This window comes from Mustela lutreola, chromosome 2 (assembly GCF_030435805.1).
Source record: "Mustela lutreola isolate mMusLut2 chromosome 2, mMusLut2.pri, whole genome shotgun sequence".
NCBI lineage: Eukaryota > Metazoa > Chordata > Mammalia > Carnivora > Mustelidae > Mustela > Mustela lutreola.
This window is the reverse complement of record NC_081291.1, coordinates 225,010,884-225,124,875: the sequence shown is the minus strand read 5'-3', so window position 1 is coordinate 225,124,875 and position 113,992 is coordinate 225,010,884. Positions and strand designations below refer to the sequence as shown.

The 113,992-nt window shown below is 54.7% G+C and overlaps 2 protein-coding genes and 1 long non-coding RNA gene across 13 annotated transcripts; 1 reads left to right on the top strand and 2 right to left on the bottom strand.

Annotated features, from left to right (window-relative positions):
• Window positions 1-11,548: 11,548 nt before the first annotated feature.
• On the top strand, window positions 11,549-17,739 carry S100B (S100 calcium binding protein B). 2 transcript variants are annotated; one of them, XM_059165006.1, is made up of 3 exons: window positions 11,549-11,675; window positions 13,929-14,108; window positions 16,620-17,739. In XM_059165006.1, exons 2-3 carry the CDS (start codon window positions 13,971-13,973, stop codon window positions 16,758-16,760), a joined length of 279 nt encoding a protein of 92 aa, XP_059020989.1. In that variant the 5' UTR covers window positions 11,549-11,675; window positions 13,929-13,970; the 3' UTR covers window positions 16,761-17,739. The 2 variants fall into 2 exon arrangements, with proteins under 2 accessions (XP_059020989.1, XP_059020990.1); XM_059165007.1 differs by having other exon boundaries at window positions 11,552-11,675; window positions 13,933-14,108.
• Window positions 17,740-24,385: 6,646 nt separating this feature from the next.
• Window positions 24,386-112,729, bottom strand: DIP2A (disco interacting protein 2 homolog A). Of its 10 annotated transcripts, none has more exons than XM_059164996.1 (39): window positions 112,364-112,729; window positions 95,833-95,904; window positions 92,040-92,159; window positions 86,346-86,465; window positions 84,752-84,961; window positions 81,252-81,380; window positions 74,582-74,701; window positions 72,968-73,165; window positions 66,083-66,174; window positions 63,040-63,150; window positions 61,739-61,862; window positions 61,350-61,459; window positions 60,849-60,951; window positions 59,044-59,108; window positions 58,732-58,825; window positions 58,053-58,172; window positions 56,357-56,471; window positions 55,034-55,173; window positions 53,226-53,362; window positions 52,720-52,800; window positions 52,293-52,420; window positions 49,625-49,739; window positions 43,890-44,091; window positions 42,864-42,973; window positions 42,699-42,779; window positions 40,166-40,289; window positions 36,003-36,124; window positions 35,768-35,879; window positions 34,607-34,719; window positions 34,056-34,186; window positions 33,278-33,446; window positions 32,561-32,731; window positions 31,235-31,264; window positions 30,403-30,464; window positions 29,712-29,769; window positions 28,178-28,252; window positions 26,865-27,039; window positions 26,634-26,757; window positions 24,386-26,266 (listed from the first exon to the last, which is right to left on the bottom strand). In XM_059164996.1, exons 1-39 carry the CDS (start codon window positions 112,452-112,454, stop codon window positions 26,014-26,016), a joined length of 4,707 nt encoding a protein of 1,568 aa, XP_059020979.1. In that variant the 5' UTR covers window positions 112,455-112,729; the 3' UTR covers window positions 24,386-26,013. The 10 variants fall into 10 exon arrangements, 9 of the variants coding, with proteins under 9 accessions (XP_059020979.1, XP_059020980.1, XP_059020981.1 ...); XM_059164997.1 differs by having other exon boundaries at window positions 34,607-34,716; XM_059164998.1 differs by lacking the exon at window positions 31,235-31,264.
• Window positions 109,747-112,113, bottom strand: LOC131825501 (uncharacterized). Its single transcript, XR_009351285.1, has 2 exons — window positions 110,848-112,113; window positions 109,747-110,599 (listed from the first exon to the last, which is right to left on the bottom strand). It is a non-coding gene; the product is annotated as an uncharacterized LOC131825501 (long non-coding RNA).
• Window positions 112,730-113,992: the final 1,263 nt, after the last annotated feature.

The following is a 113,992-nucleotide window of genomic DNA, read 5'->3' as shown; positions in this document are numbered from 1 at the left end:
ATGAGGGCGCCTGGGGGGCTCAGTGGGTTGAACCTTGCCCTTTGGCTCAGGTCATGGTCCCAGGGTCCTGGGATCGAGTTCCGCTCCCTGCTCAGCGGGAAGCCTGCCCCCCCACCCCGCCTGCCTCTCTGCCTACTTGTGATCTCTCTTTCTCTGTCAAATAAATAAATAAAATCTTTAAAAAAGAAATTCATCAGTTGAGCTAGGGAGGCAAAAATATTACATAAGATACATTTAAAAGTCTACAAAGAGATCATTTTATATTATTTATATTATTATTTAAGGTTTCAATTTCTAAATATTGTCTATCCTTCCTATGATCTCTTCTAAGTATTCTGTACATTTCTGTTTATATTAGCACTCATTTGACCTATTAGATCATAAATCAACCCTTGTATATATTTCAGTTCTACAAAAATTTTGAATATAACATGGACTCTTTATAGCATCTTTAACTTAAAGTTTGTTTTTAAAAAGCAAAAAATATTGCTCTACGATAGAAAACCACCAGGAATCGGGCTTCTGGATTGACACGTCATCATGCTTCCTATTATCCACTGTGTTTGGTGCATTCCTCACTTAAATCTCTCCATGAGCCGGCTCCTTCCTGCCTGCGGGAGCTCCTGGGGACGAGCAGACCACACAGCGGCGCCTTGAGAGCTCGGCCTGCGGTCTCACTGGATACGTCGTCTTAGCGATCAACTGCGGAGGTTTTGTCGCTGCTCTGCGTGCTCACTGTGGTGGGGTACAGGGTGCAGCTCGGGGCCCACGGCAACATGAAGCCATAAAAATGCATGATGCATACAGAGGACCGAAGTTAAAAAATGTTCCTGTTGAGCAAAAAACAAATGGGCAAACCCACTGATTTTTTTAAAACTTTAAACCTGACATGGGTTTATGGCAAATTTCCAGGTCTCTAAGAGCCCTTGAAAGTTATAAAAAGCATAATCAAATAAAAACATGTAGCAGAGTTCTACCCAAGGGAAAACAGTCAATTTTCCCTTCGAAGCCATTGCTTGGGTCAGTTCAACACACTCACATCTCACAGAGATGCTGTTCCCAGGCAACGAAGCCCCTCACACACAAAGCAGGCAGAGAGAGGGGCTTTGTGGGGGGCCACGCACTAGGCTCCAGCCTCCTGTTCCTTCTCCAAAAAAAAAAAAAAAAAGTTGAAAAACAAAAACAAAAGGCCTGTTGTTTGGAGCTGGGTCCGGATGTTGCCATGGGTCCAAAGCAAACCCCACTCAGGGCAGACGCCAGCTCTGCTCCCGCTGGGCTTGCCCTACTGGAAGGGAGCATGGACTCTGGAAGGACTGGTTAGAAACCAAACAGATTCATGGAATTTGACGCAGCATAAAAACAGTAAAACATGATACCATGAGATACAATATCACCATCACAATTGCCAAACTGGGGACCTCTTGCACTCAAAGTATTCTAAATTAACCAACAAGTTCACTCCGCATGTTTAGACCTTGATCGATTGGCCCTGAAAGAAATCTCTGTCCTCTGTCGTTCCGCGGCAGGTCCAGGTTCTCCCGACAGAAGAATAGTGACCTTCATGGTGATAATGGTCGCCATCACCTGAGCACGGTCAGCCCTCTGCACGCACATTCATGTGCACAGGCATTCCTGTGTGTGTGTGCACGTGCCTGCAAAATTCCTTTACCCCCCACCAATCCTCTCGGGATACGTCTCTCCCCCCTTTCACTGAGGGTGAGAAAGTGAAGTCTTGCTGAAGGACACTCCACATAGGCAGGATTTGAACCCAGCTCCAGGATCAGCCCCCACCCTCGCCCCATGGCCGCCTGCTAGCTGGTAGCAGCATTCTTCAGAGTAGGAAAGGCAATTCGTTCTCATCAACTTGACACTTGCATTTACTACAACAGAAGCCTTTTGTCACTTCTCCCACATGCCTTTAGAATACAGGCATCCTTCTCTCCCCAAGGACATGGGTCACAGTAAGGGACCTCGTGAGCAGCTTGGTGGTGGATGGCACTGTCCTTTGTACCAGAGAACAATGTCGCTGTCTGAGGCCTTTCCTCCTAGAAAACTCAAAGCAGAATGCCTCTTCCTGCCCCTGCACAGACTGAGCTGGGCTTGGGTCTAGTTTTCTGAACCAACCAGTGCTAAGGGTTTGCTGAGCGGGTAAAGGCTGGCTGAAAGGGGACGGAGAGTTCTAAGCGACAGGAGAAGACTTTTAGCAGGCACTCTGTGCCCCCAGAAGAGGCGTCCACAGACCCACTCGTGTCTCCATCCACACCTTCCACTTCCCTCTCGCCGACAAGTGAACCCCTTTTTCCAGGACCACGGATAGAGCCCCATTGGGGGAGCCTACCTCCTGCAGCCAGGGGACCCTCACCATTAGGTCATAGTGGTGCCTTCGGCATCTAGAGGTGCTGTGGACTAGGCACAGGAGGGCCTGAGCCTCCTTCACCCCCTCCAACCATCCCCAAAGTTTTCCAGACTGAGTGTTGGGCATTCGTCAGTAATGTCACGACCGTGAACCCAGGGGATGGCTGTTGGCTCCAGAGACGGCCAAGCCGGACCAGTCGACTCAGTCGTTCACAGTGGTCACCTGTCTTCCAGGTGTCATGCCAGCCGTCCCTTCCAGTCCCGGGAAAGCACCCACAGTAGTGGCTGTCCAACAAATAACCTCCGTTGGTACACTGTCTCCCTAAGCTTTATCATTAGGTGGACAATAGTACAGACTCTTTTTGTAGTGGGATATTTGTATTTACAATGTCTTATTACCTCATGTGATACTGAGATATATATAATAAGGAATGTATATTTGGTCTTTGCACCCCTGGTTCCCGGCAGAGGTCTAAAACCCTGAGTGGGGGGTCAGGGAGGCATCTTCTGTTAGTGGTACCAAGCTCCCTTCAACCACACTGTATGAAGTTAGTAAGGGGACTCAGGGCTGGACTCTGGAGCAAAGGACCACGTGATTAGTGGGTTGGACCTTTCAGCCCGTCCCCTGGGAGGGAGGGGAGGGGGACTGGAGATTGAATTAACCCTCAATGGCCAGTGAGTTGATGAATCATGCCGACACAAGGGAACCCCCATCAAGAGCATGGGGTTCCGAGAACTTCCAGGTCGAACACGCGGAGGGGCAGAGGCAGCTGTACACATCCCTTCCCATGCCCCTCCTCTTGCCCTCGGCATCTCTTCCAATTCGGCTGTACCAGTAACAGAGAAAACCGTTCTCCTGAGTTCTTGGGGCCATTCTAGCAAATTACTGAATTGAAGGAGGGGGTCACGGGAGCCCCCAGTGTGTAGGCAGTCAGTCAGAAGCCTGTGCGGCCAGGGACTCGTCTGAAGGAGGGGCAGCCTCGTGGGACTGAGCCCTGCCCTGTGGGATCTGTGCCAACTCCAGGTAGACGGATCGGTACTGGACTGACCTGTAAGACACAGAGCTATTGTCAGAGAACTAGCTGATGTAGGAGGAAAGCCCACACATTTGGTGTCAGAAGGGTTCTATTGGGAAAATACAAATCATGGTACAGCAGTCTGTGGAGTTTATATACTCAAAAATAGCTGTTGATTTCAGGCACAGTGCTATTGTTTTCCTCCATTTTTTCTCCTCTACCAAGTTTACTCTCTCCATATAATATAATTTTTAAGATTTATTTATTTATTTTAAACAGAGAGAGAGAGAGAGAGAGAGAGAGAGAATCTCAACAGAGTCCCCGCTGAGCACAGAGCCCGACCCCGGGCTCGACCCCAGGACCCTGAGATCACGACCTGAGCTGAAATCCAGAGTCAGACACTTAACCAACTGTGCTACCCAGGTGCCCCTCCATATAATATCTTTAAACATTTTTTTATTTTGAAATCATTTTTACATAATGAAAAAGTGGTAAAAAATTAACAAAACCTTTTAATTTTTCTTGTTACCTAGTGCATTGGTCTGAGTCCAAGCTGACATAAAGAATTATGAAAGTACAACAAAGAAGTGACTACACAGAGAAATCTAAAGGGCCTCCCAGGGATGAAGGAGAACACTCCAGGAGCAGAGGAACCCTCCACAAGGCTGGGTTTGTACTGTTAGAAAGGGTGTGCTGGCTGCACAGACCAGAGCTGGTCCACAGGCCTGGGCCAGCACGAATGCCTGCTGGGAGAACCAGCACAGCCCAGGCGTCCCTGTGCCCACTGGTGGGCCACCCAGAACGCAAGGTCCCAGCCGCTCTTCACCCCACCGGCTTCTCTGGGCTGCAGGGAGCACTCCTGAGGAGAGATGGCGCAGGGCAGTGTCACCACCACTCCACATGACGGCAGACAGGGAGTCCCCCCGAATCCCGTGCCCTCTGAGAACACAAGCCCAGCATGCACCCTCCTCCAGGCCTATCTGTGGCCCAGCTGTGGACTCGGGGGCAGGGGACCCCCACAAGCACAAAGCTTTCTGCCAAAGTACCTGAGCAATCTCTGATGCAGAACCTTGGCCTCTACCAGCATCTGTGAAGCAGCAACATGCCACCTCCTCAGCCCACAGGCAGGGTCAGATCTCAGCCAGTCACAGTCCTTGCCACACCATTATGGAGCCCAGGTGAACCTTGGCTGCCGGGCCTGTGCACAGAGGGTGCTGGGGTGCCATCATGGGATCGAGCCTCAGGTCCATGGTGATGGCACCAGGAAGGGGCTGAGACCTTCAGGGCATAAGCCAGGCGAGGAGGGAAGGTGGACAAGCAGAGTGTGCAGCAAGCGGATGTGAGTGCACCTTCTGCAGTGTCTATGCCAGAGAGCCAGGGTGAAGAGGCCACGGGGGCCTGGCCATGCCAGGGGCTTATCTCCCAGTGTCCAGTTTGCAGATGTCTCACGCAGGCCTAAGACCCATCAGCACACTATCATCGGTACAGTGGACAAGCGTGCTACTCTGTGAGCTGCCAAGATGATCGAAGTCTCCTTGGACAGTATTCTGGCATCAAGCAGGAGAACCTATGTATCCCTGAGACAACAGAGAGGGCATGCCTTTGGCCCTGCCAGGTAAAAGGAAACTGTTTCTGGGGGGCCTTAACAATTGGTTTTAAAAGGCAAGACCCATCAGTATGCTGTCCACAAGAGACTCGTTTGGGATCCAAAGACACCTCCAGAGTGAGAGCGGGACAGGAACCATTTATCATGCTAATGGACATCAAAAGAAAGCTGGGGTAGCATTTCTTATATCAGAAAAAATAGATTTAAACCAAAGACTGTAATAAGAGATGAGGAAGGACATTATATCATAAGTAAAGGGTTTATCCAACAAGAAAATCTAACAACTGTGAATATTTATATCCCTAACATGGGAGCAGCCAATTATATATCTCAATTAATAACAAAATCAATGAAACACATTGACAATATGATAATAATATGGGACTTCAACACCCACTCATTGCAATGGACAGATTACTTAAGCAGAAAATCAACAAGGAAACAAGGGTTTCGAATGACACACTGGACCAGATGATAGACATCACAGATATATTCAGAACATTCCATCCTTAAGCAACAGAATACACATTCTTCTCAAGTGCACATGGAACATTCTCCAGAATAGATCACATCCTGGGTCACAAATCAGGTCTCAACTGGTACCAAAAGACTGGGATCATTCCCTACATATTTTCAGACCACACTGCTTTGAAACTAGAACTCAATCACAAGAAAAAAGTTGGAAAGAACTCAAATACATGGAGGTTAAAGAGCATCCTACTAAGAATGAACGGGTCAACCAGAAAATTAAAGAGGAATTGAAAAAAGTTCATGGAAATAAATGAAAATGAAAACACAACTGTTCAAAATCTTTGGGATGCAGCAAAGTTGGTCCTGAGTGGAAAGTATATAGCAAGACAAGCCTTTCTCAAGAAACAAGAAAAATCTCAAGTACACAACCTTAACACTACATCTAAAGGAGCTGGAGAAAGAACAGCAAAGAAAGCTTAAACCCAGCAGGAGAAGAGAAATAATAAAGATCAAAGCAGAAATCAATGAAATAGAAACCAAAAGAACAATAGAACAGATCAACGAAACTAGGAGCTGGTTCTTTGAAAGAAGTAATAAGATTGATAAACCCCTGTCCAGAGCTATCAAAAAGAAAAGAGAAAGGACCCAAATGAATAAAACCATGCATGAAAGAGGAGAGATCCCAACCAACACTGAAGAAATACAATTTTAAGAACACATCATGAACAACTATATGCCCACAAATTAGGCAAACTGGAAGAGATGGATGCATTCCTGGAAACGTATAAGTGACCAAAACTGAAACAGGAAGAAATAGAAAACCTGAACAGACCCATAAGCAGCAAGGAGATTGAAGCAGTGATCACAAATTTCCCAACAAACGAGACTCCAGGGCTGGATGGAAATTCTACCAGGGAATCTAAACACTTAAAGAATTAATACCTATTCTTCTGAAACTGCTTCCAAAAAAGAAATGGAAAGAAAACTTTCAAACTCTTTCTATGACTCCAGCAATACCTTGATCCCAAAACCAGACAAAGACCTCACCAAAAAGGAGAATATCCTTGATGAACATGGATGCAAAAATTCTCACCAAGAAGCCAATAGGATCCAACAGTACATTAAAAAGAATATTCACCACAACCAGCAGGACTTACTCCTGGGCTGCAAGGGTGGCTCAACATCCACAAATCAATCAATGTGCTACAACACATTAATAAAAGAAAGAACAAGAACCATAAGATCTTCTCAATAGGTATAGGAAAAGCATTTGACAAAGTACAGCATCCTTTCTTGATTAAAACTCTTCACACTGTAGGGATAAAGGAAAAATGCCTCAATATCATAAAAACCATCTATGAGTAACCCACAGCAATATCACTCTCAATGGGGAAAAACAGAGTTTTTCTCCTAAGGTCAGAAACACAGCAGGGATGTCCACTGTCACCACTGCCATTCAACATAGTACTAGAAGTCCTGGCCTCAGCAATCAGACAACAGAAAGAAGAAAAGGAAGTGGGCATCTGAGAAGAAGTCAAACTCTCGGTCTTCACAGAGGACATGATACTCTATGTGGAAATCCCAAGAGACTCCACCCCAAAACTGCTAGAACCCATACAGGATTTGAGCAAAGTGGCAGGATATAAAATCAATGCACAGAAATCAGTTGCATTTCTATACACAAACAATGAGACAAAAGAAAGAGAAATTCAGGAATTGATCCCATTTACAATTGCACTAAACACATAAGATATCTAGGAATAAATCTAACCAAAGAGGCAAAGGATCTGTACTCTGAAAACTATAGAACATTCATGAAAGAAATTCAGGAAGACACAAAGAAATGGAAAAACTGTTCCATGCTCATGATTGGAAGAACAAATATTGTTAAAATGTCTGTTACCTAGAGCAATCGATATATTCAATGCAATCCCTGTCAAAATGCCATCAACATTTTTCCACATAGCTGGAATAAATAATCTGAAAATTTGGTGTTTTTTAAATAAAGATTTTATGTATTTATCTGTCAGAGGGAGAGAGCACAAGCAGAGGGAGCAGCAGGCAGAGGGAGAAGCAGGCTCCCTGCTGAGCAAGGTACCCAATGTGGGACTTAATTTCAGGACCCTGGGATCATGACCTGAGCTGAAGGTTGATGCTTAACTGACTGAGCTCCCCAGGCCTCCTATAAATAATCCTAAAATTTGTATGGAACTAGGAAAGACCCCACATAGCCAAAATAATGTTGGTGGGGGTGGGGGGGACCAAAGCTGGCAGCATCATAATTCCAGACTTCATGCTGCATTACAAAGCTGTCATCAAGACAGCATGGTACTGGCACAAAAACAGACATAGATCAGTGGAACAGAACGGAGAGCCCAGAAACTGACCCTCAACTCCATGGTCAACTAATCTTCAGCAAAGCAAGAAAGAATCCAGTGGAAAACATAGTCTTATCAACAAATGGTGCTGGGAAAATTGGACAGCCACATGCAGAAGAATGAAACTGGACCATATCTTAGACCACACACAAAAATAGACTCAAAATAGATGAAAGATCCAAATATGAGACAGGAATCCATCAAATTCCTAGAGGCGAACACAGGCAGAAACCTCTGAGACCTCAACCAGAGCAGCTTCTTGCTAGACACGTCTCCAATGGCAAAGGAAACAAAGGCAAAAGTGAACTCTTGGGACGTCATCAAGATCAAAACTTTTTGCACAGCAAAGAAAACAGTTGACAAAACTGAAAGACAACTGAATGGGAGAAGATATTTGCAAATGACATGTTAGATAAAGGGCTAGTGTCCAAAATCTATAAGTTACCAAACCCAACACCCAAAAAACAAATAATCCAATCAAGAAATGTGCAGAAGACATGAACAGACATTTCTGCAAAGAAGACATCCAGATGGCCAACAGACATGAAGAAGTGCTCCACGTCACTCGGCATCAGAACCACAGTGAGATCCCACCTCACACGGGTCAGAACGGCTAAAATCAACACGTCAGGAAACGACAGGTGCTGGCGAGGATGCGGAGAAAGGGGAACCTCCTGCACGGTTGGTGGGAACGCAAGCTGGTGCCGCCGCTCTGGAAAACAGCACGGAGGGTCCTCAGAAAGTTGAAAATAGAGCTGCCCTACGACCCAGCAATCAGAATACTGGGTATTTATCCCAAAAATACAGATGGAGTGATCTGAAGGGACATCTGCCCCCCAGTGTTCAAAGCAGCGACGCCCACGACAGCCGGACTGCGGGAAGAGCCCGGACGTCCGTCGGCAGATGCACGGACAGAGAAGACGGGGTTCGTCTACACGACGGAATGTGACTCGGCCATCAGAAAGGGAGACGTCCTGCCCTTGGCATCGGCGTGGATGGAACCGGAGGGGACTGTGCTGAGCGAAGTCGGTCCATCAGAGAAAGACAATTATACGATCTCACTCGTACGTGGGATTTAAGAAACAAAACATGAACATAGGGGAGGGGAAGGAAAAATAAAGCAAGAAGAAATCTGAAAAGGAGGCAAACCAAAGACTTTTCATAGGAAACACACTGAGGGCTGCTGGAGGGAAGGGGGACGGGCATTAAAGCGGGCACAGGATGTGACAGGCACTGGGTGTCACGTCAGACTAATGAATCACTGACCTCTACCTCTGAAACTCGTAATACTGTATGTTAATTAATTGAATTTAAGTTGAAAAATAAAACCACTAACCAAAAAAAAAAAGTGATTGGTTTTGAGGAAAAGGCCGCAGTCAGATCGACAGCCGATACCAAGGGTCAGGCGCCGTATTAGGTCTCCTCCAAGAGAGACGCCCACCTGGCGGCTCCACATGAAGTCGCCGTTGACCCGTCCGTTCCGTCCGTCTGTCTCCGTCCGCCACAACGGACTCGGCGCCCCCACAGGCTACGCTGGCAGGTTAAGTGGGTTTGTGGTATCACCACCTTCGTCTGCACCAGCTCTTTGACGACGGCACGAATCTCTCCAGTTCTCCCGTGCTGCAGTCCTGCTCCGTCCATGTCATGATAGAGGGGGCAGCTCTAGTCCCCGGTTCTTCCGTCCTACTGGTCCCGCTCGTGTGCGAGGGAGCCTGGGAAGGCTCTGCCAGCGCTGAGTGTGTCGTTCCAGGGCCCGTTCAGGAGCTGAAGAACCGAGGACCCGGAGAGCCCCTCCGCCAGCCACGGGGAGCCGGTCGGGGAAGACGCTGACACCGGAACACCGCAGAGGAGTCGGGGGCCCCGGCGCCATGTTGTGGCCCCAGGAGTTAACGCCAGCGCAGAGCCCACATGTAGTTACCCCGGAGAGATGCAAGAATTTCCTTTCAGATCCTCATTTCCACTCTGTGCGCGTCAGCAAGCAGCTGCCGGTGCCTTGGGGACAGCCTGGAGGAGTTGCCTGGTGGTACTGGTGGCCGTCTAGGGCCTGCCTCCCTCACGAGACTGGAGCTTCGACCCCACGTAGATCGGTGGTGGCCCTCACTGTGGTGGTTCCAGTCAGATCTGGGTTCCCAGACCTGGGGTCTGTGCCACGGCCCAGGTGAGGGCCGGCTTGAGCAGGCTGCTGTCCGCAGCCAACGACCTCCGTGGACCCAGGCCTGCTGACGCCTGGAGCTCCCTGCACTGCTCTGAAATGCCAACCCCCACTGAAAGTCAGGAGCCTGATCCAAAAGCAGCCACGCGTGGGGCCACTTGTAGGCTACGTGGTTTACTCCAGAACGTAGTTCCCGCTGCTACGGGGCCAGCTGCTCCCGGGGACTGGAGCTGCGGGCGTGGGTCTGACGGTCACGCAGGACTAGCGCAGGGGTCCGGGGTGACGAGAGGAGACCCTAACCAGGTAGTGTGGAGAGCAGCTGGCGTGAGCTGCAAGTGCGAAGGCCACGCTTTGGGCCCCGGACCCCTTGCCGCTGGGGGCAGGAACGTCCCTGTCCCGGGGAGATCTGCCCTCAGCCGGCCGGCCGCATGCCCTGCGCTCTTCTGGTCTCGTGCACTCCGGAGGGAGAGGAAGCGCGGGGGTCCCAGCGCTTGAAAGCCCCCCTCTCCCAGGTGACCGTCCCCTCTCCGCCGCGGAGCCCAGCACCCTCTCCCTGCTCTCTGCTCCACAGAGCCTGGCGCGGGGTGCGCGACCAGTGCCCTGGGCTGTGCGGGAGGCCGTGCCGTGGACAACCCGAGGGCAGGCACTGTGCTGGGCGACCGGCAGCCGGATGGGCAGGTTCCACACTCCTCATTGCCCTGCGGGAGCGGCTGTGGCGTGGGCGCTGCGGAGCAAGCACAGGGTTGGCCGCCCCTAGTGCGGGGTGCATGGCCCCGGGGCCCCGTTGCTCCTTCCTCGCACGCGGGCAAGCCCTGCCGCCCGGGGCATGCACAGCACGGGGCTCTTCAGCAGCCCATGGGCAGCCGAGGACGCAGGCCCAGCCCAGGCCACTCAGGTTCCACGGAGGCAGGTGTGGGCACAGGCTGGTGGCCAGGAGGGGACAACTCAAGCCCCAAGGCTCACGGCCCAGCATTGTGCCCAGGACACACTTCCACGTGTCCAGGAGTCAAGAAGTTGCTGGTGAAGCAGACGGTGACTGGACAGCAGTGCCCGCAAGCGGGTCCTGTAGGGTGCGACCGTGGCCTCTGCGAACCCGAGTCAGGAGATGGGCCCAGCATGGGGGGCGGGCCGGGGTGCGGGTGTGCGCCTCGCAGAGGGGGCCGTTCAGGGGGCGGTGAGGGAGGCCGTGCAGGGACGGGCTGGGGGCCGCGCGCGGGGTGGTGCAGAGGCCCCCCCGGGAAGCAGCCCGCGGCCCCCAGGCCCCTGCTCAGCCTGGACTTGGAAGCACTGCAGTCTTGGTCTTGGCTGAGCATGTGCTTTGTTTGCATCAAGGACGGGCTCAGTTCCCCCCACCCCCGGCCTCGCCTTCACTTCGATCTTCATGTATAATTAAAGCCGCCCAGAAAGCTGACGCCCGGCTTCCTGCCCCCTAGGACTCTCTTCCTTGGCCGGAGTGTGGGCTTGGCTCCCGAGCCAGGCCCCGGGTGGCCGCGAGCTCAATGCGGCCCTGTGTGCAGGCCTGGCCGCCCGCCGCCCCCAGCCGCACCGCCCCCTCCCCGCGCCTCCCCCTTGGCTGTGGGCCCCGCAGTGCCGCACCCGCCGGGCCGGGCCAGGAAGGGATAAGAGGCCGACCCGCGGCCGCCGGGCCACTCGGGAGCACAGCCGGCAGGGACACGGAGCAGCCCGCAGCCGCTGATGTGAGGACCCTCGGGGACAACCTGCTCTTTTCTTTGGGAGGCAGGAAGGAGGGCTGGGAACAAGGTGGCGGCTCCCCAGGCCCCTGAGGCCTGCTGGTGCGGCTCACGTCCTGCCTTGTGGACGTGACCCCGGCTGGCCCAGTGGGACTTCAGACCCCAGTGGGCTGCGGTCCCCACTCAGAGCCCACTGGGACGTGGCCTCAGGGGGGTTCCGGGCCCCCCCGGGAGACTGAAGCAGCCCGAGCTCAGCCAGCCCCACTCCAAAGACGAACGTTTTCTCTCCCCGCAGCTCCTGTCCAGACCCAGGGTTTGCCGCCAGGGTCCCGGGGCCTGGACCACCCAGAAGTCCGAGCACAGCTGGGAGGGCTTGGCGGGGAGGTGACAAAGCGGGTCAGAGAAACCGGGGTTCGGTGCGTTTAAACTTGCCACTGGGAGGTAGGGCCCCTTCCCGCGTCCCGGGGATGCGTCCTTGGGCACTCAGAGCCCAGGAGCCTCTTGGTTTCCACGCAGAGAGATTAAGGCAGGACTGAGAGGCTGACTGGCCCAGGAGTAACGTTCAGGGAACTAAGCAGAAAGGAAATACAGATGTTTGATTCTGCTTCTCTTAGAAGATAAGCTTTAAAGCAGGGAAGAATTTAAAAGGAAAAACATTTTAATTAATTTCAGTGTGGTTATGAAGAAAGTCACATTACATGGAGCTTTTGGACATGGAATATATGTTTTATGCTTTTCCTTTAAAAAAAATCCCACTAGTCATACTTTATGGAAAAATAAGTCAGCCTCTCCTTCCCCAAATGATCACAGACTTTGAGAAACATCCGAATAATGCAAATGTTCCTTGGGTTTTTTGTTTTGTTTCCAAAACACAAAATCAATAATTGAAAACCTGGGTGCAAAGGATGAGAACGAATAAACATTAAAGATTTTCTTTTAACGTTAAAGATTTTAATCCATCTGACTCGTTCCGTCCATGTGTGATAAATCCGATTTTTAGGGATTGAAGAGCAAAGCAAAGGGTACTGATTATTAGGTGACTGTAGCAGAGGTCAGGTCAAGACAAAAATCCACAATGCTTTCTCCTCTGAGAAATCAGAGGTAAAAAATATCAGAAATGAGGTGTTAACTATTTCCTCCAATATATTGTTTAGATACAAGTGATGTATCTGACATGGGGGTGATTTTTCAACGAGATGTAGTTTCGTAACTACTTTCAGCTGAGCTCACGGACGGGCGCTCAAGGCCGGCGGTCGCTGGACGTCTCTGGCTGTCTCAGTTTTGTGGAGCAGCTGACGGGCTGTCCTTTGTAAAACGTTCCCAAGTCCCAGGATGAAACAGATATTTCCTGTTTTCGGGCCGCGGTCAGAGGTCCGGCGGAGGGGACAGCAGGAAGCTGAGTGACCCTGGGGCCCCGCAGGGCGCGCTGGAGGCTGGGAGACCGCAAAGGGCCGGCCGGCTCAGCCTCCTGCTGCTCCGTCCATCCTGCCCCCGGACCAGCCCGGCCCCGCAGCCTGCGGTACCTTGTTGTCTCCGGTGGGTCATCTTCGACCTGTCACTGAGATGCTGCTCTGCGTTTAAGAATATCTGTGGCATTTCTGCCGTATTTGTTTCTCGTTCGATTTCCAGCGGTTTCCGGTCGTGTTGCTCACACCCATCAAAGAAGAATCCCTTAAGGGTTTGTATTTAACACACGTTGTTTACATATTATTTCAAAGGAAAGCAAGTTCCTGCATTTTACGAACCTTCGAATCTTGAAGAAGGACCTGCACTTTTCTTGCTAAACTTACTCTGAATATGTGTGTGCTGCTTCGTGAGTTTACCAACAGGATTTTCCTCCTCTGTTGGCCAGTTGTTCACTGGCTCGGCTCACAGGAGCACCATTGATTTCTGCTCCTTTCCTTCCTGGTCACCTTACTTGGTTCTAGTCGATTCTAACGTCTGGCGGTCGGCGCTTTGCTCCCTGCTCTCTGTCCCTTCCTCTTGGAGCCCGGTAGGGCAGAGCGTGGCCTACTGGGGAGGAAGCAGGAATCGGCCCCCAGACCCTCTCACGGCGCCGCCCTGTCTTCCTGCTGAAGTCCCCCATGGGCCAAACCCACGCCGAAGCCGGGCACGTGGGCACGTGGGACGAAGGGAGGGAGGGGCGGAGAACGGGGAAGCGGCCCCGGCCGGGAGGGGGATGAGCCGAGGCCCGTCTGGCCCCCTCCTCTGGGCGGAATTCTGTAGAGCTAACGCTTAACTGTTCTGTGTACGAACAAGGCAGAAAGCACCAGAGGGCATCTTTCCTTTGTGGACCCCGGGATGTCTGAGCTGGAGAAGGCCATGGTGAGTCTCATCGACATCTTCCATCAGTACTCCGGAAGGGAGGGTGACAAGCACAAGCTGAAGAAATCCGAACTCAAGGAGCTCATCAACGGTGAGCTCCCCCACTTTTTAGAGGTGAGTCTCGCTTTTTAAAATCCAGTTTATCCGATCTCCGTCCACTCATAAAACCACTGTGCGCTTTCTCTTCTGGGCTGCCTGAAGGTGGTTCTGGTGTAGGCTGGTTCTCCACACGTGTTCGTGCAACTGAATCCCCATTTTATTTTTTTTAAGATTTTATTTATTTGACAGACAGAGATCACAAGTAGGCAGAGAGAGAGGAGGAAACAGGTTCCCCGCCGAGCAGAGAGCCCGATGTGGGGCTCAATCCCAGGACTCTGAGATCATGACCTGAGCCGGAGGCTGAGGCTTAACCCACTGAGCAACCGGCGCCCCAGTGAACCCCCATGTTAGAGGCAGGCTCAGATGGCCCCGTTCTCATTTTCATGCTTGGTGTATCGTAGCAGCAGCCAGGAGAAACTGCTGTCTCCAAGGCTAAAGCACAGGCTGCAGGTAATGCTGACTTCCGGACAGATGGGGAGGTTCCAGCAGTGATGAGGAAAGTGTCGTCATGACGTGCCTGGCCAGTGCACACACGAGAAAGGGTCAGAAGTGAGCTCTGGTCCGGGAGGGCTGTGCCCGCACTAGCTGCACAATCAGTGCCTCCAGACGCCGTTCACTCAGCACGTGGTCACTGAGGGCGTCCCGTGTTCACCGGGGAGACGCAGGCCCAAGGACACGGCCCCGGCTTCTGGGACACCCGGCCTGGTGCGCGGACGGCCACAGCCACCCCCGTCCCCACTGCCCTCAGGTCAGCCTTTGCACTGCGCCCCGTCTGGTGCCCTTGAGGCCATGGGCTGCAGTCCAGCTGGTCGCTGACCTTCCCTTAGTGGCCAGAACCCAGGCCACACACAGGAAACAGCCAGACCACAAATCAGGGCGCCAGGGTCTGACGAAGCGCTAATTCCGGGAACGGTGCCAGGACACCCGGTGTGGCCCCGCGGCCCGGGCCGTGGAGCCGCCCTCCTGAGCCAGACTGGAGGCAGCGCCCCGGGGTTCCGGCAGCGAGGCAGCGCCCGCCGTCTGCAGGGCCGCCTGGGGGGCTCCTGTCCGCACCCCGACCCACACACGCCGTCACTGCGAGCCCCGGGACGCACCAGCAGGCTCGCGGGGGTGGGCGTCTCTGGGGCTGACTCTGGGGTTTTCTCAGACATTCGGGTTCTCGAGCCACGGCCCCCCTGTGCGCTCGGTTCCCCGCCCGCCCACGTTCTAACCTAACGGCCCGAACTCGCAGCTTCTTCTGCAGACGAGGGTGGTTCTAGGGTGAAGGGAGACAGAGTTTGTCAAGCCCTGAACCGACAGGGACAGCCCAACAAGCAACGATCAGTAATTAGTGATGACGAAGTTATTACAAAATAATGTAAATTACATAAAACAATCACTCATCACAAACTGTTGGTTTGAAAACAGGGAAAGCTTAGCATGTGGGAACCACAATTTATAAAAGACAAATAACTCGTGGTAAGTGGATCGAGGTATCATCAACATCAGCTGACCTGGTTTTATTGGGGTAATTTCGGTTTGGGGGTGAATCTATAACGTAATCGAGACAGCGTCCCTCCCGTCCGTCTTAGCAGATGTCTCCAGGTCCCACCAGCCCCGCTGGAATCTGTCCTGCACGTATGCTCTCTTCAAGGCGGCTTGTGGACGTGCCCCCGACTGCTTCGGGCCAAGCTCTCTGGCCCCGCGGCTGATTCCCTGTAGCCTGCACGTAGGCTGTCCGTGCAAGTTTGGTGCCAGTTCTTCCCACTGCGCCTAAAGCCCTGCCCCGTGTCTGCCCCCGGGACCGGTAACCCCATTGGCTCAGCAGCAGTGACAGTCAGCAGGGCCGGCAGGAAAGTCCCCTGACACCCAGAAAGCAACTCGAGGGGCAGAAAGAACACAGCACTTCACAAATTTAGGGTCTGTTCGCAAGAATCACTCCAGGAAAAAACCCCACTTTTGTAGGTTTTTTTGTTTTTGTTTTTTCTGATAGAGATCACAGGTAGGCAGAGAGGCAGGCAGAGAGAGAGAGGAGGAAGCAAGCTTCCCATCAAACAGGAAGCCCAATACGGGGCTCGATCCCAAGACCCTGAGATCATGACCTGAGCTGAAGGCAGATGCTTAACCCACTGAGCCATTCAGGTGCCCCCCCAAACCCACTTTTGAAACATGAAAACCCACTGAAAACTTTCATTCCACTCCCAGAAGCAGTGAAACACGTAGGGGAACCAAAATTTCATGTTTTCTTCCAAGATGTTTGCTCACAATGCTTTCTGGCGTCTGGACGGCATCCGCTCTCCGGGCGTTTCTGGATTGAGGCACAGTGAGAGCGAGCGGCAGGTTGTTGTTCCGTTTCATCTTAGGACCTACGGGTGGAACCGACACTCGGACCCCCAGAGACTAAAGACCTTTCTGGTATTTCAGGGCATCTTCTATCTTAACTTGCTTCTGGCACAAATTATGAAAGCCAGCCAACGATTAATCATGTCTCGAAGGCCCTAAAGTTCAACTAAACACAAGCTGGGCAGCTTCTCTTCTATCTCGTAGGAAGTCAAGGAGCAGGAGGTCGTGGACAAAGTCATGGAAGCCCTGGACAGTGACGGAGACGGCGAGTGTGACTTCCAGGAGTTTATGGTCTTTGTCGCCATGGTTACCACCGCCTGCCACGAGTTCTTTGCGCACGAGTGAGCGGCAGAGCAGTGGCTGGGACAGGGGCGAGGGTCACGCAGGAAGCAGAGAGTGGGGCTCGCCGCTAGTAGGAACGGAGCTTTCCCGCCGCGCTGTAGCTAATTAGGAAGCTTGACTTGCTCTGTCAACGAGCAGCTGACAACCTCTTCCCACGGCTGACTCTGGCCCCGTCCTTCCTTCTGCTCCGCTCGGCACACGCGTCCGCCGACGGGGGCGTGGGACCCGGGCCATCCTCGTTCTGGGAAGCGTGTGCTCGGCCGCCGTCATGGCTGTGGAGAGCCCTAACCCAGGCCTGCCACGCTGCCCCCAGAAATGCTCTGGGCACGTGTGCTTCCTGGAGTCAGAAAGACAAGGCTTTGCCCTTAAACCGGTTTACCCTCCGTGCAAATGAACCCTCAGGGCGTGAGGGGGTCCGACAGGCCACCTGCTCCTCCGACAGTGCGGCCGCAGGCTGGTCCCCTTCCCCGCGGGGAGCTGTGGGTCCTGAGCACACACCGTCGCTCACCAAGCTGCAGGAAGCCGGTGTCTCACGACCGTGAAGTACCGACGCTTTGGTTCTCGCCGGGGCTGAGGATCAGAGTCCCGCTCTCTGCGGACTCTCTGCGCGGCTCCCACCTGCTGCCGCGGGCTGTGTGGCCGGGACGGTGCGCCTCTCTGCAGACAGGCTCCCTTCCCGCGGCCTCCGGTCTGGGAAGGGCCCTGGCCCTGCTGCGTGTGTGCGGAGGCTGGGCCTGCCCACGCCGGTTGGCAAGGTCGGTGCACGTGGCAAGCTGAGCTGTGAGCTGGGTACCCACGAATTCAAATAAATCAGTTTCAAATAATTCACATCATCAACTTATAAATATGAACAGTCACATCCCAGAAAAGCCCCATGAACCTTATCGACCCCCTTCTGCTGCTGCTGCTTTTAAGTGCACAGACTTGGAAACTCCTACGCCGGGCGGTTGCTTGTATTCGCATTAAATAAAGAACGCGGTGACAGTTCTCGTGGCGGTGACAGTTCTCGAGGCGGTGACAGTTCTCGAGGCCGGGACAGAAACCAGAGCCAAACACCCGCCAGCCCGGGAGGAGGAGCAGAGGGACCCCCGCCGCCGCCTCGCTCTCCTGCGCCTTCCCTGAAGCCGGGCGGGTGCGCGGGACAAGGGACACTGGGATGGGGGCGTGGTGAGCAGGGCTGGGGCAGGGTGCAGAGTGGAGAGCCGGGGCCCAGAGCGGCGGGGGCGGGGAAGGGGGCGGGGAAGGGGGCGGGGAAGGGGCGGGAGGAGCTGGGAGTGAGGCGGGCGAAGGGGTGGGGGGCGGGGGGGCGAGAAGAGGTGGAGGGAGGAGGGGTCAGGGTGAGGAAGGGGTGGGGCGGGAGGTGCGGGCTGAGGAAGGCGGCTGAGGGCTGGGCGGCCCCGGGACCGCCACCGGCCACCGGCTCCGCACAACTTCCAGCCCGCTTGGCCCCCCGAGGCCCCCCCCCCCCGGGCCTCATCAGCCGGACGCCGGGGAGGGGCGGGTCACGGGTCACGGGGACGGGGGGGTCCCGGGCGCAGGCGGCGGGGCGGGGCGCGTGGAGCTGGGGACGGAGGCCAGCACCCAGGGACCCTCTCCAGGGACCCCCCGGCCTGCGCACGGCCCACGGCGGGGCTCCTGCGGGCTCGGCAGGTTTTCCCCCCACACGCCCGGGGCCCCCGCGTGTCCCGCCGTCCCCCGGGAGATGCGACCTTGAAACCGAAACAGCCGGTCGAGGGCGGCCGCGATCCGATGGGAAGGGCCGGGAAGGGCGGTCCGGGCCGCAGCGGGTCCCGCGGCGGCCGCACAGGGAGGGGCGGGGCGGGGCGGGGCGGGGCGGGGCGGCCCCTGGGGGAGGGTCCGCAGCCGCCGGTCCGCGTGGGGTGGGGAGGGCCGGGCAGGGGTGGAGAGGAGCTGGGGGAGCACAGGGGTGCCCGCCCTGCGGGGAGGGCCGGGAGGAGAGGGGAGCCCGCTCGGGGCAGCGTCCGGCTCTCCGTGGGCCGCAGAGGACGGCGCCCCCCACGGCCAGCGGCGGCCCGAGCCCCGGCCTGCGGCTCCCTTGCCGGCCGCCGACCAAGCAGCTCAAGGGGACTCGGCTCGGGCCTGTCCCCCTGGCCCAGACCACACAGGAACCAGCTGCACTGGACTGGCCCCCGGAAGGCTGCCAGGGCAGCCGTGGAATGTGCCGCGGATCCCGCACCCAGGGGTGCTCCTTCACCCCAAAGAGGGAAGCGGGGCCGCAGGGATCCTGGGGGCCTTCTGGTTGTAAGAGGCCCGTGAGCCTCCTCTGGCCTCTGCTCGGTGCGACCCGTCTTGCCCCACAGGCCGTGTCTGGTGCTGTGAATGGCCACTTAGGGTCCCCACACAGAGGGCAGCACGTCTGACGACCCAGGAGCTGACCCAGGCATCCCCAGCTGGGCAGGGCGAGCCCTGGGCAGGGGGGGAGGGTGACGAGGCTGGAAATCAGCTCCTGACTTCAGCCGGGAGCAAAAGCCACTCACCCGGGCCTCAAGGAAGGGAGCTCCGCATCTTAACCGACCTCTGTCCTCTCCCAGGGTTGCTTTTCACAAGGCACGGTGCAGCCACATGCGATTTCCTGTGCCCCCGGGTCCCCGGGCTCGACCCACAGTGGCCAGAGAGTCTGTCTCTGACAGGGCAGAAACCCTGGGGCCAAGCCTGGGACCCTATTTGTGAGAGTACTGCACGCTTCTGGGGCTGCTGGGGGCCCATCCTCCACCCTCGGGACCACAAGCGTCCCGGCGGACACCAAGGCCCCTGCCCACAGTCCTGGCGAGACGATCGCCAGGCTTCTCTGCTACGGAGAGGAGGGGTCCTCACGTCATGTCCTGGGGTGGTGTGGGGCGCACCCCTTCCCAGCTCGCGCAGGCACAGGAGCTGTGGGAAGGCCATGGAGTCCCTGAGCACTGGCCCTGCCCAGGGAGCAGGCTGCAGTGGGTGCGGGCAGAGCCGGGGCTGAGGCTGAGGCGGGGACCTCCTCGAGAGCACAGCCCTAGGCCCCCGGGTGTTTCCGAAGACCCCACCCCCACCTCCAGGACCCCTTGTAACAGGGGGGCCCCTGGAGTTCCTCTGCCCCGGGCTGGGGTGGGGCGGGGGCGGGGAGACCGTCCGGGAGGGGCAGGGGTGGGCACCAGGGAGGGAGTCCTGGGCTCCGGCCTCCCAGCACAACCTAAGGAGCTTGTGCGACACCACAGCCTGGTTCCCAGGTCAGGGCCGGGGCCGGGGTGGTGGGGAGGCTGCTTGAGCAAGAACTTAGGTGATTTTTGTCTTCAGAAAGTTAGGAAAGACCAGATTAGTAAAATAGCGCTATCAGGGGCGCCTGGGTGGCTCAGTGGGTTAAGCCTCTGTCTTCGGCTCAGGTCCTGATCCCAGGGTCACAGGAACGAGCCCCGCATTGGGCTCTCTGCTCAGCGGGGAGCCTGCTTCCCCCTCTCCCTCTGCCTGCCTCTCTGCCTGCTTGTGATCTCTGTTGAATAAATAAATCTTTAAAAAAAAAAAAAAAAAAAAAGCCCTATCAGCCTTAGAGGTCCTTCTAGAATTGTGCTGTCTTCCTGGTACCGTGGGCCTCCCGAGAGCAGAGGAGCATCCCCAGAGCTTGAGGGCCCCGAGCTCCAGACTGCAGTTGCCTCCCTTAGGAAAGGCTGTTGGCTGGTGTGTGGGTCTAACCCACGGGGGTCCCCACCTCCTCTTCTGGTGGCCGCACTTTGTGTGACACCCTGATGAACAAACAGTCCTGATTCAGGCGGAGGCAACCCCTCCTTCACCATTATGCATGATGTTAGCTGGGGGCTGTCGGTGCCCTTTCTCCTGGGAAGCGACTTCTACTCCAGGAGTGCCGGGTGCCCCCGGCCAATCTTCTGCGTTTGTTGAGAATGATCATGCAGTTTGGGTTTTCACTCTGTTGGTACAGTATGTTACCTTGACTGAGTCTCAGATGTCAGGACAGCTTTGCATTCCTGGGGTTGATTCCACGTGGTTATGGTATATGATTGTTTCGTAGCTTTCTGTATGTTGATGGGTTTTATTTGCTTTTTTCCCCAACTCCCTCCACACTATTTATTTTGAGGATTTTTTCTGTCCATGTTTGTAAGAGACCCTGGCCTTTCGTTTTCCGGTCTTTGTAAGTCTTTGGTTTTGGATCAGGTAATACTGGCCTCCTCTATTTCCAGGAAGGTTTTGCGAAGAACTGGTATTAAACTGTCATCAGATGTTTGGTGGATTTCAGCAGTGAAGCCATCTGGGTGGGCGGTTTTTCAATTATCCGTTATCTTTACTTGCTGGGTCTGTTCAGATTGTCCCCTTCTTACGTCAGGGTTTGTCATTTGTGTCTTTCTAGGAATCTGTCCACTCATCTAGTTTACTGCCATACCATTATTTATAGTATTCCTTTAGAATATTGCTTATTTCTAGAAGGTCGGTAGTACTCTCTTTTGTTCTGATCCTAGCAACTTGAGTCTTTTATTTCTTCTCAGTCAACCTAAGTTTTGTCAGTTTTGAAAGAACCAGTTGTTTCTTGGATTTTGTTACTTGTTTATTATTATTATTATTATATTAAGAGATGTATTTATTTTTTAAAGACTTGATTTATTTGAGAGAGAGAGAGCAGGAGAGAGAGAGAAGCAGGCTCCCTACCAAGCAGGGATCCCACCGTGGGACTTGATCCCAGGACCCTCGGATCATCACCTGAGTCAAAGGCAGACACTCAGCGACGGAGTCACCCCAGCGCCCTACCTGTTGCTTGTTTGTAAACTTCCACTTTTATTATTTCCTTTCTTCTTCCTGCTTTCAGCCTAGTTTGCTCTCCTTTTCGCAGTGTCTTTAGGTAGAAAGTTATTGATTTGAGACCTTCTTTCTTAATGAATGTAGGCATCAATGACTATGAATGTGCTTCCAGGCATTGCTTTAGCTGCATCCCATACATTCTGATATGTTGTCCTCGTTTTCATTCATCTCGAAGTATTTTATTTCCCTTTTCATTTCTCCTTTGATGCTTTGGTTATTTAGGGATGTGTCAGTTTCAATTTTTTTTCCTGCTGATCCTCATTTTGTTCCACAGTAGTCAAAGATCATACTTTGTGTGATTTTTTAGCTTCTTAAAATTGACCAAGGTTTGTTTTACAGCCAGCGTAGGGCCTAGCCTAGAGAATTTTCATGCGCACTTGAGGAGGATTCATATTCTGTTGCTCCTGAATGGAGTGTCTTGTACACGCCTATGTCCAGCGGATTTCTACTGCTGTTCAGGTCTGTGTCCCTGTGGGTCGTCTGCCCGGTTATTCTATTCCACAGAGAGAAAACGGGGCACTGAAGTCTTCAATTACCACTCCTTCCTTCGCTTCCGTCGGTCTCTGCTCTGTGTATTTTGGTGATCTATTATGGTTAGGTGCGTATATTTTTATAATTATTAGGCCTTCCTGAGGAATTGTTTTGTCATTATAAAATGTCCCTCTTTATCTCTTCCAGCAATTTTTGTGTGTGTGTTAGACTCTATTTTATCTGATATTAGCTTTGCCACTTCATCCGTCATGTAGCTGCTATCAGCAAGAATTGCCTATTTCCATTCTTTTACTTTCAGTCTGCTACGGTCTTTGAATTAAAGCATGTGGTGGACATGCCAGTGGTTTGGGCAGGACCCTAGTCTCTTCCACTGACCACACCTGCTGCTGCTAGGCTCCTGCAAGGCCAGCTGATTGCTGCACTGTTTTCAACAAGGCTGAGGTGGGGGACGTGTGGACAGCTCTAGAGCCTAACTCGACCCAATGTGGGATTCACTGAGAAAACAGCACCCAAGTTCAGTGTTTGGGATTTATCGTAACCCCAGAAGGGCTCTTGCCCACAGTCTCTCTTCCCGGTTCTGCAAATTTGCTGGCCAGCCTATGGTTCGGCCAGTACCTTCACTGAATCTCTGAATCTCTTTCCAGTGGCCTTCGCCATAACTCCTACATTTTTAAAAAGTGCCCTTGTGGGTCCCTGGGTGGCTCAGTCACTTAGCATCTGCCTTCGGCTCAGGTCATGATCCCTGGGTCCTGGGATAGAGCCCCACATTGGTCTCTCTGCTCGGCAGGAAGCCTGCTTCTCCCTCTCCCACTCCCCTTGCTTGGGTTCCCTCTCTTGCTGTGTCTCTGTCAAATAAATAAATGAAATCTTTAAAAACAAAAGTGCCCTTATGCTCAAACTTCTCCAGGCCCTGAAGCTCTTGCTGTGGGTTCCTTTGGGGAGAGCCGAGGAGCTACCTGTCCTGTAGCCTGCCTCCCCCAGCAGGCAAGGGTTCTAGACCCGGGAGTGGGAGCAATGGCCCATTTCTGAGGGACAGACCCATTCTCAGAGCTCGGTGATCAGATGGGGGCAGTCCTATCCTCGGGTCTTCTCAGCTTGCCTCTCCCCGTGTGGAGCCAGGAGCTTCTGAGCTGGCCCAGGAGGACCAGGCTCCTGCCTCAGTGGCTTCTCATCCAAAGCAGAGGCTCCATTCCAGGAGGAGAGATCATGGTTATGCTGATAGTCCCAGTAGACTCACTTTGAAACAAATCAGCTATATTCATAATCTGAAATTAAGCAAAAGTAAACATACTTTGCATAAAATAACTAGAACATTTAAAAAACAACCTTAATTGGGGCACCTGGGTGGCTCAGTGGGTTAAGCCTCTGCCTTCGGCTCAGGTCATGATCTCAGGGTCCTGGGATCGAGTCCCGCATCGGGCTCTCTGCTCGGCGGGGACCCTGCTTCCCCCTCTCTCTCTGCTCCTCGCCCTCTCGTCCCCCCCCCCCCCGCCCTCCGGTTCATGCTATCTCTGTGTCTCCCTCTCAAATAAATAAATAAAAATCTTAAAACCCTAAATTAAAGCAAACAGTATCAAGATGCAAATGACCTACTAGACACGGTATGGACTGTATATGCGGACGTTATAATTCTTAATATAAAATGGCTCCTACAAATTAACCAAAAAAACTTTGAGCACAAAGTCAACAGATCTGAACAGAATGAATCAAATGAGAAATCACAACGACACATGAAAACGTATTTAACATGACCAGCCGTGCCACTTATTTGACTATCAGTTTTGGCAAGGACTCCTTTTAGTGTCGGCCAAGGGTCCGTGGCCCTTGCTAGGAAGAGGCCACCCACATGGGCTTTCAGACGGGGATGAGCTCTGCCCTGGTCACTCTCCCTGCCGGAACCTCGTCGGAGACCGCGGCTGCCACTGTGGACAGCGGGTACTCGGTGCTGTCCCTGCGGGGCCCGCAGGACCAAAACAGCCGTGAGTCACTGCACAGCCAGAGGACACAGTGGTTAAAACATGTAGAAGAATATATGTGACAGATTAAAAGTCTGTAATTTATTAAGTACAAAAATGGATATAAAAGCATAGGGTCCTAATTTTGTAAAAATTTTAATAAAGAAAAAATTAATCCCTGAAAGGCTTTTCATCAAATGCAGATGCTGCTGTTACCAGGAGGTAGGGGAAGAGGAGATCTTACTTCTCTTCCTCACACTCTAATGCGCTCTAGATCTTATCCTGTAAGCATAAATGCTTTTATATTTAGAAAAAGAATGCATAATAAAATACATCTTATTTGGAGTTATTTAAAAAACATTTCACACATTTCAAAGGACAAAATTACAAAGTCAATACCTTTTATTAACATAATGATATAAAAAAATTTTAGTGTGATATACAGAATTCCCAGAGAGCAATTTTAAAACATTTTAATGTGCTTCTTGAAATCCTAATTTACAAGACACTTTGTCTTACTGCCGCTGACCTTTCGATACAAAAATTTTACAGGATTTGTTTGCTATAAAACCACAACATGAAGATCAGGGTAGGTAGTTCTCCCTGCCGGCGTTCTAGTAGGAGGACTGTCCGCTGGTCCAGCGCTAGAACCCCTGCACGTCAAACATAAGCTATACCGATTATGTACACAATTACAACACACTGTTAGAATTCCAGTAAGCCGTAACACATTCCACCACAGCCACACCACAGGCAAACGAACTGATGCGCACGTGCTACCTGTAGCCAAGCAGGAGACGACAGAGCCGGCCCGGCTGGCCAGACCCGTCCGGTGGTGAATTTAAGATGGAAGAGAATTGATCGTAGCTTTGTTAGGCCCTGCTGCAGGCGAACTGCAGAAACACCTGGTTGTTCCCAGGATGCATGCATACTTCACAAACTTCCCACCTCAACCCCCAAGACCCCAGGACTTCATAACATACTCTCCAACCGCTATAGAAAAATAATCTTAGATTTGAGCTTCGCTTCAAATTCTTACACGTATCTAAAGGGTTTTACATTCTCGTCTGTGATTTCGGTTTCTTACGATACTAGATGCGCCAGTTTCACCGAGTTTGAATGAAATAACTGAATGTGGTTTGGCCAAGTTTTATAGGCACACGACTCAAACTGGGAGAGCCGGGGGGGGGGGGGGGCGGGGACACGAGGCTCTGTCCATGGCCCTCCACCACAGCAGGGGGCTCACGGGTGCCACGGAGGACCCGACGCCTCGGGGGCTGCCCCCAAGGCCTCGGAGTCCGCTGAAGAGAGAGAAAAGTAGCGATCCAACGCAATCCCACGGGCCGCGAGGTCTGAGACGGCACCGGCAGGAGAACAGGGACGTTAACCGGACGGCACGAAGCTACAGACCCAGGATGGGGACCGCAGACCAAACGCTGGTCCCTCCACCCGAAAGCAGGCATCTAACCTGACGGCCGCCGGCGGCGCCTCTCGGCTCTCCGTGACCACAAGCGCGGACGGTCGGGCACACGCGTGCTCGTGGCGTTTGCAACGAGCCAGCACGGGAAGTGCCCTGTGAACGCAGAGTCGGGGGGCTGGCCAGGACCCCCTCAGCCCCCCGGCTCCTCCCTGCGAAACAGAAGTGGAGCACACGGAACAGGGGCCTCAAGCTCTTCCCGGCATAAAGTCTATACAGGAAGTGGGAATAAATAATTGAATTTTTATAATCAAGAACTGTATTTTAGCCTAAAAAAAAGTGCCAACTCGCAACACAGTAGCACACTTGCAATCCCTCCCAGCCCCAGCCGGGCCCACCGCCCCCAGGCAGCCCTCCGTTCAAGTACTGACATTCCTGTCCTCCTGAATGTCCTCGGAGAGGAAGACGTTTCTTCCCTCCGGCCCAGGAAGCGGCTTCTAGCGTCAGACGGGGGGGGGGGGGGGGGGGGGGCTGGAGATGGGTCTGTCCCCGCAGAGCGGGAAGGGCACAGCGCTTGGGGCGGCCGCGGCTGCGCTCACATGTTGTAGGCCACGTAGATCGGGTCCAGCTGGTCGGCCAGGAAGCCATCCCGCAGGTGCATGCGCTGCTTCTCGCCCCGCGAGTTGATGGGGATCACGCCGGGGTCCACGAGCACCACCACGCCCACGACCAGGTGGTGCTCCTCCAGAACCACGTTGGTGACCAGTGCCACCAGGTCCAGCGCGTCCTGCTCCAGCCCGTCCAGCTCCACCACCACCACCAGCAGGTTGGTCCAGGTGAACACGGCGCTGTGGGGACAAGACCGTGGCGTCACACGGCGGGCACAGCCTCCGGCCTCACGACGCGCGGGAGACGGGGCCAGACACAGAGGGTGAGACGGCCGCGGACGCTCGCCGACTCCACCCCACAGCGGGACGTCGTCACCAAGGGCAGGGCTGGGCCAGGCGCGCGCTCTAGGAACCTCTACTCTGACTGCGGTCCTGGGTGAGAACCCAGGGTTTTATTCGACGCTGACCTGTTCAAGCTTCCTACCAAGGGAGATGAGCCCCCTGGGGGGGCCGCCGGCGGCAGCAGGGCACTCACCACCCGGCAATGCACCGGCGGCAGCGGGGCACTCACCACCCGGCGATACGCCGGCGGCAGCGGGGCACTCACCACTCGGCGATGCTCCTGTGGGCTCGGACCACGGACGTCTCAATGTCAATGGGGTGGTAGCGCATTCCTCTCAGCTCCAGTGTCTCATCCAGAGACCCAACCACGTACAGCGCATCGTGTCGCTCTGTGAACACGGTCCACACGCCTCAGAAGGACACCCACGGGACACCGGGGACCCCGGGCACCTCCACACATGGGCACCACCATGGCTGCGCTGGGGCCAAGCCTCACCTCCACTGGCATCGGTGAGCTCCGTCCTGCGGAGGAAACCCAGGTAGCCCGTCCTCGCCCAAACGGTCTGGGTGTCTCCAAAACTCAGCCGGGCACTGAAGTGGTCGGCGTGCAGAGCCTCCTCCCCATAGACCGTGTAGTAGCCGGTGGCGTTGTGGGGGCTGCTCACCCAGATCTGTGGGGCCCAGAGGACGGCAAGGAGTGGCCCGGAGCCGCCACGAGCCCAGAGCACTAAGAAAACGTGAGTGGAGGTGGTGGGAGAGGGAGATGCTTTCTCTTGCGAACGAGTTAACACTACAGGCACGGAGAGCAAGCAGTGACGCATTCCTCTCCTTTGTGGAGAGCGAGATGGCAGGGGCGGTGAGAGAGGGCGGGGGCATCTGCACGTCCCTCGGGGACAGGTGCAGGAGCAGGTGTGGCCGCTGAACTCCCCGGCGGGCACGACGCATGGAAGTGCACCCACACTCCCGTCGGCCACACACAGGCTAGCGGCACTGAGGGTTGCAGGGTCCCCTAGCGTGTCCTTCTAACCGCGGCCCATCCGGGACGCAGAGTCCGCTCCCCAGACTGAGCACCTGGCTCCAGACACCCCCCAGACAGGATCTGAGAGAGGGCGCGGGGCGGCCAGCAGGGCCTTCTGCCCTGAGAGGGAGGTTCCCGGCCTGGCACAGACCCTCCCAGAGCACCATGGGGCCATGTTGCTCTAACAGACCAGGGTCCAGCTGGCCAGGAAGGGGGAGGGCCAAGGGGAGGCTCCGTGCTGACTACACTTGGCCCTGGGACCAGGACACTGAGCGACCCCGGAAGGCCCCCATCAGACAAACTGGGCAGCATCTGGGAGAAACCCGGGACCCCGGAAGCGTTACAAGGCAGAGCACGGTGGTCCTTGTGCCCACCTGGTGCACGCCTACAGAGCCCAGCACTGGAAGCCTAGACCGTTCCACCATGACTGAGCCACCTGGGCCCCCAGCCTCCAGGGACAGTCCCGCTGGCCCTGAGTCACTCGGGACCCACTCACGTGCACAACACGCTGTCAGCACGGCGACGCCCGCAAAGCCTGCACCCTGAGGACAGAGGGGACCCCCCCCCCCCGGCCAGCCCATGTCTGTCCCCAGCCAGCCCCTCCCTCAGGGACCGCTTCTCAAGGGGACCCACAGTGTCTGTGCGGCTCCTCGGGCCTCCCAGTGCCCACAAAGCTGGAGGTTTCTTGACTCTGAGCCAGAGGATTCCTGAGAGTTCCTGACTCTGAGAGAGACGGGGGAAGGACGGGGGAGCAGCTGCTGAGGTCACAGGGGCTCTGGGCCCCGCCTTACCTCTCCCAGGTGTGAGTCTCCAAGGGGCCCTTTGGTTTCCGTGTGAGCAATAATGACTTTCACCCCAGGGAGGATCTGGAGAGAGAAGTGAGTGATCGGGAGGGTTGGAAGCCAACCTAAATCAGACTCTGATTTTTCAGAGAAATAAGAGACTTTTTAATAGATAAAAACCAATTGTAAGGGGTGCCTGGGTGGCTCAGTGGGTTAAGCCTCTGCCTTCAGCTCAGGTCATGATCTCAGGGTGCTGGGATCGAGCCCCGCATCGGGCTCTCTGCTCCGCGGGGAACCTGCTCCCCCCCTCTCTGCCTGCCTCTCAGACTACTTGTGATCTCTGTCTGTCAAATAAACAAATAAAATCTTAAAAAAAAAAAATCAATTGTGAATCTTGGTAGAATTACCCCAGTTCCTAAGAACGGACCCTATTTTAGACGTGCAGAGGGTAAGGAGAGTTTCCGTGGCGTCTCCCACACCTGGGGTCTTCCACTAAGGCCACACGAGGTCAACAGGCCCTTTCAGGGCTCACGTGTGTGGGGTGCCGTCCACACGCCACGGGCCCCCTGCCAGGCTCCATCTGCCGGCTCGGTGAGCCCCAGACTGGCCTGGGAGCTGCCGGTCTGGGTCTGTGCCGGCCGGCTCAGGCACGCAGGACCACGGGCTCTGCTCAGACCACCTGCCACCTGTGCTGTCTCGGGTGACGTCCCCACACACAGGACAGCCGGCCGTGGGGACCTCCAGGCAGGTGGGAGGAAGGTGAGGAGCACAGGAACATGGGGCTGCAGGCTCTGTCGCACACGGTCATCCTTCCACCTCTCCCTGCCCCACGCACTCCGGCCACAGGGGCTCCTCTGAGGCCCACACTCCCACCTTTGCACCAGGGGAGCCTTCTGCCCCTCATGTCCATGGCTGTTCCTCCTCAGGACCCTGACCCTGGTCACCCTCTGCGGGCACACAGGCTTGTCCTGTTACTGCCCCCACAGCCCCGTCCCTAGAAGCCACTGTGACCCTAACAGTGTGGGACAGAATGGGGTGGCCCTTCCAGGCTGTGTGGCCTGTGGGATGGCACGGGACGGGCTGGCCCTCTGCCCTCGGCCTAGCACGGATGAGCAGCAGGAGCCGTGGGAAGCCCTGACGTTGGGGGCCATCTGTTGCCGGCCATGATGCTAGGCACGCGCCCTGCCCTTGACCCTGCCACCTCCTGGCGCCCAGGCCATCCCCACACTGCACTGCACCGCCAGATAAAGCCATGAGGGTGCTCTTCCTTCCCTCGAACTTTCCCCGGCTCTGAGGACACCTGTTCTCCAAGACTCCCCCGGAGGCATCGGGCCCTGACCCAAGGGGCCCAGTGGGCTCAAGCCCCACAGTGGGAGCTCCTTCTGGCTTCTGCCCCTCCCTCCCTCTCTGATGTCCTCGTGGGGGTGGTGAGGAAGAGACGAGCCCTCTGCATCAGCCCAGCCGTGACCCTGGTCAGTCTGTGTCTATTAGGATGTGGTGAATTCTCAGCACCCGCCAGGGGCCAAGTTCCGGCTTCCACTACCTTTCCAGACTCCGTCAATGGCAGACTGTGCGGAGAACCCCGTTCTACCAAACGTACCCTGAAAATTAACAAGGGAAAAGGCCATCAGAAACGGATTATCAGTCTAGAGGTCAGTCTGTGGACCATGCCTCGCCCTTAGACTCACAACCTTGCCGTGACCTTGGAGCAGTGCCCGCCTGCTGACTGGCCATGACCCAAGGCAAGGATTGCTCCGACGTTCCCTGGGGCCTCCCCAGACCCACTAGCCGCACCCCCAGGAAGATCCACCGCTGTTTCCCTCAAGGGGCAGCGTGGCCGGATTGAGGGTCCAGAACAGCGCCCAGCTTCACTGCTGGGAGGGACCCAGACCCCCAGGGACATCCCGTGGCCCCCATCATACGTTTACTGACATAAGCACTACATCTGGTCTTAAAACGGCACCGTGGGAAGAACATGCCTGAGGTTGGCGGTACCCTTCTTTTCTAGCCCTGAGAAGACCCAGGTCGGGCGTCTGGAAACGGCCCTCATGCCTCCACGGGTGGAACCCACAGGTACGGGGTTGCTGCCTCACCTGCACTGACACGAGGAGACGAGAAGGCGGCCGAGGCGACCCAGGGGGGATCTGGCCAGCCAGCCGCTAACCCAGGGAGCCGGGAGTCAGCTCATGACGCAGCCCACACAAGTTCCCCTGCGGGTGTGGACGGGCCCTTACCGGTCATGACGCAGCGCCCGCATGTCCACGTAGACGGTGGTGGGGTCCGGGCCGGCCGTGCCCTGGGAGGAGAGCAGCAGAGGGACCTCCCTTCATCGGGTTTGCGGGAGGGCGTCCCCATCCACGTGGGCATAGCGCGTGACGGCGCCTCCCAGGCCCCCCGGGAAACCCAGGACGGCAGCAGCTCTACCTGCCGCAGGGAGCCCGCCCGGGGCACGGACGCCTCCGTCCAAACATCTACCTGGCTTGACAACGTCGAGGGAAACGTCCGGAAAACCCTACAGTTTCACTTGTCAGTTCTAACAGCTTTGTGGTAAAAACACCACCACAGGTTTTGGAGGGCACGGCCACCAAGCCATCGGGTCAGGCCTGGCCTCCCGCCGGCCAACGGGACCCTACCAAGGGCTGAGCAGAGGCTCTCTGGGGAAGTCACCCTCCTCTCCTCTCATCGGACCCTTGGCATTGGCCCCGGCGAGGCTGTCAGGTACCATTCAGTAGATAAGGAGCACTGAGTTGGACGGACGCTGCTCTCCGCACCACCTTGGAGCTCCCGGACAGCGTGACCCCTGCCTGCCCTGGTTAGAACAAGGGTCCTCTTTGAGACCAGACACTGCCCCCCCTCCATGGGCAACGCTGGGACTGGCACATTCTTTAGAGAACAGCTTTGCCCTTACATTTGGTTTCCAAGGAGCCTTTGTAGTGCGTCCGTAATATCTACTGTGAGCCGAGTCAGACAGGAAAGAAGCATGCATTTGTCTAGACTTCACAAGAAGGCCACAGGGACTCTTGGGGGAAGCACAGAGGTGCCTTGAGTTTGAGGTCAAGGTCATACCTGCTCAGCCAGCTTTCCCAGCCTGTTGGGCTGACAGAGGCAAAGGGGCCAGCAGAGGGAGACGGGGAGGAGACAGCCACAGGAAACCAACAGAAAGCAACAGGCCACGTGAGAAACACACGGGAAGAGAGAGCAAAGTGCATCACTGCATCTCAAAGCACAAACATGAACAACCCAGGGAGACTCCGGCAACGCTACGCGGCGTCCCTCGCACCGACAAACAGTACGGATGCCCCCCAGTGCCCAGTCGTGAGGGCGGTGTAGGGGCTGCACAGAGAGCGAGGTGGTCACTCGCGGCCCGGGACCTGCGTCCGCAGCCTGACGCTGGGCACACCTTCCACAGCAGGAAGGGACGTCCGTCGGTGCCCAGCCCACCTCCTCCAGCCACCGACAAGAGCCTGAGGCTCAGGGAGGCCAGCAGAGGCTTCACTGTGGAGAGACGTCAGCAGAAATGCTAGGACCACAGGAGGGTGGTCTCTGCATGTGGAACCGGCCCTGTGCTGGGGACAGGTTGGTCCAGGACGGGTGCGCCGAGGACCATGGCCGCGCGGAGGCTCTGGCTTCGCACCCGGCCCTGCTCTGGCCCATGTTGCCTCTACCAGGTCGGTGAGAAAGGCATTCAGCAGGCGCTCAGAGACTAGAGATGGAGACACTAGGACCAACTCCAGAAAACAGCCAGTGTCGGAAGGAGCAGTCAACAGCCCTCCAACTGCTCGAGTTTCAAAACTTTGTGTTTCCTCGGAATAAGTAAAATACTTTAATGTTTCACAGATGAATCTGGGGCGATACAAACCACCACACTAATTAATGTTTCCATTTAAAATTCATAAATGTCAGGGCACCTGGAGGGCTCATGCCTCTGCCTTCAGCTCAGGCCACGATCTCAGGGTCCTGGGATGGAGCCCCGCACTGGGCTCTCTGCTCAGCGGGGAGCCTGCTTCCCTTTCTCTCTCTGCCTGCCTCTCTGCCTACTTGTGATCTCTGTCTGTCAAATAAATAAATAAAATCTTTAAAAACAAGTAAAATAAAATAAAATCGGTAAATGTCACGATAAGTTTATCTTGCTTTGAAAACTCAGCTCCATGCTGTGCTCACCTCAGAGACTTCTCCAGGGACGTCAGTGGTCACTGCTCAAGAACGTGCTGTTTTCAATGAACCCCTGATCGCCCAGGAGACGGGAACATCTTTTACGAAAACCCCTCCCAGCTCCCAAGGCTGGACGAGACGGAAGTGCACGGCAAAGGCTCAGAGGACGCGCGGGGACCACAGAGCAGGAGGCAGGACGGCACACGGACGGCGCAGTGGGGGGCCCCCAGCAGGCCTTACCTGGAGGCAGATGGCCACATTGACCCTGCACCCGAACGTGGTGCTCACGGCGCGCGCTGGCAGCCCCAGGTCCTTGAACAGCTTGGAGAAGGACTGCGTCAAGGCGATCCTGGGCCGCTCCTCCGCGACCACCATGCAGGTGCGTACGCAGGACAGGTTCACCCCCTTCGTCTGTGGGAGGGGTAGGAGGGACGGTCCTGAGCCGCCTGAGGAAGCCTTGGAGGGCCACCCCAGGGGCACCCGGCATAGGAACAGGAGCAGGGCCATGGGGAGGCAGACCGCACACCCCGGCCTCCTCATCCCCTGGGTCTCCCTGGCTGGGTCTCGGGTCCCCAGGGTCCTAAGTATGATAGCATTGGACGGGGCCCCTCAGCTCTGCCCCCATTCCTGGCCTGCTGTGCCCCGCCGCAGGCCCTGCACCCCACGGTGTGCTCAGAGCTAGCAGGGGCCCCACACCCCACCCTGGCACCCCCGGCTCTCACACCCTCCTCTGCTGTGTGGGGTGTGCAGAGGAAGAGGGGACCGCTGGGGGCACAGGGAGGAGCTCGCAGCAGGGAGGGGACCAGGATAAAGGGCCACAGAGCCAGTGTGACCCAACGCCATGTCCACAGTTTGTTTGAATGATCCTGGGGGTCTTTGTTGGAGGTTCCCAGAGTCCGGGTTGGAAGCAAGCAGGAGCCCCTGGTTTGGACACTCCGACAGGAAAGCAACACTCACCCTGAGGACGCCCGTCTGTGCTCCCAGGCCCTTGGTGCACATCTCCATCACCGAGTAGGAGCAGAAGGTGACCCGGGCCTTGTACTGGCTGACTGCGGACAGCCACAGGGACACATTGCTCTCCAGCTCCAGCGGGGGCACCAGGACGGACTGGTGTCCCGAGTAGACACTGGAAGAGGGCAGGGGCAGTGAGGACAGTGGCCGCAACCGCGGGAAGCCCTGCCCGCCTGCACTGCACGTGCCTGGAGCGCCCGCTTCTTTCCTTCTCCGAGAACTTCTTTTCCAGCCAGCGGGAAAGCGGGCAGGGGGCAAATTTGGGCAGAAGCGGGCACAATTTGGCCCTAATGTCAAGTGGGAGATTCCCTAGGAAATTCTGCGGGGAGCAGCGGGTGACAGAGGCATGTGGCCTCCCTCTAAGCACTTTGGAAGGATCCAGGGCCACAGTGAGGACGGAGCCTGCCAGCTGGAAACTGGCTTTCCACGTCCAAAATCTGTCCCTACGTCCTAGTGTTTGATAAAACTAAGTAGTCTCTTCCCCATTACTATAGTGGAGAGTGTTCCTATGGCCTGGAACATGTATTTTTACTCTTTTACTCACTTTCAAACTCAGGCCCCAATCCTTTCTGTCCCCAAACAAACCCACTCACATTACATCTTAGACTCCCTGGGCATCCAACGAATGTCAAGTTTCCAAAACTGACACGAGCGATTCCAGCCCTGAAGGCGGCACGGCTCTGGGGCACCCGCACGCCACAGGCTCACCGCCGGCGGCTCTCACCTGCACAGACACCACAGGGCGAAGCCGAGGCCACAGTAGGGGTCGAGGCAGATGGCGATCTGCCTCGAGGGGTACAGCTCACACTGCAGCTTTATGGAGCGACACAAGGCACTGGTGGCCGCGTGCGACATCTTAAAGAGTGCAACGGAAGTGCTGGTCAGTGAGGGAGCAGCAGGGCCCACGGACCACACGGCCGGAGTCACTGCCTTACAGGACGGCGGGCTCAACTCCCCAGATGATACGCAGGAAAAGGCACACAAAAGACCTTCTAAGTGAGACTTCAGAATAATAAAAAAAACTGAGTGGAGCGCTTGTATCCTGGCGAGGAGACAGACTCATCAAAGCCAGCCACAAATTCTCGTACAGAACATGAAAATACACGCGGCTCTCAGGCAAACCTGACTCTGGGGGTCTCCTGGTACTGAACACAAACGAGGGAACGCTGCCGCAGCTCCCGGCTGTGCACAGGAGCGAGGGCCGCCAGCGCCTGCACCCAGCACCCTTTCTCCCCACCCGTCAGAGGCGGAAGCACATAGGACCACAGGACCCACCTTCACACCGGCTAGGATCCCCGTGGTGGACACGCTGAAGTCCAGGTACGCGAGCACGTCCGGAGACGGGGGCCTGAAAATGCTTGTCACCTTCTTTTTTGGTATGTCATCTGCTGAAGCAGAGACCCAGCCATGTTAACACTACTTCAGGCTCTCAAGGGGAGAAAGAGAACACGATCCGTTCCTGCGGAGTCCCGGGGAGAGCCAGCGCGGGACAGGAGGGAGGCCTGGAGACAGCAGGCCACGCGCGTACACGGGGAAGCTCGCTTTACGCTTCAGGGAAAAGTCACCTGCGGCAGACCCAGCATGACCGCTCTGAGTGCGCGGGGACAGGGACAGTGGGCACGGGCGTTTACCAGTGGGCGAAGTGAGACCAGGAAGAACTGGGGCCACAGCGAGAGCGAGGGACAGGCTCTCAGGCCTCTCCCTGCTTCGTTGTTCCTGTACGACCACGGGGTGGTCTCCAGAGAGGCCAGGGCTGGAGCCGACGTGGCTTCAAGCCAGCGAGGCCACGAGATTCTCCGGAGCCGTCTGCGCCCGAGCCCACCCGGGCCCCACACCAGCTGTCCTGGGCCAGCTCCCCAGGTCTCGCGGTTTGCCAGGGATGACAGACAACACAGTCCCTGCCCGCTTGCCCTAGAGCCCAAGGGCAGGCGCCAGCCAGGTGCGAGGGCGAGGAGGCGCCGGCCTGCTTACTGGCGGACACCCCATGGCTGTGCAGTGCAGCTCACCGACAGAGCCTGCGGGGGGCGCTGGTCGGGGGCGTCTCAGCCCTAGGCTGGCCTCATGGCTCGAGGCACAGCAGTCCACGGCTCTGCAGCCCTTCCTGGTTGGCCCACAGGCATGTCCTGGGGCCCAGCAGCCTTCCCCGGGGACAGGGACAAGGGACAGAGGTGTGTGCGCAGGACCGACTGCTGCCCCGGCACAAGCCGCAGCACGGGGAGGGATGGTCCGCAGGCACCCCGGCTTGCGACAAGCACGTCAGCGCCCGCGGGGTGAGGGTCCCACCACGAAGGAGGCGAGCACCCTTCACCAATTATTCCAGCGGCTTTCACCCAACTGGTATCATTAGTGGCCAGGGCTCAATCCGCACCACAAAGAACGTTCAGACAGAACGTCCCGGGGACCAGCACCCACCCTGACAGTGCCGAGGACCCGCACCTGTGTCCAGAATGGTCGGCCAGGTCCTGACGTCCACGGCAGCCGCTGCGTCTTTGGACTTGAGCAGCCGCATGATGGCCTGTGTGGTGAGGACGCAAGCGGACTTGCTGACCTGCGGAGCACGGGGTTGGAGGCATGAGCGGGACGTCCCGCAGGGCCTGGGAGAGAGGACACGGTCACCGCACGAGGCCCCGCCCCTGTCAGGCCTGCCGGCCGGTGCACAACACACACATACCTCCACGATCATCTTGACGGTGGGCAGCGTGGTCGCAAGGTTCTGGGGGTGCGGGGGCCGCACCGTGACGGGCACGCAGCCACAGTACAGACAGCCGTAGAAGGCAGCAATGAGGTCCACCCCTGCGGAGACACGCGGTCAGAGGGGGTCAGTGCAGGCAGAACATGACCGACGGCACCTCGTACCTGGACGGCCACAGAAACGAGGGGGTCTCAGTCCAGTGCTACCTGGAAAAGCCACTAACCAAACCTCACCGGTACTGAGACAGGGAGACGGACAGACTCCACACAAATCTGCTGTTTCTGCTGCTTCCTTTTTCTGCTTCTGTTCTGCGGGGACCCGCACCCCCACTTTACACATGCAAACGGTGTGTGTCCTCCGTGTAAGGGACGAGAAGTTAATGATTTCTTTAGCACAGGCAACACCTAAGAACGACTGGGCCAGCTAAGAATGCATATTTGGGTCCCCAGCTCTGGAGACAGCTCTGGGCCGACATCCGCCGGCCGCAGGGAGTATCGCCTAAACTACGAGGACGCGCACACCAAACCGCCACCCTCAATAAACCCCCACACCCCAGACAACCAAAATCTCCCTCCCTTCCTGAGTCCCCCAAACACTCGGGCCGCGCCTTCACCAGACCCTATTCTCGCCCCCGCCAGCCCGCAGCCGACTCCTGCCCGGGCTGGTCCCGCAGGACGCCTCTCGGTGCCCAGACCGGCCTGCCGGCACCCGTCTCTGCACAACTCAGTGCCACAGGGGAGGGCACAGAGAGCGAGGGCCCGAGGCCGCAGCCCAGGGGAGCCACTAGGCCTGCTGCTGCTCCTGTGCGGCCAAGGGTGGGGCGGGCGGGGCAGGTGCGCGAGGGGGAAGATCCAAAGTCAGAACCCCTTTGAGGGACAGGCTGCCCGGCTCCGGAAAGGAGGGGACACGGGAGGGGGAGCGGTCCGCCCACCAGGGAGAAGGAACGGAGCAGGAGGTGACGGGGAGGACGCAGCAGGGTCCGGCCCACCGGAGAGCGGGACACACGAAGCCCGCACCCGCTCCCTGCACATCTGTGCCCAGGCCGGGGCACCCCCCCCACTTTCCGCTGCACTTCGTAACATGGGGCCACCAAAATGTTCCTGCAAGTTTCTAAAGGTTTTAAACTCCTCCTATTTAAGACTGAGGGGGAATTATACACCACTTAAAACCTACACTCCCATCTGGAACTGGTCCGGCTTCCGATGCCTGCCCCCCCACCACCCTGGAGGCCCCTCCAAGCCCCCACCTGGCACCCTTGGGCTCCAAGACGCCAGCCTCAGGCTATTCCCATTCCAGGGTCCAAACAACTATGTCCCACTCAGCCTGGCAGGGGGGTTTCGCCGGGGTCCCTCAGTGTTAATAACGGACACTGAGGCCAGGGCGGCTCGGCGGTTGCAGCAGGGCCGCAGCACACCCAGCAGGCTGGGCACGCGTGAGTGTTCCCACGCCCAGCGCGGTCGCGGCCCAGGAGCTCACAGAATCCACGCTGCTCCCTGAAGGCAGCTGTCTCCAGGTGCACAGGTGGGAGGACCTTCCGATCCCACCAGCATCCTTCTGCCGCTTCCAGGCTGCAAGGTTCTTAGTCCCCTGGCTCCAACACCCCTCTGGAAACTGGAAGAAATCCCGGACGCCCCTCACTCCCAAGAAATACACAACACGCCTGTGGGGAGTGCGAAGCAAGAGGGGCCTCCCTGTGGGGACCCCAACTCGGCCTCTGGCGAGCACTCTCACCTGCGGGAAACTCAGCTCCCCAGCGGGCACTCCCTCCTGAATGGCCTCAGACATACTCCTGGGCAGAGGAGAGCATGGGACTCTCTGTCACCAAGATCGCAAGCCTGTCTCTCCTTCCGCTTTCCTGTAGTGAAGCCTTCCCTCAGGGGCGCTCCCGGGGGCCTTCAGCCCCCGCCTTGAGCCCAGGGCACAGACCCACTGCAGCGGTGCGGCCAGCTCAGGGAAGCACAGCTCCGCGGCCACTTGCCTCACGCCTGGAACCCAGGGTTACCTGAAGAGTGAGGACTGCGGTCACAGCCCTGGTGATGTGGGGAACAGAAGTGACAAGGAACAGAAGGCTGGCTGAGGACAAAGCAAATGGCTGACACCTTGAGAACACCCCCTGGCCCAGACATAAGTGACATTCTTTAGGAATCTCCCAACTATCTCAATAGCTTGCTAAAACGGGCAATGGCCAGGCCCCGGCACCTGGTATCTCGTAGGCCCTCTTTAGTATATGAAAGTCTATTGAAATCTCCCTTTTCCTTACTTCCCGACCCCCATGGGACATAACCTGCACCCCTCACAGCCCCAGGGCAGCAGCTCATCCTGTCCCCATGCATTAATAAACCACCGTTTTGCACCAAAGATGTCTCAAGAATTCTTTCTTGATCATTGGCTCTGGACCTCACCCCACCAAACCTCACCTATGTTCTAGAACTTCATCAGAAGCAGAAGGAAATGTAGATAAAATCTGGGTTGCCTGGGTGGCTCAGTGGGTTAAGCCTCTGCCTTCAGCTCAGGTCATGATCTCAGGGTCCTGGGATCGAGCCCCGCATCGGGCTCTCTGCTCAGCGGGGAGCCTGCTTCCCTTCCTCTCTCTCTGCCTGTCTCTCTGCCTGCTTCTGATCTCTGTCAAATAAATAAATAAAATCTTTTTTTTAAATGTAGGTAAAATTAAATGTCCTTGTAACTGTTGACCTGCACTTGAGGCGGGCAGAGTGTAACATTCCAGGAAACTCCCAGTCTTAATGCGGACGCCACGCTACAGGGAGAAACAACTCTGACTTGACAAGAGCTGGGACTCCAGGGTCCTGTGAGTCTCCTTCAGCGACGGAAGCCCTTTTGGAAACCAAAGGAGAAGCCTAGAGGCTGGGTCTGTAAGGGCATCCACCGTCCCCCCGACAGCAGACACTCGGCGGCGACAAGGGGGAGGCGGGAAGCAGGTGCGCACACCGCCACCTGCCCCAACCTCATTCGGCGGTGACAGCACTTGTGCCACTGTCCTGGGAGAGCTGCGCGTGAGGCAGGTTTAAGCAGCTGCACGACGGCGGCGCGTCTGCGTTCTGCTCTTTCCCTGCTCTGAAGAAGCGCGGTCCCTGGTGCGGAAAACGGGAGCCACGCGGGAGGAGGGGCTCGTCCTGAATGTGAAGGGGATGTAGGAGTGTGACCTCCGAGGGGGCCGCCCCTCCAGGAGACACGTCGTGTTGATTTGTAATTCCCAGCTCTGCTCGCTGAAAAGCCAACACACAGCAGCCAGCCGGGAGAAATGAGCATCCCTCACGCCCAGGTTGTGTCCTGGGGACGACGGTGGTCGCCATGAAGCCAGCCAGAAGGGGCTCCTACTGGCGACCTGAGCTCTGACAAAGAAACTAACTGCAAAGGGCCGAAACCCGACCAATTCACTTCAGTCGTGAGTTCACAACGATGTACAGACTTCCAGACCCGCTGGCCGGTCGGCTTCGGAGCGGGATAGGAACACAGGACGGAGAGAAGGAAAGAGTCCACACCGTGAACTCCACCATGGGTGCCGAATGCTACATGACGGGAGTCCCTGTGTGTCCGCTTCACAGCCAGTAAATGCGAGCAAGAACTGACGGAATGAGACCATCATTTGTGACCCCAAAGGCTCACGAATGCCGTCGGAAGCATCAGCGGCGGCCGCGGACACCACAAGAGGAGACACGAGCTACCATGGTCCCTGACCCAGGAATTCAGCACCGCCTGGAGTCGGCAAAGGCACTGAACCTGAGGATGACTCAGAGCCAGGACCTCACCGCCAACCTGCGGGAAAGACGGGAGCCGCCTGCGTGTGCGGCCGGGGGCCTCTGCAGAGGCAAACCTGCTCTTCAGCCGATACAGTATAGAGGGAGACAGAGAGCCTGAGGATTAAAAGACTCTAAAAACCTATCAAAGTTGAAGAAAACTGGCAGACGAACCCGATGTGCGGGGCACCCCACTGGGCAGAAGAGACAACGGAGACCAGGGGCAGAGGCTGCTCGGGAGAGAGTGGAGGGCGTTGTGCTGGGGACACCCAGGGCGCGTGCTCCACATCGGTCCCCTGACCTGGCAGGCAGTTCCAGGGGGGTCTGCTTTATAATAACAGCGTGTCCCCACCAGTGCAGAGCCGAGGGAGGTCTCCGTGTGCTTACCTGGCGGGTAGACCAAGGCCACGTGGTCCCCAGTGCTCAGTCTTGCCTTCTCCATCAGGGCGGCAGCCACTCTCTCTGCCCTTTTGTGCAGCTGGACACAGGTTGCAGTGCTGGTGACGGTCCCCTAGGAGAGTGATCCCTGCGTCAGCGTGGGGCTGGGGGGCCGGGATCTTCTCCTCGGGTCCCCGTGCACACGCTGCTCCTGCCCTGCACCTGCAACGCCTGTGGTCGGGGCCCGCAGCCCGTGCTGGGCCTAGACACACCCCTGCTGTCTTTCCTAGTCATCTGTATCTCAGGGAGAATCACCAAAGGCGAGCTGTTTCTCCAGCAGGGAAGGGACAAGTCATGCAGTGTGTTCTGAGAGCCTGGAGCGGGGGCACGCTTCTTGTCCAGGACGGTCAGGGGCACAGCCATTAAAGAAAACTCTTGAGGGCGCCCCGTTGGCTCAGCTGGCTAAGTGTCTGACCTTCGATTTCAGCCCAGGTCATGATCTCAGGGTTGTGAGATCGAGCTCCAGGGCGGGCTCCACACTGGCTCTCCCTCTGCCCTTCCCCAACGCGCTCATGTGCACTCACTCACTCTGTCTAAAAAATCTTGTTAAACTAATTAACTAAGCTTAATTATAAAGAATAATGTACTAAATATCTAGGCTCTCCTTCCCTGCTAATATTTTGCCACATAATGTCTAAACCTGTTTTCTAAAACAGATCGCCACCACCCTTAATTCAACCTCCTTCCCCAGAAACAACCATGACCCTGAACAGAAACACGCAGAGCACCGCACAGGAGACGCACACCGGTAAGCTGCGGGTCGTGCACAGTCAAGCCTCCCCTCCCCCACGCCACGGGCCTGCCTTCTCGGGGCTCGTGCGCAGACACACGGCGGCGCGGGCAGCAGGGGCTGGCTCGCTCGCCCCCCGTCTCTGCCAAGGACCTCGGGCCTGCAGACCCGTTCGCACCAAATCGGCTCACGGAGTCAGGCGGACCTCCGAGCTCTCGGAGTCCTTCTTAAGGAAATTAGAAGTGCAGCTCGGTCTGCACACACCGCCCCAGAACACCCCAGCCTCAACCAGAACCCCTCCCTTCTCCACTCCGAAGGCCAAGGCGCAGTCCACAGAGCCAAGCACAGAGGCCCTCCAGGCTGAGTGCGAGGGAGCTGGGCTTGCTACTCCCAAGCCCAGCTGAGGGGCAGAAGGTCAGCTCTAGGCAGAGCCTGCCAGGCCCCCTGGACGGCCACCTACATGGCCACAGGCCTCCTCCTAGGGCAGAGGCCAGCACGTCTTCAGGGATCCAAGGACATTTCGAAACCGAAGTGGCTAACCACAAGAAATGTAAAGTTTTACCAGTGACTTAGAGGAAAGTCGGGAACGGATTTGGAAAAGGCCAAGCCCGTCTTCCGCAGGCCCCTCCTGAGCTCTCTCTTGGCTCCAGAGACCGTCCACCTCTCCACACATGTCCTGCAAGCACCTCCCCGCGGCCCTCACCCCGGGGCCCCTCCTCACTGAGCTGCCACCCCACACTCACCCTCCTGCAGCCCACAGGAGCCACACGGAACCCCAAACGCCATCACGCGCCCACAGAGCAGGCCCACGCCAGCTTCCGGCCATACTCTCGGGGTTCGGGGTCACAGCCAGCAGCAGGCCTTGCTGCTCCGAGCCCCCGGCCCCCGGGGCCCTGGCCCTGCTGTTCTCCTCTTCGGGTTCCTACCATGAACTCATGAGCTCATTTTACCTTGGCCACTTGGGAATTCCTGGCCATCTCCATGCTTTAGAACTCAATCAGTGATAAAACAAGCGTTTTCCGAACACCGCTCTACACCTGCGGGTACACGGTAAACAGAACGTCACGTCTCCTACGGACCAGTTTTCCACCAGAGAAAACGCACTTCAAACGTCCCGAGGGCAGGACGCTTTTTCTCTTAACACCCAGATCCTAACAGGCATCAGCGAGTATTTTCTGAATGAAGAAACAGTGGGCAGTGATGAGCGGAAGGAAGAGCTAGACCAGAGTCTTCTGCGCCCACAGCGACCTGCCCTGCACCGCGTCTGAGCGCAACAGTCCTCCCGGCCTGCGTGCGACGCGTCAGAGTGAGACAGAACGTCCGCGGTTCTGTAACTTCTCCTGTTTCCACATGCTGTCCGCTGGCCCAGAGTCGGACGCGAGGTTCACAGCCCCTCCTTTCTACCCTAAGCACTCCCGGGGCGGAGAGATCACACTAAAAGGCAGCCAAAACCATGAAAGTGAATTTCTGGACCTGTACTAGGACCAGGGCAGTAAACAGTGCCTGTCATGTTAAAGCCGTAAATGGGGAAGTCTAGATTCCTAATTTTTACAAAAGAAACGTTTTCCTCCAGCTCACCGAGAAGCCTTTCTGAGCATACTGTCCCTGACTGGGAATTTTCCGTTAAACACAGCGACGTCACTGCCTGAGGGAGGAGATGCAGTCCCCCCCCAGGAAGCACTGGGTGGGGAGGGTGGCGGGGGCACCCTCTGGGCAGGGGCGTGGGGGGCAGAGCAGGGGAACCGGCCTCACCTTGGCGTTGAGCAGCAGGAACAGGGGGTGGTCAGGCGTGGTGTGCGCTCGCCACTGCAGCACGTCGGGCAGGAACAGGAACTGCGCAGACGGGCCCACTCAGCCGCAGCCTCGCCGAGGGGCGCCCTGCTCACGCCCTCCTTGCGCCCCGGCACCGGCCATTACCTTTCTGGCCTGGTCGCTGTCCTCCACGTGAGCCAGCTCCCTCCCTGAGGCCTGCGCGATCCTCTTACCGGCAACCAGGTTCCCCACGATCATGGAGGCCGGCCCCACCTCTGGAAAACGGGGTTTCTGAGTGAGCGGATGGTGGCTCGGGGACAGGACCGGCCCGGGACCCTCCTGCCACAAGACTTTCTGTCTGAAGGAGGCGTTTCACTGTCCATTAAGGTGCTGAGCTTGGGAAACCGGCTGTAAGGGTCATGGTGAGCAACAAAGGGAACCCCTGCCTCCAACACAGGCAACCCCAGACTGAGACACTCGCCCCGCAGCGTGTCCCTGGGGGTGGGACTGGGCCTCAGCCACGCACTCCACAGTGTTCTTTTCCTGCTTCTTACACACCAAACAGGAAGGTAAATCTTCCTGAGTAAATGTATTTTATTTAATGATAATTTAAGTGTTCAATATTCAGTGGGAAAAAAATTAGCATTACTAAAGATTCACAAAACCAAAGAACAGAAGTAACTGTCAAACCCGTCTTGAAGATTAGTTTTTCAGTGCGCGGGATCAGGGAAGGGAGAGTAACCATCTGCGGAGGCCCCCGGAATGCCAGCAGTCCTGGGCTGTCGGGGGCAGGGTGGGGGCGTGCGCAGGCGTAGAGGGCAGGCCCCCAGTCCCAGCCCCCCACGCCAGCCCCCAGCACGGACCCCCCAGCACTGAGCGGTTGCTCTCCCTCCCAAGCTCCACGTCTGCCCTTGGGCCGCACCTCTACGCCCTGGGAGCCACCCCTTTCCTTCCAAGCCTCCGAAGCCTGTGTTCAGTCACCGGGATAGGTCCCAGCACACAGGTGACATGGTCAAGGTTCCTCGCCTGCGGCTTGGTTCCCAGGCAGCAGGAGATGGGGACCGCCCCTGCAGGTCTGGCCCTTCCCCAGCCCCGGAGAGGCAGGCGCCACGAGGCCCGCACACTTAACCACGAGCGCGGCTGCCACCAGCGCGGAGACTGGACGGACAGCTACGGTTAGCTAGCACTGACCTGGTTGTTTCTGGCGAGGTTTGGGAAGGTTGGTGACACAGGTGTGAGGGCACATGAGTACATTGCAAGGGTGCAGCAGCCCCTCCAGGAAACGCTGCTTGGTTTCAGAAATGTGAATCCCTCCGAGAGGAGCCTTGGGTAGGGTGTTGGCAGGAACCAGCGCCAGACAGTACACGCCCACCTGGTGGATGCTGTCCACGGCCTGGAAGGGAACACCACCGGCTCAGAGGGACGGCGCGTGAGACCCGACACACCACCTGGCCGCAGGCAGCCCGGGCTGAGCCGCTCACGGCTACGGGGGCTGGGAGGCTGCACCGGGGAGACACGCAGCTCTGAAGGTCGTGGAGACACTCTGCTCGAAAAGAAAACACGGAAGGACGTGCGTCCGTTTCTGTCATCGGACACACACGCCTACTGTGTGTCTGTGCACAAACTCATAAACCCGAAAGTGCGTCTTTTCAGAAAGGAAAGTCAGATGAGCCCGTGGAGCTGCGGGGCAGAAACTGGACTTCTCCGAATTTACCCTGTGCTCAGATTTGACTTTGGAGGCATTTATATATTTTACAACGGAAAAACTTGAAATTTTAAAAAGCATTTCTGAACAGTCGGCAGTGAAATGAGGAAATGAGCTCAGCTGGGCTGGAAGCAGGTTGTTGGAAAAGCCCCAGGGAGAGAGTCTATTTAAAGTGGCTTTAAATGCAGTAGTTTGATTAGTCACCCCTAATGAGATTGGCCCTATGGGCAAAAAAAAAGTTAACCTGCCCTCAGAAATCTCGCATTTTAGAGGTAGTGTGGAGACTGCGGTGCGCAGCTTGGCCTAAAGCCGATGAGGGATTCAGGAGCTGTTGGTCACCATTTGTCAGTGAGTTAAAAGAAAACTCTGTGCTCTCGAACTGGAGCTGGACCCAGCAGCGCAAACCCAGGACACAGGTGCTCCTACAAACAGACATCAGTCCTGACTCTGTGCACTGAAGACAGCCCAGAAACTGTGAAGAGGCCGGTGACATCGAGTGCCCAGATCGTGGTCCCCAATTCCATCTCCCCTAGGAAGTAGCAGAGGCCCTAGCGCCCCAGCTGTGACAGGTCTCGGTACGAAACACACTGCCTCCTCCCAAGCAGCTGGGCTCCCTCGTCTCTGCGGCGCTGCTCCGGTCAGCGTTCCCATCAGGGTAGGTCGGCTCTGAAGTCCCAGCAGAGCAGGGACCCCCGGAGCGGAGACCAGCATGGAGGCAGCCGGATGTAGACGCTACCTCCCCGGAGGATTTCTGCCAGAAAACCCTGACTCTGATCCAATGACAATGTGCAGGGGACAGACAGCTGCATCAAATGATGCCCCAGGGTCATCAGAGTTCAGGCTAAAGAAGCAAAACTGGACAACTTGTTTTTGTCCACAAAGTAACCACCAGAAATCTACGACAGAGGAAGAATCTCTAGATTGAAGAAGACTTAACTTGTCCCCACCAAGTACAGTTTTTTTTTTTTTTAACCTCATTTTGATCCTGAATCTAACCAACAAACTAAACATTAGATAATTGGGTAAGTCTGAATAGTGACTAGATATTAATCACAACAAGACGTTGGTGTTAGGATAAAAACTCTGAACACAGCAGGTACAGAGGTAACGTACCTCCATGTAAGAAAGACGGTATTTGACGAGCACAACCAGCACCATTCTCAGGGTAAAAGCTGAGAACTCCTCCCCTAAGATCAAGGATGAGACAGGGACCCACTCTCACCACTGCCCTCAGCGTGCAGCTGGAGGACCCCGCCACAGCAATAAGGCCAGAAAGAAGAAGTAAGAGGCATCCAGACTGGAAAGGAAGAAGTAAAACCATCACTACAGATGACATGATGTCACATACAGAAAACCCTTAAGACTCCACCAGAAACTGTTAGAACTGATAAATATGTTCAGTAAAACCACCGGAATTATCTGCTGTGTCTCTGAATCAGCAGGAGAAATCGAGAAAACCATTCCACTTACAAATGCACCAAGATAATAAAATAAAATAGATTTAACCAAGGAGGTGAAAAACCTACACACTAAAGACTAGGACACTGATGAGAGAGATTGAAGACACAAAGAAACAGACATTCCATGCTCATGGATTGAAAGAATTAATGTTTTTAAAATGTCCATTCTACCCAAAGTAATCTACAGATTCAGTGCAATCCCTGATTCCAATGGCATTTTTCAAAAAACTAAAATAAATCCTCCTAAAATGTGTACGGAATCACAAAAAGACCCGAAGCACCCAAAGCAAACCTGAGGAACAGAGCTGGAGGTGTTCATGATTTTGAATTATGTCAGGAAGCTTTAGTAACCCAAACAGCACGGTATTAGCAAAAGAAGACACACACAGCCATGGAATACAAGAGAACCCAGGAATAACCCCAACACAGACGATCGATTAGTGTGTGACCAAGGGAGCAAGAGCGCACCACGAGGAAGGGGCAGTCTGGGGGAACCGGACAGGAGAATGAAACTGGACCACCTTCTCACACCACCCGCGAAAATAAAATCAAAATTGGTTAAAGACTTGAACGTGAGACCTGAAACCACGAAACTCCAAGAAGAAGACATAGGTGGCCAGCTCCCCGACACAGGTCCTGTTGGTGGTTTTATGGCTCTGACACCAAAAGCAAACACGAGCGAGGGGGACGACATCAAACAACGGCGGAGGACGCCGTCGGCAAAAGGGAAGGCGACCTTCTGGATCAGAGAAGCCCACCGCAAGCCCTGTCTCTGATGAGGGCTCATACCCCAAATACATAAAGAACCCACACAACTCAACAGCAAAAACAAACAATCCAACTAAAAAATGCACAGCATTTTCCCAAAGACGACATACATGTGCTCCACAGGTACGTGGAAAGGTGCCCAACATCACCAGCTCCCTGGAAAACGAACATTTTAAAAAGTGAGACCCGCCACACACCGGTCAGAACAGCTAAAACCGACAACACGAGGAGGGGCAGGTGCCGGCGAGGCTGCGGGGGAAGGGGAGCCCCGTGCACGGCTGCTGGGCACGCCAGCCGGGGCAGCCGCTCTGGAGGACAGCGTGGAGGGGTCCTCAAAAGGCTAACAATAGAGCTGCCCTAGACCCAGCAACCGCACTGCTAGTGTCTTCCCAAAAGCACTGACTCAAAGAGATAAAGGCATCCCTTCGCGTGTCGCAGCACCATCTAACAAGAGCCAAGACACAGAAGCGGCCCGAGCATCGCGGACTGTCGGTCGAGCCGAGGGGATGCGCACACACACGACCGAACACTCCTCAGCCACGAAGAAGGACGAGCCACTCGTGGACGTGGACATGGATGCAGCCCGAGGGGAGAAGCGGAATAAGTCGGAGAGAAACACGCCCCCCGGGACGTCACTGCCCCGTGCGATGCTAACCGAGCAGACGGACACAGAGCGGTGGGGGTGGGCGTGGGCAGAACAGAGGGAGGGTCAGAGGCCACGAGCCTCTGGTCACAGAACAGAGTCTGGGGGTGCAGTGCTCGGTGACCAGAGACAAGGCTGCACTGGACACGCGGGAGCGGCTGAGACGGTAGAGCCTACAAGTCTTCGTCACGAGAACATCTGTGGTTAGACACAGTGATCGTCTGCCAGACTTACCGCGGGATCACGTCACAGAGCATACAAATCACACTGCGCACCTGAGATTAGGGTCATACGTCAATCATCTCAATTTTAAAAAACAAGAAAATTACTAACATTAGAGATGTGATAACGGCTATTCCTTGTTTAAAGGAACAGTAAAATCTTTACAGATAAAGTGTGATGTCTGGCATTACTTCAGAACACTCCTGCGGGAGAAGGGGGGAGACCAGGTGAGGACACGGTCAGGACCCGGACTGGTAAGTTCCGAGCAGGGTGACAGGAATATGGGTTATGATGATGTCACTTCTGAATGCTGGCGGGATGGGTGAGGTCTAGAGCCAACGATCAAGGAAGAATTCTTGAGCCGTCTTTGGTGCAAAAGGGTGGTTTTATGAAAGCTGTTGGGACGGAACCCTGTGGGCAGAGGGGGCCGCTGCCCTGGGACTGTGAGGGGTGGCTGATGACGCACTTTCCCACTGCGGAGGTGAAGACAAGGGAGGTGTCCAAAAGCTCTTTGACCTGCTGAAGGAGACTACGGGACCCTGGAGGCCTGGGTCAAGTTAGGGTTCTTTCTCCCTGCAGCACGGCATCAACGCTAAGATAGCAGGGAGCTTCCAGGAGGAAGGTGACCCTCTGCCGCCTCAAGCACAGGCCGCAGGTCACGAGGACGTTTAACTTGATCTCCATTCCCTTCTGCCCCTGTCCCCCACATCAGTCACACTCTTGTTTCTGTTTGCTGTATTAGAACTATTCCGTAACAACCCACCACAAATTCTATTGAAAGTCCGCGTTGGGAGACACTAGTGGGGAGCACTTTCTGAGGCTCGGTCGCCGGGTCTCCCGACGCGTGGGCAGCTCCACGCCCATCTCTGCCAGCTTCAGGGCCCCCCCACCAACTGGCCTGATGGAGGACACCAGAGGAAACACCCCGAGGTCTGTACACCACTGCCCACGGCAGCTTTGTTCATCAGGCAGAAACAGGAGACCCACACGCCCGTCAGGGTGTGAACAGGTAAGCGAAGAACCACCACCAGGCTTGGAGAGGAAGGCCCAGCCCCCACACGACATGAGCCGTCCCAAAGCCTCATGGAGGGAAGGGAGCGAGCCAGGAGGCAAACACCATGCGAGTCCCTTTCCCGAGACCGTCTATGGCAGAAAGGGAGACGCGCCGTGCCGCCAGGCATGTGGACACGCAGCCGACCGGGGGCCCTCGGGCTGGGCAGCGCGGCGGAGGTGGGGCCCCGGGAGAACCTGCTGGCGCGGCGGAAACACTCCATGTCCTTGCTACCGCGCTGCGCTGGCTACCTGGGGCGTTCGGCTCCCTGCCCGCACCCACAGATGGGCTCATTGGACATGGAAATCGCATCCCGTCAAGTCAACCGAAAACCCCCACTGGACGGTCCCCGTAAGGTGTGCGCACTTCACCAAACGTAAACTTTACTCCTTTCCCCCAGAGTAGTATGCAGGACTCCCGTGCGGGGTTTAAGGAAGTGAGGGTGACACAGCACGCCCTGAGGAGTGCACAGGGACAGGGGCGTGATGGGCAAGGGTGATGACGTGGTGGCCACTGCAGGACCTAAAGGTGGGTATTAGGGACTTTCTGCGTGACGCTTTGACATTTTCATAACAGGACACAGAAAACCACCACCGTGTGGTGGCATGTAAGCTCGGTGCTCCCGGGTCCCCGGGGCCATGGCCTGGTCTGAGCCTACGTAACAGTCTCAAATGATCTCACCCCAACTGGCGGGGCAGGTATGGGGCTGCTGTTCTATGTATTCCCTGTACGGAATTACAGCTTCCCAGTGCTGTCTGTCACTCTCACCAAGCCCGGATTTCTTTGGCGCCTGCGGGGTGCAAGCGGTGCCGGCAGGGTGAGGCTGTGCCGGGTACAGGCAGCACCAGGGGGAGGCAGCACGGGGTAGGGGGGAGGCAGCACAGGGGCAGGAAGCCTGCGACTCTCAGGAGGTCGAGCCGAGATCCCATGTCAGGCGAGCGGACACCCGGCCTGCTCGGCCCGGAGCCAGAGACGGGGTTAGACAGGCCAGGCTCTGCAGGAAGGGAATGCAGACCCTGCGCCCTCGGGCTCCCGGGAACCACGCGCCCCCAGGCCGCAGCCGGCCGCCGGGCCCACCTGCAGCACACGGCTCATCCACTGGAAACTGTCCTCCTCGGAGGCGTCGGGCCGCTGCTCGGCCACCAGGACAATACGGTCGTCGTGCAGCACCGTCACGGAGAACACAGCGATCCTGGGGGCGACGAGGACAACATGACCACCCGCAAAGGACAGCAAACGGGACGCAGACCGTGCCTCTCCCTCAAAACGGAGGGTGCAGACAGGCTAAGGCTGAAGAGACTCTAACCGTGGCCGCCGGCTGAGAACTGGAGACGCGACCTGGTCTCCTGTAGGGCGGCTGAAGTAGCTCCGATTCGCTAAGACAAAATGACTTTGGTGCAAAGCAAAACCACCAGACACGGATCTTAAAAGAAAACTTTCCTTAATTATAATGTTGATGCACGGAATACGTTTGTCCGCACACATCTCCGTCTAGAAGGACTATCGGTCGGGATGATCAATTGGCCTGACTCCGTCGGTCCCTCGGAACATGTCGGTGTCTCTCTTTCTCTGCACTTGCTGCCTCTGCCTCTTACACTGGGAGGCGGTTCTCTCTCCTTCCCTGTCGGACCCGAAGCTGGCCTCCCCCCAGGCCCCACGCACCAGCACACCTGCTGCTCCAGTTCTGGGCCATCGCGACACACTCGTGTTCTCTTGTTCTCCTGTGGGCGGGTGTGCACACGGGCACACGCACACTTCGCCCAGCACTAAATTTCTCCTGCTTTCAGACATCTTGAATGCATCTCAGTATCCCCAGCGAAGCTGTTCTCACAAGAAGTGTCTTTTGCTAACACAACTTCTGAAACTTACATTCCCAAGAATATTTTTATTACAACTGCACAATTAAGTAACAATTTGGAAAAATGTAAAATCTAAGTTAAAAATTCCATTTAATAACTTAAAAACATCACTGCACTGCTGCCTTCTTGGGCTAGTCCCAGCGCTGGGGACTTTCATGCCTTCTGCTTGACCCTAGTGCTGGACCCTTCTCGAGTCCCACAAACCTGGTCTCCGGCCGCTCCGATGCCCCCCCACCGCCATGTGTGCCCTCCCCCCGCGTCTGCTACCATGCCACCTTCTCCGGTCTGCGCAACCTCCTCTCCCAACCCTGGAGGACTTCCTTAACCTCACTCTCCGGCTTATCACTTCCTTCCTGCTACTTATTCCATCTGCTGTGCTGGTGTTTAAGAACAAAGAACTCGTGTCGTGTGCGTTATACTATTCCCGAGACGTTCTACTCTCTATCGGCTGTGGCTCCGTTTCTCTCTTGGTTTTGTTTTTTTGTTTTGTTTTGTTTTGTTTTTAAGAGCAAGTGAGGGAGCTCAAGCAGGGGACAGGCAGAGGGCAGAGGGAGAGAGAGCGTCTTAAGTAGACTCTGTGCCCAGGGCAGAGCCCGAGGCAGGGCTCAATCTCACGACCCTGAGATCAGCACTGGAGCTGCACTCTGAAATCAATAATCAGACGCTGAGGGACGCCTGGGTGGCTCAGTGGGTTAAGCAGCTGCCTTCAGCTCAGGTCATGATCCCAGCGTCCTGGGGTCGAGTCCCGCATCGGGCTCCTTGCTCCGCAGGGAGCCTGCTTCTCCCTCTGCCTCTGCCTGCCTCTCTGTCTGCCTGTGCTCGCTCTCGCTCTCTCTCTCTCTGACAAATAAATAAATAAAATCTTAAAAAAAAAAAAGAATCAGACGCTGAACTGAGTGACCCCCCTCCCCAGGCGCCGCCGTGGCTCCAGGTCAAGGTGGTTGTGGTGGTGGGGACAAGCAGGCACCCTGCTCACCGGCAGACGCAGTCACCCGTGCCCTCCCCACCGCTCACGATGACGTCACCTCGTCAGCTGCGGCTCAGGACCAGCCGCAGCTCCAGGTTCCGTCAGGTCCTGGGGGCTCCCTACCCCAGAAACAGGCACTGGCCACCCGGGCGCCCACACCAACAGCGTCCCACTTCTGCTGTGAGGGCAGGTCATAAGGTCCTGGTGGCCCCCACTCGGGCACCCAGACAGGCCTGACCTGTTGGTTTCTCCTTGGTGGGCACCCCACACTCCTGTCATCCCGCCCAACAAGAGGGCCAGCAGCACCCACTTGGCAGGACTCCTGAATGGTTTCTCTAAGGAATATTCAAAGGCAGGGCCTGGCCAGGTACCCTGGTTTGAGTAATAAAAGCACCCCTTTGAGAAGAAAATAATTTAAAAATGCAGCCAGCTGAGTGGACCAGCTGGGACAAAGAGCTCGGGGCTGAACAGAGCCAGACACGGCTTCCCTCACGGGCCCCGGCTGCCTGGGCTCAGAAAGGGTTTGCCCAACACCCTTGGGACCGTCAAGAGCAGCCCCACCCAGGGGCGAGGCGGGGCCCTCCCCGGTCTCGCTAACCCTCAGCAGAGAAGAGAACTGACATTTGTGATTCAGAGAAACTGGCCCTCGGCTGCTCCAGTCTGAGTGTGTGAGGCTCTAGGGTGCTAAAGCAGGTGCTCCTTGGGCCCCATCCTCTTAAAGACCCACAGGAGCCCTGTGGGCAGAGAGGACACTAACAGGCTCTGGCTGCAAATATCGTCCTTTTTCCTGGGCAGGTTTTCTGATGAACAGGAATTCCTAGGTTTTGTGTACTCGAGTCACTGGACCTTGCTGCTACTGCAGACAGACTCTCAGACTTCAAGCTGAGGAGGAGGGTTCTAGAGGCCCGCAGCACATCACCTGCCTCTGTAGACAAACTTCATGGGCTCCACGGCCAGCGCAGTGGCCACGATGTCATCTGCATTGTGTCTGCGAATTCCAACCACCATCAGCCCATCCAGCTTGCCCACAACAAAGACCAGGTTATCCTGGAAGTAAGGACATAGGTCAGGCCTCGGGACACGCAGGCAGGCCCTGGGGGTCAGGTAGCTGATAGCTGCAGCAGGCAGCGGACAGCACACAGAAAGCGAGGAACACGCAGACGGGGTCCTGCACGCCGGTGGGCGGGGCTGGAGACAAGGGGACGTGGCAGGGGGGTGCTGTCCTATGGACTGTGGGATATGGGGAGCTTCCCTGGCCCCTAGATCGGCGCTAGATACCAGTGCACCCCTCCATGGAGCTGTGGGCGTGTCCGGAGGCCCAGGTCGTGGCAGCAGGACACACTCACCGGCCCGATGAAGCCCAGCAGCCCCGTCCTGGTGAAAGGCCTGTCAGACACGGGCGTGCCTCCTGCCGTGACCGGGATGGTCTGCCAGAGCAAAGGGTGGGACGTTAGGCTGTGCTAGACGGACAATGGACCAACCGGCCAGGTGGCCAGGGTGCGGCTTCCCCAGATGAGGCTGCCGCCCACGGATCCCTGGTGGGGGACAGGCCACCCCAAGGCCAGAGGCTCGGTCAGTAGATGACACGCTCCTCAGACTCCCGCACCCAGCATGGTCTGGGTTCCTCCTGCGACCTCTTCTCTGCGACCCCTTCTCTGCGACCCCTTGTCTCCCTGGGCCCAGCACCCGGCTCTGAGGAGCAGGCACTCGCCAGACTCTTGGCGCACATGGAGCGTGGGCTTCCCGGGCCGGCCTCAGCCCCATCAGGCTGGAGACCCGCTGCGCCCTGCCCGCTGCCCTCCGTGGACGCTCTGGAATTCACCTGCACAGAAAGGGCAGGAGACGTACAAACCTCAAAGACGCTCTTAGTGATGCCCAGCAGTCCGTAGTAGGCGGTGCCGGTGGCGCTGGAGCTGACGCATATCTCCCCGATCTCGTCGGTCTTGCAGAGGTGAGGGGCACCTTCCACCTTCACAACACACACGTCAGCTGAACAGAGAGAAACCCTCGGAGTCATCGACGAGAGCTCCACGGGAACGCGCTCATTCACAGAGATCTACTCGCGCTCCGCGTGCGGTTACGGAAACAAAGATCCCATGCACAGGGCGCTCTGACAACACGCTCGAGCCACTGTGCGGCCTTCGGCTTCCTACACGGTATGTAACCGACTCGCGATGCCTCCTGCACGTACGAAGCCCGGGCTGATGGGGCACCCGCTCTCTCAGGGAAGATTCCGTGCCTCCTCCTTGTGTCACCACCCCGAACCCACGGGCGATGCTGGCTGACCCGTCCCGTGCCGTAGCCCCATGCAGCCTGTAGCCTTGGTGGGGCCCATCCCATAGCCCAGGCACCCCCTGGTCAGCTGTCATTAAGCAGCTCCCCACCGACAACCCCGCCTGCTGCCCACCCTGGGCATAGGAGACCCCGCCTGTCAAGTCAGTGCAGTTCCGGGCCACCCACGCCACAGAGCAGGCACCCAAACCGGCCTCCAACCCAACACGCAGGGGTCCATTAAAGGAAACGAATTAAGCAGCCTCTGGTCCCCGGGCACGGCCCCTTCCCCCAAGGATGGTAATCAGCAAGAGAGAAAGGCCAAAGGGAAGCTCATTCCCATTTCCTTCCGCCCACAGATCAGACCATAGGCCACAGAGGCCCTGCTGGAGGAGGAGGCTGGTGGGCACAGACACTCCCACAGTGCGCATTCACCGCAAGACCCTGATCTAATTCACAGCGGGGCGAACGCGGTGAAAGGCTGGGTCTCTGCGAAACCCAAGAGACCGTCAGCCTCAACAAGTCAGTCAGCTCTGCAAGGGTCAAACTAACAGGTGCCGACCGGGGGAGCAGGTGAGCACAGACACACACCCACGCACACGCTCGCACACTCTGGGGGAGCGCTGTGCACGCACACACACACGCACACATACACTCACACACACACGCACGCTCGCACTCGGGACCACTGTGCACACACGCGCACACCGGGCGGGTCAGGACAGCTGCCCACGGATCTTGGGAGGGCCCGTGTGGCGAGGAGGAAGCCGAGCAGCTGTGAGGCCCCACAGTGAGGGCGCCGGAGGGCGGCAGCAGAGAGCGTCCCCCCACTCCCGGCTGTCCCGGGGCCTCCTGCGCCAGGCTGCGGGCTCCCTGTGCGGCGCTCCGCTGGGGAACCACAGCAGCGCTCCATCGGCCTCTCTGCGGGGCCAGCGGTCAGGCCCGGGGGCTCTGCGAGCAGGAGGCTGCGCACAGGAACTGCTGCACCCTGTGGAGCGCCGCTCCTGACCGACATGTCCCGGTTGCCCGCCGCGGGCGGGAGCCGGGCGTCGGGCTGTCTGAAGACACTGGGTGTCGTGAGCTGCCCGGCACCTCCACGATGCCTGCCCTCGACAGGCAGTAACGCTCGGGTCCCCAGACACCAGAGAGCAGCACACCCAGCTCGGGGGCCACACCCCTCGTGCTGTTGCTCAACCTGAACTCCAGTACAAAGGCAGGCAAAAACCGGAAAACACATTACTATAAACTGAAACCCCAGTTCACATAGGAAAACCCTGCTAGGAAGACTTTTGTTCGTGGCACCCCGAGAGCACTCCCACGGTCTGCACACTCAGGCCTCCGGGAACGTCAAGCAGCGGTGGGATCCGACACCGCCAGCTTGTCCCTTACCTCCTGGCAGCGCCTGACCGACGTCCTGAACGGTAAGAACGGACAACTTTTCTTCAGCATCAACTCTGATCACACCGAAGCTGAGACCGTTCATCGACAGGACGGCTCTTCTCGGGGGAGGTCCGCCCAGCTCTGGCGGCCTGGAAAACAAAAGCAGACACGCTGACGAGGGGACAGTGCAGGGGGCAGGATTCGTGCCCAGCTTGCCTGCAGGACCACACACGGCTGGCTGCGGGACCGGCTGCCCGAGGGTGCCACAGCATCTCCGCCCTGCACGCCGCTCTGCACGGGGGCCTGCACGGTCCTCCCACCCAGGGGCCTCGGGTGTGGCCACAGTCTAAGGGACGCTCTGTGACTTCCCCAGAGAGGTCCTAAGGCTGACTGAGCTTCCACCTGGCTTTGCTGAGACACTTGTCGGGAGCCCTGGGCAGCAGCAGGACAGGTACCAAGGAAGCCCGGAGCAGCCCCCAACACGCCCAGTCCAGAGACCAGAGGCTGGAAGCCAGACTGCCCAGCGCAGCCCTTCCCAAAGCCCTGACGCAGGAAGCAGAAGTGCAGCGGCTGATGCCGCCAAGCGTAGGAGTGACGTGTCCCATGGCCAGAAAGCACCACAGAGCAGAGGAATGAGGAACACCTTACAGTCTGTGAAGCATAAAGAAGTCCTTTCTCTGATAAGTTATTAAAATTTTCGGATTATTTAATACTTGTACATATGAAAGCGCAGACTATTGATGATACACTAATATAACACAAGACCACAATCACCACTGGTTTATCTAACAACTGGCCAGAGGGCAGAAAACCACCGCACAGACACACTCAACTGTGAGCACAGCACCTTCCTCCCAGGACAGCCCCCAGAGGCCGCTGTGGACAGGAGCCCTAGGGCAGGCGAGAGGCGACCCAGGAAGGGACAGGTGGTCTGCTAGGAGCAGGAAGGACCAGAGCCTGCCAGCTCTGAGGTCTCCCAATCCCACCGTCCAGGCTGAGATGGGGGAGCACAGCCCCCACCTGCTGCCGGGCCCCCTCGGGCAGGGAACAGCTCTGGGCTGTCACGCCCATGAAGCCCTCGGAGGGAAATCAGCCCAGAGACCACAGCCCGGGCAGCCGCCACCCCCCACGTCGCGGCACGGATCCAGGCTGGCGGGAGACACGCGGCCAGCACAGGGCGAGGGGCCTGGTGCCCGGGGCTGCCCCCCACCACACGCACGCGCCTGGGACACTGGCACATTGCTCCATGCGGTCCGCTGCTCCGAGAAAGGCAGCCACGCTCGGCAGCGCGGGACAGCAGCTGCGTGGGCGGATGCAGAGGTGGCCGCTTACCTGCGGATGGCCACCGTCAGCGCCTCCGGGGAGCCGGCGCAAGGACAGATGACCTCGGGCCGCAGCCCTCTGGACTGGAAGACATTGAGGAACGCGTCACAGGAGGATATGGACCCTGCGAGAGACAGAGGGAGCCGTGGGGTAACTGGACGGCTGGCAGGGAGGGGCCAACCGCCCATGAGCTCCAGCGCGTCGTGACATCAGGAGTCTCAAGGGGGCGGGGGGCGGGGGCGGGGAGCGGCTCCCAAGGGAAACACGGGGCGTCTGGAAACCACCAGCAGGTAGAGCGGGACACTTCCAGGGCAGACACCCCGCGCAGTGTCTGAGTGCAGGGCAGACCTCTGTTTCGCCCCCGCACGGTGTCTGAGTGCAGACTCACAGCCTGCCCCGGCCTCGCCGTGGCTTCTCACAGCTCTGCTGAGTGGGAGGTGACCAAGGAGCGATTCTGGGGCGAGCCTCCTCACGGCGAGGCCCAGGTACACGAGAGCGCCTGCTGCCGGAGGGCCTCGGGGCGCGGATTGGCCAAGTAACCCCCACAGGGCAGCCCACGCATGGTCCCCAGGCTGCCCCCAATTCTCCCCTACTCGCCCCGGCCGGTCTGAGGCGTTGCGGATATGGAAGCACAGCTCCCCAGCAGGAGGGCTGCCACCGGCTCGGGGCTGCACCCCTCGGGACCCCAGGGCTGAACCCCACCCCTCAGGCACCTGCCACAGCGAGGCTCGAAGGAAAGGAGGGTGCTGTGTGCGGCTCTCGCTGGGCACTGGCAGACGGCAGAGAGCACACAAGACCAGCCGCTGGTTCAGTACCACAGGGAACCAGACGGCGCGTGGAGGGGCAGGATCTAAGGTCTGTGGGGACAGGGTCCGGGGAGGGCTCCGCGGTGGGAAAGCCTGGCCACCAGGAAAGGAGCTGCTGGGGGTGCGGCAGGGCGGGGGACACGCGGGGGTGTGGTGCAAGGCCCGAGCACGCGGCTGGGTTCAGGCGGGTGTGGGGATGCAGAGCACCCAGCCCTGGGCGTCTCCGAGGCAGGATGGAGGGGCCCTGCTGGGGACGGGTAGAGGAGCGAGATGGCAGGGTGCCCTCCTGAGCAGTGGGGACCCAGGGGCACAGGGATGTCGGGGCCCTCCTCACAGGGAACTAGTGGAAAGGCCAGCCTCTGGGCCGAGGAGCTTTAGTGCAAACCCTGCAAGACTGCTGTGAACCCAACGAGAAAACCCACCTACCCAGTCGAGGGCTTTGTGCTGCACAGAAACCCCCCCAAAGGTCCACCAGGCCTCCCCAAGGAACCACGCGTGGAAGGCCGTGGACAGCACCAATGAGCAGCCTCGCTCAGCCCCTGCAGAGCCCAGAGTGCTCAGGGGCGCGACGGGGGAAATCCCAGCAGGAGGTCAGGGCCGGAACAGGTGCCTGGTCCATGTCTAAATTCCAGTAATTTCTTAATGTATCTTCTGTCCATGGTGTTAAAATTGCTTTTAAATGCAGTGCCTTCATAAACAAGCACGAGATACACCAGCGGGTCCCCCCGGGAGGGCGTGCAGCACGGCTCACGGCCCACGGCCCACAGCAGGCCTGTTACGGCTGCAACTCCGCAGCGCTGTTCCTCAGCGTGCCATACTTGACCCCCTTCCCTCCCACGCCAGGCCTGCTGGGGAGGCCACGGCCACGGCCAAGGCCACGCTCAGCCGGGCTTACTCACACGGGTTGGCGCCGTCGGCCACGATCAGCATGCGCAGGGAGCTGAGGCTGACGTCCCTCTGGCCTCGCTGAGCCAGGAGAGACCAGTGCATGTCGCGGGACTTCACCAGTGCGGCGCGGGCTGCGGAGGGGAGCGTGGAAGTGCCCTGAGTCACAGGAAAGCGGCACCCTGGCCCCTCACAGACCCACCCGAATCAACACAGGTCCCCGGGACAAGCGTGCGTGAAGACAGACCCACGGCCCAGCCTCGGGGCTCACCAAGGGGTCCCCCAGCCCCACTGGAGCAGAGCCCAAGGGACAAGGAAGCCCTGTGGTGACCCAGGTGGGAGCAGGCCAGTGGCCCTCTGTCTACACTGCTTCCTTAGAATCAAGAGCTCTGCCACCGGTGAAAACCATCTCCACGACTAAGAACCAGGAGTACTGGTGTGACTGGAGAGATTTTAAGAGAACAAAAAGAGTGGCCGATGGCGTCTGCAGAAGAGGGCCGTCAGGGGCCATGCGCCCAGGCCACGCAGAGTCCATCACTGAGGGGGTGGCATGGCGCACGCGGGCAGGGGGGGCGTCACAGCCCGTCCCCGCCGGTCGGCGAGCCGGCTTCACTGCTTTTTCCATCACCAAGGGAGACAACAGAAGGACTTGCTGCACGAAGGAGGGGTCAGGGACGGCGTCTCTCCCGTTACCTTTATACGAACACACTTTCTGGATCCAGGACAGAGGGTTCACCTTCATGAGCGCGTACGGGACGCTGACGACGTGCATCCTGTTCAGCACGCTCTGCAGGAGAGACAGGCGCTCGGGGGCGGGCCTCACTATGGGGCAGCAGAGGCTGCACCGCGCCCGGGGGCATAGAGAGCAGTGCGGCCTGCTCTTGCTGACCCTTCAGATAAGGGCTAACTGCACCACCTAAAAGTGGGGTTTGGTGGCATCTCTCGGTACGAGACCTCAGAGTCCCTCGAGTCCAACCACTAGACCACAGGGCAAAGGACACTCACTGTTAACACTCCGTGCCACAGCCCAGCATCCCGCTTGAAATCCAGCACATTCGTTAGTGTCTCGGCTGCGAGGGGACAAAATGGTGAAACCACTTGTGACCGTCTTCACAAGTCACGCGCATTGTTAAAGAAACTGTGAGAGGAAGACATGATTGGCACAAGAACTCTAGGAAATGCACAGCCTCTGAAGATACCAGGCGCCAGTCAATCAATCGTCTTGGTTATTGATTCAAATGACCAAGGGGCGCCTGGGTGGCTCAGTTGGTTGAGCGACTGCCTTCGGCTCAGGTCATGATCCTGGAGTCCCGGGATCGAGTCCCGCATCGGGCTCCCCGCTCAGCGGGGAGTCTGCTTCTCCCTCTGACCTCTCCTCTCACACTCTCTCTCTCTCTCAAATAAATAAATAAAATCTTAAAAAAAAACAAATGACCAGAAAAACTCAGAAGCAGGTGATACAATTTTGGATTAAAACAGCTCTGCTGGGGCACCTGGATGGCTCAGTCTGTTAAGCGGCTCACAATCTCCAGGCCCCGGGGTCAAGTCCTGCATCGCTCCCTGCTCAGCGGGGAGTCTGCTTTCTCCCTCTCCCTCTGCTCCTCCCCCTGCTCACGCTCGCTCTCTCCCTCCCCCGCTCAAATAAGTAAGAATCCTTAAACATCTTGGGAAAAACCCCACAGAGCTACGCTGATCACTAGTCTGAAACTACAAGGAGCAGCACGTGCTCGAGCAGCCCCTCGAGGTTCCCCCAGCACAGTGAGGTCAGGGGTGAGGACACTAAGGCCACCACCCCGTGTCTCTGGGAAATGTCACAGGCTGCTCGTGCTGCTTCCCCTCAGAGAGCTGATCCTTCTCTGTGGTCTCCTCCAGGAAGGACGGATGCGGGAGCAGGTGGTGACGGGGACTGCCCACATAGCCCGGCGCTTGGGGGGCCTGGTTCCGGGCCCCCTGGCCGATGCTTGGCAACCCCAAGGGGCACCCACAGCAAGGACACCAACGGTGAACACAGGGCCACCAGGAAAGGCGCCTGCTTCCCGAGGAAGAGTTCGTCCCTACGCTCCCTCCGTTAGCTAAAGCGCCCCAATGATCCCCGATACATCCAGGTCCAGAAAAGGAAAATCATGTGACTAACAGATCCAGTTTTCAAAAAATTATTCAGGCCATGAATATACCTAAAATCATTCTCCAAATCTCCACTGAAGGCTTCAGTGACTCCTGACTTGCATTTTTATTCTCCTCTTACTTTTAAACACCGTATTTTACTTATTTAAACAAACCATTCGATTTACTTTGTAGTTTTATTCAACCCCAGCATTGTTACAGTAGGGAAACTACCATATATGTTTTTATAGTTCTTTAAAAATAACAGTTCTCGAAGTTAAATATCCAATATTTAACAGTCAGTGGGGGATGGTGCTACCTACGTGCCACCAACAGAAAACCTCTAACTTTCAAGATTCCGTTTGTGTGTCTGCAAGCACGACAGTTCACATCGAAACCACAGTCACAGAAAACAGCCATACAAAAGCGGGTCTGTTAAGATGGTTTTCCATTTTTTTGTGCAGAACACACCTCCCCGGAGCTACGTCCTGGACAGAACCAGCCCACCAGGCACAGTGGTAGATGACTCTCACCCACCATCAACATACACGAACATCCTGGAAGGAACCCAAGAGGGGCTGCCTGGGAGAACCGGCCCCTTGCACCCAGCACAAGCAGACGGCCCTAAGCACGCCAGCCTGGGCCCCAGCTGGGCGAGAAGTCCGCACCGGCGCTCGGCCAGTCCCCAGGGGCCTGCACGCCCTTACCTTCTGAGTAGCCACAAGCCTGCGTCAGAGCCTGGCAGTGGGCCAGCAGGCACGCGTGGGTCACCGTGACCCCCACCGTGCTGCCTTCTTTGCTGGTTTTGTACTGAAAGATTTCAAGAAAAAAAAAAATCCATTACGGATGGTTCTGGAGGCTGACGGAAGTTACAAAGACGCGGTCCGTCCTTCACTAACCACGGAAGCACACGTTATGCCGTGACTCTTGGGGTGACACCCGCAGAGGAAGCTGGGGCACCCCTGCGGTAAGCCCCGGGCACAACAGTGTGCGCAGGCTCCCCATGACTGCCGACGCCCCTGGGGCAGGCGGCGAGAGACAATCAAGTAGGGGTAAGACCACACCTGCATGAGCTCCCCTACGACCCTGGCTGTCTCCGGGGTGAAGGTCAAACAGAAGGCTAAGTTCCGGCGTGCACTCCGACCAGAAGCAAGAGCTGAGCCCGTGGGGGCCGCTTCCCCGTGCTCTGGGTCAGACGAGGCCGTTACCTCGATGTAGGCGGTCCCAGCCCGGGCGTCCTGCGCCTGCGGCTGCCAGTCTTTGGGGGGCTTGGTCAGGTGCTTCCCGTCGATCACCAGCCAGGAGAGCGGGGGCCATCCTGCGAGGGGGCAGACAGGTCCCCCGGCCCAGCAGAGTGGTCAGCGGCCTCAGGGCCCGGCCACCCACCTCACAGACACCGGCTCCTGCCACCTGGGGAACACGCGTCTCCGTCCCGCTCCCCTTGTCCTGATCGAGCTTCGGTTCAGTCGGTGCCTCTGGCCAGCGACCGCACAGGCCTAGACTCTGAACCGCGGGGCTGGGCAGCAAGACGCACACCCACCCAGGAGGACCTCGCTCCCGCTGGAGACCGCTCCCCTCAGGGCCCCCAGGCGCCTACCTCTGAACGTAGCCACCTCTCCGGTCTGGGCCTTGGGCAGGCCTTTCTGACAGGCGTCCGTGGTCAGGGCCAGGGTGACGCCGCAGCTGCCCAGCAGGAAGCCCACCTGCTGGCTGCCAGCGTCCTGTAGAAGCACGGCGAGGTGCTCACGGGCGGCCCCGGGGCCGGGCCCCGCTCAGGCCCTCACGCGAGAGCCGGGCCCTCCACCTTGACTCACCCTCACCAGCTGCTACAACGGAACCCTATACGGGCAGAGACTGTATTTTCGTGAAAATAAAATAGAAAGTTCTGGATAATGGGCTAATGCCTCAGTGTTCTCTTGCAAATGACATTTAGTGGCATTTTAATCAACTACAAAAATTACAGCATGGAAATTTCCACTTGAGTCACGTTTAAAATTTACAGATAAATGGGGGGAGCAGCCTTTAACACAGTGACTTGTTTCCCACAAAAAATGCACATTCCCTTCCAGTCGACACTTCTTTTATACACGTCCCTCAGTAACGTCTTATCACTTTCTTCCTTCAAGTTTGACAAATCTCTGGCTTTTTCTGAATAATCTCTGTATTCAAACATCTATTCATCATATATTATCCTCTGGGAGGCACTGGTTTTATTTCAAACTTCACTTTTGGGATTCTCAGGTATTTGCTGCTGGAAATACTCACTTTAACTACCTGAACACTGATAGGGTAGAAAACTCTACTTTCTAATACACACACCTTGTCTACTCCTAAAATAATTATCTTTTTTAGTAATCAGATTACCGGCATCTATACTTGAAACATAACAGCTCCCTACAATATTAGCGAGTCCCCGCATTAATCATGGGTCAGTAACAAGAACTGCTTGTGCAGACAGAAAAGCAAGCAAATTCTCATCTTGCATATTCACAACTGTCCCTGAGAAGGAGCTCCAGTATGTCACATTGTGATTTTCTCACTCCCAGGACATGGAAATTATTATTGATAAGAGTCTGGATTTGGGAGGCAACTTAACAAAATCCGGTCCAATCGTTAGTTCTAGCCATCCGAGGAGAAAAGGTGCACCCTCTGTTCTGGAAAGTTCACAGAGGTGACATAACAGCTCCATCCACAGCTTCTGAAGCCCCTCCCACAGCAAGACACTCGCCCGCGGAGCTCAGCCCACTGCCCCCCGGCCTGGCCTGCCTGCAGCCCTCTCCTCACTCAGAACAGCGCCCAGCTGCCAGGAAGGCGGCCTGAGACGCGGTGAGTCTACGCTCAGCTTCCGAAGAGGACCTCACAGGACCAGAGCCCCATGGGCCCCAGCGAGTTAACTACCTTTCTTGTTAACGGCACTTCTATGGGAACGGGAACCAGCTCTGCCAGGAGACACCCATAGAACGCCACCATGAACATCACGGGGTCGCTGTTCGGAAACACCAGGGCCACCTGCACCAGCATGAAGGAAAACCATGAAATCCACTCGCGAACGATGCAGTCATCTCAAAGCTTAGAACCCCTGCTGATTAGACGGAATTTGGACATTTTAGACCATCTTACAGCTTTTCCAATTTAGTTCAGAAAATGTAATTTGGGGGGTTAATTCTTGGTTCTTAAATTTCCTCAACCATGTAACTTTTCATAAATAGTTTTCGGGTTGAGGTCTCTGTTCTAGAACCCACCAAATAATTTAGAGTGTTTGCCCCTCACGGCAGTCCAGCACGAGTCTGGTGTGGGAAGGAGACCCGGCTTCACGCCTGCCGCCCGTCTGGGACACACCACCCACACCCGTCAGCCCAGGCGGAAACACCCACAGCAGCGGGAAGAGTGGGCACAGAACCAGATCATACCCAGAATATCTTCCAGAAGGTAAAATCCTAACACCAACATTTTTGTCGAACAGATCTTCACTCAAGACCTCAGTGTGCTGATGGGGAAGTGGAGGACCCCGGACCCCTCGGCTGAGACCCCCCACTGCTGACCCTCCCGCAGAGCCCCCGGCTCGCCTCCCTGGCCCTGTGCTGCCCCTGTTTAAGTTACATGCTCTGTCTCATTCATCTTACACTTTTGTTTTTATCAAACACACTTTAAAAACACGTACATTAAGATAAACCGTAAGTACTGATGAAAACAACACCCCAAGCTCAGCCGCCCTCCTCAGTCCCCAAGGCGACCTCAACCTCTTCAAAACCTCTTACATCAACCTTTCCCATGTGCTCTCAAGAGCTTTAACAGTGACGCTTCCACTGCTCTATTCTTCGTATCGATCTGATTTCCTACGGCTGTAGACGGACGGCCTGCCCTCGGCACTGCTGCCTTTCTCGACCGTTTCTTACAAACTGGGCAAAATTAAAAGCTATTTATGGAACAAGATTTTTATGAGCCCCAAATACTGTGATAGGTGTGCCCAAAACCGTAAGTGACAAGTCAGGATGGCAGATGTTAACACTGGGCCCTTGAGAGCACAAACAACGGCTACTAAGAACTACTTGATGGCTAACCCTATACTCTCTCCTGGAGGTCCGGAAATCCAGTTCCTAACAAGTTAATCTGTTGAAAAGGGCAAAGCTCTCCTTTAAAAGTTGGTATTAGTGATTGCACCAGAACTGTGACCCACAGCCTTGAGACTAGACGTTGGGCGTAGAAGCACCGCTAGAGAATCTGTTCCCAGCGCTCGTGTCCGTCCACTTTTACCAGCGCCGTTTACTCCAGGACGATGAACTGAACACCCACACCCCATCTAGCTCAGTCACTGTGATTCCTGTCAACCTCCCCTAATGAACCCAACTACGGGACTCACTCTGGAGTCCAGGAGAGTATCTGGAAGTCTCTGTCCTAGCAGGAATCTTCAAGAAAAATAAATCAGTGATTCTTAGAGTCATTTAAAGCACAACAGAAAGCAGGAACTCTCACAGGCTGGGTCTAAAGCCCCATTCTCGGGCCGTTGTCACTTTCAGCGCCGAGCTCCTGTCTGCTGCCGGTACCGGCTACTGCCCCCTCTACTTGCTTGGCTTTCCACATATCCGCCGCCAATCTGCTCTAAAATGCTCCGCCGGCTGTACAAGAGCTTCCGAAGGTATCTGCTGAGTAACCAACCAGTCAGGCCAGCCTAAGTCTCACCAGATGCCCAGCGGTGCACCCCGGCCTGGGCCCTCCGTCCCCCGCGGCCGCCCTGTGCTGTGGCTCGCTCTGCCCCCTCCCCCCCAGAAGCTGGGGGGCCCCTTTCTGCACGGGGGTCCTGCTCAGTAGGCGGGGAGCTGCGCTGTGGGCGCTCTCGCTCGCCGGCTCAGGGTGCTGACGGGCGCTGCTGCCTTGGTTTAAAATCCTCTCTTCTCCGGCCTCTCCCCCGGAACTCCTACCAGCTGGACGCCGGACCTTCGTGACCAAGGCTCCGGCCTGCACCCTCTGTCCTGTCCATCTCTTAGCCTCCCCACAAGCGTCTCGTCTGGACTTAAGGGCAGTGTTTTAGTTTTCCGGGGATTGAAAAGATCCTCTCCTGCGCGTGACTCTCCCGCACACTTGTCTCCTCCTCGGCCCTCCCACACCTTCCGCTTTCCTTGTTTTTCTTTGCTTGTTTGTTGTTTTCTTTCACGTTCTTCAAATGTCCTTGGTGAGTGGTTCTTTCTAAAACGTGGACCCTCGGGCAGCTGCCCGAAACACGCAGTTTCACTGTGGGGTGATCTGACCGCAGCAGCCGTCTCACTACGGGGTCTCCCTGCTGAGGGCCCTGCCCTCCATCTGGGACACTCCTCCCGTCTGGGTCAGTTCACCCAGGGCCGTGCTCAGGAACAGAACCTCCTATGATGACGGGAATGTTCTATCTCCGAGCTAACAGATGGGGTAGGAATCAGCCACATGGGGTTCACGAGTCCTTGAAACACGGCTTGGGTGACTGAGGAACTAAATTCTTTATTTAATCGTGGTTAATGTAAATGGCCCCACGTGGGTGATGCCACAATGCCGGGCAATGTAGCAGCACACGGAACAAATAAGCCTCTAGCCCCCGTCATGATCTACCTGAGCATGAGGTCACGGGGGCTGCCTGGCCCCAGGGACGAGAGGAAGAGGGAATTTCCAAGTAAGATCAACATTTTCTCCTAAAGCCTACGCTTTGAGGACCTACTATTTATCAATATTATTTCTACGAAGAGGAACTGATATGAACTCAGAGGAGAGACGTTGAGGAGTCCGTGAAGAAATGAAAGAACCATCCTGTGCGTCATCACAGACTTTGTCCGTATTTAGCAGGATTCTGTGCTGACTTTAAATCCCGTGCATTAATGCTGTAAGTCGAACCAACTGACAGAAAACTGATTTCAATGAGACATATTTTTAGAGTTTGTTTTTGCTCACTCCAAGAACTTATATTCTAGTTACTTACTCTGTCTCCGGGTTTAAGTAGTGGTTCATTCTTACTCGTCAGTTTATTAAGTAGAGTATAAGCTAGTTTTAAACTCCGACTCCAAAGTTTGCCTAAAATAAAATAAAAATACTAAGCAATGTAAAATTAAAGAAACTAATAATTAACATTTTAACGTAGCATTCACAATACCCCATAATGTACCATCACTCTATTATTGGAAATTCAGGTACCTTTCCAACTGATAACTATTTTGCACAATGCTGTAATGAACATCATAGTTTTCTCTTAAAATTAACTTATAGATTTATTTTTAATACAAAAATAGAAGAGGAATTTATTACACGATATTTACAACATAGAAAACAGAAAAAGTCAGCATTCTTTCAGTTATGTATATACACACACATGCACACATGCACGTACGTGAAGTTTTCAAGACTCTGGCGCAAACTTCACTTCGCTTTTTTCAGCCAACACTTCATTTTGAATGCATTCTCATGGCATTAAACATCTCTCACTACATCCCTTATTATGAGTGGTGCAGAATTCATTTAACCTTTATAACTCGTAAGTGGGTCCTTTGTCCGTCTCCAGTTTTCACCTAAGAGAATACCATCCAGAGCCGCCGGCCCTCCAGGACGCAGCCCCCAGCCCCGGCAGGTTCTGCCCAGCACACGCCCCCTCCGGCTCGCGGTCTCAGGGGCAGAGCCCAGCCGCCAACTCTCAACAAAGGACAGTGTCTCTGAGGAAGGTGGAGATGAACAAAGGGAGGGGAAGGAAGACTAAAGGCTTCTGGGGACAGAGAACGAGGTGGGGCGGCCACGGGGTCGGACAACAGAGAAGCCCGAGCCCATCCCCAACACCCGAAGCAGCCTCCCATGCACCTACGCAGCACCAGGGAAGCGACAAGTTCGGGGAAGGACCTCGTGCAGTCTGAGCAGCCACACCCCCTGAGTCGTGCCCAGACTTCACCGTAAATGAAACTAACTTGGGTGTGACATTATGACATAAGTGAACTGTGAGACCTGAGAAATCAGTGACAAAAAAAATATTCAACCCAAAACACTGTTGCCTTTGTCTATGCACAAAAACCAAGTCAGTTTATCTGAAGACTGCAAAAAGCTTTGGGGCGCCTGGGTGGCTCATGGGTTCAGTGTCTGACCCTTGGTTTGGGCTCAGGTCGTGATCTCGGGGTGGTGAGACAGAGCCCCGCCTAGGGCTCCGCGCTCAGTGGGGAGTGCGCTTGAAGACCCTCCCTCGCTGCTTCTGCGCCGCCCCTTCCCCCCCACACTCTCACACACTCTCTTTCTCTCTCTCAAATAAATAAATAAATCTTTAAAAAAAAGAACGCAAAAAGTTTTAACAGAAAATCAACATAATCTGTCACATTAACAAAGGTGAAAAGAGGTAAAACAATTTAACAATCAATCAGGATTTTGAATGATCTGAATTCAGAATGAAAGGAAATTTCCTTAATGTAATAAACCCCATCTTTAAAAGTCCTATAGGAATATGAGAATTAATGGTCAGATCGTAAAAGCTTCCCCTGGGGGAGCAGAAACAAGCCGGGGACATCTGCCTGTTCACCAAGAGCCGCAGTCAGTGCGGTGAGGGGAGGGCGGAGAGAAAGGGCAGACACTGTTAGCATCGCCGGCAGCTGACAGGACCGCGCGCCGTCAATCTCTGTCAGACTGACCACAGAGCCACAGTCATTCCGGAAGTTGCTGCTGGCATAGGGTAGCATATAACTCAACGGGATAAAACAAAGAACCGTAACAGCCCCACCACGTGTGAGCAATTCCCTGTGTGACACAGGTGCCCTGGAGAAGCGGGGCGGCCCTGGGACAGACAGCTAGCCGTCCTGAAAGGAAGACCCTGGGACCCATCCCCACACCATACACAAGACTCATTCCCAGCATTTGGTAGATCTAAATGCCAACGGCAAACAGCAGAGCTATTGCAAGACAACAGAATAGCTTTAGGATCGTGGCCCAGGGAGAGTCCTTACGGAGAACTCCAGAAGCACGGGCCATGAGCAAAAGGAAGGTGAGGTTGGGTGGAACTTCTGCTCACTAAGCTCGTGGTCAGCAGCGGATGGGGACAGCCCATAGTGGGGGACACCAGCAGCACATGTCACTGTCCAGGACTGGTATCCAGAACATACCAAGAAGTCCCACAAATAACCCTACTTAAAAAACGCACAAGGGGGCGCCTGGGTGGCTCAGAGGGTTAAGCATCTGCCTTTGGCTCAGGTCATGATCTCAGGGTCCTGGGATGGAGCCCAACATCGGGCTCTCTGCTCAGCGGGGAGCCTGCTTCCTCCTCTCTCTCTGTCTGCCTCTCTGCCTGCTTGTGATCTCTGTCTGTCAAATAAATAAATAAAATCTTTTTTAAAAAAATGCACAAGAGATTCAATAGTACTTAACATAAAAGAAAACCCCAAGGATTAAAAAAAAACAGGACAAGAGGTCAATCGACTTTTTCATCAGGAAAATGCAAATTAACACCAAAATACTCCTACCATAGTCTCAGCAGAATAGCCACCGGCTGGACAGGGAGCAGGTGGGGCTGACACTGACCCGGCAAGTGTAAACTGGGGAAGCTTGGCATTATCTGATAAATGCGGAGATGCGCGTAATCCCAGACCCAGGACGTCCACTCCAAGGTACAGACCCTGCAAAACTGCCTGCTCATGAACCAGGCGGCACAGCCCAGAACATTCCTGGCAGCACTGTAAGAGCCCAAACTGGATAGGAACGTGACAACCAATATAAATGGTAAATTCTGATCTATTCCTCCTTAGACAGAAATGAAGGAGCTACGGCTCATATTAAAAGCACAAAAGCATGATGGTAAAAGACTGCCTCTGAACAGGCCAGGGCTCCCACCTGAAACAATTTAAAACCTGGGTAAATGCAGAAATCATCTAGCAAAGACAACGAGAAGAGTTAGGGTTCCAGAGGGAAACCCCTTGGGAAGGCGAGCTGACCGTGCACAGCCAGGGGGTCAGTAGGGCTCTGGCCCCCGCGGCAGACTATCTCCTGGACTCACATCCACGGACTGCTGCCACTGAGGCACCAAGACGACAGCCGAGCCTCTGGGGGGTGCTGGGAGCCACGCCAGCACAACCAGCCTCCCCTCGGGAAATCTACCCAGTCCTGGGGCTGCGAGCAGCAGGGGCTGGAAGGCCATGTGGAAAGCCTCTGAGAAGCCAAGTGGAGTCCTTGGGCAGCACGTGAGACAGAAGCCACGGCTGGGGACTGTGGAGGAGGACAGCCTGGCGCTCAGGGGTGGGCTGAGCCGGCCCCGACTGCCTCCGTGGGACCGGCCCCCGTGCCACCTGCCACACAGAGCGAAGGAGGAACGGCATCATGGAACCTCCATAATTCTTTACACTGCCCAACATTCGATCCAAAAGGTACCAGGCATTCCAAAGATAAATTCTCTAAACTAAAACCAAGAGCAAGTACGCACAACAGCAACAGGCCCACAGGGGACCCGACCTGGAGCTGGCTGACGGAAACTTCCCGACACGCAAGGATATGTGCGTTCCAGGAAATGATGTGAAAGACAAAGACGATCCGTGGAATGAGAAAGAATTGTCCTAGAAAATTAGGACAGGAACCAAAATACAGAATATCAAGATTAAGACCTCATCAGGAATTTCATGATAGAATAAAAATTTCAGAAGACAGGATTAGAGAATTTGAATAAAGGAAAATTTTAAAATCTCCAAACTGAAGTACAGACAACCCTTGAGCAATGCAGGTCCACTTACCTGTGGGTTTTTGGGTAAGCACGGTAACAGTACTGTAAATGTATCTTCTCTTCCTAAGACTTTCTTAGTAACAGTTTCTTTTCTCTAGCTTACTTTATTATATGAATATGATATGTAATAAAAACAACATATAAGATAAGTGTTAATTGTTTATGTTATCAGTAAGCCTTCTGATCAACAGCTGACTAGTAGTAGTTAGTTTTGGGGGAGTCAAAACTTATACTTGAATTTTCAACTCTGTAAGAGCACCCCTAACCCTCCATTGCTTAAGGGTCAATCAAATATAAAGAAAAGAATACAAAATAGAAGAATATTAAAGCTACACAGGTATACGTGGACTCAAAGCTCCAGAAGGGTGTTAGAGACCTGAACCCAGCAGGTGGGCTGGCAGCAGTCCGTGCGGCTCACAGCGGGCAGGGAGCTCCTTTCTGAGGAATTATGGACTGAGCTAATGGACACAGATGCCAAGATCTTAAACAACGTACTGGCTGAATCCAATTCAGACATTTGTTAAAGAGATATCATGGCCAAGTGGGATTTATTCTAGGAATGAAAGGGCGGCTTAACATTTGAAAATGAACCAAGTAGTTCATCAAATTAGGTGGGGAGGAGAGAGAAAGATATGATCATCTAGAAGGAGCAAAAAAAGTGTCTAATAAAATTCAGAGCCATCCATGATTTAAAAAAAAAAAAAACAACTTCTAGTAAACTAGGAATGGAAGGGAACTTTCTTAATCTGAGAAAGAATTTCTACCCCAAACAAGCAAACAGACTATAGCCAACATCATACTTTGCGACCCGAAGCTCCGCAGTCAAGACGAGAAGACAGCGAGCAAGTCCGCTCCCCGGCATGGGGCCGCCAGCTCTCGCTCTGCAGCGAGGCAAGGACTGGGGAGGCCAAAATCACACTGTCTTTGTTCCTAGATGATGTGATTTGAACACTGGATAGTCCCAAAATATGAGAACAAACTACTAATTAATAAAGAGAAAAATTATTAGTAAGTTAATTGAATGAGATTATTAGATACAAAATCACCATTTGGGGCATCGCAGAGGCTCAGCTTGTTAAGCCTCTGCCTTGGACTCTGGTAATGACTCTGGTCCTGGTTCAAGTTCTGCGTTGGGCTCCCTGCTCAGTAGGGGGTCTGCTTCTCCCTCTGCCTCTGCTGCTCCCCTGCTTGTGCACTCTCTTCCGCTCTCACTCTCTCTCAAATAAATAAATGCAATCTTTTTTTTAAAAATCATCATTTAAATACTCAATTGCACTTCTACATACAAGCAACAAATCAGCGGGGAGAAGTTTTAAATTATTCCCTTACAACAGGAATGAATCCAATGAAGGAGCTCTGTACTGTACTCAAGCTCTGAGTAAAGAAGCTCTGAGTTCTGTACTCAAAAGTATAAACCGTTAACGAGAGAAACTGAAGGGAGCCTTGAGACGGGGGCAGCATTGCACAGTCCCGAACAAAGACTGTGTAACTGTAACAGCATCACTTCTCTTCACGTGTAACTACAGAATCCGTGCAGGGCCAGTCAATATCCCAGCGGGAACCACTCTGGACACTGACGAACTGATTCTAAAGATGCTCAGAAATGCAAAGAGACAAGAACCGTCCAGAAAACCATAAGGAACAATCACAGAGCCGAATGGCATCTATACCCGACACCAGGACTCACAGAGCCGTAGCCGTTCAGGGAGGACGGACGGACGACAGAGCACGACAGAAGGACAAAAGAGCATGAGGGCAGCCGCAGACCCACATGTCTTCTCACCTGACGTGCCCGGGGGGAAGGACTGCCTCTTCAGCGGCCGGTACTCGGTCAATTAGACACTCACAAGGGAAGAAAAGGATTGCAGGGTCCCACCACACAAACAAAACTGAAGATGCAGAACATGAAAAGCAAACCAAGTTTTTAAAAGAAAAAGTAGAAGAGTATCTTTGTGACCTTAGGTTTGGCTAACAGGACAAAAACCCACTAAAATAAAGGGGGAAAACTAGATAAATCGAACTAGAGCAAGACTTCGCATTTATCTAAAGCCGCAGATAAAAGAGTCAGAGGTCCGCGGAGCAGAAGAAGACATTTGCAAAACATGTGACAAAAGACACGCATCTGAAACACACGAAGAAGAAAACATCAGCAAACAAACAGAGAAATGAGCCCAGGATTTGGGCAGTACACAAAAGAGGGTATTCAAACAGCCAATAAACTCACAGAGTATCATCCGGAATCAGAGACACGCAGACAAATTACCACCCTAACCTGACTCCACCACACGCCTCCGGGACAGCTAAACTGAAACAGACAGAGAACAGCAAGTGCTGCCACGGATGGGAACAAGGCTTAGTCCGCACGCGTGGTCCGGACACTGTGTCACTGTGTGTCCTAAGCCAGACGCGGCTCCCACACGTGTACCTTTATGCCCCACAAAGAGACCCCCGAAGAACATTCGTGACAGCACCATACGCTATAGCCCCAGTGGGAACGTCCATCGGCCGTAGAGCACACTAGGAATTCTCCGCACGATCACACAACACACACACCGACCAGCGAGCACTGCACGACGCCACGGCCGAGCCTTGTGAACAAAGCTGCACAATGCGATGCAGACACGCAACACCTTTTGCCTAATTCCCTTTACATAAAACTTGGATCGGGGAAAGCCAGAGGTGCTCAGGCTCAGAACGGTCAACCGTCAGTGGGAGGGTCCATAGCTGGAAGGGACGCAGGGGCCCGGGGACCTGGAAATGCTCAGGGCTAAGACGAGTACATTCACTCCGTGACTGCATCAAGCCAGATGCTTATGATTTGTGTTATGTGAAAACGTGATATGGAACCAAAAGATGCCAAACACAAAAAATACATAGTGTATGATTCCATTCACACAGAGCTCAAAATGAGACAGATCTATATCCCACTGTCAGAGAGGCATATTTGGGTGTGACCCCCGACACCAGAGCAGTGGCTGGTCACCTCCTCTGCGGGGAGGAAGCAGCAGCGGTCCAGGAGGGGCACCTGGAGTGAGGCGATGTTGCTGTTCTGACAGCTGTGTTGGTTTCTCTAGCTTGTTCATGACACCCAAAATTTTACAGCTAACCCAGACCCCGACCGCTTTCGATACTTGCCGTAGGTGAGAGTGTAGACGGCTTTCCCGGCCGCGTCCAAGGCAGTCAGACAGGGGGCTTTGGGCTGCGTCGTACCCCACCGCTGCAAGACAGCCAGCAGGGACGGGGGCCAGGGAACCCCCACAGCCAGAGGTTCCCCTTTCAGCAGCACCATCTGGCTTCCCTCGGGCTTCGGCTGATTTGGGTCCGGCTGCTGCACTATAAGCAAAGTTGAAATTAAGAAATCAGCATTTTAAAGTATAATACATACACCCTGTTTTTAAGCATCCTCTTAAAAAAGACCAACTGTTGGGGCGCCTGGGTTCCTCAGTGGCTTAAGCCTCTGCTTTCGGCTCAGGCCATGATCCCAGGGTCCTGGGATCGAGCCCCACATCGGGCTCTCTGCTCCGCGGGGAGCCTGCTTCTCCCTCTCTCTCTCTCTGCCTGCCTCTCTGCCTGTCGAATAAATAAATAAAGTCTTTTTAAAAAAAACACTAACTGTAAGAAGGCTCAAATAACTTGTTTCGATTTCCTTATCGTTCTAATAGTCACAGACCAGCGGACCAAAGGACAGACGGAGATTCGTCATGGATAATGCTGGACTCTAACTGCGACCTCACAGGACAATTCCCAGAACAGCAGCGGTGCGTGGGCTGATGCCGATGACGACACCTGAGGGGCAGGCACGAGTCCCATTTATAAAGGATAAAAGTGAGTAGAATCACCGTCTCAGTTTGGGCACTCAAAACAACCATCACCATGTAGAAAGAAAAAAATAAAGTAAAATTGATTACGTCTCCAATGCTACGTAACCAGCATCTGCCCAAGTGCAAGAAAGACCGTTTCCACCACTGAGCTCTGAATCTGAAAGGCGTCGTCTGATTACGAAGGGGAAAACAGTGCCCTACAAGTCGTGTCTAACCCTCAGTGAGGAGGGGACACTGGGCAGCAGTCTCGGGGGCAGTAATGCTGTACAGGACAGGCAGGAGGGGCAGCCAGCCGGCCACGCACCCCGCAGCTCTAATACAATTACACACTCGGACCTCGTACTAGTTTTATTTCTGTTCCCTTCCTACAGGTTAGACTTCTGTTTCCTGGTAATTTTCTTTTAAAAATAGATCTATATTCTTTTTTCCTGAATATACATCTCACTCATAAACGAGACTGAATTTCTGGAAAAGAGCCAAAACCACACTAAAAATATACTTTAAAACCATGGGAAGACAAGCATCTCAGATTTAAAGTTTAAATAAAAAAGGAAATAATGGGGAGCCTGGCTGGCTCGGTTGGTGGAGCGTGTGACTCTCAATCTCAGGGTCATGAGTTCAAACCCACGGTGGGCAAGGAGCTGACTTGAAAAAAACTGAAATAATGTAACGACAACAAACCCTTAGGGGTCTCAAGTACCAAGCCCCGGACCGGCGGCGCAGGGAAACATGAAGTCCCTTCATCCCGAGAGACGCGTTTTCTCCCCGTTCACGGGACGCAGCGCACAGTGACCCCAGGGCCGCAGGCAGACGGAGGGCCGTCTGCTTGTGCTGCAGCGTCCCCGTGGGACCCCACACGCCGTAGCTTCCCGGAACCCTGCGAGGAGAGCCACCCCGTCCGACCCCAGAGCCCGCCTGGGACACTCACCTTCCAACAGCTCCTCAAGGTCATCCACGAAGAACTCCTTCAGCGGAGGGCGCTTCGGCCTCTTCAGGGTGTTGAGAAGCTGCTGGATTTTGGAGGACACCCTGCTGCTCACGGGGACACCTGCCACGGGAAGAGGAGCGCTGAGGCCGGAGCTCTCGCCAGCCCTCTGCGACAGGACGCGGAGGCGGGCTTCAGCCACCGAGGCCGCCAGCACCGGCCCGTGGCGCAGCCATGCCGGGACTCACCCACTCGCTGAGCAAACGGTCCCTGGAGGCCTTCCGGGAACTGGAACCTTTGCTAAGCTAGTGGTCTTTGAAGTGGCCCCGAGACCCTTCGAGGGGGTTCGCGGGGCCTGTGGGGTGTCACTGCGCCTCCCTCCTCCCAGGGCCAGCGCGTCTTCCAGGGACCGCACGATGCGGGAGGCACAACAGACTGAGAACGCGGTGGGGCCTGCTCCCCGCCCCCCCGCCGGCCCCGAGGGACACCGGCAACGCAGAAAACAAGCCCATTCTCTGGGCCACATCTTGCTTTCGGCTCAGATCAGGATCCCGGAGTCCCGGGATCGAGTCCTGCCTCGGGCTCTCAGCTCCACGGGGAGCCTGCTTCTCCCTCTGACCTCCCCTCTCATGCTCTCTCTGTCTCCCTCAAATAAATAAATAAGATCTTTAAAAAAAAAAGAAATTCTTTCATAAATACGTGCAACTTGTGTGAAGATGTGGTAAGTGTCTTATTGCTATTTTTAAATGGATTAATAAATATTTTTTAATCTTCAAAGTAAATATTAAGAGATTTAAGCCACATACACTGGAAATTCTTGGGTGTCCTGAGTAATTATCCAGAAAGAACATTCTGGCAGATGGAGAGCCCGCAGAAAGGCAGCTCACCACCTGCCGGGGGAAAACTAGCAGGAACGTGCCCACACGCAGGAGCCAGAGCTGCGGACAGTGGGAAGAGGGCCCGGGTGCCCGTGGAGGACAGGTGGGCAGGGCCCCGAGCCGGAGATACAGCCTACCGTCCAGCCGCAAGCATGGCGGCCGGCACCCTGACGCCCTTCCACAGCAACGCCCCCACTCTGGTTTGGAGCCAGTCCCAGTCCCAAACCAAGCACCGTACTGGGTCATCACCAATCTAGTCTCCATTGATCTGGAACATTCTTCATCCTTTATGACATTAACATTTTGAAAGAATACAGTTTTGTTTTGTTTTTTAATAAAGTAGAACACACCTCATTCGGAGTTTGCTTGAAGTTTTGTCATGATTTAATTCAGGTGCTGTGGTCCTGGCTGACACACCACCGAATAGCACGTCCCAGTCTACGGGCCGCCCACCTACCCTCACAGAGACAGATCTTCCTTGCCCAAACGCTGCCTGCGTTCCTCACTGCATCGTCACTACGTCTTCTCCAGCAACTAACATGCAATGTGTGAGGAGTCACTTCACGACGCCGCAAACACCCGGATCCTCACAGAGCCTTCTGCCTGCTTTTAACAACCCATCGGGTCATTCTTGTCAGAAGCCGTTTGTACTGCTATGGCTGCAAATTATGCCCCAACACGAGCACCCCATTGACCTATACCCAGGGACACTCAGCACCCTGTTCTCTATCTGTCCATCTATCAATCAGTCATCAGGAATGACTGAGTGACTGCTTGATGGTTATAAAGCATCGCGGGTCTGGAGCGTCGGGGGGCTCAGCTGGTTAAGCATCTGACTCTTGATTTCAGCTCAGGTCATGATCTCAGGGTCGTGAGATCGAGCCCCAGGCTGAGCCACGTGCTTAGCAGGGAGTCTGCTTCAGATTCTCTCCCTCTGCCCCTCCCCACTCAGTCAAATAAATCAATCTTTTTTTTTTTTTAAAGATTTTTATTTATTTATTTATTCGACAGACAGAGATCACAAGCAGGCAGAGAGACAGGCAGAGAGAGAGGAGGAAGCAGGCTCGCGGCTGAGCAGAGAGCCCGATGCGGGGCTCGATCCCAGGACCCTGAGATCATGACCTGAGCCGAAAGCAGAGGCTTAACCCCCGGAGCCACCCAGGTGCCCATATAAATAAATCTTTTTTTAAAAAAGGCATTATGGTTAACTATTTTGACGCACAAATTGTCTCCGATTTAGCCAGCGGAATCCTGTGCAAGTCGACAGGTGACAGGACCCATCACTTGTTTCAAGCTACACGTTCTGTCATGTTTCAGTCATGCTACGCTGTCCTGCCTCAGCCCCGGAATTAGCTGCTTCCTGAAGGAGCCCTGGTCCTCTGAATGGGACAGACGCCCAAGACCGAGATCTCCACACCGTGTGCACTCACCACTGCTGCAGTCTTTGCTGCTTTCAGAATACAGAGCCGAGAAAGTGTACTACGTATGTACACACACGTGTGGTCACAGACACACACACACACCCCTGCACGTCACTGGACGTGTGCCACACAGTAGGAACAGAGGCATATTTAGATCCTAGGACGCACACGTCCATACCTATTCTTCCAATCCCGATCTTCCCCATGGGGTTCTTCTGGCCTTCCCTGCTCTCATCTGGACACCCTCTCTTCCACAGTAAGAACCCCGGGTCCCAGCAACGTCAATACCTTTGCCCAACACCATCATGTATGTAAAACAGTCTCCAAGCTGCTCTACGCATACGAACCTACAAGCAAGAGTTCAAGATTTCTTTGCTGTTCACACCCAAGCTCGCCCAGACTGCAGGTGCGGAGTCCAACACCGTGTTCTTAGCCTAGCTTCCATCCCCTCTCCCCACCCCCACAGGTGGCTGTGGCACTTCATGGGGATGCGACTGGGCTTGTTCCCACTTGCTTTCCGTTTTTAGCTAAATTTAGAAAGTCTTTACTTATAACTGGGTTGAAGAAAATTCACCAATTCTTAAAATTTTACTCTTCATTTCTGATATTTAGATGCCTGATTCTTTTGGAGTTTTGCCTTTTCAGTGGAATAGGATCTGAGTTTAACTTTTCCCAGCAAGCTTTCCAATGGTCACTATAACACTTATTTAAAAAACCCACCTTTGGGGCTGCCTGGGTGGCTCAGTGGGTTAAGCCTCTGCCTTCGGCTCAAGTCATGATCTCAGGGTCCTGGGATCGAGCCCCGCATCGGGCTCTCTGCTCAGTGGGGAGCCTGCTCCCCCCCTCTCTCTGCCTGCCTCTATGCCTACTTGTGCCTCTCTGTCAAATAAATAAAAATCTTCAAAAAAAAAAAATCTTTGCTACATTGAGGTAGTTATAATATTATGTGAAGGCATACAGACGTGAGGTAAAGATGCATACTGTAAGTTCTACAGTAACCACTAAAAAAAAGTAGATAAAGATTAAAATATAAGTTAAAAGAAAACAGGAAAAGGAGTAAAATTAACAGAAGAGTCAAACAGAGAAGAGAGGGCAGGAGCACAGATGTGCACCCAACCTAAGCCTAACTGCGATGTGCTACTGGGGAGTGCCTGGTGGCTTAGTTGAGCACCCAAGGCTGGTTTCAGTTCGGGTCATGATCTCGGGGCTGTGGGATGGACCCCCACCATCTGGTCACATGCTCAGCGTGGAGCCTGTTTGAGATTCTCCTTCTACCTCTGCCCCTCTGCCCACACCACCCCTACTCTCTCAAGTAAGTAAATTAATTAAAATAAAATCTTAAAACAGACTAGAGGGTGCCTGGTGCCTCAGGCAGTGAAGAATCCAACTCGTGACCTCATCTTGGGTCTTGATCTCAGGGTCATGAACTCAAGCTCCCACGGGGCTCCGTGCTGAGTGTGGAGCATACTTAAAAAATAAACAAACAAACAAAAAACCTGGCTATAAATGGTACAAACACTCCAATGAAGTAAATGATTCTCTGCTTAAAGAAAAATACAAGAATGAATAAAATCCTAATCATAAGAAACACATTTTAACTTCAAAGGCCCAGGTAGGGTGAAAGTAAAAGGCTAAAAAGATTTGCCATGTAACGCGTATCATCACAGAGCTGAAGGCAGCCGTAATAATACCAGACACGGAACACTGCAGAATAAGAAAGGTCACAAAGGATAACTTTACGGTGATCAAGGGGCCACTGCGTCAAGGCAGAACAATCTTAAATATGTATGTAAGCGCCTAATAACAGAACTCCGAAATACACAAAACAAAAACTGACAGTTCTAAACAAACAGAAAAATCCACAGTTATGGTTAGAAATTCAATATCCCTCTCAGCAAGTTATAGAAAAGGTACAGAGAAAATCAGTAAGGAGAGAGAAGACTCAGACCAAAGCACATGGACATAACTTTCATTTACAGAAAAACTACCCAACAGCACTATATACCCAAAATAGACCATGCACTGGGTCATTAAAAAGTTTCATTATATTTAGAAGAAGTTGAAGTACATAATACAGTAAGAGAAATACACCTGAAATATTTGGAAATCTGCTGAAATTAAACAACACACTTCTAAATAAATCAGGGTCAAAATGGAAAGCATGAGGGAAATTAGAAAATATCTAGAATTGAATATTAAAAGGAAAAGAATGTATCAAAACACGTGGGATGCTAAAACAGCCGTTAGAAGGCTATTTAAAGCTTTAAATACCTTTTTTTTGGTTGGGGGGAGACAGAAAATCTTAACCGAGCTCCACACCCAGCATGGAACCCGACGTAGAGCTCAATCCCATGACCCTCCGATCGTGATCTGAGATGAAATCAGCTGAGCTACCCAGGTAGCTACCTTAACCAGCTGAGCTACCCAGGTGCCCCTAAATACTTTCATTAGGAAACAAGAAAGATCTAAGTTCAGTGATCTAAGATTCCACCTCAAGAAATTAGAAAAGGAGGGGCGCTGGGGGGCTCAGTGGGTTAAAGCCTCTGCCTTCGGCTCGGGTCATGATCTCAGGGTCCTGGGATTGAGCCCCGCATCGGGCTCTCTGCTCAGCAGCGATTCTGCTTCCCCCTCTCTCTCTGCCTGCCTCTCTGCCTACTTGTGATCTCCGTCTGTCCAATAAATAAATAAAATCTTTAAAAAAAAGAAAGCTGAGCATAACCCTACTCTATGATGCAGCCATTCTCTTCGGAGCCATTGACCCCCAAGACCGCTGTAAGAATGTTGCAGCCGCCTTGTTTGTAATAGCCAAGCCCCGGAGGCAACCCAACGCCATGAGTGGACGGCACAGGCGTCGGAGGGAACACCCCCTGCCGGTAAGAGGAACAAACACTCGATGTATCCAAGACACTGCGTGAATCTCGGTGCCTCTGCAGAGCAGCAGAAGCCAAACCGTCTAAGGTAAATGCTGCATGATTCTATCTCTATGAAATTCCAGAAAATGCAAACTAATTCACAGTGTCAGGAAGTAAATCGGGGGTTGCCTGAAGACTGAAGGAAGCACGAAGGGCAGAGGGGAGGTCTCACGTTCCTGGGACACCCGGAGCGGTGCTGCACATGTTCACTGCCTCTTCTTTTTGAAGGACCTGTTTGTTTGAGGGGGTAGAAAGAGAGAGCCTGCAAGCAAGGCAGGGGGAGGGAGAGCGGGAGAGGGAGGGAGAATCCCAAACAGCTCTGTCCTGAGCGCAGGCCCCAGACGGGACTCACTCTCACCACCCTGCGATCGTGACGTGAGCCAGAATCAAGAGTCAGAACCTAACCGACTGAGCCACCCGTCGCCCCAAGGTTTGTTTTCTTTCTTTCTTTCTTTCTTTCTTTATCTATCCGGGGGGTGCGGCAGTGCTGGGAGGGGAGGAGGGGAAGATGGACGTGTTCAATCTTGATCACAGAGATGGTTTCACAGGTGTACACACGTCTTAAAACATGTAAAATTGACACTTTAAATATGTGTCATTTATTATGAGTCAGTTACACCTTAACTAAGCTCTTACTTTTCTAAATAATAATACGTTATATGCTAATTAATTGAATTTACATTTTAAAAATTTCTTTAAAAGCCACCAAAAAAATAGAATAAAATAAATATGATCAAATTTTTAAAAATCTATCTAACCAATGGAAAGCCTGCTTCATGCTGACTCAGGATTTTCCCGTTCCATCTGGACAAGGAGCTAAAAGACCTTGACAAAATTTGATCTACTGCTTGGGAATAGCAAAATACACGTCAAAACCTTCAATCTAAGATCCTCCGGAATACTTTGCCATTCTAATCTGATACACTTGATATTAAAAAGGAAACTTGGCATGATACTGACAGAAGACCCCGGAAACCGTATGAAGGAGAGCACTGAGGATCTCGCTGGCCTCGGGGCCTGCAGGTCAGAAAGCAGGCGTGCTGCCGAGCGCAGGTCTCGGGCTGCGGGCACGGAGAGCGTGGGGGCCCGGCCCGGCCGTCACAGGCAGGGCACCCTCTCCTGGAGGCCCCAAGGAGCCGGCCATGAAGAGCCCACCCGTGGCCTCTCGTTTCCCTTCTGCTTTGTAGACCCAAACCCCTCTGGCATCCAGTTTACAGGTGGAGGCTTTCTCCCCGCTGCTCTCCATGCTCCCCACGGGACCGATGCCAGAGGCGCGCTGACGGCCTCTCCCCACGTGCGGTCTGTGCGCACGCGCCCGTCCACACCCACCTCCATGCACACACAGCGAAGAATTACGGCTCACGGCGGCTCAGGTTTGCTAAAGCCAAAGCCCCAGAGCCGTGTTCTGTGCCTGAAGAGAAGGGCTGAGGACACTGCAGAAGGACAGAGAGAGCATGCTCACCACCGGCCGTTTCCAGGACGCTCCCGCTGCAGCCCCGAGCGACCCCTCGCACCGAAGCCAGCTGCGGACGCTCACGGTGTGAAAGCTCCATGAGGCCCGTGGTGACGTCAGGAGGGGCGGAGTGCACATCTGCTTTGGAAAAACAAACGCACATGAAAGTGGCTCTTGATTCAAAAGAAGTCAGAGTCGCTCCTGAAATCCTGTTCAACGAGAGCCTCACTGGCTGAGCTCTAAGCAAGGAACGGGATTCGTTTGGTCCTTCTGGTGGGGCAAGACACACGGGGACCCTGTGCACTCGGAGGTCCCAGGCACAGCCTATGGACACCTGTGAGCACATGGGCTGCTGCTTCTCAAGGGGTATTGGCCGGAACCTCGGACGATGCTGCCTTGACAGGCACGAGTAAACTGCAGTTAGATGTCTCGGTGACGGGCACCTGGGCAGCTCCGTCCATAAAGCCTCTGCCTTCAGCTGGGGTCATGATCCCAGGGTGCTGGGTTCAAGACCCATGTTGGGCCCCCTGCTCAGCGGGAAGCCTGCTTCTCCCTTTCCCTCTGTGCTCATGCTCTCTGTCTCTCTCTCAAGTAAATGAAAAAAATCTTTTTTTTTTTTTAAAAGGAATTTGAACAAAGGAGAGACGCATTTTAAATCAGCTGTCATTGGACCATTTTCATTGTATTATGAAAAACACAGCCAGGCTTCTATAAACTATCCCCTACTCCCCAAAACAGTATGCTGGACGACACAAAAATACAAGACTTCTGCAGGCTTCACAGAACAAGCCTACGAACATAAAAACAATCCCCACTGAGAGATGAACACGTCTCCCCATCCGGGGACCTCAGGCAAGTGCCAGGCACACAAGTATTAATGTCACAGTCAAAAACAAATGACATTAGATGGCGAAAATATTTGAAGTCACTCCTCCCATTGTCCACACGCACATCCTGGGGTTTAATCTGGACCACGCGGCACAGGCGTCTGGACAGCGCTGGCTGACTGAGGCTGCTGAGCGCGAGCGTCTGCACCAGGGCCAGTGGGGCCAACCCGCTGTCCCTCTGCTCCTCTGATGCTTGGCCCTGCCCCCACAGTGGTTACTCCACTACTTCTGATTTTCAAATTCCGATCATTTAACTGTTAGTTCATCACCTAGGCAAAATGTAAACTAAATTTTTTTTAAATATATAGAAAATATGTAGAAAGATGAAATTATATGGAAGCAAAACCCAAACTTACTATTGACATATCAGAAAAAAACCATCTGGAAAAATCTGTCTTAATGACAGAGTATTCACAACCCATGAGAAAGTGTGACGATGAAATTCACATTTTAAAGTATGCCTATCAGGATGTTCTTTTAGTTTAGAAAGAAATTTCCCCAGCCTTCCACGTCTAGCAAAAAGAGTGAGTGATTTTAACAATAATCTTTACTACAAAATAGTTTTAAAATCACTATGTAAAAATAAATAATATTCCAAATAAAAATGAATGGCTATAACTGAAAATACTACTTTCAAATATAGGTATTCACATCTGTGTCCCAATGTGTTATGGATTTGATTTCTTTAATCCAAAAATGAAAATGATGGATTTTTTTTAATTACCTTTACCTAATAGATTGTACGTCAATTTTTTTTGACGTAATATCTTCTTCCTCTTTCTATATTTCTTTTCTTAGTCCCAACTGAAGAATTCTCCCATGCTAAGAACTAAAATGATGATTTTTATAACAAGGAGCAGAAAGGTAAGTATTTTCAGATTCAGGAACTCCAATCAACCGGGTCCAACAAACATTCAGCAAATGAAGGAAGATTATTAGAATTTACGAGAACCGATCACACAATGCGCAGGAGAGGCCAAGGACAGAAGAGGGTGCAGCCGCACCTGCCAGAGTCAGGGACCGTCCATGCACATGGCCAGGGGTCTCGGTCGCCGGCCTCCACAGCCCCCCTCAGGGAGAACACATACCCCGCGGCCATGGGACAGTCCAGGGCTGTGGGGCCACACGTTTTGAGCCGTGGTCAGCTGCTCGTGTGAGACACGCTTTCACCTCTGACCCATGGGGAAGCAGGGGCTGCAACGGCTCGGCCGGGGCTGACACAGCTCTACTTCCTGCACCATCCCACCGAGAACAGAGCATCAGGAAGCAGAAATACGGCAACAGAACGTTCAGAAACAACCGTTTTTCTCCCATTGGAGATATCTGTGTGTTTCCAATAAGCCAAATCACTGTGACAAACAGAAGAAAAAACACCCGTGCAAAGGCTATGTTTCAGCTTTCCCCTGAGGCCCTCCTTGAGGACAGCTGGCGGGTGACCACGGCCATCCACAGGACACCCAGGGCCACTACCAACAGCCTGCGTGGGCTGCTGCCCCAAGGGCTCCGGCCTCAAGCCCCAACCTCTCTTGCTACCCAGGAGTGTCGGCAGCGTCTGTGTGCGGGGAGCAGCGAGTCCACGTCCCTGAGAAGGCACCCGCTCGACAGACACCTGCAGGCCTCCTGACTCAAGGGAGACAAAGTGTCGAGCGTCAGGGACGCGTCCGCGACGACGCGGAGAGTCGCCAGCTGACTTCGCGGCAGCCAAACGACCGAACGACCAGACTTCCACGTGAAAGCCCCGTAGCCTGCCGCTGCCTGAGGGTGTCCAGGCTCCCGGTACCCCCACCGAAACCCCCGCCAGTGACAGGGGTGCAGCTGGTGCACCCAATCCACTGAGCAGAACGAACAGCAAAGAAAACAGTGTCAGCCCTGGGCCAGGGTGATCTCAGGCAAGTGAGAAACAGCCTGTCTGTCGTTCCCGCCACGTCTAGAAGCCTGGGGGCTGTACGGGGTCCACGGCAGCCCTGGCAGCACCACCCAAGAACTGTCGTGAGTCTGGGTGCGGAACAGATCCAACTCCGCACACCGGCTCCCGGACAGAGAACGGAGCCACTGCTGCTGTTAGCAAGTGAGATTCCAAACGATGGAAGGTTTGTGACTTTCCCTAAGATTAATGTAATTTAAAGAAGTGGATGATTTAGAAAAGATCTAACATCTTAATGACTTAGCTTTGCCTGACCCCCCGTTTCGGGCTGAAGGGCTCTCTCGCTTGGGATGCGGAGGAAGAACAGCCAGACCACGGTCGCAGCCCCAGCCTCCAGCCCCGCGGACGGCTCCACAACGGAGCACATGTGGCGGAGAGCGGAGGCGGAGCCAACACAGAGGCACAGAGGCACAGAGGGCCCAGGCAGGCCCTCAGGAGCCACCAAGGCCGCGTTTAAGGGACCGTCCACCCTACACCTGCCACCTGCACCAGCCCACACCCCCCGAGCAGGAGGGGCTGTGACATCCAGAAACGCACCCCCTCTGGGGCCCAGGGGAGGCCAGCACACCACAGGGTCCGGAACGGCCAAACCACAGAAGCATCAAGAATGACTTTTGCTACCAACAAGCCATTTCCAGATGAAAAGGAGAAGGTGAGTCTCGATGGGCACAGAGGCACCGGGGCAGCGGGTCACTGACCTACGTGGGCGTGGGCCGTGGGGCCTGCGAGCGCGGCGGTGGGTCTCCCTCCCGGGTGAGATGAGGTGGAGGAGGCGGAGGATGAGGCGGACGAGCCCTGCACGACCCGGTCGAGCCAGGGCTCGGTGTTGGAATGGCTCTGGAGCGGAGTGGAGGTGAGCCGCGTGGGTCGCCGGAAAGAGCCCTCGTCTTCCGAGGCAGATGACGTGTCTGCGGTTAAAATAACGACGACAGGCATAATGTAGGGGTGAGTCTGGGAGGAGGGCAGAGTCCCCACACCAGCTCCTGCGTCTCCCGGGCCTGCCCACAGCAAGCTGTGTTCACCCGCACCGCTGCGCCCCAGCACGGCCAAGGGGTCATCTCAAGGCTGCCCGCGGTCGAGAAGGGCCTGCGTTTGCCCGACTGGAAGAGCCAAGGAGCGCTACCTGGGAACGTGGCTTCAAGAGCCCTGCTTCCCCCACAGGACTGCCCGGGAGCACCACACTCTGGGCGCGAAGGCAACCCCAAGCCCTAAAGGGCTTCCGCACATTCCCAGGAGGGGTCGCAGCACCGCACGAGACCCCCAAGCGCTGAGCGCTCAGCTGAGTGAATGCCTCACACAACCTTCGCGCACGGCCCAGCCGGCCTCCTGAGGCCGCGCAGGGTCACACGCAGCAGCCCTGACCCACTCCAGGCGTCCCCCGTCCACCTGCGTCCTCCTGGGGGCGCTGGCAGGGAGCGCAGACCAGAATCCCTTTCCTGGGACAACTGCTCCAGTCAGTTAGATTAACTGGTCATTAAGGTTCTATGAGCCACCCTGACTGTGCATTTTATTATTACAAAAAGGTTTTCTTTTTGAAAAGGAGGTAGTAAGTCAAGTTATGTTTAGGAGAAACAATAATTCGACAACCATATTTAGAAGATATTTTTTCAACAATATAAACTTTTTTCTTTTGAAAGGAAGTGTGACCAAAACCACCAAGTTGTCTTATAAGTCTGGTGTGTCTGGTTTTCACTACATCATCAAACCAAAAGCTCCTGTTGCCAGTGTTCGTGACTTCAGAAACAAGACAGGGAGCACGGAGCGCCACACGCCACCAGCTCCGGGTGTGGCGCAGACGCAGAGCTTACAACACCTTTGCTGAGGAGAAGCTCCATGTAAACGTTCTCATTTCTAAAGGTAATGACAACAGAACAATAATAAATTTTTAAAATCCTCCAAATAGCCTTATATGCTCCTCTTTAAGACCTGATAACAATGTAGTAAATAGTCATTAATAAGATGAATAATTTTAAAATTCTTAAATCAGAGAAATTTAGTATCCCAGGAAGCATTGATTTTAGGTTCCTCTCTTGACTAAAAACCATAAATGGCATCTTAGTAAAAGAATTAAATTCTTTTACTAAAGTCCTGTAGAAAGCAAGCGCTTGCTTGGTCAGAGCCCCCCGCGTCCACCCCGGATGCTCAGGAAGGAATACGGCACATACACAAACATTCCTGATCCCTAACGTCTCCGGATCTCTCCACAGGGCCGAGGGAAAGGAAGCCTCTGACGTCAGGGCTGGGGAGCGCCCAGGGAGCCGATGGCGCGACGCCGGTGCGGCCGGTCCGTACCTGGAGGCGTGGAGGTGTCCACGGACGAGTGCGTGAGGGCAGAGCGTCGTCTCGAGGGCATGGGCACCTTGCGCTCCTTGTATCTGGCCAAAGCTGCTTGCACCGCCTCGGTGTGAACATCTACACAGAAACAAGGTTGTGAAGACACTTTCCAGGGCTCAGGAAGTAACAAAATTAGGTTTCGCACTCTTATCCGTTTGCCCCGAATGAGAAAGAGACAAAGCGGGCCTTCGTAAAGGAGAGCACGTGCAGCCGACCGCCACCGGCCTCCACCCGAGACGGACAGCACCTGCATGTTCACGGTTTTGGATTTAAAATTTTTTTTAATTTAAAAAATAAGCATGGCCTATGACAATGGTCCTAGATTTCTTTAAATGTTCTTTTGTTTGTAGATTTGGACCCATGTAAATATTTTCAGTTATAAATCAAAACTATATTATAAAAACGAAATTCCCCAAATTAAAAATAAAAGGAAACAAATGAACGTAAATGTGTCTCTGGTTGTCGCCTCAACCACTCCAGACGACTTTCACATACACAGACTGTCCAGCCTGTCCCGCCGGGGCAGTTACTAAGGACGAGTCAGATTATACACTCTGGGGGCTCCTGGGTGGCTCGGTCAGTTACGCATCTGACTCTTGATCAGCTCAGGTCTCAATCTCAGGACCCCGAGTTCAAGCCCTATATTGGCTCCATTACTCAAGAAAAGAAATATAGGGGCGCCTGGGGGGCTCAGTGGGTTAAAGCCTCTGCCTTTGGCTTGGGTCATGATCCCAGGGTCCTGGGATCGAGTCCCGCATCGGGCTCTCTGCTCAGCGGGGAACCTGCTTCCTCCTCTCTCTCTCTCTCTGCCTGCCTCTCTGCCTGCTCGTGATCTCTGTCTGTCAAATAAATAAATAAACTTTAAAAAAAAATAGAAAGAAAGAAAAGAAATATAAAGTCTTTCCTGCAATCACACAGTGATGCTACCGCCCCTGGGAACCGAGACACTCATGAGGAAGAAGAGCCAAATAGAAAGGACGTGTGATAAGCCTCTCTTCCTGGATCTGAGTGGGACGTGTCCGCGTGAACACATGCGGTATTTTGTCTTTAACTATTATGCGGCACCTCCGCCCACTAAAAATGTCTGGGAGAAGTGCCTGTCCAGGGGTGTCTCGGTGGCTCAGTTGTTAAGCATCTGCCTTTGGCTCAGGTCCTGATCCCAGGGTCCTGGGTTTGAGCCCCACATCGGGCTCCCTGCTCAGCGGGGAGCCTGCTTCTCCCTCCCCCCTGCCCCTCCCTGCTTGTGCTTTCTCCTGTGCTCTGCTCTCTCAAATAAGTAAAATCTTTTAAAAAAAAGAAGTGTCAGCTCAGGGGGCGCCTGGGTGGCTCAGTGGGTTAAGCCTCTGCTTTCACCTCAGGTCAAGACCCCAGGGTCCTGTGATCAAGCCCCGCACTGGGCTCTCTGCTCAGCGGGGAGCCTGCTTCCCCCCCAACCTCTGCCTGCCTCTCTGCCTGCTTGTGATCTCTGTCAAATAAATAAATCTTTTTAAAAAAAAAAAGAAAAAGTGCCAGCCCAACAATAACGAGTAACCCTTGCACCCAGAATGTGGCCTTCAAATTCCATCCTCACCGGAGGACGCCGAGGGAGGCGGAGTCTAGGTCTGGGGCAAGAAACGCACAGAGGAGCTGAGCGTCTCGTCACGACCGCCAGTGAGGACCTGGTCCAGCAGCTCAGGACTGTGGAGCTGACTGGGAGAGGCCCCCAAAGGCTAGGGTTGGAACGGTTTGAACCCCGACAAGGACAGATGCCAGAACGGACTGCACACCGAACGCAGAGGTGCCTGGGTGGCTCTGCTGGTGAAGCATCTGATCCTTGATTTCGGCTCCGGCCCAGGTCTCAGGGTCGTGGCATCGAGCCCCACATCAGACTCTGCTCACTGGGGCATCTGTTTCAGATTCTCTTTCCCTCTCCTTCGCCCCTTGCCCTGCCCTACTCTCCTTCCCTCTCTCAAATAAATAAGTAAATCTTTAAAAACAAAACAAAAGATATCAAATCCATATACACACAGACAAAAGAACAGAAGGGAAGAAAGAGAGGCAGCAAAATCAACCAGTGGCCATCGGAGGACGCTAGTGACCCGACTCATCATTCTAAAAAGGAGCAAATAAATGGGAAGAACTGAGCACATCCTGGTTCCCCCGCACCAGGCGGCAAGCAAGGAGGAGTTGGTCCTTCTAGAAGGATGCCAGCCTTTGAAGGAACGATGACAGAGGCAGCTCCGCTATTCTGCCTCCCTCACGAGTGACCGGGTCTCGGCACTGGGGACCGCCAGCTGCCGGCGTCCCGGGCGTCCCGTCCTCCCAGTGCAGGAACGCAGGCCCTGTCTCGTCTCCGGGACCACCGAGCACCTAACCCGACCCCCGTGGGCCTCGGACGGGTGTAAGTCAGGAAGGACTGAAAACACTATCAAACATTTGTGATGTGTAGATCTTTGGATCCTGGGTCCAGACAAACTGTCTGGGCCACGGGGCGGCCACGGGGCACCTGGCTGGCTCAGCCGGTACAGCCCAGCCCCCGATCTTGGAGTACGCGTTTGAACCCCACGGGGGGCACAGGGCTTACTTAAAAAGTTTTTTTGAAATAGAAATCAAAAATTAAAAACCACATGAACATTTGGATATTTGATATTAAGGAATTATTGCTAATTATTTTGTGTTTTATCTTTTAGAGATACAAGGAGATGATCCTTTTCAGAAAGGGACACCAAGCATACTGTGACATCTGAACGAAATAGCGCAATCGCGGAGATCGCTTCAGAATCATGCGGCACGGGAGGGTCCAGACTGGCATGACATGACTCGAGAGGGTTACTACTCGAGGAAGTCCATTCCTATACATGCTTCCATTTTTCTCCAACAAAATGTTTTTAAAACACTTAAGATCCTTACAGTGAAATGGCCCACAGGGTGCTAATCAGGAAAGATGAAAAATTTGCACATAGATGTACTAAAATAAAGTTTACAAACATCAAGAACAACAAGGCAATTCCACAAGCTTCCAGAGAGAAAGACTGACTTGCCTTGGAAGGATCAAGGGACAGACTCACATGAGGGAAGAGAAGCTACCGGCGGCAGGAAGGCAACCACGTCCTGCTGAAGAAAGAAGTGCCGAACCCAGAATTTCACATTCGGCCAAGTTATCATTGAAACGTAAGGGTCTAACAAAAATACTCGCAGACACAGAAGGTGTTTGAGAGGAGCCCCTGCCGCGACACGGCAGTGACCGTGAGCACACACCTGGAGCCCTGTCACGGTCTTAGAAGCGAGCGCCATCCCAAACGCAGGGAAACGACACCGAACTGAAAGTCGACACAGTGTCAGCAAAACAGGGACCAAGCCAACAAATCCAGGAAGCTCAGAAATCCAAGAAGCCCAAAACCACACACACCAAGGCACATGTCCTGGGCGGAAGATGCTTCTGTGATTTGTCCCGCATCACAGATCACCCCAACCTGCACAAACACAGGCTAAAGCACGCCGTGTGCAAGACTAAAGCTAAAGCACTCATGTTGCACGAGTGACCCCGGGAGCCTGGTGCGTGGACATCGGCTGGCCTCCAAGTCAGAACGGGCCCTTCTGTGAGGCTGGCCTCACATCTCCTCCTACCCCCTGCCGCTCTGGCCAGGGCCGGCCCCCCGGGAATGGAATCCCCGAGGGGAGGCAGGCACACAGCCCGGGATCCTTGAGGACGTAAAGACAGAAGAACGTGGAAATGCCGCGCTCCAGACAGCACGTAGGTGAACAAACATTCAACCTCAGACCCCGTCACAGGCCCTAGAAACACGGCCCTTCCGGGGACAGTCAGCGGAAGGACGCCCTGCCCGGGCCTGTGAGTGAGGACCCACCCGGGTGTCTCCACGGGGCTCCCCCTGCTGAGAAAGTTGGGTGTCGCCCGCACCCAACCTGCGGGAACTCCGTCCTACTCTGCTTTACTGCTGACTGTTGTCCTCATCTAAGCCCGGATTTCTCTTTTCTTCTATTTCCACTAGGTTTTTGGTTTATATTAGTAAAATGTTTTTCTCCTTGAGACTGAAAGTACAGCTGCGGCGAGAACAGCACATTGTAACTGCTCCAAACCAGCGATCAAGAGAAAAACCTTCCAAGTCCCAGAGGAAAAGAAGTCACGTCATAGACAAGGGAACGACACTAAGGAAGAAGACAACAAAACTCCTCGAAGAGCACTACTGATGTGCACGATCGTTACTAAGCTACAATCCCTGAAACGTGCTCTTGCCACAGGCGAGTACCAACAGGACAGGCAGAGTCCAGAAACAACATCGCGTACACCTGTGCAGGTGCTCCCAGATCGAGGAGCAAAGGTGGTGCATTCTCCACAAGCGATGGGGGAACTGGGCATCTGTATGCAAAAAATGAGCTTTGATTCATACCTTGAACTAATACGACACCAAACGGATCACAGACGTAAAGCTAAAATGTAAAACTATAAAACATCTAGAAGAAAACAGAGGTAACAATCTGCGTGACCTTAGGCTGGCCGGATTTAGATACAAGAACAAAAGCACTGTCTGCTAAAAACACAGGAACGAAAACGAAAACCCAGCTAAGATGAACTTCAGTAAAATTAAAAACTTCTAGGGGCGTCTGCGTGGCTCAGTCAGTTAAGTGTCTCACTTCTGCTTCTGGCTTCGGGGAGAGGTGATCTTGGGTCATGGGGTCGGCCCCGCACTGGGCTCTGTGAGTCTGCTTCCCCCGATCCTCTGCTCCTCCCTGCGCTGCTGCTACTAGCTCTCTCCCCCTAAATAAATAAATAAACAAATAACATCTTTTTAAAAATAAATAAAATTTAATGGGGCGCCTGGGTGGCTCAGTCGGTTGACCAACTGCCTTGGGCTCAGGTCATGATCCCAGAGTCCTGGGATCGAGCCCCATGTCGGGCTCTCTGCTCAGTGGGGAGCCTGCTTCTCCATATCCTTCTGCTGCTCTGCCTGCTTGTGTCTCTCACTCTCTCTGTCAAATAAATAAATAAAATCTTTTTTAAAATAAATAAATAAATAAAATTTAAAACTTCTGCTCTTCTAAAGCCACTTTAAGAGAATGCAAAGAACCAGCTGGGGCGCCTGGGGGGCTCAGTGTGTTGAGCCGCTGCCTTCGGCTCAGGTCATGGTCTCAGGGTCCTGGGATCAAGCCCCGCATCGGGCTCTCTGCTCAGCGGGGAGCCTGCTTCCTCCTCTCTCTCTGGCTGCCTCTCTGCCTACTTGTGATCTCTCTGTCAAATAAATAAATAAAATCTTATAAAAAAAAAAAATGTACTGCAGAGTAGCAGCAATCTCCTTAGAAGGAAATCTCCAAAATTAGAAAAAAATAGTAAAACACCTACAGTAGGAAAGCTGCTCCGTAACACACAAAAACTACCCATCCCAGTCCCACAGCTGGAGGCAGGAAAATGGACAAAAAAGTTTAAAGCAATCATACTAATTGCAGGGGAAGGACGACCTCTCTAGGGGTGTTTGTAAGCATCCCCTGGGGAGAAACCACCAACCACACTGGTTACATTAAGGAAGACTGCGGTTGTGTGAAGGGTTTTTTTCTCCTGAGAAGTCGTGGGCTGTGGTAAGTTATTCCATGAGACCAGTCTCTTCATAGCCATTTACAGCCAAGGCCACGGGGGCGACTGCCCACGTCTGGTCCTACCTGACCGGAATCGCTCGTCCCGGGAGCTGGGGGGCCTTGGCTTCCGCTGTTTGGACACGGCAGCTGTGGTCTGGGTGGGAGCAGGGACCCTGTTCTCTGCTTGGAGGGATGGATCTGCTCCTGCAACACAGTTTTGTAGGAACATCTTGTGTCAACAGTTTGCTTTTCCAATGATGGAAAAATCCACTTAAAACACCACACATTGTCCTGTGTTGTTACAGCACACACTGCACCGACGTAACAATCCGGCACAAGCATCCAGCAGTGGTCCCTGAAGCCCAGAAGACCCCTGACTGGAGGCTGGGGTCAGAGCCATGAATACCCACTTCCCGCTCGCTCTCCTGAAAGTGCCGGCCTCCGCTGCCTCACTGTCCAGCATCTGCAGGAAGGGTGACCAGCAACAGCGTCCCCGAGCCCAGCTGCCCAGCACATGGGGCCACCTGGGGCAGACTCTCTTGGGAAGGCCCTGCAAAAGCGTACTTCTGCATCGCAAATGTTCCCTGAGTCTGAAACGCCTTGTGCCACTTTCCCTGGCACTGTACACGATGTCCGTGACTCTCCATGAAGCAGCCACTGGGGAGAACCAGCCGCCCTTAGACATACACAGAAACATGGGCAGTGGGGAGTCAGGGGTGCCTGTGACCGCGAGAGCCTGAGGGCACAGGGTACAGAGACCTCGTGCTGACACACTTAGCCGGGGGTGCCCGCTCGCTGTGTCTCCAAACCCTACACCTGGACAGCCTGCACTGACAGCCCCTGACCACACAGGCCCGGAGGACGGTGTGGAGAGGAAACGGATAGGACCCAAGCGGGAGGCTCAGGACACGGAATCCATGGTGTTGTCTGAGCTCTATTTGCTGACCTTTGAGAACAGCACAGGGCAAGCCTCCCATCGTGCTCATCGTGCTCAAGTTCCACTTGAGTCTCTGGCTCAAGACATCTCGTAAAAGTAGCCTGCAGCATTCCAGCCCCGTGGGTCCCACCAGCCCTCACCCCTCCTGAGAAGGGGCCGTCTATCCCTGCCTCCGACCTGTGCTGGACAGTGCGGCAGAGACCACCTGGTGGGACCTGGAGAAAACGCACCAAGAGGACACACGACAGGACGGCGGGCCCACAGCGGCTGGCTCTGTGCAGGGGGCGAGCGGCCCTCGGAGCCCCGCCAGGCTGCAGGTGTGTGAAGAACACAGGTCATCACGGGTGCTGAGGACCGCATCTCGGGGCGCTCGGTTACACAGAGCTAGAAGATGAGGTGCTCCTTCCGGAAGTCCAAATCCGAGCGTGTACACACACGCACGCACCGCGATCCCGGGGGCGCTGTGACTGGCAAGGCGCTTCTCGTGACTGGATGAATGACTCCGAAGGTCGTGCCGGAGAACACAGCAATCCGTTACGGACGCATGCTTGTGGACACCCTTACGTTCGCTCCCCAAATACAGGTGCATTCGTCCTTCGAGAGGCTCGGGGTTCCACAAGAATGTGCGCCCAAAGTGGAACGGTCACATGAGGGAGCAGGTGCTTTTTCATTTTTACAGGTCCCAGGAGAGGACTTTCCCAAGGGCTACAGCAACACGCGTGCCCACGGGCAGAGCAGGAAAGGGCATTCCCCTCAGCCTCATCAGCGCTGGGTGTTTAGAAGGATTTTTAGAATTTTGCCAATCTGATAGGAGGAAATGGTTCACATTTCCGTACCCACTTGTGGGGAGGAACATCTTCATTTCCTCTTCTTTGAATTTCTATTCAGTTCATCGAGCTAATGAGTTCCCAAGAAAGAGCTGCAGGAACCCAGCCAGGATGGCGGCCCTCACACAAGGCTTCCCCCTCAGCGCTCTCCTGTGCTCTCCGACACCATCGCCGGGCGCGTCTCCCCCGCCTGGGCTACGGAGGCCCCAGTGTGTCCCTTAGTCTGACAGCTGCTGGTGACGTCTGTCCCGTGCTTTTCACGACACGCCCCCAGTTTCCTTCACTTCCCATTTTACTCAGAGACTCCTGTTTGGGATTAATGAATGTCAGTTTGTATTCTTTCTGTTGTCGACCTACTGTAAGCTACATCACCCCGACACAGGCAGTAGAAACCACGTGTCCCGTTTATAAATCGTTACACGGGAAAAAACCCAATGGGACTTCGGCAGTGGTAAGGGGAGACTCCAGCATCTCCGGGCCCCCTGCGCCCCCGCCTCACTCCGCAAGCACACGGTACGCTGACTTCCGGGAAAACCACGGCCTTGTCTCTCTTCCCCAGCTACGTAAGGGTTCCTGAACGGGGCAGGTCGGCTTTCCTAAGCTGCAGTGGCTGTGCTCCCCTGTGAGTGGCTTTCGCTCCCCGTCACGTTTCCGAGAGCCATCTCTGCCGACACGTGTGGGTCTTCAAGCTCTCCCCCGGGACTCTGCTGGGGGACGTCTGCGCTCCCGGCGCCGCAGGGGCCCGACCACGTTGCTGCGCAGAGAGTGGACAAGTGCGAGCGCCCCAGGGGTCGTCCAGAGCAGCTGGCGGCTGGTCACCAATGCCCCCTTCAGCATTGCCAGCTGTCCCCACCCCTCGGCTCGAGCCCCTTCCAACAAGCCGTGCGGGCTCTCAGCCACGTTCCTCTGATTCCCACTGAGTTAACCCTCCTTTGCTGCCGGCGAGGAGGCCGCACAGGAAACAGCGGTGCAAGGCTCAGCCCAGCTTCCTCCTGAGCTTTGTAAAAAGTATGTTGGGGGACTTTCCGGCTATTTAAGGTTCAACTGATTCCAACGAAATCAAAAATCCAGTGTCGCAGTTACACCAGCCGTGTTTCAAGTGCTCGGCAGCTGTCCACAGCCAGGGGTCACCGAACATTTCCATGATCGCCAAAGGTAATAAACAGGACAGGGCTGCCTTATATGTTCCGCACACTAGTTCTTTTTCAATTCCGTTACTGTGTGACGTGCCCCTACTGTCCTTACAGTGACTGTGGGTACCATGACATGGATCACTTCACCACAGCCGCCACCCCCTCCCTCAGGCCCCTCTCAGCCCCTCCAGAGACCTGTGATGTCCCGCCCATTTCACCATGTCGTGCAATGGTGACCATCTTCCTGTATGACCCTCTAAGGGGCTGTAGCTTTCGCCTTTTCTACTGGCCCTTCTATGCCGGACACTGATTGCTGTGTCCAGCCTATGAGGACAGGGAGCTGTGGCGGCACCATGCCCTGTAACGCTGCCCCCCACAGGCCACGGCCGCACGCACACACGTGTGAGTCTGTGTCTGGGCTCCTGGTCCCGCTCCTGCTCCGCTGCCTGCCCTGGTTCCAGACCAGGTCGTCTTCACCACAGCAGCGCGATCGCAATCCTTCTTATCCTGGTCGGGACAATCTTCCACCTCATTCCTCCTTTTGGAGCACACTTTGGATCCCTTGGCCCTTTAAACTTACGTAAATTTTAGAATTAGCTTGTTAAATTCCACCAAAAAAAAAAAAAAAAAAAACCTGTTGAAATGACAAGTGTGTTAGCTCTGCAGATCAGTTTAAGGTAGGAAGAACCGACACCGTTACGGCATCTATTCTGAACCTAAGTAACGGAACGTTCCTTACCACAACCACAAGAATCATGTTCTATCATCATAAAAATATAATAAATCCTACTTGAAATGAGATCCATACCAAACCCAAGCTGTAAACTATAGCCTGTGGGCGGGGTTACTTACTATTAGATACGCTGCCCAGTCCTCCTCGATAAACTATGAAACATACCAACGTGACACTCGAATCCATATTGAGGTCAAGTTCAGTGAGAAAACGGACTGTTAGAAAACAGGCGAGCGAGTGACTTTACCTTGAAGAAGCGGGATGTAGCGCGCCAGCAGCTTTGCCCGTTTCTTCTCATAGCCTTTCTGAGTGATGTCACCTAAAACGACAGCACAAAAGATGATTATTTTTCCTCCAAAGTGCCCACGTCCTGGAAGGAAAAGACAGCTCCTGACGGAGGAGCCGGAAGCACCAACACCGCTGAGGCACCGCACGACGGAACACGCGGCGCGACGGACGCCTTCGGCCCGGACAGAGCCGCCTGAACACTGCGGCGTCGAAGCAGGCGGCTCCAAGGGCTCCGTACCGAGTCACTCCCCTTCCTGACATCCTGGAAGGGACAAAACCGACGGACAGAGCGGATGGCGGCTGCCGAGAGATGGGGTGAGGGCGGGCTGAGGCCAGCAGGGAAGGAGGGTCGTCGGCCGCAAGGAGCCGTCCCGCTCGGGTGGTGGCTCGTGGCTGCACGCGGCCCTCGAAACCCGAGATCTGCACACCAGGAAGGGCGCGTCCTACTGTGCGTAAATACTACTTTGGTTTTTAAAAATTGTGATCATCATCCCCTAAGAGCTTGCCAGAAATGCAGATTCTAAAAAAAAAATTCAATAAAAATTTTAAAAATAAACATTTTTGAAGTGAAAAACAAAGAAAGAGAAGCACTCGGAGGCCACGGCCCAGAACCGAGCGGAGCCGGCCTCCGCCGAGACCCCGCAGGGAGCCCCGTGCGGCCGAGCACAGCCGGCGTGAGGCTGGGCCGGAGCGGGAACAGGGCCTGCCGCGCGGACGCGTGTCACACGGAAGAAGAGCGGACGAAGCCGGGCACAGCGGCCAGACGGGAAGCGTGTCTTCACGGAAACGCGCCTCGGGCTCCGAGCACAGCTGCTTCCTAGCGAGAACCTGGCGCGCGCCACAGGAACCTGTCCTGTCTCAGAGACTTTCCGTAGCCCGGAAATACGTACGACAATCTCCACTGGTGGCCTGCGTGGGCAACCGTCGCCAGCAGAAAGCTCTCCTCCCGTCCCCGCCCTGGCCCCCCGCACGAGCCCAGGGCCGGGCCGCCGTCCCCAGGGCCTCACCACGCACGGCCTGTCCACGCTCCCAACTGCAGGATCTGCTATGCCAACAGGCCTCCCAGCCCAGTGAGGACTCGCGGGAGGTCTCTGGGGAGACACTCCCACAGCACCCCACAAAAGAAGTCTGAGGTCAGGGAGCACCAGGTCCTGCGCTCCCAACAGGCAGGCGGCTGCTCGGGTCCAGGCTCCCGGGGGGTCTGCCCTGCGTTAACCACGGCTCCTCCCGCCGCCCTCCCTGCCCAGCCGCTCCTGTGGCTCTCACCTACCCTGCACTCTGCTTTCCGCTCCGTTCCCACGGGATTCCCCTCCCCCACAGCAAACCAGCCTTTTGTTGTGTTGTTTTTTCTTTTTTTCAGATTTTATTTATATATTTGACAGACAGAGATCACAAGTAAGCAGAGAGGCAGGCAGAGAGAGAGGAGGAAGCAGGCTCCCTGCTGAGCGGACAGCCCGATGCAGGGCTCGATCCCACGACCCTGAGATCATGACCCGAGCCGGAGGCAGAGGCTTAGCCCACTGAGCCCCCCAGGCACCTGGTCTTTTAATCTGAATTTGTTCTGCAGAATGTACGGCGCTTTGTGTGCATGTATCTGTGCCTGACCTGCATGGCAGGGTACTGCGCATCCCACTCTGATTTTTTCTGCTAAGCCTCCACTGCTAACCTCAGCCAGTCCATGGGGCAGGGGTCACCGGTCGACCGGCTGCTACCGGCCCGGGGCCTTGGGGCGCACTGTCCTTGCCCTGCCTATTCACTGCACCAGAGACCCCAACCTGGGCCCCCAGAGGACTGTGGAATATAGCTTCTAAGGGTTTAACTTGTGAACAACTTTAAAGCACATGTATTTTTTAAAGCTAATAAATTACGCTTCTTCTGAAATATATGAAAATATATAATTGAGACAAATTGAAATGAAAACTAAGTATTGTTACATAACACAAGAACTGATAAACCCCTATTTCAAAGCAGAGCACTGGTTGTCCGGGTACTTAAAAGTAAGTACTCATTTCCCGGGAACGGACCCTTGCTTGGTTCCCATTTCAAACGAGCATTTCCACGCAAAGGTGCCAGGGAATGTTCAGAAATGAAACGTTAACTCCCTGCTTCACGCCTCTGATATCGCAAAAGCGGTCTCGTGTCTTCTCACTGAACCGGCGGAACGTAGCCAAGAGACACGCTTCCATGCGTAACCAGTTACCATGTTTCCCATCTCCCACTGAGACCGACCCAATGCGCCACCCAATGCAAACTTCTCCCCACGCAGAGCGCAAGGCGGAATTTCAAGAGAATGCACACACAAAACGAGTAAGCTAGTAGAAAAGGGACTCAAATCCAGATTTTCTGAACCCAAGTTCGGTAAACAGCCAAGAGGCAAACAGCAGAGGCACACAAACTTGGAGTGGCCCTGACCCGACCACCGACCACCGAGGGAATCTCTGTCAGGACAAAGCTCGCCCCTGGCTGAGCACCCTGAGGGGGCTGGGAAGATGCCAGGGGCCCCCCTTCTCCGGTGGCCTGGGAGCTGTTGGCTGTTCCGACCAGCCCTCCGGGTAGGGCGATGCTATGTGGCTCCGGCTGACGTCCAGTGCGGCTGACCAAACTCATTTAGGGCTACAAATGCAAAATCGCAACAGTTATCTCCAAGTCCCAACGAGACACGGGGCTCCTATTCTCAAAGCATTCGGTGACTCCTGAAGACCACAGCACCGAGGACAGGCAGAGCCCATTATATGTAACGGCAAACAATGGGAAACAACCTCTCATTGCTCCTTCATCAAAAAAAAAAAAAAAAAAAAAAAAAGGGAAGAAAACGTGCTGTTCACACATCATTACTACAGAATACTGATGATACGCTGTTGTTACTCGTAAAAGTAACAACTTTTATTACTTCTGTCGTTACTCCTGAAAAATACCCTGGTATTTGGAAGGTAGGGAGGAGTATCACTTACACAGATTCATGACGCACTACTGGGTAAATCACTTACACAGATTCATGACGCACTACTGGGTAAAAGCAGCAAGTTGAAAACTATAGAGAATGATTTTTAAAAAACCTATAAAGTACGATTTAATTCTGGGAACAACAAATAAACAGAAGTACGCATGCGTGTAAGTGTGTACATTCTGTGTGTGCAAGAAATGCCTGGTAAGGCGCCCAACGAATCATCAATAGCGATTTGTTTATTTAGCTTGAGGTGGGTGTAACAAATATTCTTCCTTCATACGCTTCCGAATTCTTTACATTTTTAGCACAGTAACTGTAATTAAGAATATGTGGGAAATAGATACTTACCTGGCAGGGGAGATACCATGATCACGAAGAATATGTAGGAAATAGTTTGATAATGTACTCTGGTTATAAAAGATGTTATTGAAAGAAACTGAATGAATTCTATGTACTATTTCTGCAACTTAAGACACAAAAATTTCAAAATAAAAAGTTAAAAATACATGGAAGAGACTATATAAAGTTGGTGTTATTTCTTTTTTAAGTGATAAAATCTGTCAGTGAAACCATCTGGGTCTGCAGATTTATTTCCAGAAAGTTGGGACTTTTTCCCTCTACCTTTTAATTTACTTAATTAAAGCTTTATAGATGTGTATTTTAGAGTAGTTTCAAGTTCACAGCAAAACTGAGGGCAAGGTACAGAATTCCCATATACACTCTACCCTAATGCACGCACGGCCTCCCCCATTATGAACACCCTTCCCTAGACTGGTGGTGAACTGTATGGGTTCACAGCATTTACCCAAAGTCTACAGTCTGGTTAGGGCTCACCCTTGGTGTCATACATTCTGTGAGTTTGGACAAATGTATGAAAACATACCCATCGTTATGATATCACACAGGGTATCTTGGTTGCTCTGAAAGTCCTCTGTGCTCTGCCTCTTCCTCCCTCCCTCACCCCCCAATCCCTGGCAACCACTGACCCTTCTTCTGTCTCCATAGTCTCCAAGAATGTCACGGAGTGTAACCACACGATAACCTTTCCCCACTGACTTCACTTAATGCATTTCCGTTTCTTCCATGTCTTTCCTGGCTTGACAGCTCGCAGTTAAAAACATGTGTGCACACAAAAGCCCGCACACAGTTGCTTACCTACATCCTGGCTGCTTCCAAATTTTCTGTAAGCAACTGTGTGCGGGCTTTTGTGTGCACACATGTTTTTAACTCCTTTGGGGAAATACCAAAGAATGTGATCAGTGGGTCAGGTGGGAAGAGCAGGTTTCATCTTGGGAGAAACCACCAAACTGCCTTCCAAGATGGCTGCAGCACCTTCTTTCCCAGCAGCCGTGACGGAGACCGAGCGCTCCTGGGGCTCCCGTCCTCGCCAGCACTTGCCGCTGTCCTGTTCTGGATTGTGGCCACTCTCGTAGGTGTGCAGCAGTGTCATGATCATTTTTATTTTCATTTCCCTGATGACCTGTGACGTGGAACATCTTTCCTATGCTGATTTGTCATCTGTATGTCTGCTCGGGCGAAGCGTCTGTTAAGGTCCTTGGGCCATTTTTCCACCAGGTTGTTTCCTTACTGTTGAGTTTTAAGAGTTCTTTGTATATTTTGGGTAATGGTCTTTTATCAGACATGGTTTTTTTTAAATATTTCCCCCCGGTAAATGGCTTGTCTTCTCTTACTCTTAACATTGTCTTTTGCAGAGCAGAAGTTTTTAGTTTTAATAGAGTGTTTCTTATCAATTATTTATGTCATGGATTGTGGCTTTGGTGCTGTATCTAAAAGTTATCACCACACATAAGGTCACCTAGGTTTTCTAAGTTATCTTCTATTGATCGTCCAGTTTTAGAGTTCTACATTTTCACTTTAGGGATGAGATCCATTCTGAGTTAACTTTTTGGTAGGGGTCCATACCTAGGTTCATTTTGTTGCACGTGGACGTCCAGTTGTTCCAGCACCATTTGTTGGAAAGACCATCTTTTTTCTACTGCTCTTCTGTCAAAGATTAATTAGCTATATTTATGTTTATGTGGGTCTATTTCTGGCTTCTCTTTTCGGCTCCATTGATCTATCTGTTCTGCTATCTTGATTACTACAGCTTTATTGTAAGTCCTGAAATCAGAGTGTCTGTCCTCTAACTCTGTTCATTTCCTTCACAAGTGTTTTGCTATTCTGGGCCTTTTGCCTATCCCTTTAAAACTTCAGTACCAGTTTGTCAATATGCACAAAATATCTTGCTGATATTTTGTTTGGGACTGTGTTGCATCTATGGATCAACCTGGGAAGAACTGACATCTTGAAAATACTGTCTCCCTATCCATGAACACAGAATACCTCTCCACTTATTTAGTTCTTTGATTTCTTTCATCAGTATTTTGTAGCTTCCCTCACAGAGATCTTCAACATATTTTGTTTGATTTATACCTAAGTATTTAATTTGGGGGGTGCTAATGTAAATGGTATTGTGTTTTTAATTTCAAGTTCCACTTGTACAGTGCCAAGTGATTGATTTTTGCATATTAACCTTGAGTCATGCAACCTTGCTATAACCGTGTATTAGTTTTGGTGAGGAGGAGGAGGGCTTGTTAATTCTTTTGGATTTTCTACATAGACAACCATGCTATGTGTAAACAAAGAGTTTTATTTCTTCCTTCCCAATCTATATGCCTTTTATTTCCTTTTCTTATCTTTTAGTATCAGCTAGAATTTCCACCACAATGCTGACAATGAACGGTGAGAGAGGTCATCCTTGCCTTAGATCTCTTCTTACAGGGAAAGCTTTACGTTCCTCCCCATTAAGCATGATGTTAGTTGTGGGGTTTTCTTTTCTTTTCTTTTTAAGATTTTATTTATTTATTTGACAGAGAGACACAGCGAGAGAGGGAACACAAGCAGGGAGAGTGGGTGAGGGAGAAGCAGCCTTCCTGCCAAGCAAGGAGACTGATGTGGGGCTCGATCCCAGGACGCTGGGATCATGACCTGAATCAAAGGCAGATGCTTAACTGGCTAAGTCACCTAGGCGCCCCCCTCTCATTTTTTCTTAATTAGACTGACTATAGATCTATCGATTTTATTGACTTTCAAAGAACCAGATTTTCTACTGATTGCTGATTTCAGTTTCACTGATTTCTGCTCTAATTCTTATTATTTCTTTTATTCTATTTACTTTTTATTTAATTTGCTCTTGCTTTTGTAATTTCCCAGGGAAGAATCTTAGGTTATTGATCTTTTAAACTGAAATATAATTTGCACGTATCATTATATTAGCTTCAGGTATGCAACATGATTCGATATTTGTACATACTGTGAAATGAGCACAATTAAATATAGTCAGCCCTCATCACACAGCTACATTTTTTTTCCTTGTGATGAGAACTTTTAAGATCTACTCTCCCAGCAACTTTCAAATACCACGAGTCAGTCCTCTGTATCTGAGCTCTGTTTTGTTTTGTTAGATTCCACAAGTAAGTGAGATCACATGGTATTTGGCTTTCTCTGCATAACTTACTTCACTTAGCATAATGCCCTCAATGTCCACCCAGTTACTGACTTTTGATCTTTCTTCTTAATGCTATTAGTTTCCCTTTAAGTATTGCTTTCGCTGCATCCCACAAATTTAGGTAAGTTGTGTTTTTAGTTCAAAATATTTCAGAATTTCTCTTTGGACCCATGTTATTTAGAAGTATGCTGTTCAATCTCTACATATTTTGTTTTCTCTGCTACTGATTTTTAGTTCAATTCTGTTGTGGTCTGAGAGCAGACACTGTATTATTTCTATTCTTTTAAATTCATGAAGATGTGTTTTATGGCCCAGAATGTAGTCTCTCCTGATGAATGCTTCATGCAGACTTGAGAAGAATGTATAATCTCCTGTTGTTGGACAAGAGTCTGCAGATATCCATTACACACAGTGGACAGATGATGCTGTTGAATTCAACTGTGTCCTCACTGATGTTCTGCCTGCTGGGTCCTTTTCTGAGAGAGGGTATCAAAGTCTCCAACTATAATAGTGGATTCACCTGTTTTTCTTTGCAATTCTACTTGGTTTTGCTTCATATAGTTTGATGTCCCACTGTTAGGACGTGCACATTAAAGATGCACCCGAGTCCATCCACCTGCCAGGAGCCAAAGTAAACCCTTTATGGAGAAACACAGAAACATGTAGAGTCGCAAATCATTGCTACACCTACAGCATCTGGCCTATAGGCAAAAGGAAGCTGTGACTACAACCCATGGAGCCTAACAGAGAATAGGGAGGTACAGACTGGGTGGCCACATAATGGAACTTGAAAATAACCATGATCAACATGTTCAAGGAATTAAAAAGCAGTACTGTGATTTAAAAAAAAGAGAAAAGCAAATTCTATACCTGAAAAATACTATATTTCAAATCCAGGAATAAATTTAATGAAAGACGTATATACATGTCCTCCTAACAGAAACTGAAAACACAGGTCGCCTGGGGGCTCGGCTGGCGACACGTCTGACTCGGCTCAGGTCCCCGTCCCAGGGTCGTGGGATCGAGCCCCATGTGGGCCAACAAAATGCTACAGCAAAGATTAGTTCTGAGGGACGCCTGGGCGGCTCAGTCATTAAGCCTCTGCCTCCGGCTCAGGTCATGATCCCAGGGTCCTGGGATCAAGCCCCGCATGGGGCTCCCTGCTCCGCGGCGAGCCTGCTTCTCCCTCTCCTGCTTCCCCTGCTTGTGTTCCCTCTCTCACTGTCTCTCTTTCTCTCTGTCAAATTAATAAATAATAAAATCTTTTAAAAATTAGTTGTAAAAGATCTACAAGCGGAGCAGGATAAAATAACACAACCCTCTCTTCAGCTACGTCACAGTACAGCGACCAAACACGTTGTATGAATTCATTTTATTTATTTATTTATTTATTTTTTATTTACTTATTTGTCAGAGAGAGAGAGAGAGGAGAGAGCCCAAGCGGGGGAGCAGCAGGCAGAGAGAGAAGCAGGCTCCCAGCTGAGCCAGGAGTCCCATGTGGGGCTCGATGCCATGCGGGGCTCGATCCCGGGACTCCAGGATCATGACCTGAGCCGAAGGCTGACACTCAGTGGACTAAGCCATCCAGACGCCCTTAAATTTAAATAAATGTTGCATTATCACATCAGGTAAAAGAACACATGAAAAAAATGAATAAAAATGTGTTTTCAAAAATTACAACTCTTCTGTACTTTTCAACTAGAAGAGCAGGACATTCAGCCTGGACCCTGACGGAGAGAGCCGGGCGTGTGGCAGCACCACAAGGACGACCGTTCACCGGGGGTTCGTGGCGTGAGGAGTGGGTGCTGGTCACGGGGCGCAGGGGTGACGCCACTCCCCTCCCCCGCTCTTGCTTCCATGGGGACGTGTGGCCAGGCACAGACTCTTCATTCTAGCAGACCAGGGCACCCCGTCAAGCCTCTTTGCAGACTTCAAAGTCCGAGGCGTACACCTACCCCACGCGGTCAGATGAAAGGTCTCCAAGAGAGGGGACCGAACGGCCCACAGGGGCTCCGGACAGTGTGCGACTCGGACCCCCACACAACCCACGCCTCAGCTGAAGGCCTGCCCTGGGGGTGCCCCCCCAAGACTGCCCGCGAGTGCCCCGGGAGAAACTGAGGCACAGCCAGCCGGCCCCGAAAGGGTCCCCCTGCAGACCCAGCCAGCAGCTCGCAGGATGGCCACACCCCTGTCCTCGAGGTCCTCAGGGCTGCGGAGTGCAGGACACAGAGGCAGGACACCGTTCTCTGGAGGTGCCCCTTGCAGTCGGTCCTGGGGAGAAGGCGGCAGTGCCAGGGGTCGCACACGGGCTGCGAGCGCCGCTGGCGATCTCCGAGCTAGCCTGCAACTAGTGCTCAGGAATCAGGTTAGGCACAGACGCCTGTTAAACTGACAGGGAAGGTGTTTTAAGCATCAGGATAGCAAATCCGTGATATTCACGGAACCTGTTATCTGGACGAAGCGTTCAATAACCACATCCTGTCCCCAGTCGTGGGTGCAGTCTGCAGTCACCCCAAAACAGCAACACAATCAGGCCAAGTAGCTGGGGTCCCCACCATCGCAGGGGCCGTGGTAGGCCATTCCTTCCTTGAACAGCCAAGCAACTGCGTTCCCCTCCCTCCCAGCACCCTCCTCTTCCCCATGCCGGCCTGTGCACGCGGGCGGCAGCTCCAGCCGAGCCCGGCAGCCGCACCCCGGCTCCGTGCTGTCCCCCGGCAGCCGCACCCCGGCTCCGTGCTGTCCCCCGGCAGTCGCACCCCGGCTCCGTGCTGTCCCCCTGGCAGTCGCACCACGGCACTACCACTCCTCTCCCAGCAGTGCCTGCCCCGGGTGACCTGAGCCCCGTTCACTCATGCCTCCCCGCAAGCCGCTCTTGGCACGCAGCCAGGGAGTCTTCACGGACACACGCTGATGGAGCACAAGGTCCCGCGGTCCCTCACGACCCCTCAAGCAGGCGCTGGTGGAGCCAGCAGACCCGGCCCAGGCTCCGGCCGCCTCCTACCGCCCGCCCCTTCTCAGCACCTGAGTCACCGCGCTCAGCCAACCCACCCGGCTGGGATGCTCCGTCCCGTCACGCGAAGTCCCCTGCCCGGGGGTCCTGAGCACTGGTCTAAAACCGCCTCCCCCAGTTCCAGCTGTTGCCTCTCTTTTCAGCAGAGCCTGGATGGACAGAAGTCCCTGGACGTGGAAGACACGCCAGCGCCCCGGTGACGGGGACACAGAGAGGGCAAGGTGGGCTTGGCCCCAGCTCTCAGGAAGCGTCACCGTGGACACCTAAACCACAGCCAGCCACAGGCAAACGGGTCCTGAGAGAGGAAATAATTCAACTCGATACGCACGGACCAACAACTGTGCGGCACGTCCGGTCTCCAAGCGCACACTGTCGGGGGAGACACTTAAGCCACAACCCCAGGAACGTCAGCCTTTCCACCCGGGTCGAAACCAGAGAGCCCCACGGCAGTTCAGGAGCCCTGAGAAGCAATGCTAAGACGGAACACACACGCAAGCGACCTCGGGGAGACAGGCCTGTGAGGGGGACGGGGAGCGAGCCAGAGGGTGGGGCGCGGCACGACCCAGGGGACCCCTCGCAGCGGCAGAGGGAGGAGGCAGGCTGCGCAGAAACAGTCTAAGACTCGACTCGGCTCTCAGCAAGTTTCAGGCTGCATGGGTCCTCGCGCCAAAGGCCCCGGCAGGAGCCACAGGCTCCCGGGCTCCCGCCTGCCTCTGTATTCCTGCAACAGAAGCGTGGCCTCAGCGTGCGGGTGGCGTGGACCCACAGCTCAGAGCTGAGGCCATGGGGGCGTCGTGGCCACCTCAGGGCCCGCCAGACCCTTCCAGATGGCACTTGAGACTTGAGCCACACACCAGTGGGGACTCGCCGGTACTTTCTTCCTGGTAGTCTGAGCAACTGCACCAAATCCAGGGCAGTGGCACCCTGAGACGCAGGTCTGCCTGCTGATGAACAGCTTCACGGAATCTGGAAGACGGTCACCGAGAAAGCTAAGGGCTCAGCCAGGCACGGTGATTCTGGATGTGCAACTGCAAACAGGGTGCCTGGATGGCTCGGGCCGTGGAGGGTGCGAGTCTGGATCTCGGCGCCATGCATCCGAGCCCCACAGTGGCCACGAAGATTACTTAAAATAAAAGATAATAAAAGGTTTAAAAAACTGAAAATAAGCACCATGTGTAGTTTTTACTTTTATTAATTAAACATTTATTAAAATGCCTAATATATGCTAGGTGCTGAGGACATAAAGATGAGATCAAACTTCCTGTTCCCTACGAAGTCGCAGAGCTCGCAAACAAACACAACCACGCGGTAAACCGTGCAGGAGGGACACTGTTAGCACGACGGGGACACGGGGCAAACGCGCCTCACCGGAGAAGGGGGTGTTTCCCAGAGGAAGGCGGAACCTCAGAGAGAAAGTAAAGTTTAAACAAAGGCAGGAATTCAACAGTACAGAAGAGTTGGCAATGGACGGTATGTGGAAAGTTTTAGGGTACTAAAACTGAAATCACAGTACTGACACTCTCTTAAAAATATATCAAAATTCTGTAAAGAAAAAAAATTTTATAAGGAGACTGTGCTAGAATGATTCACTACAAAAAATTCCAAAAGGAATATTCCTGAATCATGTACAGTGGGACACGTAAGCATTTAGTAAGTATAACTTTCAGAAGCATCTGATTGTCCTTACAAATATAAAGAGAAATCCTATTATGCCGATAACAGCTGAAAAATCTGTTCCAAAAAGTATAAAGAAATATACAGTGACATCTGGGCATTTCCTTAAACGTTGTTGTTAGAGTTGCATGGACTAGAACTTTTCAAAGGTTTTGGACGCAGGACCCCTTCACACTCTCAGAAATCAGAAGAGCTTTTGTTTGTGTCTGTTTTTATCGATCAACATTTACCGTATTAGGAATTAAAACGGTGAAATTTTTAAATGTTTAATTCACTCAAATTTGTTTATAATAAACTATGTCAACATAAATATATTTTAATTTAAAAGAATAAGAGACTTCCAGAGCCAAAAACATTCAGTGAGGACAGGTGCTGTCTTCCACCCCGGCTTCGCAGCAAACCGTCGGCTCGAGTCCCCGCTGCTTCGGCGTCCCGCCTCTTCCAACGCGTGGCTCCGTGGCGCCGACAGGCGAACCGAACGGGCTACAGCCCTGGAAGAGGGCGGAGTGTTCGGGCAGCCCTTCCAGACCGCGGCCGCCCTCTGCACCACGCCCCCAAACAAGGCGGCGGCGCTTTCTCACAGGCTGGGAGCAACGCTGAGCCTAAAACCGCACCAGTGAGTTGTCGTCCTGTTGGGTCACAGCCCAATGGTCTGTATTTTGAAAGATCTTGTCTCCTGCGCACAAATCTGCAGCATGATACACTGATCCTCCTAAGGTTGACACGTTCCATTACATAATATCAAAAACTGACAGTAATATTGCCGCTGATCTCATCAAAAAAGTTTAAGTCGGGCGCCTGGGTGGCTCAGTGGGTTAAGCCGCTGCCTTCAGCTCAGGTCATGATCTCAGGGTCCTGGGATCGAGTCCCGCATGGGGCTCCCTGCTCCGCAGGAAGCCTGCTTCTCTCTCTCTCTCTCTCTCTCTGACTGCCTCTCTGCCTACTTGTGATCTCTCTCTGTCAAATAAATAAATAAAATCTAAAAAAAAAAAAAAAAAAAAAAAAAGTTTAAGTAATGAGAGGCTGTCCTGCTCGTGTGCCGATAAGTTTTATAAAACCTTAATTTTTGTTCAAAAGCCCAAGCATGGTCATCGGCCATAAACTGACCCTTGTTCTCGTCCACCACACACCCGTCCGGCGCCTGCGGTTCGTCCAGCACCCATTTCTCCAGTAAACACGGATCCTGCCATGACAGCGGCCGTTCACTTTGCAAGTCAGGGCGCAGGAGGCCTGTCCCTCCCAGCAGGCCCCGCGGCTCTGCCAGGCGCTTCCCATCTCCTCACGTGGACTACTAGAAAGACGGGTCTTCAAGGGTCGAGACTTGGGAAAATTAAGTTTTACCGTTTCATCGAGGAAGGACACTTGTAAGTGGAAGTGGCCCCTATCTCTGCTGCTGACCGGGGGCGGGGGCCTGGCCTTGACGAAGCGGCCAGCGTTGCTTTCTACCACCAGGGCAAACACAGAGAACGGAGATGACCCCTCAGCATCCTGCGAACACAGACCTCCTTCGCAGGCGCCCAGGAACAAAAGGTCTCAGGGACCCCCAGAGGACGCACACTGGAAGATTACTTCTGGAAGGAAACCCAGAAAATGGACCGTAGAAAGCACCTGGTGGGGGCGTCACGCACACTCATGCTCACTCACGCTCACTCACACTCACTCACTCCAGCCCACATTTCCTTTGAACTAGTTCACTTCTCGGCCCCTGTACCCGCATTACTTGTTAAAAAAACAGTGTGCAAAGCTGTCAGTGGAGAAACAGAGCTAACCTGGCCGCGGGCAGCTGAAACATTAGCGAGTACCCAGTGGGCACTCAACAATTACGGGATGCACGAATATATACACATAACAACTACAAAAAAACAGAGTGCCAAGAATCCCACAGGTGAGAACACGTGTGATGACACCTCCAGGAAAGCGGCCACGTCAGAGATGATCAGGAAAAGCTCAAAATAAGAAGGGATTTGGGCTGGGCTTTGATGGATGGGAAGAATTTGTAGACCCGAGAACTCTAACATATCACAAAATGTGCAGGAGGCACAGCCAATGTTCACTGATGTAAAAGCAACGTCAGGTCACCATTGTGAAAACTAAGAATTCCATCACAGTCACAGACATTAAGGACGTGGAACCAGGAAGAAAGCTTTGTGCAGAAGCCCCTTCCTCTGCACCCACAGAGCCTTCCCCTTCCTGCTCGCCCGCCTCCAGGCTGAGGCCCTGCACTAACAAAATGCAGGAAAACAAGAAACAGACTAAAGGTAAAGCTTGTCAACAGTCCCACTGCCCACAGAGGGACAAAGGCACAGGAGCGGGACAACGGTCGCCAACTGCGCACCCAGTTCCTTTCTGAGCCACTGCAGGCGCCTCAGACAAAGCACGAACCCGACACCAACATCCGGGTTTGAAAGCCCCGAGGGGGTGCGCCGTACCAACACGAGCTGTGAGCCATCCGGAAGGTAACTGGACACTGCAATAGGTAAACGAGCAGTGTTTGGGAATTGTTTTCTAAAGTCTAATAATCTCATTTTCACCCACAGACACTCTCCCAGGCCGACGTGTGAGTCCACACGTGTTCGCGGTGGGGGCCGCGGCTGTCTAGGAAGAGCGGGACATCCCACCTTTACCCTCTTCTTCCTAAGAAGGATGAAACAGCCGGGGAAGTTGGGGGGCAAGACCAGAGCTGTGCATTATCTCCCTCTGGGGAGCTCCTAACATAAAGCCAACAAACCTGCCCTCGAGGAAAAAAATCAGTGTATTCTGAGACCAGAAGCCCCCCAAGGGCTGACCCCAATGACAGCGGTCAATGATGACGATCCAGTGGGACCACACGTGAGTCGTGAGCAAAGGCAGGGCCACACTCCCAGCCAGTCCCGACCGGTGTGCAGGGCAAGGGAAGCCGTGCGGGGTTTTCCGATTACCCAAGCCCCTACCACGACCCGTCTCCGGCGGGCAGCACTTGGTCTGTTACTGTCCTCGGCCCCCTCAGCCGCCTCGCCGTGCTGACCCTACATTCCATGCACGTCTCCTTTGGAGAAGTCCCCCTAACGGACACCCCTTTACCCTGAATTATTAGTCTGTCTCCCGCACACACGGTGGGGGGGACGGGAGGCTCCGGACAAAGGCCCCGCTGACGACTTCTACTTGATCGAAACACAGAAACGATGACAGGACTCCCGTGGGCGGCTTCAGGACCTGCTCCCTTAGCAAAACCTTCCTTGAACCGCGTCCATAAAACACCTCCCGAGGTTCGAGGCCCGTTCCCGTACTCTCTCGTCCGACGAAACCCCCACAAGAACCACGGACGTCCGCACGGCCGCTGCGCCCCTCCTCGGACAGCTGGCCAAACCCAGGTTCAGAGCCGCCGTCCTCCGGCGAAGTTCCGGGGCACGTACCGGCTGCCGCCAAGATGCGTGAAGACGCCGAGGGCCGGCCCAAGACGCGGCCGTGGCCGCAAACTGTCTCCGAGTCCACCGGGAGGCCGGCTGGCATCCACACAGGCCCCGCGCAAACAGACAAAGCCGGCGTCAGAGGTGTGGGGACCCCCGGGGAAAAGGGCCAAGTGCCGCTGTGCCTGAATCGTCACTGACCTATTTGGGCCAAAAGAAAGGTGTCAGGCGAGTCTAGAAGCTGGGACGCAGGCCAGGCTCCGGCCTCCTGGCACAGGGCACTCTGTCCTCTCTTCCCAAGGCTCTGCTCACGGCCTTCTCGGCCGAGCTGGCTTTCCCGCTGCTCTCGGCCGGCAGCCTGACAGCCTCACTCGGCTCTACAGCCCGCGCACACGCCACCAAGGGGACAGCGCAGCCGCGCTCAACGAAGCGCGCCTCTCACCCAGTACCTGTTCCCACCGACCGGTCACCAAGTCTTAAAGGACCCGCTCTCCTGTCCGCTCCTAGAAAGCCTCCAACGTGCAACCGCAAGACGAGGAGCGCTGAGGGCACGGGGAAGGCCGCGGAGGGGTCGGGAGCCATCTGCAAAAACTCGTGAGACGTCGCAGCCTGATGGGCAGGTGGCCGCGTGGCCGGGAGCAAAGGTGCGCACCTCTGGCCGGAACGGCCCTCACGGGAGCCCCACAGGCCTCTCCAGAGCCTTCTCTCAGCCACCACGGCCTACGCGCTCGCTTCACGGACACGTGCCACAGGGCAGAACCCGAAAACGCCCAGCGCCCGGCTCAGACGGGCTGCAAGCGGGTGCCGCACCCTCGGACGGGGACGGAGGCGGGGACAACCGCGCCCTCCACTCCGAGCTCCGTGGGGGTTCGATGCCGGAGTCCGAGGGGCACACACCGGGACGGCCCTTTCAGAAATTCTCTGCCCCAACCCCAAACCTGAAGGACAGCTGGGCTCTGAGGACTTGGACGCTGGAAACTGAAAATGCTCTTAAGGCTCCAACACGGAGTTAACCATGGAGACGTGTTTCCTCCAGGGCCACCGGCTGCCCTGAACACCGGGGGCAACGCCTCCAAACACAAGCTCAGGACCCAGGACTCGGGGAGGGTCGTCTGGAGGCCGCGGCCACCGACCTCTGACGCACCTTACTGCAGCCTCTTTCCAACAGACCAGCACTCGCCGAGCTTTCCCCGAACATTGTAAATGTTCCAGAAACGGGGCAACAAGCCCATGCGAAGTGCCCAGGGCTCTGCATGTGATCTTCCGGCCTGAACGAGGCGGACGCGCAGGTGCTGGTCCAGCACGGGGCACACGGACAGCCTGGCTGCAGGCAGCTCCCAGGGCCTGGGCCGGCCCCTCGGGAAGCCCTGACCCGCCTCCGAAGCTGGGAGCAACGCGCCCGGCTCCGACCCGCACGGCCCTTCCTGTCCCACTCACGTGCTCGCAGCCACACGCAGGGCCCGGTGACCCGCCTGGAACCCAAAGGCTGGCGCGGAAGGGGGTGGTGGGGTCCAGATCTCCGGCTGAGGGCCAGGCAGGGGTCCCAGGGGGAGGGCCGGAGGGGGACCCGGGCCGGGTCTGAAGTCCCAGGGTCCCCACCGGGTGGGATCTGGGGTCCCAGGGCCAGGGCCGAGGGGAACGGGTGGGGAAGGTGTGTGTGTGCGCTGGGGCCCGGCGTGAGGGCGGGCGTCCCCGGTCGGGGTCAGGGGTCCCGGTCGGGGGTCCCGGTCGGGGGTCAGGGGTCCGAAGTGAGGCCTGGGCGGGAGCCTGGGGTCAGGGCCAAGCAAGGGTCGGGGGGGGGGGGGGGAGGGGGTGTCTGGGGTCAGGGCCGGGCCGGGCTGGGTCCAACTCGCCGGCTCCGGGGTGAGGACGGGGTCCCGCGGGCAGGGCCGGGCCGGGGTCCCGGTGTCCCGGGGTCCGGGGTCCGGGGTCCGGGGTCCGGGGTCCGGGGTCCGGGCCGCTCACCTTCCGACAGCTCCAGCTCCAGCTCCGCCAGGCTCTCCCGCACCTCGGCGGGCAGCGGCACCGCCTCCAGCGGACACCCGCGGTCGGCCATGGCCCGCTCCGGCCGCGCCCCGCGGACGACCAGGCCGGACACGCCCGGGAAGGGCCGGGCCAGTGCCGGGCGGCGGCGCGGGCGGAGGCTACCTCGCTGCCCGCAGCCCGGCGACCCGCATCTGCCCGCGGGGAGCTGAGGCGGCGGGGTAGGGGCGCGGCCCGAGCGGCTCCGCACCGGCGCGGGCGCGAGCACGAGCGCGGGCGCGAGCAGGAGCGCGAGGACGAGCGCGGGAACGCCAGCCCGCGCGCCCGACCTCCCGGCGGGCCCTGCCACGGAGTGCGCGTGCGCGGCGGGCGGGGCGCGCGAGAGAGTGCGCGTGCGCGGCCCTGCGTGGGCGGGGCTTGCCGCCGCCGGCCCGCCCAGCGACCCCGAGGGCTGCGGTCCGCCCCGAGGTGGCGGCGGGCGCCCCGCGAGCCCCGTTGGGAGAGGCGGGCGGGTCGGCGGGGCCCCGGACGCTGTGCAGCGGGGCTGGGCACTGCCCGCCGCCGAGGCCGGGGTGAGGACGGGGTGAGGCGCCGCTCTCCGCCGGGCCGGCCCCCCCCGCAGCCCCCTGCGCCCCGGACCGCGGCTGCGGCGCCGGCGGGGACGCGCGGGGCCCCGGGCTTCGTGCGTGTTCGCGCGCGTCCTTTTCCGGGCGCGGCCGGGGTGAGCCCCGCGGCCGCTGCGGACCACGCGGGGACCCCGGGAGCCCCGGGGCGCGGCAGGGGCGTGTGTCCGCCCTGGAGCCGCCGCAGCCGGGCCCGAGGGACCCCGACCCCGCGCCCCGCGACGGGCCAGGCCGGCCGGAGCCCCGCGGGGACCCTCCGCTCCCGGGTCTGGAGCCCGAACGCGGCCTCCGCGCAGGGAGAAGCCGGCGGCGGCGGGAGGGACCCGGGAGCGCGGCGGAGGTCGCCGGTGGGGACGCGCGACGGCAGCCGCCCGCGAGGGTGTGCGGCCCGGGGCCCTCGGGGCGCCGCCGAAGCCCCGGAGAAGGACGGGGGCGCCGGGTGGCTCGGCCCGGCAGGGCCCGACTCCGACCTCGGCTCCGCCCTCAGTCCCGAGGTCCTAGTTCGAGGCCTGCGCGGGGCGCCGCGGGCGGCGTGAAGCCGACGTTAAAAAGTTAAATAAAAGAAAACTGGGGCGCCTGGTCAGTCTTCGTTTGAAGTCAGGAGGCCGGGGTCCCGGGACCGAGGCCTGCGTGGCCCCTGCTCCGGGGGGGTCTGCGCCCTCCCTCCGCTGTGCTCCCCTGCTTACCGTCTCTTGGTCAACAAAATAAATAAAAATCTTAAAAAATAAATGGAAATGTAAAAGGAATAGAAAAACAACGGGTAGCGGATGGCTAGCAGTGGATGGCGGGTCTTCGGTTGCAGGTCAAGAAACCGTCTGCCACGCTGAGATGACAAAGACCAGGGCCAGGCCCAGAGAAATACCTCAAAGATGGTGAACTCCCGACCAAGGCAGTTCTGTTATGCCGGGTGTGGGGCCCTGGCTGGGAAAAGCTGGGGCCATGACCCAGGTTGCAGGTGTTTGGTATCTCGCTAGATGCCATCAAAGGT

Coding starts and splice junctions, on each gene's coding strand:
- S100B (XM_059165006.1), top strand. CDS start 13,971: ATGTCTGAGCTGGAGAAGGCCATGGTGAGTCTCATCGACATCTTCCAT. Junction 14,109..16,619: donor AGCTCCCCCACTTTTTAGAG/GTGAGTCTCGCT, acceptor TCTATCTCGTAG/GAAGTCAAGGAGCAGGAGGT.
- DIP2A (XM_059164996.1), bottom strand. CDS start 112,454: ATGGCCGACCGCGGGTGTCCGCTGGAGGCGGTGCCGCTGCCCGCCGAG. Junction 84,962..86,345: donor GGACACCTCCACGCCTCCAG/GTACGGACCGGC, acceptor TTTTAACCGCAG/ACACGTCATCTGCCTCGGAA. Junction 34,720..35,767: donor GCCGACCATTCTGGACACAG/GTGCGGGTCCTC, acceptor TCTCTGCTTCAG/CAGATGACATACCAAAAAAG.